At 40.0% G+C, this 125,305-nt stretch overlaps 1 protein-coding gene across 3 annotated transcripts; it reads left to right on the top strand.

The window, feature by feature from the left end:
- The first annotated feature begins 38,084 nt into the window (after nucleotides 1-38,084).
- elavl4 (ELAV like neuron-specific RNA binding protein 4) lies at nucleotides 38,085-124,589 on the top strand. 3 transcript variants are annotated; one of them, XM_062999012.1, is made up of 8 exons: nucleotides 38,085-38,385; nucleotides 60,913-60,999; nucleotides 71,548-71,788; nucleotides 89,999-90,102; nucleotides 100,092-100,245; nucleotides 112,603-112,828; nucleotides 120,142-120,180; nucleotides 124,084-124,589. In XM_062999012.1, exons 1-8 carry the CDS (start codon nucleotides 38,377-38,379, stop codon nucleotides 124,409-124,411), a joined length of 1,188 nt encoding a protein of 395 aa, XP_062855082.1. In that variant the 5' UTR covers nucleotides 38,085-38,376; the 3' UTR covers nucleotides 124,412-124,589. The 3 variants fall into 3 exon arrangements, with proteins under 3 accessions (XP_062855082.1, XP_062855081.1, XP_062855083.1); XM_062999011.1 differs by lacking the exon at nucleotides 38,085-38,385 and adding an exon at nucleotides 40,158-40,321; XM_062999013.1 differs by lacking the exons at nucleotides 38,085-38,385; nucleotides 120,142-120,180 and adding an exon at nucleotides 40,158-40,321.
- Nucleotides 124,590-125,305: the final 716 nt, after the last annotated feature.

The raw sequence follows: 125,305 nt of genomic DNA, 5'->3' as shown, positions 1-125,305 counted from the left end.
TACTCAATTTACATATAGAATACGCACAAGCATGACACACAAGGTCACACGTTTCTCCTTTTACCATTCTCAGCATTATGTATTCCTGTGATTAATGAATTATGTTGTGTGTCAGTGAATTGGTCTGCTCTTTCTTACAGTTTTTTTTGAAGACCATGGTAAAGACAGTAAAACTGCTGCTTGCTTCATAATGCTATACTGCTTATCAGTTAAGCTTGTTTAATCAAACACTGGTCTGGTAATTGAGCTGGGTTTTAAATAGATATCAGACTGATTTTTATGTCTTTCTATGTCTGACACATTCTCCACACCCCAAAATTATCATGGCAAACCTGCACTATGTGCATTTGTATCTAATGTCTGTGGGTCAAGGTTCGTTAAAGTGGTGTTAGCAAGCGCTGGCATGATTCCCCTGTTTAAACCATATTTATTTCAAGTTTATCAGAATGATATAACCAATAACATTAGCTTTACTGTTTAATTTGCTTTTCTGTTCCACTCAATCTAATCTTATTGCGCAGTATTAGATCATCCTGGGTTGCTGTTGCTGGTAAGAATATATCTGTGATTAAAATCTGACCTCAGAGTTTGTCATCCATATCTTGGGAAATGACCAAACCATACAGTACAAAGTTAATACCTCACTTTCTTGGTTTATAAACATGAATCATCAATGTCACTAATAAAAGGTATTACCTCAAACATTTCTGGTTTCAAAACATGAATCATCAATGTCAATAATGAAAAGCTGCTTAGTGTTTTTTTCCATTGCAGTAAAATTCAGAGGAAACAGTATGTGAACACCCTGACTAGATTTGTTATATGCATTACTAAGGGTGTATAAAATCAATTCTATAAAATACATTATATGCTTTGTGGCAACTTGGTGGCAACAGTTTAAAAACTGCTCTTTTTTGATCCAACATGATTGTGCCTCTATGCACAAGTGGGAGGAATAACAAGATGGTTTGCCAGGTTTCGTGTAAGGGAACTTTTGCGCAAAGCCCTGAATTCAACCCCACTGAACACCTTTCAGATAAAATGAAATGTTGACTGGAAACAGGTCTTTATGTCCAAGATCCAAGAGCTCACAAATGCTCTTTTTACTGAATGGGCACAAAATGCCACAGACGGGTTTTGGAAAAAGATATGCAACACGCTTATGGTAAAGTATCTGCATACGTTTGGCTATTTAGTGTTTAATGATAAGCAACATACAAAAAGTAGTCGTTCCAAATATTGAATCTATACACTAAGTTATCCTAGTGTACTGTGTGCATTTTAAAAAGCCAAGGTAGTGTGATTATTCACTATAAACAGCATGGACAAAATAATGGAAATGTATAACCTTATATTAATATTATTAATATTAGAGACATAATATGGAGTAGGACCATTTCTTGCCCCCAGAAAACCTAAATCCATTTTGGAATCTCTTTGTACTTATAAAATGTTTCAGTACTTCGAGTGCTCACTTTTTGTTTTACTGTAAGATAAAAAAATAACTATTAGCTAGTAGCAAGGTGGCAATGCTAGCAATGTGTATTATGCCCAACTTCAGTGTCCTAAAGACCTAGATTCAAGCTTCTGTTTAGGTCACTACCTGTGAGAGGTTCCCTCCATATCTCTGGGGGTTCATTTGGGTACAATAGTAGTCACAAACCTGTAAGAAAATAGCAGTTGGTAAATCGTCTAATCCAAATGTATCTTATATGAGGAGCTTAAATAAATGCAACCAATGGAGCAATATGATTTGTGCAATTGTAGAAATGATGCCTGAAAAACACAGGTATTTACATCCCTCCTGTTGACATAATAGAAGAGCCCCCCCCCCCTTCCTTTCAGACCCTGCAGTCCTCAAACACAAACATTGTAGGTTCTTCTGCCAAAACAGAAATGTAATAGGGTTTTTATTAGGGTAGATTTATACAAACTGTTCCAATACTTCAAAACAATTAAATTATACCCAGCGCATTAATTATAAATATTATCTTGCCTTTTACTTCTTCCTGGAATCAGATCATCAAGTCTCGCTCCTACAAACTGTTAATGCTTAAACGTTATTCTTTCTGCCCCAGTGTAATTTGCAAGTTGGATGACTGGCCCTGCATAGATCTGTTGGTTAGAGTGCCGTTAATGGACTTGCTGCATTAAGGCAGCGGCTTTCCTATGTAGATCAAATGTGGCCGCCACGAGATAAAACAGACGAGAAAGAGCCAAGCATCTCACGCTTCATCCGAGCAGCAGGAGCGCTGAGAGGAGACGAGCTCGACAGTCTGAAGTAAGGTACGGGCTCCAAGCAAATGTGCTTATGTTAGTTTTGTTCCAACAAGGTCTTCTTACCTTGTGGTAACACTGCGAATTGTAGCTGCAGGAGAGCGTGATCGCCAAAGAGAAACGTCGTGAGAAAGAGAGGGAGAGAGAGCTAGGAAGGGGGAAAGGAAAGAGAGAGATGGGAGAGCAAGGGTAGAGGGGGAGCTAAAGAGAGAGAGAGAGAGAGAGAGAGAGAGAGAGGGAGAGAAAGAAGAGTTTAAACTAAGAGCTATGTTTTGGGATGGAGTAATCTGCTAGAGAGCAGTGTGTGGATCGGAGCGCATTGTACGAGTGAGTGTGCGGGGGACAGATAAGGAAAGAAGCCCGCCAGCCCGACTGCTTGTTTTAATGTGCTGACTCTGGGGAGATAAAAAAAAATATTGACTCTTCAGTTGTGTGCCGAGAGCCAGGGCACGACACGATCTGCACATTTAACAGAGGTACATCATAAAACAGGAGACAAAACACATCCAAGCAAAATAGTTAGAGGATTTTTCCCACCCTTTCTCTTTTTTTAAAAATCCGTTTCCTTTTCTTCCTTTTTTTTCGCTGGGACCGTTCTCTGTTTCCAGTAGAGACAGAGAAAGTGACAGACAGCCGCTAAAGCAAGAACACAGAGGCGCAAGGACAAAATCAAGATGTTCGAAATCAGCCGAACCCTGAACGCCGCCTTGTTGAGCAATGAGGTAAAGACGAGCGATTTGCTTCTTCCTTCACCTCGCTTTTCTGAGCGTGAGTGTGTCACCAGCCATCCCGTCGGGTGTGCCCGTGTTCTGTGTGTCTGTGTTAGATTAATGTGCCCATGCTTATAGAATGTGGCAGCTGCGAGGGGGTAAGCGTCGACTGTCAGAGGGTGTAGGTTCAGATACAGGGCTTTTGGAGGATGCAAGAGGCGCACTGCTGTCTCTAATGGATGATAGGCTAGACTCGCCATCTCCCCCCACACATTTTATTTTCTCATTTACTCCAAGCAAGATGGCTCGAACTGCTGAGCTTGCTTGATGACTTGCCCATCTGGGGCTCACAGTGTGTGTGTGTGTGTGTTTGTTTGTGTGTGCGTGTGCATGTGTTAGTGCTTGCGTGTGCGTCTGTATGAACATGCTAGCAAGAGCATAAACACCAGCACAAGGCTACCCATTGCTGCATTGTATCATTTAGCTTTCCTTCTTTTGTGTTCCTTCTTTATACTATTTTATTTTGTTTTTCTTTTCTTGTTTTTTATTCCTTTGTCTTGTGTGATCGTGAACCTTGCGAGCAGTACATGAAGATGATCGTAAGGTATTCCCACTCGGCACTAGCCCAAGCTGACAGCTCCGTCCCGGGATCGGGCTCCATGACTTTACCCCAAGATCCATCCGGCCAGTCGGGGGCCAGGTCTCTGGGGGTAAGAGGAGAGACAGATGAGTGTGTGGCAATGAAGGAAGCATTGAGAACCTTTTAAAAAGAAAGTAAACAGCATATGGAGATATGTACTTAATTTTTGCTATTTAAATGTAAAATAAACATCACGCTCTAGGGGTTTATGAGCAGTGTTTGTGCTTTCCTTGTGTAATAGCTACTGGTTCATTAGCCAAGAAAAGTCAGAAAGACTGTTTATCATTGTGTGTTTGGGTTTGTGTTTACAGCTTATCTCAAATGTAACGTTTGTTTGTGAGGCTGTGTTTATTTTGTGAAAAGTTGCTCATAGGTTAGGTGTAAGAGTATAAGGCATGACCTTGAATTTTGGGATTTTTTTGTGTGCTATTGTCAATCATTTGACCCTTTTAGTGAGAGACGAATTTAAGGAGTGAAAGTGTTTTGGCATGCGTGAAGTGGACCAGCATTTTTTCCAAGCATGGACACAGCCTATCATTATCATCACTGATAGTGTAGCCTATCGGTATCATAAACTATTAATTAAACTATTTGTTTCACTATTTGTTAATTATAACTAATATCTAATATTTTACTATTGTGAATATAAATGTAATATAAGATTTTTCCAACATGCTGTTTTCCAACAAAAAAAAACACATATAACACAAAAGTCAAAAATTTAATTAAGAATTATTGCTTACAAATGTCTATTATATATGCATATATAGATATTATTTATATAGATAGATATTATGTAGATAGATAGATAGATAGATAGATAGATAGATAGATAGATAGATAGATAGATAGATAGATAGATAGATAGATAGATAGATAGATAGATAGATAGATAGATAGATAGATAGCAAAGCAAAAATGGTAGATTGACAAATGTTCTCAAGCTCTTACGATAAACCTCTTTTCATTTTAAATTATATTTATTTACTTCAATTTATATATCCAAGATAATATAATATAAGATAAGATAGCCTTTTATTATTTCACAGGGGGAAATTTGCAATGTTACAGCAGCTTTCAAGAATATAAAGATATAAAAGTGTTTACATACATATTTAATAATGGTAAGATAATGGTAAAGATAATAGTTGATCTCAAAGCAGGTGATATCAGAGCAGTTTAAGGCAGTACAGGAACAGGCTCTGTCGATTACTTGGTCTGTCAAAAATCCCCAACCTGGTGCATTAAAATAACACGATGCTGTGGGTGTCTAATCTGTGATGGGCTCTCATTCCGTTTCCCTTCCAAACAGGATCAGCATGCCTGCCCGCCTTAAATCTGAGCACTTTCTCACACAAAACGTAGCATTACTGACAAGGCTGGAGCTTATTTTGCCAACACACATGTATGACACACACTGACGCACTTCAGTGGCATGATGTGTGTTCATGAGCCAAGCAATGTGCACCAACCAAAGCAGTTATGAAAAAAAATTCCAAATATCCTTTGAGGTGTGCACGAGTGTACTGATGCATGGTTCCAACACAGAGGAATTCTTATTGTTTAAATTATTTTTATTGCTTAAAGACTGGAATTAAAACAGAATGGGAAAGAATAGTGGTATAATCAGGAAGATTTTTTACACTGTTTCCAGCTATGGGTTTAAAAATTCTCATTTAACTCAAGAGCAAGCTAACCATCTACAGCATGATTAGTATCATAAATTAGTAACACCGAGTGAATATTCAGAGGGATTTATTCACAAACTCAAAAATATGGGCAGAAAGAAAAAAATGTTTTATATTTTCTTGAATCTGTATTCTGATGTGCAGTGTGACAGCGAAGTAAGAATGTATTCATAATAAAACCTGTATTAGCATATAAATTAAGGTAGTAAAATGTAAATTTTTTTTTGGATGTGGTACCTTTGAGAATATGATATGGATTTTATATTTTAGTATGTATCTGTATATCTTGTGAGAATTACATTAAGAAAAACTGTGTACACTTTTTAGGGGGAATAGTATAGTACACCCTTGAAAGTACCACCAGAGTGACAATAAATAATAAGTGTATTTTCGATAGCTTGATTTCTAAAACCGATGTGATCTATTCTTCTATACTACAATCACACTCAGTTTGATAGAAAATCATATGCGTCGTATGTGTCTTAGATTTAAACATGTTTCAGATAATTAGGCGGGTTAAAACAGACCATCGTTACTGTGATTAATGGCACCTTCATTAAATGAAGCCAGATCATTTGCATACATTAGAAGAGTGTTAGGCAGGAGGTAAAAAGCTATTTGTGAGCTTGAAAAAGCTTCATAAAGCAGACATATTATTAGTCAATTTAAGCCAAGCTTTCTATATGCATTTGAATACACTATATGCATTTGAGTACAAAATAGGCAAAAAAAATGGAATTTGTTTACAGCTATTGTATTTAATATGCATATTCTGGTTAATATTAATACCACAGTATAGCACCTTGCATAGATAAAAAGCTATTCAATTAAATCCACTCCAGTTTTACATACATCAGCTGGGGTTAAAACAGACAGCAAAGGGAGCCTAATTACTAACATGAATATACAACTGAAAGAAGCAATAAATCACAACCGTGTAGTGCTAATGAATTTGCAGAGTTTCCGCTATTAATATACAACGTTTGAACAAAAAGCAGTTTATTACCGCGCTAGCTGATGGCTGGCACATTAGAACACGGTCCGTGTCCATGCCATGTTGGCTCACGACTTCTCTAAAAGCTGGCGAACATTAAAACAGCATTCAATCAGGGGGAACAAATCAAGAGATTTTGGATTGAACACTGGTGACACATGACCGGCGCACCGCCTGCTGTGCTACATTGAGCATAGTTTGATTCTCAGCGCTGGTACACATTCAACATGAAAAGGCAAATGTTTTTCAAAGAGCCAATAATGGCAAATGTGTCATGATAAAAACACAGTGCCAAAGGCGATACCGGTGCAGCAGCTGATTGGATGGACAATGGTTCAAATCAGAAATAAACTGCATGAGCGTTTGCAAAATTGAAAACATGTCTTTCATTCATATAGACACGCATTTAGTGCTCTTTTACAGCTGTTCCATCTCAGCAAACATGCCGCGTTTTTTCTCCTAACTTCATTTTCAGCCATTTCGAAGAGGTTATGTTTTCCCCTCAGCTCATTTAAAGGAGCAGAGAAAAGCAAGCAGTGAGGTGGGGCAACGGAGAGGGAATTGTCGAGCGATTGGCAAATGTCTGTTGGCAGCGCTGGAGATAGGCAGGGTCAGCTCTATTTCACAACAGTGATTAGCTCGGCCCATCTGCCGGCCCGAGCAGCTCCTCCTGCTGTGATTGCGCTGTTTCTCTGCTTAATGTAGCCCAGGAAATCAGTTCATTTGTGCTGCTCAACCCCGGGCACGCTGATCCAAGACCAGGTGCGGCATGGCACTTTGCTGCGCACAAAGCCGACACGATCGCGTGTGCGTGTTCGTGCTCGTGCGTGTGTATGTGTGTGAGTATGTTTTTCGATGTGTGGGAAAGGCAAAGAAGCCAGAGAAGCAGACTCATCAACTGCGCAAGCATCTCGACACAATAGCAGCAGATTGCAGTCGATCAGCTTCCTGAATGAAAATACAGTTTAATTTTTTTCCCATTCAGGTGGTTTATTTCAGCCTGATAATTTGCATTTACATCTGCACTAAAACAGGGACTGGCAAAATACATTGGTAAAGTATTGAGAGATGAATACTGAATACGCTGTCCCAAATGTATTCAGTAATATGTTCTATCAGGATACATAAAAACAGTAACATATTAGAACACCCTAATTTTCCTCCCAATCTAGTTGTATCCAGTTAACCAATTGCGCCTTTTACTGTGGCTGACCTCCACTCCTGACCAAGGAGATCCATGACTAACATACTCCCCCCACACGTTTAAGCCAATCGCTTCTTTTTCACCTGTACAAGACTAGTTCATTTGGAGACCTGTATCGTGTACTGAGAGTCAAGCTTCGATCTCTGTTAACCAGTAACCACTGTCTCTGTGTAGGTGCCATCGATCACCCAGCTCAGGTCGTAATTGCAGCAGTTAGGAGGAATCCCCTCTGGCATTCCCTTCATTTTCCGTAAAGGTGTCCGACGAAGTGAATTATTGTTCTACTCTAAGAGTTCTACTCTTTATATCTCACAATTGTTTAGACGTTTCTGAATGTTTGAGTGCAAATTTGTGAGATTGGTACCTTTGTGCTTCTGTGTTCTTTCATTATGGGGTGTTTGAGCAAAGATGAGCAAAGAAATGAGCAAAAGTGCAGCTCATTGCTTATGTGTCTCAGTGTAACTGTTGTTCCTGTTGCATTTAGGTCATTCTAAAACATTTAAATACATTTTTGAGATACTACTGGCTTCCTCTCCTCTGCCTATTTTCTAATTGTTTTATTTTAGTAGATAATAGAAAAAAGTTAAAAGCTAAAGGGAATTAACTAAAATTTGTTATATGAACTGAATTCAAATAACTAATTATCATAATTTTACTGATTTAAGATAAAAACACATCATAGACCATGCATCTGAGTATTATATTAAGTATATAACATATTTTTGTAGCTAAAAATTAAACTAAATTATTGCTTTGCTTCTTTTTAGTCTTCAGTCAGTGTAAAAGAGCTAGATTCCTTTAACAAGAGTAACATTCCATAGCTGTTACCTCTGTTCAGGGCTACACACACACACACACATACGAGTGCAGTGTGTAGACAGATGAACATGGAATCCAGAGCTGTGAAATAGCATTAAATTTTAGCATAATAAGCCTCTCTCATTTACAGCTCAAAGCTTAACATCATACAGACCTGATTCCAAATACAATATAAGCATTACTGATTAATTTGTTTTGGTGGTAAAATATTTTAAATTGTGATTGTTTTAGCATCTGGATGACATATTTAATGTATCTTTATAACACAAGCAAATTTTATTTTACCGTATTTTTACAGAATGTTAAAATCCAGTCGGCAAATGTCAGACTGTCCTAGCTGCAAATATAAATCTAGTTTTGTCCATAGATTGGCTGTACCAGTAATATTACATAAAGGCTAAATCCCATAAACGATACATCATTCCTCTTGCAGTTGTACAGTTGAAGGCAATACTGTTATTTATTTCAATGCACTAAGTCTGTGAAAAGGCTTTTTTGAATTAACAGTGCTAGTATACATTAAAAAAATAATGGGCCTCATTAACACCCTTACTGGCCTCACCGCTCACGTAAAAAGCAGGTTCCACAAGAGCAGGAGTTCTTAAACTTTATTAATCCAACATTTCCCTTATAACTGTAAGTAGATATAAAATGCACAACTTAAGGCTCATAGCACAGATTCATTTTATGAATACATCACTGACCTAAGTATGTGGACACCCCATCTGACAGAAAGGCTTAGGTCTTTCAGGCACACTTATTGCTAATGTGCATAACATATATTGTGCTTCCATGTTTGTAACAACAATAAAAAAGCCCTATTCTTTTACTGTAAAGATTCTGTAAAGTTGTTTTGAGACTGTAAAAAGCACTAGACTTGACTCCAGAACAACTGTGCCCTTGTACACTAAGTGGCGTCCATAAAGAAACGGTTTGACAAGTCTGGTGTGGAAGAATTCCAATGACTTGTACAAAGGCTTGATCTAAACCCCACTGAACACTGTTTGGATTAATTGGAACATCAATTGTGAGCCAACATCCATGGAGCTCTTCCATCCAACAATTGTAACAGTCTCTGTCAATCTTACCACCAGACTGATACTGGTCCCAAGGGCAGTAACTGTGTTTGCGTTCCTGAGGACGATTATCCACGTGGTAGTTAACTCACAGATGAACTCCAAGCATGCTGGCAGATTCATGATGTCCAACTGATCCTTGAGCTGCTCAGATATTCCCAAATGGAATGTGGCTATTACCACCTTAAAATTTCAACCACTCTTGGTGGGAAGAGTGTGGAAGTCTGCAATAGAATGATGGCCTTGCCAAGTAGCTGTGCAGCACAGTCAAAGGCCGGTCCACTGAAGAACATAGTTCGGACCGGTTTTCCCACATGGCTGTGGCCCACATGAGAGGCCGCCTGTTATATGTTACGATTACACAGTAATTGACCTGTTACATTAAATAAGCTTATAATTGTGTACTACCATAGACATAGGAAACAACACCTCTAACTCTATACTGTCAAATCATTGCAGACCTCTGAATGTGAAAATCTTCACAAGACAAACTGATTTGTTCAGTCAAAGCTATGTTATACAGTTGTGATTGTATGTTTTACATGCAGTAAAGGCTTGTATCTTGTAAATATTTATTATGATTTGTTTAAAGTCTTGCTTTCCACATAAAAATAGTTCCCAAAGTCCCACAATGTTCTGTTTTTACTTTAATGCAACACTTTATTGAATGCATAACGATGTAAATAGAATGAGATCTGTATTACACCTGCAGATTAATATGCCTACACAGAAGGCCTGTTGGAAATTATTCACATGCGCAATGAAGTTACATTTTATATATTATAATTATTTTATATATTTTAAATTGTATATATTTATTTTAATATTGATTGATACATAATTCTAGATAATTAAATAATGAAATACTAAGTATTATATGACACGTATTTAAGTAGACCAGCATTATAGTGAGGATTCATTGGAAGATTAAAATGACATAAAACATACTTTGATAAACATATTTGATTATTAAAAATAAAACAAATATAAGAATCTCAATTATTTTAATGCACATTTTAATGTGTACATATAATGTAAATGATCAGTACTGAAACTTGTTCTAATGACACCAATGGAAATAAATTCAATGTGTAAAATATTTGATAGATCTCCTGTTAAATTCATTTCAGAAGTGCAATCTGATCAGATAAGAGTCAGATACAGCAAATGAATCTAAAACAGTACCAGATTTTACCGGACAGTTGGGAATGAGCACTATATCTTGTAGTGTAAACACAGTCTAGTTTTATTTAAATGCAGGACATGTAAATCAACACATTTACAGTGTATCACAAAAGTGAGTACACCCCTCACATTTCTGCAGATATTTAAGTATATCTTTTCATGGGACAACACTGACAAAATGACACTTTGACACAATGAAAAGTAGTCTGTGTGCAGCTTATATAACAGTGTAAATTTATTCTTCCCTCAAAATAACTCAATATACAGCCATTAATGTCTAAACCACCAGCAACAAAAGTGAGTACACCCCTTAGTGAAAGTTCCTGAAGTGTCAATATTTTGTGTGGCCACCATTATTTCCCAGAACTGCCTTAACTCTCCTGGGCATGGAGTTTACCAGAGCTTCACAGGTTGCCACTGGAATGCTTTTCCACTCCTCCATGACGACATCACGGAGCTGGCGGATATTCGAGACTTTGCACTCCTCCACCTTCCGCTTGAGGATGCCCCAAAGATGTTCTATTGAGTTTAGGTCTGGAGACATGCTTGGCCAGTCCATCACCTTTACCCTCAGCCTCTTCAATAAAGCAGTGGTCGTCTTAGAGGTGTGTTTGGGGTCATTATCATGCAGGAACACTGCCCTGCGACCCAGTTTCCGGAGGGAGGGGATCATGCTCTGCTTCAGTATTTCACAGTACATATTAGAGTTCATGTGTCCCTCAATGAAATGTAACTCCCCAACACCTGCTGCACTCATGCAGCCCCAGACCATGGCATTCCCACCACCATGCTTGACTGTAGGCATGACACACTTATCTTTGTACTCCTCACCTGATTGCCGCCACACATGCTTGAGACCATCTGAACCAAACAAATTAATCTTGGTCTCATCAGACCATAGGACATGGTTCCAGTAATCCATGTCCTTTGTTGACATGTCTTCAGCAAACTGTTTGCGGGCTTTCTTGTGTAGAGACTTCAAAAGAGGCTTCCTTCTGGGGTGACAGCCATGCAGACCAATTTGATGTAGTGTGCGGCGTATGGTCTGAGCACTGACAGGCTGACCCCCCACCTTTTCAATCTCTGCAGCAATGCTGACAGCACTCCTGCACCTATCTTTCAAAGACAGCAGTTGGATGTGACGCTGAGCACGTGCACTCAGCTTCTTTGGACGACCAACGCGAGGTCTGTTCTGAGTGGACCCTGCTCTTTTAAAACGCTGGATGATCTTGGCCACTGTGCTGCAGCTCAGTTTCAGGGTGTTGGCAATCTTCTTGTAGCCTTGGCCATCTTCATGTAGCGCAACAATTCGTCTTTTAAGATCCTCAGAGAGTTCTTTGCCATGAGGTGCCATGTTGGAACTTTCAGTGACCAGTATGAGAGAGTGTGAGAGCTGTACTACTAAATTGAACACACCTGCTCCCTATGCACACCTGAGACCTAGTAACACTAACAAATCACATGACATTTTGGAGGGAAAATGACAAGCAGTGCTCAATTTGGACATTTAGGGGTGTAGTCTCTTAGGGGTGTACTCACTTTTGTTGCCGGTGGTTTAGACATTAATGGCTGTATATTGAGTTATTTTGAGGGAAGAATAAATTTACACTGTTATATAAGCTGCACACAGACTACTTTTCATTGTGTCAAAGTGTCATTTTGTCAGTGTTGTCCCATGAAAAGATATACTTAAATATCTGCAGAAATGTGAGGGGTGTACTCACTTTTGTGATACACTGTATATGTGGTTTTAAATATTTAAACACACAGTAAGAAATATTAGTAAGACTTTAGTGAAATTTAAACCCATTCCAGAATGTCTCACACCACTCTTGGTGTAAATGATGACATTTATTAATCATACATGTAACAAAATGTTGAGTAGTTGTGTTTGTAACATTATAGAGTGTACCTGTGTTATATGTGTTATATACCTAGGTATATGTACAGGTATGAGAAGTTATTGCTTTCTTGTGATGTGTTGCTTTGGATGAGCCTCGCCCTGTTTCTAGAGTTGATATCTAGACCTCTGATTCACTGCGCCTTTGATTCACATCAATAGCAAGTTCTTCTTTTCTAATAAAATGAGCAAAACTTTTATACTGGACTCGTCCTTTAACACACCAAAGCCATAATTTAATAATAACATAACAACTATGTAATTAAATAATAAAAATAACTATAAAACCTTTAAACTATTTAGTGGGGTTATACCATTAAAATATTTTAATACTCCTAATAATATTACAATTGCAAAACCTCAGGCTATATGTTAAAACCTCCTCTTCAAAAACCAGAGCTCTCCAGAGAACCTAAAAGCATGCACTAGTGAACGAAGGCACAGCGGATTACAGCTCAAAGCACTGACTTACTTTAATTTTACCCATGTGTGCACTGTTGCTGCCGTCGACGAGGACGAAAGAGAAATGGTTGGATATCATGAAAGTAGCTTTGAATTGGAATGCTTTTTTCTCTCTCTCTCTTTGAAAAGAAAACAAAGGGACTGTGGCTGAGAGAGGGGTCAGCATGGTGCATGCAGGTACCTTGAACTGGAAGGAAAAAGCCTGTGATTTCAGCAGCAGCAGGAGGGCAGTGGGTGGGCAGGATGGGACACCGAAAGAGAAGCTAGTGCTCGTGATTCACATGTCAGACACAGATACAAACACAAACACACCCACATTATTGTCTAATATTTATTAGGGAAAAGATAAATCAGAGGAAATTGAACACACAAATCACAATACAATACAACACAATAATTAACATTAATATTAATTAACATTAACAGATATTTTGTTTTATTTTCATGTTTTTCCCACCACTTTATTCAGGTTATGGTCACCTTTAGCATCTATAATTCAGCATGTAACTTATATATTAAGTTTTGCTCTTTTAATATGAATAGTGTTCATAGTTATTCCAACACTGGGTTAATATTATCTCTAGACAAAGCACACATAGCCAATTTATACCAGTTATACATTCTGATACTTATTAACAATAATTTCAGGTCTGTTATGTGTGGATTCATCATGAGGTACGTTAAGGAGGAAAATCAGGGAAGAGCCATTTTACCCTAATCAGCTTAACTACCATAATTAACATTATGTTCAGCACAATATAAAAAAGCAGACTCTAATTTATCAGTTCCTCTTTTTCTCTCGTTACCTAAACTAAAACAAAAAGCACATTAGCTGACTTTACCTGCCCTGACCACAGAGCTTACTGATGATGAAATACATACATTCATCAGTCTTCATTTCATCACATGATGCAATTTGCTACCATAAAAGAAAGCTAAAACTATCGTTTTTCAAAGCCTCTGTCTTTGTAGTCTGATAGCCAGAGGTGGGTAGTAACAAGGGTTGCTTTAAACAAAAAAAAGTATTTTTTTAATGTAAATACTTACAGTATTGTTTTGTACTTTTATACCATTTAAATTGGCTATGTTTTATTTTCAAGTGGCTTTTCATTGAGCAAAAATAGAATTTGAAGAACTAAACTTCTTTGTAGTCTATGCTGTAGCACTTGTGTAGTAAAGTAGTACATGTAGTAAAGAGCCTGTAATTCAGGACACTGTAACATGTCCAGCTGGCCTGGTTACAGAATCTTTCTTCATATGTCATGCTAGTTACAGTCGGCAGAGTGGGCATTGAGGGACAGATGATTGATCTGTTGATTTTTCTAAAACTGAGGATTACCTGTGCCTAGTTAAGCATCAATTCACTCCAGGTGGGAGTGTTTCTATATATTACAGTTTATCTCTCACAGACTTGTCAGCTCCACTGTATGGTAACCTGCTTTTTCTCAAGAACCATGATCCCAAGCTCAGTTTGGTCTGGTTTTCTGTGGCGTAGGAAGTCAGCACACTGTCATTTCTTTCATGCATTTATCAGGTGTCACAGCACAACCGCCTTGGATTAGCAACCTGGTCCAGAGGGGGTGTGACAGCCCTTTTATGGGGAAGACTCCACCTGTAGCTGGGTTGACTGTTTTTTTTTGTTTTTTATTTATTTACATTAGTCATGTTTTTTCTGCTACATTTTTTAAATTATTTAAATTATTTCTCATGGATATGGTAGCCTAGCAATTGAGGTACTGGACTAATAAGTAGAAGGCTGCTGGTTAAAACCCCACCACTGTCAGGTTGTCACTGTTGGGCCCTTGAGCAAGACCCTTAATCCTCAATTTTTTAGACTGTATACTGTATAAGTCGCTTTGGATAAAGCCTCTGCTAAATGCCAAAAATGTAATGTCAATTAAATATTATTATAAATAACTATAACTATATTTATTTATTCTGATTGAGTTTTTATTTTATCGGATCTTGTGTAAGAAGTAACACTTCTGTATAATCTGCATTTAAATAATCATTTTTATTATTAATAATAATAATAATAATAAGTTGTATTTATGTAAAGCATGTCTTATACCCAAGGTCACTTTATATTTTGAACTTGTACTAATCAAAGTAAGTTACTTGTTTAATGTTTATTCATTGCTGATACTCCACACAAACCTCAATATGCTATATTTTTTTCTAACTCCTTCCTGGCAAACAGTGCGATACATCCAAACAGATCAATTTAGCTGCTTTTGTATTCTTATCACCTCTCATGATCAGGCATCCATCCTAGCATCGGATGACCGAAGTTTCTGTATGACTTACAAGCTGATGATAAATGTGGCAAGCGCCTGACTGATAGGCTGCGCCCAAAAGCCGACACATTGACAAACGATGTTGGTTGTGCTAAATTGATAGATTCTTAGCCCATACATTGTATTGATCTGCTAATTGTTCGGGAATGGGTGGGGGGTTGAAAGCAGTCTGCGTTTTGAATAAATGATGGATGCATAGGATGCATTGGCTGCTGAAGCAGACCTCAGAGGCGAGGTGTTGCTCTCCTTAATCGTCCTCTTCACAGTCCTGAGGAGCCGTTAGTCCCTGCTAGCTCACTTCACATTAATAATGCATTCTTTCTAACAGCAGCATTCAGCTCTAAATGCTCCACAGTACAGGCTGTCCAAAACATCAATAGCTTTTCAGTGAAATAACCCTATTTGATGCTGGGGCAAAGAACAAAGTTACAAATGATAATTAATCCTTAAGGCATTTCTTTAAGAGCTACAGTAGCTCTCCGTCTCTGTCTCTCTCTTTGGCGCTATGACTTTTGGGACATTAAAACAGAATTGGTGGATGCAGGGGGTGAAGGGAGGATGGAGAAATACTGATGCTGCTTTTCTCAGAGCTTAGCCTGACAAGGTGACAGAGGACGTACAAACAAGGAGAGATGGGCAGGGGAAAGGGGAGGGTAAACAACAGGCATATATAACATTTTCATTCAATTTTACCCTGGGGAGGTGACATTTACACTGCAACAACAATATTCCATCACAATGTATCATGTTTTCATTTTTCTCTACTGATATAATGATATTGCATGAAAACAATAAAAAGGATTAGTTGAACAGTGTTTAGCAAGGCACATTGTCTAATATGATGTTTGTTTCTTACTAGTAAGGGGGTCCTGACTGTAACCTGGGAGGTCAGGATCGCTGGAATGTCTTGCACTTACCTTACCTAATGATTTCTACCTTTATGTTGCTCAATTTGATATATCAAGGCCGTATCTGTATCTGTGATGTATCCAGCCCAAACCCATTATCGAAGCTTACCAGACTTTGTTGTCATAGATACCTGGCAATCCTATTTTCTAGCACTGTTCAGCTACTGCCACATCTTTTTATACATACGCAAAGAACTGTTTGTGTGTGAAAAGATGCGTGTCATACATTAATTAATTTACACGAAATAAACTGTATTATAAATACAGCTCATGTTTACACACATTCAATGTTTTGATTATGCAGTGTAGTGTAATAAGACATTCATTTATAGTGTAGGGATTATACATACCATAAAAACTGGTAGTATTTGGTTTATAATAGCAGAACTATATTCCATTTCTAGGTTTTGCTAGAATGCTCCTATCAAAATCACTCAGGATCAGTGCAGTGCATATAGACGTAATTTCCCGTGTTATATTTATTGTACATGCCAAAATATTCAATTGCAATAAATAAAATTGTTTCTGCTCCATTTGAGAAAACATTTGCTAGATTTAAAAAATAAATTGTTTCACACTGGCAGGAAGGAAAGGGCACCACTGTGAGTATCACATTGCTTTGCTCCTCATTAGTATAGTTAACAGACTTACAATTGTTGGGTCACTGACTCCACCCACTTTGTATTTCTAATGGTTGATCCACTGTCTGACACGGTACATTACCAGATCCAATTAAAAATAAATGTGTTCTGGTCTGTTCTTCTATTGCACACTGCCAGTAAACACTAAGTACAAGTGTGGATTAAACAGGTCCCCAGTACGCATGTTGCAGTGAGGCACCCACATATTTGCAAAAATTATTGTTAAGTTGTTAAAACTACATCCCAACTAGAAGCTACTTTTTAATGGAATTGTGCTCATAATAGAACACGTTTTGTCACTGTAGAAATGACAAAACGTATTGTCTACTAAAGAGACAAACTACATATCTAGTGAATGCTTTACATGAGTAACTATAACATGAATAAATATTATATATAATATTGAATAAATTCATTTATATGGTGTAATATCTTTCACATACCAGTTTCTTAACATAGCAATATACACTGGTGAGTCATAACATTAAAACCACCTCCTTGTTTCTACACTCACTGTCCATTTTATCAGCTCCACTTACCATATAGAAGCACGTTGTAGACAATGACATGGTGGTGGTGTGTTAGTATGTGTTGTGCTGGTATGAGTGGATCAGACACAGCAGCGCTGCTGGAGTTTTTAAATACCATGTCCACTCACTGTCCACTCTATTAGACACTCCTACCTAGTTGGTCCATCTTGTAGATGTCAGAGTTGGTCATCTTCTAGACCTTCATCAGTGGTCACAGGATGCTGCCCACGGGGCGCTGTTGGCTGGATATTTTTGGTTGGTGGACTATTCTCAGTCCAGCAGTGACAGTGAGGTGTTTAAAAACTCCAGCAGCGCTGCTGTGTCTTATCCACTCATACCAGCACAACACACACTAACACACCACCACCATGTCAGTGTCACTGCAATGCTGAGAATGATCCACCACCCAAATAATACCTACTCTGTGGTGGTCCTGTGGGGGTCCTGACCATTGAAGAACAGCATGAAAGGGGGCTAACAAAGCATTCAGAGAAACAGATGGACTACAGTCAGTAATTGTAGAACTACAAAGAGTGTAGAAACAAGGAGGTGGTTTTAATGTTATGGTTGATCGGTGTATATATTTTTATTATGGCATGAGTTAACTGTCTTAGAAGATCATTTAAAAGGGATACTTTTGCCAAATTTGTTGGAAAACCACTGTTCTAGTAGAGGTGATTGATGCCACTGGAAAGTGCACAAGCGTCAGCTCCCACCACTAGAGAAAAGCACTTATTAAAGCTTCAGCCAGATGGACCTCAGCGGTCCTGCTCATTGCATTCTAGAGCCACTAACTGCGATCAAACAGAGCAAAAGCCATCAAACAGCCAGGAATCCCAAGGTTCTCGTTCTCGGCCACCAACCACAACACATACCATGAATAATTAATGTGAAGAAAGAATTCTTGTCCAGTTTAAGAGTAAGAGGATGGGTATTTTACTCCCTAGTAATGGATTTATCTGATAATAAGATATGACAGGCCTCTGCATATATAACAAAGTATAATGTTAGCTTGCCATTTTGAAAATGTTTAACAAAAGAACATATTTATTTGGATAGATGTCCCTAAGTCATTATATGATTAGTAAATCTGTAGTTACTGAAATGAGAAGATATTGACAAATGGATGTTGTTTTGTGAGATTTACAGACACCTAATATCACTTTGATTGAGGGGTGTAGGGGGGTAGCAACTAAGTTGACTCTTTGCAAGACTGTTTAAAAGGTAATTGAATGTGGGTACTTGAGAGGGTTTTACACAATTTACTTTCTGTGTATGTGTGCATATGATGTTTTTAGTTTCATTAGTTGCAGTTAATTCTGGCAAAAAATGACACCAGATTAGAGAAAAAAATATGCCAATACTAACCAAGCATTTCACAACAGTATAAGCCCCTTATACACAGAATCCCTTTTTCCTTATATCCTGTACATCTCACTTCAGGGAATAAATCTTTCCTGCAGACAAGTCACATCAGAGGAGTATGTGATTGGTCCAGGTGAGCCACAGTCAGGTGCGCTGGTGCGAAACACACTAGAGACAAACGCACTGCAGTCATGTACTAAAGCTGTCATGATAAATTGATAAGAGGTTATGGGGCCTCTATGAGGAGGTGACAGTTACAGAGTTTGCACAACACAGCAGAGCTTTTCTGAAGCGTCAGGAAGTTTCAGGTATGAAGGTTTAAAAGGTTATTAATACTGTAGAAAGCAAAATACATGACCTTGAAGATAGATACAGAATGAGTAGAGATTAAGAATGAGTGGTTGGTTAGATCCTAATCTGAATTATCCATTTTAATGTTTACTATTTGTTTAATCATGTGTATTTACCTGCTACCAGTCTAAAAGGATAATGGCAAGCATATGCTGTCTTTGTGACAAATAAAGCCAGGTATACTTCCTTTAATCTGTTCTTCTTGTTCCTCAGCCTTTGTCCCATTTTTCGATTACGGGGTCGGCATTTCCGGCTTCTTCCCATTAGGGGACGCCGGCGGGATTTCGCACAGTTTTTACGCCGGATGCCCTTCCTGACACAACCCTCCCTATTCATCCGGGCTTGGGACCGGCACTACAATGCACTGGTTTGTGCATCTAGTGGCTAGGTACCTATAGGACAATTCAGTGTTTCCAATTAGCCTGGTGGCATGTTTTTGGACTGTGGGAGGAAACCGGAGCACCCGGAGAAAACCCGCGCAAACACGGGGAGAACATGCAAACTCCGCACAGAAAGGACCCGGACTGCCCCACCTGGGGATCAAACCCAGCACCTTCTTGCTGTGAGGTGACAGTGCCACCCACTAAGCCACCATGACTTATTTTAATCTGTTAATCAAGTAATATGATTAGGAAAAAAAGAAAGGGACCTCTGATCCAAAGACAGGGCCAAATATATTTTCTTGTACTCCCAGTAACTTGTGGCTTTCATAGGATCAATTTGTTGTACAATTTATTTCCTTTTTCCTCCAATTTTGCATTTTTTTGAGTGTGAGTGTGAGAGCTGGTGTAGGCTTCCTTTATAAAAGATAAACATTTCATAAGGCAAGCCTACGTTAATTCCAAAGTAAGAAATCAGCCTAGATAGGATTAGATAGAAGACTCTAAAGCTACAAAGGGAGGTGGAACCAGAACCAGGACTAGTGCACTAGTCCTACTCGGTTCAGCCTGATGTGGCTCACTTGACCCTAACTAGGAAAAAAAAAAAAAAGAAAGAGAGTTGGATGGCTGAAACTAATTCAGGCATTGATTCAATGAGGCAGAAGTGGATACCTGGTAGAAAGCAATAAAAATGCCAAAAGGCCCAAAAGTTAAGAGAGCTCTCTCTACTAAGAAAAGCGAGGTATCACAGCACCGTCCGACTACCTTACCAGCTGGGTCGATAATGAAATAAAGACTCCGCTGAGCTCTCTGGGCTTCAGTAAATAGCCGTCGAATCAGCTGTGAATGGCGCTGTCATCCCTGGGATGTGTATTCCTTTAGAACTATAATGGGGTGACGCCAGGTGCATACATGGACAATGATTGCCAGAGAGGATTCCTTATAACTGCTGCAACTACGATTGTTAGAGCCTGCACAGACACTGGGAATTCCGTGCGCTCTATGAATCTCCATATGAACCAGCCCCCTGAAAGTGAAAAAGAAGCAGTCGGCTACTACACGTGTCACAGGGGGTATGTGATAGTCACTGCCTTTTTCAGTGGAAGGAAAATGGGGAAAAAGGCACTACAATAAAGTACAAGAACTACAACTACTTAAAGAACTACAACTACCTTGATCAATAGTGTTATAAGAATGCCATGGAAAAGGGCTGATTGTGCCCTTTTAAAACATGGGTGGCTGTGTTTTTTTTTAGAAATCAAACTTGGTAAACGTGGAAACATCCAGTCACTCATTAAGTGTACTGTATTTTCTTTGTCTCTGGTATGGTAAACTAGCTAGTTTCATTGACTGAGAGTGCATTGCTGATATAAATTTAAAATGTCCCGTGGAAACTGTCTGGCCCCATTGGTCTGAACGGGAGCTGAGCAGATTGGTCTAGGAGCCTCCTTGATGCGAGGAGTATAAAAGGGAGCAGCAGGTGGGCTTTGACACTTGCAGTACTGTTAAGGCTCATCATCATAAGAGACACCACCAGCTGCATGAGGTGAGACAGGGTCCATGTTCACAAAACAGCAACAGAAGAGAAACGACAGGTGGCTTAGTGGCAGGGCCACTTATCAGCAAGAGTAGGGCTGCTGTTTGAAAACATGAGCATTATGGGAAATTAAGCTCGTATTGAAGAGATGCAGTGTCTACAGTCTATTACTACAGTTTAAAAACTGTTGTTTTATATGGTTGACACTCTGAACTCTGAACTCAGTCTGAACTCGCTCTAAAAGAAATCCAAACTGTTATGTCTGTTGAAAAGCCCATCTGACAACTGTCACAAAATAAATTGGTGTGTGTGGGTGTGTCCTGCAATAGAATTGCAAGCTGTCACGATGTATTCTCACCATTAGCTGCGTCCAAAATCACATCATTTCATACTGAACAGTACGCGAAAGCAGTACGTGAGAGCGGTTAGTATGTCAGAATACGTAGTATACATCAAAGAGTACGCGAAAAGTAACCGGATAACCTACATCATGGGCAGACATTTTTGAGTATGCAAACGATGCACACTTGCAATCTGCTAATGTATCCCATAATCCAACTGGAGCTGATAGATGGTGGAAAGCAGAGAGTCGGCTGTTTACAAGTATAAGTAAGACAAAAATTAAAAATGTTATTATTGTGTACAATCCTGAGTAGCGTTATTAGTAGCTTTGTGGAAAACTACAGAATTAATTTTGTCTGTTTTTAAATTGTTATAACTGCGGCGATGTAACATCATGCATCACGTGACGTTGGTAGGATGGCGGACGTAGTATGTCTGAAGCTGCATACTTGTGTACTGAAAAAGCTTACTGCTTTATCGGCTGAGCAGTGCATACTTCCTGGAATCTAGAACGTACTGTTTAAGTATGCGATTTCGGACGCAGCCATTGTATTACAAGTTAACATATCTTTGTAATAAACTTATTTTTGAAAAAGTTAGAAAATTCTAAAGAAAAAGTCAGTTTTAACACAACTGCGTTGACACCTTGCCAGCAGTCTACACTGCACCATCTTAAAATAAACCTGTGATAACCGAAGGGGGAATTTGAGAGGAAAAGGTATTCACTAACAGGAAAAAATTCAGTGAGTTGAAACAATTATCACCATGTCTCTCACATGTTTGAACATGTCATGTTCAACTGAGAGGTTCTAAAATATAGCACACACAGCTTGTGTTGTGAACAAAGGAAGCTGGGTAATCTTTGTACACAACAGATGCATGTCTGAAAACATATGAAACATATTAAAGAATTTAAATTTAAACCGGAGTCATCAGGCTGATGGATATTCCCTGCTGAAATGGGATTAGTGTGTGTTTGTGTACGTATGCGTTCATGTGGCATCACCTGTGACGTGTGTTTAATCTGTTTATGATTCAATATGCTAAACAACAGGCAGTAACAGTTGCAGTTGAGAATATTCACACACCCCAAAAAACTCTATCTTTATATTATAGCTATCACAAAAAAATGAATAATGTAGTATTTTATAGTATGGGAATATTTTGTTAATAGTGTTATGCCAAAACTATTCTAACCCAACATAATATCACTGATCATAAAACCTAGTCTGCTAGTATGTTGTCAAGAGAGTCAAGAGAGGCTTTATTGCCATTTTAACTATACACAAGTATTGAAACAAAACAATGTTCCTTCAGGACCGGGTGCAACACAGAACACAATTGCAAAACAAGGCAGTTGTAGCCTAATGGTTAAGGTGCTGGGGTAGTAATTAAAAGGTTGCTGGTTCAAGCCCCACCACTGCCTGGTTGCAAACTGTTGGGCCCTTGAGCAAGGCCCTTACCCCTCAATTGCTTAGACAGTATGCTGTCACAGTAGTGTAAGTCGCTTTGGGTAAAAGCGTCTGCTAAATGCTGAAAATGTAAATGTATATGCAAAACAATACAATACACAGTGCAGATAAACAGTACAAAAATACAAAGACCTTCAATAAATACAAGAGACATTTCTAATGTAACCTAAAGAAATTGAGGGAAGCAGGACCAAGGACAAGAGTAGTGTTGGCCAGTACATGGTACTGGGTACATGATAAGTGAGGTAAAAACATATTCTGATATACAGTTAGCAGAGTAGCGTTTATATATTATAGTATATATAGGGTTTAAACAGTATGATCTAAAGTTGGGTTATAACAAGATGAAACCATTGGGAACTCAATAATAATTCTTAATATGTTTAGTCTGTGATGTTATACAAACACCACCCAGAGATTCAAGCATTCAAAGTATGCTGCAACCATGCTGAAAACTAAGGGGATGTCACGAAAGCTGTGAAAGGAGATCACAAAAGCAACAGATGTCCAAGACCTTGAACGTTCCTAGAAACACCACTGGAAGTTTGGAAGTTCCACAATTATGATTGATTGCACATGTGAGAAAGCCCAAAATTGCATCCAGAATTTCATCCATCATTCATTACAGAATGACCTGATGAAGACTGGGACAAATGTTTCACTCCATAATGCACACCACTCTTAACCCACAAGCACAGGAAGGGTCAAATGCATATTTGAATGGGCCTGCAGAGTTCTCGGACACAGTTCTATGGAGTGACGAATCAAAACTGTTTACCCATAGTGATCAGCAGTTTGTCTGGTGCAAGAAAGGTGAGGCTTATGACCAGAAGAAAACTGTCCCCACAGTCAAGCATGAAGATCAAGGAGGTCATTGATGATGTGTAGATTTTTATCTACTCCAGGAATGGGCATCTTAACCATGTGACCAGCATCACGGGTTTACAGTAATACAGAAGCATGTGAGGAGGAATGTTCTCATTTCTTGGTAATGATCCCAAGTACACTATAGAATATCCTGAAGTGGTCCTCTCAGTCTCCAGATGTAAATGTCATAGAAAAACTGTAGTGGGACTTAATGGAAGCAGTTGAAGCACAGAAGCCATCAAACCTCAATAAGCTGGAAGCTTTTGAAAGAGAAGAATGGGCCAAGATTCCACAAGAGAGCTGTCAGAAGCTTGTTAACACTTATTAGTGGTTAGTGGTTATCAGGGCTTAAAGATTTTTCACTAAGTACTAAGGTTGGGGGTTGAATAATAGTGCACATGGACATTAGTCAAGAGATCTAAATGTTTTACATTTAAACTTAAAACAAAATTATTTTAAATACCTTAATGTCAGTCCTGGGAGGAGAACATTATTCCAATCAAAACATAAAGTTCTAATTTTAATTTGGCCACCTTTTTTATTTTAGCAGCTTTTTAGTCTTACTCATACCAGCCCTGTTACAGAAGGAGCTGGCAAAAAAAGAGAGAGGCCGTGATTTATAGTAAACCTTCCACCTGTAGCAATTTAACACTTAAGAATTAAGCATTAATAAGCTCTAAGATCTGACAATCTCTCTGAAGCCTCCATGCCCCACCTACCAGCCAGACTAGACACTGCAGAGGGTTACCAGGCACAGATGATTGTTAACTGAGAGAGGTTGGCAGATCATTACGCGTCTGCACCTCTGTGCCCCAAAGCACCAAAACCAAACTCTTGAAAAGTAGGACAGGAGTGTGTTTGGCTTACGGTGAGCCCACTGACCACTCATACTTTCCTTGCGCCACTGTGGTGCATTTGTCTCACCACCGGAAAGTAGGACATTGTGCTACGGCTCAGGGCAATCCGCTATTCCAAGACAAGTATGGTGAGAGGTCCAAACCACTGAAACCAGAGTAAGTTCTTAGGAAAATAAACAGAATGCTGACATCCATTATCAGTAAAATCGCAGCATCACAGCTTCTAGAGAAAGGTCTGCCAGCTAATGGGCTGACAAAAAGAACAGAGAGGAGTCTCAATGTATGGACACCTTGTGTATCACCTCTTATGAGTCACAGGTGACTGGTATTAAGAGATTGACAGCACAGACTGTGACTCTGTGCTTCCTCTGCCAGCCAAACTAGGTTGTGGAGAAAGGCACGTCTCTGAACAGAGTCCACTGCTGAATTGCAAATATTTCTGTTCATTCTATTTGTGATAAGCATCACTGTTTTATTACAGTATACACCAAAGTGCACATTATCAATCTGTTATATAATGCAGCAGAAAACAGTAGAGCCAAATCTCTACCAGGAGAAACAATTCTATTATCGCAGGATATATACTATCCTACCACCCAACCCTATTACAAAGCAGTAGATTCTAAATGGCAGCAGTGAAAAATGAGAACTGCAGTTAGCTTTGTGTGTGTGTGTGTGTGTGCTTGTGGACCGGATAGGGTGGGTAGGGTTCAATGTAATTAGTCCAATTGAGGACTGAAATGAGGCAGTGTGAGAGAAGGCAGAGGCCAGGAGAGTGTGTGTGTGTGTGTGTGTGTGTGTGTGTGTGTGTTGTGCTTGGACACTTTAATTGGAGCTCAGTAGCTGGTGAGAAACTGAGGTATTCCTGAAACAAAGGATCACACACACACACACACACACACAGAATAAAAAAGAGTAAGAGGGAAGGTGAGAGTAATGGTAAAGGTATGAATGTGCATATTTGTTATATATATATGTTTTTGATCTATGCATGTGTGCATCCATCAACAACCTATAAATTATATTTTACATGCACTACTGGTCAAGCAATCACATTTATCCATTTAGTGTTTCATTCATTTAGCGTCCACATGATCTAGGAAAAAATACGATTCATCAGACGTTTTCTCCAATACCGTTCATTGATGGACAGAAGTTAGCATAGACACTTTGACTTGCCTGAGACTACTGAAATGTGTGTTGATGCATTCACATCCGCAATTTAAGTCACAGTAGTCCTTCTGTTGGTTTGTACTAGATGCCACAACCTTCATGTCCTCTGGCATTAGTATGTCCTGGCCACCTAAACACGTACTGGTGGTTTGTAGCTTGTTGAACCTTAAACCAAAGACCTCTTGTTGTTTCGGAGATACTTTGATTCAGGCAACTGGCCATACCTAATTGACCCTTATAAAAGTCTCCTAGGTCTTTATGCTGCTCATATCTTCTGCAGACTACACACAGCTTCCATCAGCCCAACATTTAATATATCTCTAACTGTCAAATGCACAATGTAACAAAATAGGCATTGCAATGCACATTTTTAAAGGGTGGTCCTAATTTTTTTGAGCTCATCTGTGTATATAATGCCAAGTGATGCCATTTGCAGTAATAAAATGCTATACAATTACAAAGTCAACAAAGAAATACAAGTTTGCAAAACATACTACACATGCTACACTGATTCTGAGTCATAAAAACAAAAAAATAATTTATTCTTAAAATCAATTAGTTGTACTCACAAAAAAGACCATTTAGTGAATGCAAATAAATCAATTAGTCAGGTTGTTAGCCTGTTATTAAATTCACATCCCCCTCCTGCTTTAATGGCTTTTTGACAGCTGATAAATGATGCCATTTACATTATTAGCCTGGTTTAAGACTGTTCAGTGCTAGGATAGATCGTGCCACAGACTGGCAAAACCTTTTAAAAGAGCAAATCAGATAAAATGGCCAACAATATGTAGCTCAGCAGTAGCTCTATTCATTTTAAGTATTTATCAATAATACACTTTGTACACATTATTAAAATGTATTACAAAACAACCCTTACATCACTGGTCACCAGTGTTTTAGATGGCAGCAACCAGTGGAGTCGCAGTTTCCTTGTCAGAGCTTCTATGTTTTCAAGGCCGAGCCTCCCAGTGTGGACGGCATGCCATTCTAATCCCTCCATTCTCTTCCTCCATCTGTCAAACACACACAGAGCAGAGAACACACTGGTCTTATGATTCATACCCACCTTTTCTTTCTTCAGCTTCAGTTCACATGAAGCGTGCATCGAGTGGAAAAATCTATGTAATTCAGGAAATGTAGACCTCGTAATATCGTAGTGTCTCCATTGTTTTGCTCAATATCAAACTCTATTGAGCAACAAATTTGTTATATTGTACTATATTGTTTTTAATGCTGAATTATCAAAATTCATTCAGTAATAATGTCCACACACATACACAAAACAAAGATGCAATAGTGTTCTCTAAGTTAAATTGTCGCCTGTATTTGCATAGTTGATCTGTGCTATAATCCAGGGATTTTTTTATCATTATTGGCCATAATATAATACACACTATCATATCAAGATACACCAACCAGGCATAACATTATGACCACTGACAGGTGAAGTGAATAACACTGATTATCTCTTCATCACGGCACCTGTTAGTGGGTGGGATATATTAGGCAGCAAGTGAACATTTTATCCTCAAAGTTGATGTGTTAGAAGCAGGAAAAATGGGCGAGCGTGAGGATTTGAGCGAGTTTGTCAAGGGCCAAATTGTGATGGCTAGATGACTGGGTCAGAGCATCTCCAAAACTGCAGCTCTTGTCTGGTGTTCCCGGTCTGCAGTGGTCAGTATCTATCAAAAGTGGTCCAAGGTCATGGGCGGCCAAGGCTCATGATGCACGTAGGGAGCGAAGGCTGGCCCGTGTTGTCCGATCCAACAGACGCGCTACTGTAGCTCAAATTGCTGAAGAAGTTAATGCTGGTTCTGATAGAAAGATGTCAGAATACACAGTGCATCACAGTTTGTTGCGTATGGGCCAGCAAAAGGGGGGCCAACACATTATTAGGAAGGTGGTCTTAAGAACTGTAACCTGTACTGGATGGAACACTATTCTTCTATAGGATGTTTTCCCAGCTGGTGTTTTGATGATGGATGTAGAGAGCATTGTCTAACTTGCCTAGTCTGTTACTGTCCTGGGGACTAGTTAGCTGCTGATTGTAGAGGCCAGATTTTACTATTAGGCAGTGGTAGCTCAGTAGTCAAGCCCAACCACTGCTAAGCCACTGTTGGACCCATGAGCAAGGCCTATAACAGTTTTATTCAAGTCAGTTTAATAAGTGTCTGCTAAATGCCATTAACATAAATAAATAATTTAAATACATATCATACTAATCAAAGGCTCATCATGCTCTATTATAAAAAATATGTTTTATTATAATAATCAGGTTATCAACCAGAATAGCTTCACATTCATTTGCAGTGACCCATACGTCTGAAGGGACACAAACCATGGTAATTTTTCCTGCGCATCATTAACAGGTCACCATTACTCAATTTGGTAAAAACAGTAATCTCCCATTACATAGAAAAATAACAAAACTCATTTAAAGGTGGGATGTTTTTTACCTTCTGTACTTTTTACGGGATTTTAATTTGTCATGTCAGTCAACATGGGACATCATAAAATACATTTGTGAATATGCATAATCTTCATACATACTTCAAATCAATGCATAATTTCAATAAAATCAAAGGAATAATGCATTTTATATAAATAGCTAGTATTACAATCCATCCATTTATCTTAATGTAGATTCAAGAGGGAAACGTAAAACAAAGCAATAGTGCTAGCTGGCTTTTTTTTTTTTTTTTTTTTTTAAATAAGCTATTAGCAAGCTATCCAGCACTGTAGAGAGTGCTTGGGCTTTGTTCTCATTTGAGTTAACGGTGCTGCAAAGTTTGAAGGCCGTAGAGAGGCACTCCGATGACTCCTGTCAGTAGTTGTCTCGCTGTCAATTGGTGAACTTACACAGAGGTTAATGGAATAACTCAAGTTTGTCAGCACTACTATGATAGGGGCCCTCATACAGTATAATTAAATCAAGCCAGTAAAATGACGAGCAGGTTGTCACGTTTTGTTTTTCTCACTCACTGGTAAGAGGTGATCTGAATTAATGTGTTGTTAGGAGGAAGATGAGAAGTGAGGCAATTCGCTGCAATGGGAAATACAGAGCAAGTAACAATAAAGCACTCGAGTGCAGATGAATTCACAACGGTGAAAAAAAGTCTTTATTTGAAATTGTCTAAAATGAGTGCAAATATTGTATTGTACGTACAAAACATGAGTGTGTGGGTGTGTGTTTTGTTCTGAAGATAATATCAGATTTAATTTACTCACAATGGCAATCATTTCACAGCTTACCCAGGAGTAAGCATTAAATTAAGTTTTATAGTGGAGACAGGAATAATAAAAATCAGCCTGCTTTAATTATTACAAAAAATTTATTAGCCTATATTAAAGACTAGCAATTAATAAACTGAATTAATATAGTCAAGTCGAGTTGGTTTGACCTAGGACACAACATGTTAAATATATATAAATGACAAAACTGTGTACTGCCTTACTATAATAGTACATCAAATGAGTATGAGTTCAAAAGTCGCCTCAGGTCACTGTCAGTGAGAAATTTGGTATGTTCTACATCCGTAAGATTGTCAGACTGCCCTAAATAGTTTATATGCATGAAATAAGCAGCAATGGATTGAAATCCAGTCTACTGTGTTTTACTGCCCTGCCTCGCACGTAGTGTTGTTTAAACCAGTTACTAATGATGTATTTAATTTTCATCAAGTGCTTTATCCTGGTCAGGGTTGCACCTGGAAACCTAAGCGCAGGTCAGGAATACCACAGACAGGGCACTAATCCATCGCAGTGCTTCAGCCACCCCTTCACCCTTGAATACAACCAATCATGTTTGTGTAACACTGGCCCCGATGATAGCAATGGTCTCGCATAACAGACCGTTGCACCACTCAAGTGCCCAAGATAAATAACTGTATAAATTAATTGATAATAATATGGTAAAATAATGACTTTAAATATTGTGTCCATGAGTATGTTAATATGACCACTGACAGGTGAAGTGAATAACACTGATTATCAGATTTAATCACAGCACCTGTTAGCGGGTGGGATATATCAGGCAGCAAGTGATCTAACACATCAAAGTTGATGTGTTAGAAGCAGGAAAACTGGTAAAGCGTAAGGATTTGAGCGAGTTTGACAAGGGCCAAATTGTGATTGCTGGACGACTGGGTCAGAGCATCTCCAAAACTGCAGCTCTTGTGTGGTGTTCCCGGTCTGCAGTGGTCAGTATCTATCAAAAGTGGTCCAAGGAAGGAACAGTGGTAAACAGGGGACAGGGTCAGGGGCGGCCAAGGCTCATTGATGCACGTGGGGAGCGAAGGCTGGCCTGTGTGGTCCGATCCAACTGACGAGCTGCTGTAGCTCAAACTGCTGAAGAGGTTAATGCTGGTTCTGATAGAAAGGTGTCAGAATACACAGTGCATCACAGTTGCAGGGCTGTTTTGGCAGCAGAAGGGGGACCAACACAATATTAGATATATATATATCTAATCTCTCTCTCTCTCTCTTTCTCTCTCTCTCTCTCTCTCTCTCTCTCTCTCTCTCTCTCTCTCCCTATATATATATATATACAGTGTATCACAAAAGTGAGTACACCCCTCACATTTCTGCAAATATTTCATTATATCTTTTCATGGGACAACACTATAGACATGAAACTTGGATATAACTTAGAGTAGTCAGTGTATAACTTGTATAGCAGTGTAGATTTACTGTCTTCTGAAAATAACTCAACACACAGCCATTAATGTCTAAATAGCTGGCAACATAAGTGAGTACACCCCACAGTGAACATGTCCAAATTGTGCCCAAATGTGTCGTTGTCCCTCCCTGGTGTCATGTGTCAAGGTCCCAGGTGTAAATGGGGAGCAGGGCTGTTAAATTTGGTGTTTTGGGTACAATTCTCTCATACTGGACACTGGATATTCAACATGGCACCTCATGGCAAAGAACTCTCTGAGGATGTGAGAAATAGAATTGTTGCTCTCCACAAAGATGGCCTGGGCTATAAGAAGATTGCTAACACCCTGAAACTGAGCTACAGCATGGTGGCCAAGGTCATACAGCGGTTTTCCAGGACAGGTTCCACTCGGAACAGGCTTCGCCCAAAGAAGTTGAGTCCACGTGTTCGGCGTCATATCCAGAGGTTGGCTTTAAAAAATAGACACATGAGTGCTGCCAGCATTGCTGCAGAGGTTGAAGACGTGGGAGGTCAGCCTGTCAGTGCTCAGACCATACGCCGCACACTGCATCAACTCGGTCTGCATGGTCGTCATCCCAGAAGGAAGCTGACGTACAAGAAAGCCCGCAAACAGTTTGCTGAAGACAAGCAGTCCAAGAACATGGATTACGGGAATGCCCTGTGGTCTGACGAGACCAAGATAAACTTGTTTGGCTCAGATGGTGTCCAGCATGTGTGGCGGCGCCCTGGTGAGAAGTACCAAGACAACTGTATCTTGCCTACAGTCAAGCATGGTGGTGGTAGCATCATGGTCTTGGGCTGCATGAGTGTTGCTGGCACTGGGGAGCTGCAGTTCATTGAGGGAAACATGAATTCCAACATGTACTGTGACATTCTGAAACAGAGCATGATCCCCTCCCTTCGAAAACTGGGCCTCATGGCAGTTTTCCAACAGGATAACGACCCCAAACACAACCTCCAAGATGACAACTGCCTTGCTGAGGAAGCTGAAGGTAAAGGTGATGGACTAAACCCAATTGAGCACCTGTGGCGCATCCTCAAGTGGAAGGTGGAGGAGTTCAAGGTGTCTAACATCCACCAGCTCCGTGATGTCATCATGGAGGAGTGAAAGAGGATTCCAGTAGCAACCTGTGCAGCTCTGGTGAATTCCATGCCCAGGAGGGTTAAGGCAGTGCTGGATAATAATGGTGGTCACACAAAATATTGACACTTTGGGCACAATTTGGACATGTTCACTGTGGGGTGTACTCACTTATGTTGCCAGCCATTTAGACATTAATGGCTGTGTGTTGAGTTATTTTCAGAAGACAGTAAATCTACACTGCTATACAAGTTGTACACGGACTACTCTAAGTTATATCCAAGTTTTAGTTCTATAGTGTTGTCCCATGAAAAGATATAATAAAATATTTGCAGAAATGTGAGGGGTGTACTCACTTTTGTGATACACTGTATATATACAGGGGTTGGACAAAATAACTGAAACACCTGGTTTTAGACCACAATAATTTATTAGTATGGTGTAGGGCCTCCTTTTGCGGCCAATACAGCGTCAATTCGTCTTGGAAATGACATATACAAGTCCTGCACAGTGGTCAGAGGGATTTTAAGCCATTCTTCTTGCAGGATAGTGGCCAGGTCACTACGTGATGCTGGTGGAGGAAAACGTTTCCTGACTTGCTTCTCCAAAACACCCCAAAGTGGCTCAATAATATTTAGATCTGGTGACTGTGCAGGCCATGGGAGATGTTCAACTTCACTTTCATGTTCATCAAACCAATCTTTCACCAGTCTTGCTGTGTGTATTGGTGCATTGTCATCCTGATACACGGCACCGCCATTGGATGCACATGGTCCTCCAGAATGGTTCGGTAGTCCTTGGCAGTGACGCGCCCATCTAGCACAAGTATTGGGCCAAGGGAATGCCATGATATGGCAGCCCAAACCATCACTGATCCACCCCCATGCTTCACTCTGGGCATGCAACAGTCTGGGTGGTACGCTTCTTTGGGGCTTCTCCACACCGTAACTCTCCCGGATGTGGGGAAAACAGTAAAGGTGGACTCATCAGAGAACAATACATGTTTCACATTGTCCACAGCCCAAGATTTGCGCTCCTTGCACCATTGAAACCGACGTTTGGCATTGGCACGAGTGACCAAAGGTTTGGCTATAGCAGCCCGGCTGTGTATATTGACCCTGTGGAGCTCCCGACGGACAGTTCTGGTGGAAACAGGAGAGTTGAGGTGCACATTTAATTCTGCCGTGATTTGGGCAGCCGTGGTTTTATGTTTTTTGGATACAATCCGGGTTAGCACCCGAACATCCCTTTCAGACAGCTTCCTCTTGCGTCCACAGTTAATCCTGTTGGATGTGGTTTGTCCTTCTTGGTGGTATGCTGACATTACCCTGGATACCGTGGCTCTTGATACATCACAAAGACTTGCTGTCTTGGTCACAGATGCGCCAGCAAGACGTGCACCAACAATTTGTCCTCTTTTGAACTCTGGTATGTCACCCATAATGTTGTGTGCATTGCAATATTTTGAGCAAAACTGTGCTCTTACCCTGCTAATTGAACCTTCACACTCTGCTCTTACTGGTGCAATGTGCAATTAATGAAGATTGGCCACCAGACTGGTCCAATTTAGCCATGAAACCTCCCATACTAAAATGACAGGTGTTTCAGTTATTTTGTCCAACCCCTGTATATATATACAGTGTATCACAAAAGTGAGTACACCCCTCACATTTCTGCAGATATTTAAGTATATCTTTTCATGGGACAACACTGACAAAATGACACTTTGACACAATGAAAAGTAGTCTGTGTGCAGCTTATATAACAGTGTAAATTTATTCTTCCCTCAAAATAACTCAATATACAGCCATTAATGTCTAAACCACCGGCAACAAAAGTGAGTACACCCCTAAGAGACTACACCCCTAAATGTCCAAATTGAGCACTGCTTGTCATTTTCCCTCCAAAATGTCATGTGATTTGTTAGTGTTACTAGGTCTCAGGTGTGCATAGGGAGCAGGTGTGTTCAATTTAGTAGTACAGCTCTCACACTCTCTCATACTGGTCACTGAAAGTTCCAACTTGGCACCTCATGGCAAAGAACTCTCTGAGGATCTTAAAAGACGAATTGTTGCGCTACATGAAGATGGCCAAGGCTACAAGAAGATTGCCAACACCCTGAAACTGAGCTGCAGCACAGTGGCCAAGATCATCCAGCGTTTTAAAAGAGCAGGGTCCACTCAGAACAGACCTCGCGTTGGTCGTCCAAAGAAGCTGAGTGCACGTGCTCAGCGTCACATCCAACTGCTGTCTTTGAAAGATAGGCGCAGGAGTGCTGTCAGCATTGCTGCAGAGATTGAAAAGGTGGGGGGTCAGCCTGTCAGTGCTCAGACCATACGCCGCACACTACATCAAATTGGTCTGCATGGCTGTCACCCCAGAAGGAAGCCTCTTCTGAAGTCTCTACACAAGAAAGCCCGCAAACAGTTTGCTGAAGACATGTCAACAAAGGACATGGATTACTGGAACCATGTCCTATGGTCTGATGAGACCAAGATTAATTTGTTTGGTTCAGATGGTCTCAAGCATGTGTGGCGGCAATCAGGTGAGGAGTACAAAGATAAGTGTGTCATGCCTACAGTCAAGCATGGTGGTGGGAATGCCATGGTCTGGGGCTGCATGGGTGCAGCAGGTGTTGGGGAGTTACATTTCATTGAGGGACACATGAACTCCAATATGTACTGTGAAATACTGAAGCAGAGCATGATCCCCTCCCTCCGGAAACTGGGTCGCAGGGCAGTGTTCCAGCATGATAATGACCCCAAACACACCTCTAAGACGACCACTGCTTTATTGAAGAGGCTGAGGGTAAAGGTGATGGACTGGCCAAGCATGTCTCCAGACCTAAACCCAATAGAACATCTTTGGGGCATCCTCAAGCGGAAGGTGGAGGAGTGCAAAGTCTCAAATATCCGCCAGCTCCGTGATGTCGTCATGGAGGAGTGGAAAAGCATTCCAGTGGCAACCTGTGAAGCTCTGGTAAACTCCATGCCCAGGAGAGTTAAGGCAGTTCTGGGAAATAATGGTGGCCACACAAAATATTGACACTTCAGGAACTTTCACTAAGGGGTGTACTCACTTTTGTTGCCGGTGGTTTAGACATTAATGGCTGTATATTGAGTTATTTTGAGGGAAGAATAAATTTACACTGTTATATAAGCTGCACACAGACTACTTTTCATTGTGTCAAAGTGTCATTTTGTCAGTGTTGTCCCATGAAAAGATATACTTAAATATCTGCAGAAATGTGAGGGGTGTACTCACTTTTGTGATACACTGTATATATATATATATATATATATATATATATATATATATATATATATATATATATATATATATATATATAAATATAATTTCATTTTTTAATTAATCTAGAGATTAACATGAAGATGAAGAAAAAAATGACGAGTTTTTAACAAACAGTTAAAATGAATGATATAAATGTTTTCACTATGTACAAATGTCCTGTCTAAGGTGTGTTACTGCATTGCACCCATGATTCACGGGTAAACCCTGACCTGGATAAAGCAATGGTATAACATGCAAAGAAAAAATTCAATCTAAACATATTTTCATACCCACACTTACAATGACAAGAATGCAGAACTAAAACAAATATATACAGAAAATTCTAGCATTACTGTCACAAAATTAAGACAATAAGACATTAAGACTACAGTAATAATGCTTTAAAAACTATGCTATAAAAGCCATACTGTACAACATTACTGTTGATTGTGTCTGTTTTTTACTATTCAGATAAAATATGTTATTTAAAATAGTAATTTGAGACCACATAGCTAGAGGACTAAATATAAATTCATGGCAGTACCTTATTAAAAAGCATCCATTGTGTGGTCATATCCATAATAAGCTTAAACACACAAAGTTTCCTGAAGTCATACTTCAAGTCTATAACTTAGAAGCCTGCTGTCTATCCACAGGGAAAGCTGTTTTATTTTTCATACGATTGCTGGGCCTTTATGCCAACAGTCATTCTTTTACAGCCGACTGAGCAGCACCGGGGACGTAGTGCTTTTGTGTTTTTAGGTACAGAGCAGGTAGGAGCAGAACTGTAATTCGTTTTCCAGCTCTGTGATTTGCTCCTATTGTATGAGCACAGTGGCGCGATAAATCCCTTTCCGCATTAAATGACACCTCTGCTATTTTCCCTTGCAACTTCCTTCTAAGGAACTCTGGGTGGGTCCCAAAGTGCATGCTAGCGTACTGAAAGGGTGTCAAAATAACATGCAACCTTTGGTTTTGACATATTACTTTAGTATGGTGGTATGCTTGGGACGTGGCGTCGTTTTACAGGCGGCAGGCAGATTATACACGCGAGCAAAGCAACGTTTTCCCCAGGTGTAAATGTGTTTAAATGTGTTTGTGTTTATGATAAATTCAATGTCATTATTATGAACGGTAATAAAAATTTGAGATGTCGACAGAGAAGGCAATACATTTTGTCAGTTGTGGGAGCGCTGGCACTCCTCTCCTGTAATTATTCATGCGGCTCACAGAACATGGCCCAGAGAGAACAGGCTGGTACAGGTGAGGTTGATGAAAAGTGGGATTGAAACAAATCATATGTTGTATTTTATTTACAACGTTTTATGCATATAATATAATAAATACTATGCTATGCCCTTTAGGCAGCATTATCATCATCATTATAATCCAACCCTTTACTGAAAGAATATTGAAGGCTAATAGTAGTGTATCAAACACGATGCTCTTATGCCACACAACCCAAACAAGGTTTTTGCACAGTTGTATTTGCAACTATAGCCTGTTTAGGAATACGGCAGATGGAATAATTGTCTCAGTTGATGAAGTAATATCTTAAGCCCTTATCTGTTTTATTTTAATGATTAGATAAAAAAGCCAATATCGTCCACCTGACTCTGAGGGTAAAACACAGTAACCCGGCACTGGTTACTCTTGACCCTTCTTTAAAGATTAATAAATTAACTTATGTCTTGCAGTGTTTTGCTGCTTTGTTTGTATTTATTTACATGCCATAAGCAAATAAAAGAAGGTTTCCTTGCAACATCAGCATCATTAGCTAGGCTCAGCTTAAGCTAAGCTAAGCTTAACAAAATAACTTCATTTGTAAAGACATTTTATTAAGCAAACAATTACTACAGTAAATTAATTTATTAAAATATACCAGTACTGTTTGTAACTGTTTAGAGTTTGATAACTTGAGGAGCCCAACAGTGGAAACCTTCCAATTAGTAGTCAATTACTGCTGAGCTATCACTGGGTAACACACAACAACATCCTGAGGATCTTGAGGATCTAATTTTAATCCGTGTCTTTGCTGCTGACTGTAAGGACCCTAATCATGGTGATGCAATTATTGAAAATAAATAAAAGAATTTTAAATCTTGTCCAGATCTTAACATTTTTCATAACAATAATATACAATATTTATATATTTAATTATATAACCCCTCTTAATTATCAATTTCAAGTGTTTCAGCCTCACCTAAAAGGTAATAGCTGTGTAAAACTAACTAGGAATATAAAGTTAGTTATATGCTTTTAACTTTGTAATAAAAGTTAGGGTTAGACATGTGGTAACTTGTACTGGCATGTCTGTGCTACTGTGCACAAAGCAAGGTCCATTAAGACATGGTTTGACAAATGTGGTGTTAAGAAAACACCAGTGGTCCAGTGATATCACAAATGTATCTTTGAAAGAATATACACCAATCAGGCATAACATTATGACCACCGTTCTAATATTGTGTTGATCCCCATTTTGCTGCCAAAACAGCCCTGCAACTGTGATGCACTGTGTATTCTGACACCTTTCATCCGGACCAGCATTAACTTCTTCTACCTACGTGCGTTAATGAGCCTTGGCCGCCCATGACCCTGTCGCCGGTTTACCCCTGTTCCTTCCTTGGACCACTTTTGATAGATACTAACCACTGCAGAAACACCCCACAACATTTACATTTTCAGCATTTAGCAGACGCCTTTATCCAAAGCGACTTACATTACAGTGACAGTATACAGTCTGAGCAATTGAGGGTTAAGGGCCTTGCTCAAGGACCCAACAGCAGCAACCTGGCAGTGGTGGGGCTTGAACCAGCAACCTTTTGATTACTAGTCCGGTACCCTAACCACTAGGCTACAGCTTGCCCACAAGAGGTGCAGTTTTGAGATGCTCTGATCCAGTCGTCTAGCCAGCACAATGTGGCCCTTGTCAAACTCGCTCAAATCCTTACGCTCGCCCATTTTTCCTGCTTCTAACACATCAACTTTGAGGATAAAATGTTGCTGCCTAATATATCACACCCACTAACAGGTGCTGTGATGAAGAGATAATCAGTGTTATTCACTTCACCTGTCAGTGGTCATAATGTTATGCCTCGTCGGTGTATATATATATATATATATATATATATATATATATATATATATATATATATATATATATTGTACACTTTACCCTAGCTTATGTATGTAATACAGTGAGGGCATGGTGTGATACCCCCGCTGACTCTCGCCCTTCCCGCGCATGGGCGCGAGCGCGAGCACGAGCGCGCCACCCCTAGTATGCATGCCCGCGAGCAGCCAATCAGATTTCACACGCGACTGGCAGGGCGCTCCATAAACGGCGCGAGGGCTAATTGGATGCTCACACTAGCTCTCCCGGTTTAGTCAGAGTGTTGTGTTTTTTCTTTTCTTTATCCTTTTAGTTTATTCCTTTCTTAACAACGAACAGGGGAAAACCAGAGAAAAGACACAGCGATTAATATCCGCTTCAGAAAACACGCCGCTGTCTCAGTTATTGTTCGGTACTCCGTCTGAATCCGGGTGTTCTGGTGAGCTCCGGTGCTCCGTCACACACCGCGGTAACATCCTCAAATCTTAGCGGCACCTACAGCCATTTACCTCAGCCTGTTAAACCCGGACACGAGAATGGTCATGGTGAGTAACGGCTTTTATTTATATAAGTAATTACTTATATTATTTTGATGTAATTATCAGAAATGTAAGTTGACACAGTTTGTGTGTAGACATGAGGGATGAGGACACGATATGGTGCAGTAGAATAGTCCGCTTCTGCATGTTCGTGTATCCTGCACAGGTAGCACAATCCAGCGGTGTGTGTTTGGGTGTGCATGTATGTATGTATGTATGTGTGTGTTTTATTTTTTGATGATCCCTAGTACAAAGCGCAGGTGGTAGATTTTCAGCTCGGAGCTAACGGGGCGCGTCGCCCAGTTTACTTATACTGGTGTAGAGGATCAGTGCCAGTTCGGCTTGCCAATGCGCGACAGATAACACGCTTTCATGGTGTCTATAATGGGCTTTCCATCCATCCATCCATCCATCCATGCTGGTATTTTCAACATGATGTTGCTTTTCATCTGAACTCATTCAAATCCTGTTGAGTGGGAAACCCTAAGTGTGCATGTGATGCTCATTCTCTGTAAGTAATTATGCAAAAACCATAGTAAGCTTTGCATGAGCGTCTAATGTACATTAAAAATCAGTGCATGATTCAGAATGCAGATAATGTATATTTTATATAATCAGCCTATACTTTAAGTGTACCTCGTGTGCGCAGAAAAGTACTAATCATGCTTTAATTGTGCATATGATGTGCATTTTTTTAATTCAGAATAATTTTGCATATTATGTAGATTGATGATGAGCATATATTCATTTCTTGATGAATGAAAATCAGTGCATGCTTTAAGCGTGCGTATTATATATGCTCTATATTCAGGACCATTCAAATCATGCAGCCATGCATTTTACATACATTTCATATTAGGGTCTGTTTAAATATGGCTTGGTGGAAGAGAATCCTGCTAGTGTACATGTCAATTTTAAACTAGGAATTGTTCAAATACAATCAAATTAAAAAAGTACACAAATAAGTAGATGTTTTTAATATATACAGTAATAATATAATATACTTTATACATTATTGTATACATTTATATATACAAAAGCTTACCTGGTGCAAAGCCATAATGTAAAAATCTGTACGTTTTGTGTGCATATTCCCTTATGAAGCTGCTATATAAAACAAATAGTTTGTGCCAAACTGCCTACTGTACTTAAAAAAAAATAGTTATTTATTTTTAAAAAAAGTTAACATGATGTACATTTTATATAACAAACCATTCCTATCACGTTAGGCACAAAACCATCCTGCAAAATGAATGTGTTCACATTTTGTTGGGTAAAAAAATCATCCTGCTTAAATCACTCATCATGTTAGGCAAACCGTTCTTCCGAGATCAGTGTGTAAGATTTGAATTCTATACAAGGAATCGTTTAAATCTCATTGAGCGGAAAAACCATTCTGAAATGCTTTTAGTGTGCATGCATTAGCGGTTAATTTATATACCCGGTGCTGCGCAGGCATCCTATTGCTGTAGTGCCTGTAAGTGCACACTCAAGCACGGAGCTAAGCAGGAATCGATTACTTTTGCTGGTACGGAAAAAAAGGCTTTCTCTATGCCAAGGCGTCGGCGCTCCTGTCTGCTAGGCTGCCAGAGCAAAAGGTGTTAATTTTCCAGTGGAGCGCAGATGATGGGCGGCAGAGGCAGCCAGTGATGGCGTGGTGGTAGGAGGGGCTTGTGTGACCTCAGCAATGAGGAGAGAGCAGGGAGAGGGGCTGCAGCGTCGGGCTCATGCTGTAGCCCATGCATTCACAAGCAGCTGTGCTCAGAGGAGGAATGCCCACTCTTGCTCTCGCTGGCTGCACGCTGCCTCGCCTCCACTGAGCCGCATTCAGACATTCAGAGTCAGGAAAACGGACAGAGCTCAGACAGAGGGGACATTTACAAAGCTGCGGGAGAGACCTCTGCTCGCTGGCTCACAAATGGAGTGGAATGGGTTTAAAATGGTAAGGACGCTGCAGTGATTTTGTCTGTGTGGATGTGTTTTGTCCTTGCTATTTTATGTTGCTTGCTGCTGCAGTGCCAGCACTAGAGTTTCTCTTTTGTATGAGTATTATTCATCAGGATACTCCTTACTATCCTTAAAAGATAGGAATAGGTGCCGTGCATTACAAATAATGACCAAAAAAAGACAAAAGAGGAGAAATAGGGAAGAAGGAGAAAGGAGGGAAGAAAGGAGGCAGGACAGGGTGGCTGCAGCGCGTGTGATGTCAGGTTTTCGAACCTGTTTTATGACCAAGGAGGCGTACAGAATCCTAATGAACACCTATAGATCGGCACTTATCTTTACTCCGCTCCCACTTACTAAACATTGCGCAAGGTAGGGTATCTTACTTTGAAGAAGTACTATGCTTGAATACTAAATACACTATCCTAAAATGTGTCTTTATTTAAAAGAAAAAAAGCATTTACAAAGTTAGAGTAGGTTAAAATATGTTTAAAACACATTTTTAATAAGTCTATGAGACACACGTAAGTCACATAGTTCACATAGTATGTTTGGCAGGGGCGATTTTTGGATTCAGTAAGGCACAGCAAATACTTTTATCATTTATATTTAAAAAAAAAAAAGAGGGGCGTGTGAGAGGAGACCATCTTGCACATCATTTAATGAATGTTTTAAAATGGGTTAAAAATGAAAAATAGACAGTTTTATTCAAATTAAACAGACACAGTGCAGTTCAAAAGTACTCCAACTGTGCAACTGGCAACCCAGTGTTGAGCACTGTAGGGAAAATTGTTGCTCCAAGAGTTCCATCTGTTTATCTGCTCTATTACACCATCCCATTGATCACAAAACCAATCAGTCATTAGCTCATGTTCGGTGTGTTGGTAACAGTCTGAGTTCCAGCATGCACGTGCATATTAATGGTGACGTGAAATTAAATTAAAGAATTCATTGTATATAATGCAAAATTGAAACCGTGACTATCCACACAGCAGGTCTAAGTATGTTATTGCCTGCTTGTATGTTTTTAAATGTAAAAATATATAAAATATTTATATGTTAAATATTTTAAAATGTGTCTTGGACTTGATACAAATACTTGATTTTTATATTCGGAATATGTATTGTATTCCGTTACTGTCCAGACCTGACAATTCATGTGATATATTCTCATAATTGACATTATTTAACAAACTCTAGAGTGAATTTGCTTGACTTACAGGTCTAATTTGGTGCACTGCATTTATAAAAACAATAAAAATTTCTTAAAGGTATTTCAGATGCAGATTATTGCGTAAAATGCGTAAACACATGGCAGGTTTGTTAATGACCATTAAGTGGGAGCGACCCAGCATGTGACAGCATCTAACTGTGCGGATATATTTGTGTGCACGCACCAGACACTGTTTACTTTTTTTAAGTTTTCCTTTGTGTAAACGTTTCTGAAAATCACCAGCTGTGTGTACATTTACTGTGGTAGTGATAGGGCAGAATGCAGTCTACATGCTGTGTGTGTGTGTGTGTGTGTGTGTATGTGTGTGTTCATCCATTGTTGACTAAGGGCTCAGAGACCGCCTCGCCTGGCTGTCACCAGGCTAGTGGGAGACTGTGCCTGCCAGGAACCAACTCGCCCCATGAGGCCGAAAGGGAGAGAGAAAGAGAAAGACAGAAGGAAAACCAGGCAAAGCTGATACCCCCCACCCCCAAATAAACACAGGCCTACATATTATATAATACATTTAAATATTAACATGAGATTATAATTGTAGGATATTAATGTGTCATATAATTTAGACTCATTTCTCAAACAGGATAGTAGACTGTCAAACATGTTTAATAGTTGGCCTCGTTTGCTGCTTAGAGAATTACTTGCATCTAAAATGTGGGCAGCATTATTCTTTTTTTCAAGCAAATGTTTATGCGTGGGCTTTACCATGCCATCAAAATGCTAATTGAAAATTTCCAACAGAGAATCCTGCTGTAGCTTATGCTGTCTTTTTTATGTCTTGGCTTAGTAAAAAATGATCCATTTAATTATTTTGCTGTAGTTGTGGGCATAAGTTCCACATGCAGTAAATGCATTTTTACATTAATACCTCTTTTGTCAAAGTAAGTGAAGTAAAAGATAAAACTTTATTGTAATATGGTGTATTACTGTGTCAATTATGTATAAAATTAAACTGAATCAATTCTGTTCATTTTATTTATTTACCTTTTTTTGGTGGGTGGGGGGTTCAGAGTGTGTATTGATGGATTAAGGTCCTAGCTGGTTTAGATTTGGAATTGATTAAAGTTCCTCCTCCGCACTGCTCCCATGAAGACCGAGCATCGTTCATCATCTGCTTTCCAAACCATTTCTCCTCTTTGCCCCTCTTTCCTCCATACTGTTCATTTTATTCCATACATAATCCACAGCACATTCACTTTAAGGCTTTCTCCTTTACCATTCATCCCCAAGGTTGCATATCATGCATATCAGTGATAAAATATGTCCAGGGTTGGACTGAATATTAAGAGGAAGATCAGGGCACAGGTGGACAGCAGAGAAGAGAAACAGAGAGAGAGAACAGGAGAGAGCAAAACTACTCACTGCTGTGCTTTCAGGGCTGGGCAGCATGGGTGAGAGAATAGCCCCAGGATGTGTGATAGCTTAGTGGAAAGGTTTGCGCCCCTCTCCGTAAAGCGTGATAACACATGACAGCACAGTGACACACCAGGCAAGTTTCAGGATGAGGAATCGAAAGAGGATGGAACCTAAGAGGAGGGTTGCTTTTAGTAGCGTGTATACTCGTGGGATGCTTGTCCTTACCGCATCCATCTATAACTGTTCCACTGTGGGAGAGCGGCACATTGGGTTTAACTGCACGTTTGCGCTGCTTTTCTGAATCATCTTCAGATGGTGGCGCCATGGAGCCTCCACCTGAATGTGAAGTACAACTCCACCTTTAGTCCACTCTGCACTTTTCAGTGTAGTGTACATTAAACGCCATCACCTCTTCTATAGAATAAGCAGTATTGTACTTTATATTTTTTAAAATATTGAAAAAAAGCAGGTTTTGGATGCAAATATGACTTTCAAAAATAAACCATAATCCAAATAAAAATAATCAAAATAAATATGATACATTCTTAATCCTGTAAGCTTGTCTGGGCACTGTGAAATAAATCTCAAAGATAAATGATTTTGACTATAGACATTGTCATAAATTTTTTTCAGATAATAGGTCAGATAATATGTAAAAGTCCTAAAGGTAGAAATAAATCAGTTACATTTTAAATTGTCTTAAATCTCTGTACTTTTATCATTACTACTATATATATATATATATATATATATATATATATAATTTTATTTATTCACTCTGTAACCAGAAAAAATATACATAAGTCGCCCTCGGCTTGCTCAACAGGGGTTTTTGTATCTGTTGGTCCTGGATTTTGTAAAGTTGCTTTGAGACAATGTATATTGTAAAAAGCGCTATATAAATAAAGTTGACTTGACTTGACTTGACATAATGAGACAGCAAGAGACATTGCAGATAAAAGCCGAAATAAACTATAAAAACATTCCTACAATTCACTAGATTATTTATTATGGAAAAATCCTCTGATTTGTTATATCATAAACTTTGCCAGTGTCAGATTAATTGCTGTACTGGTGCAGATCGGCATCATTTATATGCACTTTGTATCACCGTTAAATCATGTGCTGTTATGGTAATTTTTTTATTATATCTTGTTATTTGGTCAGCATTATTTTGAATAGCATTTACTCAGTTCATATATTTGTCTGATATGTAATTAAAAAAGGTATTTAATTATAGGGACAGTATTAAATATAGTACACACCCAAAAATACATACTCACTATTATTTTGATTTTCTGTGTATTCGCCTCTACTGCGGCAGACCTTCCACTTTTGACCAGGGAGGGCCGCAACGGTCACACGCTCCCTCGGATACGTGAGCAGTATCGATTGCTACTTTTTCACCTTCACTAGGCGGGTTCAAATGGGTATCCGTTTTGCGCATGAAGAGTCACACACTGATTTCCATTATCCCCTGTCTTATTGTGCAGAGGCCGTAATTGCAGCAGTTTTGAGAGAGCCCGGTTCAGCTATTCTCCCGCTCCTTACAGACACACAGCCAATCGTGTGTTCGTGTAGGCACTTGGCCTGCTGATAGCAGAGCTAAGATTCGAACTTGAGTGTTGCACCACCCTGCATTGCGAAAGAGTTTGGATATACCCTGGTCAATATTCAAGTCCATTGCAGGCCATTATTTACTAACAAATGCTCACTCACTCACATTTATGGTCAATGTAGAACAGGCTATTCACCTCTATCATGTTTTGGGAGGTATAGAGCAGCCAATAAACCTCCATCATGTTTTGGGAGACAGAGCAGTCAATAAAGCTCTATCTTGTTTTTGGGAGGTATAGAGTGGCCAATGAACCTCTATCATGTTTTGGGAAATATAGAGCAGCCAATAAACCTCTATCAAGTTTTGAGCGACATAGAGCAGTCAATAAACCTCTATCATGTTTTGGGAGGTATAGAGCAGCCAATAAACCTCCATCATGTTTTGGAAGGTATAGAGCAGCCAATAAACCTCTATCATGTCCTTGGGAGGTATAGAGTGGCCAATGAATCTCTATCAGGTTTTGGAAGGTATAGCGCAGCCAATAAACCTCTATCATGTTCTTGGGAGATATAAAGTGGCCAATGAACCTCTATCATGTTTTGGAAGGTATAGAGCAGCCAATAAACCTCTATCTTGTTCTTGGGTTTTGGGAGGTATAGAGCAGTCTATAAACCTCCATCATGTTTTGGAAGGTAGAGTGTGGCCAATGAACCTCTATTATGTGTTGGGAGGTATAGAGCAGCCAAGTTCTCTAAGAGAGAGTTAGGGAAAGCCTCACCCATAGTGCCAGTTTATCTAATTAGCTTTTATGAAGTTGTTATGCAAACGTTCCCTCAATCTACTTTACAGTGTTTCCCACTTTCTAGTGTGCGCACAGCAAAAAAAAGGTTTGGGGACCTGGGCTTGATCCTTGCCCTTTAGTCATTGCCTGTAAGAAGTCTCGCATCTTCCCATTGTAGGTTTCCACCAATACCCCAAAACATGCAGTAAGTGGCCTGGCTTGGTAAAGGGCCTCTGAGTCTGAGCAACAAAGTAAGTGGGTAATCGTGTGAGTGAGTGAGCCCTATACAGGGTGTGTTTCTGTCCAGCTGGCACAATGTGACCCTCGGATAAAGCTTTTAGTACAAATAAATTAATAGTGTGCAGTTTGTTTTGTTACACCATCAGGCGCCCACAGCGAAACATAATCATTGAGTCACAGTGAGTGGGTTTTTTGTTCTTACTCTAAAACCTCTTCATTGTCTCTTTGCGGCCTTGTAAATTGTAGCGATGCCTCCATTATAAGTCAAAAAATCGGTTATGTACATTGACAACATTGGGCGGAGACTTACTTACTAATAATACAGTATACAGTCCAAATGAGGGTTAAGGGCCTTTCTCAAGGGGCCAATAATGGCAGCTTAGCATTGGTAGGGCTTGAACACACAGCTTGAACCCATCAATAGTAATTTTCTTCATGTTTTTTCCTACATTGCTATTTCTGTTTAAGACCACATTAAGAGGTCTGTAATAGCACATGCTAAGTTGACAGCTAGTACAGCTATTTATTATCTTGTAAAGCGCCACTGGCATGGAATTAAGTGGGCTAATTTCAGGAGTCTTGACATCTTTTGGATGGGAAATTATCTTAGGTAAGCAAAGGTTAGAAAGCCAAGTGAATGAAAGAAGCAAACACAATCTGCTCTAAAGAACTGCGCCAATGATCTGCTTGCTTTGTTCAAGCTGGCTCGTTTTGTGTGACTGCTAAATATACATGAATACCAACAAAACGGTTTAGTTAAAATTTTAATAGGCTTCTACAGTGATTTCTCTCATTTATTCATCTCCATTCTCCCTGCAGATAGCCGAAGCAAAAGAGAGAGATGAAGAGAGAAAGTGCTCTTAAGCAGGCTTCACAAGCCTAATTCCTCTGGCGCATATTCAAAGTGCCACGCACAGGCAGGCCGTAATCAGCTGGATACTCTGAACACACAGTAAGAAAATTCACAAAGCCTTCCTTCCAAAATCAAGGTTTAGCTAAGGAAGAGCTCACCTACTGCTTCCCTACCTAATACGTATTCCACATATGTTCAGCAAAGGCAAAGTAAACACAGCTCCTACGGCTTATTATCATTCAGAGCTCATCGACACGTGTGAAAGGAAAATGTCTTTTATTTGTTGCTTGCTGTTCTCGCCTTTCCTCAATTCTCTCTCCGCCTCTATTTATCATTCTACTCGGGTAAAGAAGGCACACCAAGCACGCTACATGTTAGAATGTTAAAGCACACAAATTTTGAAAATGTATAAAAGCTGGACTTTCTGTTAAGTCTATTCGACAAGGCCAATAAAATGCCAAAATTGGCCATGCCTGAGGGAGAGAAGGTTGGATGGGTGTCTTTTTATTGCCAGCTGACTAAGGTACTGGCATAAGCAGGTTGGCTGAAGGGGGTGTGTGTTAGGTATGACTCTCCTTGGTCGGGGTAGGGGTCTGCAGCAGTAAAGGAGCTACAGCTGGGTAATTGAATACCATTACATTTACAGAAAAAGAAAAGAACAATAAAATTGGCTGGCTAGGGGGATCCTAAGTTCAAGGCTAATTGCTCCTTATTGTTTAGAATTGTTCTGTTGTCTACAATTAAAAGCCGTGCAAACTAAATGGGTAATTTTAGGTGGTGCTTGTAGATATAAAGCAGACCTAAGGCAAAAACAACACAGCATATAACATTTTAAATCTGTTACTATGTGCTTTAAGTTCATTGTTAGAAGTGTATTATTCATTATCATTCATCCACTCATTAGTAACTGCTTCGTCCTGATCAGACCCTTGGTGAGAAATAAGTCACCCAGGACCTCCAACGCACACAGTCACTCAGTTTTTCACATTTAAGATCAGCGTAGACTAACCAACTCACTGGCTGTTATTGGAGGAGGGAGGTAACTGAATTACTGGGGGAAACCCAGCTAGACGCAATGCTTAAAAAAAGCTAGTACACAGTAAATGCATTTCACTGTACACTAAATGTAACAGAGAATATTTCACAGGAATTTACAGCATTTAGCAAAAAAATACTGGCCGCTCAGGTGGCCCAGCGGTAAAATACGCTAGCACACCAGAGCTGGGATTTTGAATACATCGTATCGAATCTCAGCTCTGCCATCCGGCTGGGAGGCTATATGACGTTTGGCGGAGGGAGCCGGATAGGGACCTCATTACTGATGCAATTACGACCTCTGCTGGCTGATTGATGGTGTCTGCACAGAGTCGAGGAATAATGCAATCAGGGTGTGGCTCTCCGTAAACAAAGCTGATCCACATATGAACTCGCCTCGTGCAGATGAAAAGATGCAGTCGGCTACTGTGCACGTGTCGGAGGGGGCGTGTGTCGGTTCGCTGTCCTCAATCTGAACGAGGGTCAGCACCAGCAGAGAGGAAGCAAAAATTTGACGCGCTAAAAATTGAGAGAAAGGGAGAAAATGCATTCAAAAATACCATATTACAATTTAAGTACAGATTCATATGATTTAACTCGCCAGCATTTATACATTTTAATATGTGCATACATCTTAGTATATTTACAACTATTTTCAATACATTTTAGGTATTTTTTAATAGTGTAGCCTCCTTTCTCCAGCTTTCCTTTTCTCTTTGTCTGCTTCACCCTGCTTGTCCTCTTCTGTCTTGCTTTCCCTCCTTCCACCTAAGTGTTTTGGTATGCACGCAGACATTTGGATTTGAATGGCAGCCTCTCCCGAGACTCTGCACAAACTGCACATTTTCTCTGATCTACGTTCTGCACCCCAGGACAAGACGGCAGGCCAGATTTTACCGCAAGCTAGATATCAGTGCTCTGTACCCAGCCATCAAAAAGGACAAGTCAAGGTCATTTATACAACAAGAGCGGACTGTCCAAACGCCTGACTGGTCATTTAAACAATAAAATCCATCTTAGCTTTCTTATTTTTTTAGGAATAGGAGTTTATTTAACAAAATAGCAGTGCCAGTTACACTGAGCACATAGCAAAGACTGTTGATTTGTTCAGTTGATTGCAGTCTCTTTCTAATATAAATACAGCAGTTTAAATGAAACATGAAAGATTTCCTCGTTTGCTCTGGGAACAAAACGCAACAAAAAAGAGCAGGAGAGAAAGAAGCGAGATATGAGAATAAAGGTGACAGTAAAAGAAGGTAAATGTCAAACAGCCTCAGAACAGTAGCAGAACAGGGTCAGAAGTCATGGAGGTAAGGGGGTTGCTACTCTATAACACATGGTCATTCCAACAATGCGGCCTGACAGAGAAAGGGCAAATTGTACCATGCAAAAATAATCTTGATCAAAAGAGAAACCACAGATACCAGTGTTGGGATTTTACAAAGGAATTGTATTATGTGAAGTCTTGCCCTCAGAGATCTTCCATTGCAGCAGATATCTAGCTGTCAGCCAGAGTTAGTTTGATTAGTGGTAGGAACAGACCCAGTCGTTCTCTTGCCTCAGAGCGTATCTGTTTTATTCCCCAATCATTTCATTTGCTTTTATCTTCATGCAGCAGGTTTGTTTTGTTGACAATTGGAATTCAACTAAACTCTATAATTGAACACCACCACTAAATACACATCAACAAAAGACCGAAAACACTCAGCATATAAACCGATTTATTCACGCCCCACTGAAGGATTTAAAGATGGCCTATTTTCCTTATACACTTGGCTTGTTGCGGCAATGGACTCCGGGGCTCTGCTGGATAACCCTATATTTTCTCTGACACATACTATATGAGCATTATTGTCCCCTATGGGCGTTTTCAATTACACTGTAGCTCATTAGTGGAACCTTAATCTGCTATTTTGAATTCATACCACATCTGGTGCTGCAGTTGAGATTCAGTAGAGGAGCCACATCTTCTCAGCCAAAAGACTCCATTGGGCTTTTTATATCCTGGCTGCAGCAGATATTAAGTATTCTTTGGTATGGACCTGTAATCCTGGAAGAATTCTTCAGGGTGGCTTATCCACATTATGGTCAGGTGGAAACACTGGACACAGGGCAGGACTACACTCCATTATAGACTGACACGCACTTACACATTTACTGACTCACTCACACATAGGGGGCATTTAGAGCAGCCAGTCAACCTTCTGCATGTTTTTGGGAGGGGCAAAACGCAGTACCCCTGCAACTCCTCGCAGACAGTGGTCTAAGAGGTGAGGAATTAAACCCATATTGCTTTTTGGCACCCGCTGACTTGTCAGTATTGTATATGGTTTTTAGTTTTACATTTCATTTACATGATTTACCACTTCATCCTGGTCAGGGTCACGATGGGTCCAGCTTTCCCGGAATCACTGGGCGCAATGCAGTAACACACCCTGGACAGAACGCCAATCCATCACAGGGCTTCAGCCACAATCCCCCACCACATACACTGCACGACATAGTCAATCATGTCTGTATGTAGTATTGCTAAATATTCAAACCCTGGATCCCTGTGATTAATTCGAATCACAAAGACTCAATATATTTATTTTTTACACTTCTAATATAGAATAAATCATAAGCGAAGGGAAGGGAGGTGAGCTTGAGAGAGAAGCTTGGATGAAAATAGAGGGAAAGACTCAGTAGAAGAGATAAGAGGAGCAGCTTCAGGAAGATGAGGAAACTGTGATTAAATCAGGTTGGTTTTAGTGTGTGTGTTTGTGTGTGTGTGTGTGTGTAGCCTTCCAGGAACATGCATTTGTAGTCTGTAATCTGCACTTTTCCCATTAAACATCTCCTACCTTGTAATTGCAGCCGTGAACCTTTGTACAGCTTTTAATACTTTACTATAATAAACAAATATAATTAGAAAAAGCCAGATGGTTTGGATAAAATTAAGTAAAACACGCAAAACTACAACACAAATATCATAATATGTCAAGGCTACTGTATCTAGGTGGGTGTGCACAATTTTTACAATTGTAATGGTTTTTTGCTTTTAAATTATTCCACTTAATAGGTCTTCCTATTGGATAGAAATTGGGAAATCTTAGCCGACAGTCCAAGTGGGTAGTGCTAGCAAGATATGTAGCCAGTCATTATGTTTTGACAAGCAGCAGCTTGGACAGTGTCATTATGCATATTAACAAGCTTGGAGGTTAAAGCATCATAAACATAAGCTCACAGAAACTGGCTATCTTTTCCCGGTTAATTGGAAGGAAAACAGTGCCATCCCACCCTAATTGATGGTAACCAAATGGCTTGTGGCCCCATTGCTGCTTCAACTATGAACCTCTGATAATAAGGTAAACACCATTTGCTCCATTTTACTGCCTTAGTAAGCGGCATCTTTCAGTGTACCAAACTGAAGTATCAGATCTATCCCTGCTATTAATTATTTACTTTAATTGCTAGACCACTAAATCCTAACACAACCCAGAGGTGACATTTGTTTTTGTTATCCAACAAGGCTTCCACAACCTTAAATCCAATTGGCATAAAAAGCCATGATGCATTTTCTCATCTCTCAGAGTGGCTGAGATGAAACTAGTTACCCAGAGTGTATTGTATTTAATTTTGTGAAGCGTGGCATAGAAAACCAGCACAGGTGCGGTGCCATTCTGCTACCTGCCAACTACCTGCAGCCATGTCAACAAAGCACCTGGAGCTGACACGGCTCAGCCAAGTGCACGCACAAACAAAATCTCATCTACACACATGCACACTCGTACCCGTGTACCCACAGATGCTCTAGCTACAGCCCAGTGATCTTTATGCGCAGAGAGAAACTAAAGCACAGCACTCTCCTAACCTTGTGCTAATGCTGCACTGGGTGGATACGGTACAGCAAAGATCCCCCTGCGTCACCAGGGCAAGGTCATTTTTGTTTTAATGTGGAAAAGTTCTTTAATGCCAGCCCAGCACACACAGCCCTAAAAGACCCTGCATAGAAGTGCCGTACAAAGACACTGCATACAAAAACAAAAAAGTTTCTCAGAGAGGCATGTGTTTGACATCGAAACAGCAATGCCACACTTACGGACCACTTTCTGGTCTTTGATCATAATCCAGCACATGAACCACGTCTCCTAATAGCGCTATGACGGAAATAGCTTCACATCCGCTGAATCTCCAGCTATTATATGAAACCAGCAAGCCATCTTATTTAATGAGGCTTTCTCAGTAGCATCAAAAATTCATGCCATGGTAATGGAGGTATGGGTAGCCACTCTTAAGGGTTGTGGATGCAATGTCATGGCAACAAGTATATTTGGCTACCTAAAGGCACTCACGCTCGCTCAAATTTGAAATGAACGTGTGCTGGGCATCGTGAGCCACCTCACTCTCCACCCTTATGCAGAAGGATATAAACTCACATCTCAGGCAGCAAGCCAGAATCTCTCACATTTAAGCTGGAAGCCAAAGCAGAAAGCCACTGGAGCCATATAAATTCAAGTGTCTCTTCAAGATGTGCACCAATTTTCTGCTTGCCTAGGCACAGAGCTGGCAAACATTTCCATTTGGCAAACATTTCTGGACTTCACAGACTAGGGCAGAATTCTTCACTTTAGGAAGAACTGGAGGACATAGAGGGTAAATCAGGTAAAACAGAGGACACAATGATAAGTACATAAAAATAATAATAAAAATGTTATATCCAAGGTGATTTTACAATTTAAGGCACATTAAGTACTCTCAGTCCTCCTAATGGAATGAGAGTTCTTATACTGGCAAGCTTATTCGGTTCAAAGTCGTTTTGATAGCTGTGCCGCTATGCCAATTACAGTACGAACGCCTGCAGTGTCACTTGGCACATTATACCAAAGCCATGTAATGGATCCCACACAATAAGTACAGGGTTCTGAATGACTCCCTGTTTGGACTTATTGCTGCCACTGGTCTCTGCAGTAAGACATGCCTTGAAATATAAGGCACTTGCCTGTTGACAGCAAGAAGGAGTTTAATTTGCTTAATTCATGGTTCATAGTTGCTACCTTGCTTAAAAGTAAATGTAATGTCCAAGGCTTACCCAAGCTCTGCTACAACCAGAACCCCTCCCTCCTCCAAAAACCCAAAATAAAATAAAGCACCAAATTCATACACATAAAATCAAATAGTTCCCCAATTGTAGATGTAAGAAATGGTTGTTAATACGCGCCAATGTCCTTCCCAGCCAAAAACTGTGAATTATATTAGCTTTATTTAAATATCTAAACAAGATTACAGTAGTCTGTTACCATTGTTCAAAATTGGCTTAAACAAGTGTTTGTACCACTATCCATGTTTTCATATTGCACAAATTAATTTAAGGCCAGCACGATTCCACACACAGGAATAGAATACAGCCAAAGAGAAAAAAGAGGGGGCAGCTGGCAATCTTTACAGTCTGTGCCACCCAAGAAGAGGAAACATGCTCATGTTGACAGCAACCAGTAAGCGTGCTTGATTCTCGGCCCACAAATGGGTACAGTATTCGGTAGAAAATCCGTAGCCAGAGCTCAGTTTTTTTTGTAATTCATAATCATGTAAATTTTGTCAGTTTAAAAATAACAATGTAGTTACTGGGTGCTAATTTACCCAAGCAAAAGAGGTGCAAAAAGGTTAATTTAAGGCCAGTGTGATCCCCTGCACAAAAATAGAACACAGCCCTAGAGAACCTAGTAAAAAAGAGAGGGGGCAGCTGACTGGGTTTAGGGTTGGAACAGCAAGCAAAAGGACGCAGGTGTCTCTCCTTAGCCATAGCCCAGAGAAACAACACAGTCAGGGCTTCTGATGCCACCAGTCTCTTTATCACTCTTCTCTACCCCCATAGCCTCTTCTGCAGCCTCATCCTCGCATGTGCTTTACTCGTACCTTCTCGCCCTTCCTTACTTCCCCATCACCTATTTCCTCCCACGCTCACTTCTCTTCACAAAAGAACCTTTCATAAAACTGTTCCATTTACTCGCCCAACTCAAGTGATATGTGACAGCCTGTTTTGAGTCTATAATTAGTTAATTTTAACTACACAAAACGCTCTTAAAATGTCCTGATTATCAGTCCGATTTTGGATTTGCACATGAATTCAATATTTAGTTTGACAATGAGAAATCAGAATGAATAAATATAAGTGGCTAATAATAAGCTTAAAGCAATTAAACACTTGAACAATCAATTAATGCTTTCTAGCCAAATAATGTCAATGAGAAAAAAGGTGTTATAGTATTATAGTAATATAGTTTATACAGTGACATTTTACAGTACCATTTACTGTTTGATTTACTGTTTAATATAAAATATGTCATATCTTTGATAAATAGTATAGGAATAAAGAGCTTAAAGTTATCATATAATATTCTGATATGTTAAAACATACACCGATCAGCCATAACATTAAAACCCCCTCCTTGTTTCTACACTCACTGTCCATTTTATCAGCTCCACTTACCATATAGAAGCACTTTGTAATTCTACAGTTACTTACAGTAGTCCATCAGTTTCTCTGCATGCTTTGTTAGCCCCCTTTCATGCTGTTCTTTAATGGTCAGGACCACTACTAGGTATTATTTGCGTGGTGGGTCATTCTCAGCACTGCAGTGACACTGACATGGTGGTGGTGTGTTAATGTGTGTTGTGCTGGTATGAGTGGATAAGACACAGCAGCGCTGCTGGAGTTTTAAACACCTCACTGTCCCTGCTGGACTGAGAATAGTCCACCAAACAAAAATATCCAGCCAACAGTGCCCTGTGGGCAGCGTCATGTGACCACTAATGAACAACTCAAACAGCAGCAATAGATGAGCGATTGTCTCTGACTTTGCATCTACAAGTTGGACCAACTAGGTAGGAGTGTCTAATAGAGTGAAAAGTGAGTGGACATAGTATTTAAAAACTCCAGCAGCGCTGCTGTGTCTGATCCACTCATACCAGCACAACTCACACTAACACACCACCATGTCAGTGTCACTGCAGTGCTGAGAATCATCAAAAACAAGCCATATATTGTGTAGCCCTGTTATGAATCTTTTTAACATGAAGATTGCCCAATGTTAAGATTGTCACTGCTAGGTGTATACATTCTCCCAAAGTCCTCGCCATGTTTATTTTAAATAGACAAGAAGCACTGTATCCAGTCAGGTATGCAATCCCAAGAACCTAAATGCATATTGAAGTAACGTTCCTTTAAGAGGAGAAAGGTCAGAGAGATTCCTCTAAAAATAATTTGATTGTACAAGCAAAGCATGAAAGGCAGAGCAAAGACACGGGTCAGAGAAAACGAATCAGTGAAGGCACAGATGCACAGCTGCTTCAGCCTGCTCCCACTTAATGAGACCTCAAGTAATGTAAGAGATAATGCAATCACTCCATGACACTCTACCAGCCTTTCACATGCAGCCAGGGAAACAGAAACAGCCAAAAAGATAGAAGCAAAGAGAGAATGCTAAGGACAAATGTTTTATACCAGACTATCTACGCTTTATATTAGAAGTGTACCGATATGGTTTTGGCCCCATAGTCTTGTTTTACCTCCTGGATCTGTGTGTACATTACACAGGCTACTGCTCATGATAAGAAATCACAGAAACAACAATATAACAGGAGACAGTGGCTCTAACTAAGTCAACGGACATAAAGAAATTACCAGATGTAAGTTAACCAAATTTTCACTAGTTTTATGCAAACAGCAATTTAGTGCATACTTAACAATAGCCTATTAGACACCATGTAAGCCAACCCCTACATGTTCCAAATCACACCCATTCACACAAGAAGGGCACATTTTGGTAACACTGTCAATGCCTGGCTTTAATAAAAGATTAAGAGTTTAAAAGAATAGTGTACATAAATCCAGTTTGCACATTTCATTCACTCCTATTTCATAAACTGCAACAGCATTAGAAAAAAGTTTAAGTTACTTTTACCACTAAATATTGAATTTGATATCCTTATTAAAATATGGAGGAAAATGGATAAAGAAAAAAGCCATTTGCTAAAGTAGATGCTGATCGAGCCGAGCTGACTCAATGCGTGCCGTCTTACATTAGTTCAGGGATTGATTAGCCAGGGCGTCTGTCTGACCCAGAGCTTCACTGCAGCCAGGAGAAAACATCCCAGAGAGACAAAAACACCGGGATTAAAAAGTAAAAATCAATACACACGTAGAACCTATCTGACCTGTTCTTAAGATACAAGAAATGTATAAGAGCTTCGAGCTGAATTGGTTTAGACAGCTTTGGTCCTCTTTGGCATTTTAGCAACCACACACACAAACACACAAGCTGCTTCGTTGGGGCAGAAGTGCAACCTCTGCCCCAGGAGAAGAACAAAGCTTCCAGCTGCCTGGATGTTTCTGTGTGTGTGTGTGTGTGTGTGTGTGTATGTGTGTATATATTATAAAAATACTGTTTTACCTAGAAACATTTTAACAATTACCACAGAGACTAATCAAAACAATATTTGTAAACTGCCTTTTGCTGACACGTTGCTTATATTCTATTTTGAGAATACCTGCAGTCACACAAAGGAAAAGAAAATGGAAAAGTAGAAATAAATTGGAGTGCCTGCAAAAGTCTGTACCACTGTCACAAAATGTACTGCACAGTTATAATGAATGGTAAAACTAGTCTAAACGGCCCCTTAAAAATAACCAAAGTCGTCCGTAAGGTCCAATTACTTACTTAAAAAGTTCTTAAGGTACACTATGTTCACTTTCCAACCTAACGAAAGGTACAAAGGATATACTTATGAGGGTTCCACATCAATAAAAAAAGCATTTGTGCCCCGAAAAAGTAGAGTTTAGCAAATTTTTAGAGTGAAAGAAAAGAGCCAATTTGAGGACAATTTATTAGGATTGTTTTAGTCTTCCATCTGCAATGCTTCAATGAGACAGGCTTAAAAAGACAGAGCTATAAAGCCTGGTACAAACTATTCTGCGCCGCTCACACTGCGTGACTCAGTCGCTTACAATAGACATTTTGCAATCAATAGGGACTGATGGCTGATGAGAAGTCTAACACTGTGATTTATCTACAGCCAACAAAGAGATACTCAAATAATAATAAAAATCTGGCTGTCCTTCAAAAGTAAATGCAGGGACTTTAAATGTGACTGCAGAAAGATTGCAAAACAGAAGGAAAAAATGAAAAAGGAACATTTATAACTGGCAGAGAACAAATGTAGAACTAATTTAGCATTTAGAACACAAAAGCTTTTCTAAAACCTTATGCTTGAAGTTTTTAAAAAGATACTCACTTATTACATGGAAACTCATTATTCTGTGCACCATGTATTACACTTCATATAGCTTTAACTCCCTTTTAAATGGCCACTTTCTATTTTGTCACTCTCTGATTGGCTGTTTGCAATCACTGGGCTGTAACTGATCATCGAGAAGTGTACACTGCATGATTGATGAAAAAAAAATTTAACATTCTGGAATATATCAATTTAAGCTACTTTTAGAGTATGTAAGAGTCAGTTGCTGCCCACTATACAACCTAGGTCCATGGGATTTCACCAGGTATACCAGTTTTCTCCCACATTCTTAAAACTTCTATATGTGGTATGGTCACTCTAACCCTAGTTATGAAGTAGTGTAAGAATGTATTGCCCAACAGTAGACTGGCTCCCTGTTCATGGTACATTCTTGCCTTGTGCCCTGTGTATTTGGGATATGCTGAACAGCCACCATTACTCTAAGCACAAAATAAAAGTGGTTACTAAATATGAGCAAATTACATAGTTTTCCTCCCAATCTAGTCGTATCTAATTACCTGATCACATTTCGCTTCCTATTTTGCGACAAAGAGCTGTGACTAACACGTCCCCTCCAACACATGTGCAGTAATCGACCACTTCTTTTCACCCGCACAAGGCAAGTTCATATGGGAATAAGTATTGCGTATGAAGAGTAAATATCATTGCAGGGTAATTTACTAATTACTTTAAAAAATTTGATTTACCTGTGGATGGTTTATTAAGTAAATTGATAAATGAACATGTGACACGTACACACAGAAAAAAGAACAACATGCCCAACATACAGTAACTGGCTGTAAACTTGAGTCAGGAGTGCTCACATTTAAACATTTAAAGATATAGTAATGAGTGAAACAGGCTGAAGGATGCTACAATCTATTACAATAATGGACAAAATCATGCTTTATTATTACATAACATTTAATATTACAGTGACCTAAACGTATTAGAATTATACTTTCATGGTAAAAAAAATTTTTTATAAGAATGAGACTGTGCTAAGTATAACACAGTTGGACTCAAAACAAATAATTACAGTAGGCACCACAGTAAGCAGCAAAACAGACAAAACATATGGAGAGTTAATGATTTAATCATTAAGCCACTAAAATACAAGTATATGTTATTAGCCAGTAAGATATCTTTAACCATGTTTACCAGTTAATATTATTCAGAATGAAGCCTTTTCCTGAAAATATTTTAGCAAACAAAAACAGACATGAAAATAACTAATGCAATTAATGAATACATTTGTGGTGGCACAGTGATGCAGTGGGTTGCACTGTCGCTATAGCAAGAAAGGCCAGGGTCCTTTCTGTGTGGAGTTTGCATGTTCTCCCCATGGCTGTTTGGGTTTCCTCGGGGTGCTCCAAGTTCCTCCTACAAGTCCAAAGAGATGCAGTCAGGTTAATTGGAGCTACTAAAAATGCCCTAAGTGTGAGTGTTTGGGTGAACATGCGCGTATGTGAACAGGCGACCTGTCTGGTGTGTTTTCTTGACTTTCGCCCAATGAATCAGACCCATCGCAACCCAGACTAAATAAAGCAGTGGTAAAACAGACAATGAATGAATACATGTGTTATGCTGTTGCTTTCATATTGTATTAGGGTTTGGTGTTTCACCCACTCTAGGCTTTAATGTGGCACAACGGTGTATTATGATAACCTACTATCTCTAGGATCAAGGGTTTGAATCCCCAGCAGTGCTATTGGTCGGTCAGGCATAAACATACAGACATGATTTGGAGAAAGTGTATGGGTGAGGCCATGTGAAGCGCCCTGTCCAAGATGTGCTACTGCATTGCAACCAGTGACTCAAAACACGGCCCACCATGACCCTGACCAGGATAAAGCAGTAGTAAAACATGAAAATGAAATGAGTAAAAAAAGAGCACATATTCCAAAAATATTACTTGTATATATTGATGTATTGTATTACATTATATTATATTATTTTAAAATATATTAAAACCTAATGCAAATTGGCTAAAAATCAACATGAACAATTACTTCAATATATAAAAGAGGGAACACTGCATGAAAACTGTTTAATAGGAAATCCTGCAATTGCAAATGTGTTAAAATGAAAAAACATTGTTACGAATAGTCCAAAATTTAAAAGCCTTGACTGGTGATAAAAATAAAAATGTAATAGCGCAGTTATTTAATTATATAACATAATTAATAATAGACTCGGTGCTTACCATGTAAAAAAATACACTCAGCTCTTATAATCACAGTCCGTTTAAATAACCATGATTAGGTGATAATTGTGACATTTCTGCTCATAAATGAGGGAACCAAAATTTGTGATCATGATTAAACTGTGATTAAATTGAAGCATACTCCAATCAGACAGATATGCTGCAGTTAAACCTGGATTCTGTGCCTGGTGTTGTCACATAGATCCACATCTCACTTCACTGTCATGTCCAAGTTAGTTGAGTCTGATCATGGGTGAGGTACATGTAGATTAGATCAGGATGGTTAGATTAGGCCAGGCTGGACGGGTTGCTCAGTGTTCCAGCAGGGGGAGTAAAGCCTGATTATGATGATGAACAGAGCTGCTGCATGCTAATATTGGGTTTGTCAAGCTGGATATGGTATACGATATGGTGGATGTAAATACTGACATGTCACTGACATTAGAGTCTGTTGGAGCAAAAGTGTTGCATTTTAATTATAGGGTTTAAATGAAAGGTGTTTTACTGACAGTTGTGTAAGTCTGTGTGTGTGTGTGTGTGTGTGAGAGAGAGAGAGAGAGCTTAGAAAGTCTGTTAAGGAATAAGTTAATAGGTGTTTTATTGGTTTAAACTGGGGCTAAATAAACTAAATAATCTATTTTGTCACATATGCACCCGACTTCACCGTCCAATTCCAAGCCTTACAAAATATAAAATCATGCAATGTTCAATAACTGATAGTGTATTGTTTCTTCCCCAGTGATAGTGTCTGCCCTAGACAAAAATCAAGAATGAAACCTTCAGCAAAAGCTATAACAGTCCCATATTTCACAGTTTGAGTCATATAAGCTTTGATAAAGGGTCAATGAAAATAGAGAACGAATTGATAGTCTGTCCTCTCCCTCCTGTTATCTAAGGACATTAATCCGTCCTGTCGGGTGCTTTTATGAACCTCACTGAGAACGATGTGCGCAAATCCCATGCATCAGTCGGCTGTGTCATCCCTGTCCTCACCTTGAAAAATTCTGCACGTCTCTTCACGTACTTCTTTAGTTATTTATTGGGTTATGTAAATGGTGTCTGGTGGCGGACGGGCGACAGAGCAATATATATACTTAATATGAGTTCTGGATGAATGTAAACTGTTTCTTTACCATAGCAAAAAACTGTGATGTCATACCCTGCGGTCCTCACTAAAGCTAAAACCAAGGTGGCATGTCAAAAAAATAACAAATCTCAAGCAAAACCAAACCTTTGAGCAGGACTCCATTTCAAATTACAGACCTCAGCTTGTAGCCCCCCCCCCCCCCACACACACTCCTGCTCTCTTCTCCCATTTTCAGCTTTAGCTGACAGTCCATTTTTCTCTCTCACCTAAAAAGCCCGAGCATCCATGCGAAGGCTTAAAAGATGACATGGCGCCCTGCCTTCCTCCCCCTCTCTGTCTAATCCTGAAGTGTGTCCTCCATCATCGAGCACTGGATGGCTCCCATTACACTCCTCCACCATCCTCTCCATCTGAGGAAAAGGTCAGGTTCAGAACCCTCCTCTCCTCCTAAATTGGCTGTTTTCACTGCCCAATTTCCGGCTCCTGGCTGTGATTGCTCCAGCCCCGCTCGGTTCGTCTCAAGCGTGATCTTCCTCAAAAGGTCAGTCTATTGAAACCGATGGGCTGCCGAGAGGATTCTGGAAGTTTCCTTTTTTTTTTTTTTTTTTTTTTACAGAGGCTAGCTTACACACAAAAAGCAGCTTAAAGTGTTATTTTATTCGTTTAAAAGAATGTATATTACATTATTTCCTATTTGATAGACGCATTCCTGGCATTTCAAAGCTGCTTAGTGACTGAGAGCACTTTAAGAGCCTGATATTGATTAAATTCAGCTCACATTAAATCAAATCATCCCCTCATATACTCCATTACAGAGGAGGCGCCGGCTAAAATTTCTTCGAGGTGCAAAAAAGCCACCTGTGTGTTTTAGCGTGCCTGGAGACCGTCGGGGCTGGCTCTTTATAGAGTGGTTTGGTATTAGAGAAACGAGGCCTGTCTGAATATTGACCCTGCCCCCCCCTCCCGTAGGGATCGACAGAGACTCAGTGGCGTCAGGCAGACTTGCCGCAGCTCCAGGGCTGGGCTGACAAGGGACTGCTGTCACAGCCAAAGATGGTAAGGAGACCTGCCACCTACCTACTGCAATTTTTATTACCATGTCTGTTGTTGCCTTTCTCACATGTGGTGCCGGACCAGGGCTAGGAAGGTCAAGCGTGTTTTGAGTTTACAGTAATATACATACAGTAGTATGCTTAGTGTATAATGCAGAGCTACTAGTACAGACGGGTGACATAATGAAGCTAGAAACAACTACAGTGTCTTAGCCAGTTGCAGATCAAATCCAGTCTCTGCTACTTTACAAATAAGCACCTTTCTTCCAAATTTCTTCTTCCATAATTCCTCAATTGGTCTTCAGTTAATAATGGTGGAGACGGCTTTCTAACCTGCAAGACCTCCCTTAAATGTTAAGTTCTGTATAGATCATGTGACTGCAAAGGCTACAACATAAGACATAAATGCTTTTCATACAGATCAGACAATGGATGGGGCTGTTGTCATCCAGCAAGACACCAACCCCATTATCTGTTAAAAAAATTGATTCTATTGATTTGCAGTCAATATTTCCACTATAGCAGGGGTATTCAAACTTTTCTTGTTGCCAGATTGAGTAAAAAATATGCAAACTCAGGCCACAGACTCTTTTGTAATAAAATAAATATAAATCTAATAGACCTACTTGATTACTAACAATTACACTTCCATTTTATTTGAGTAATTAATGATCTATGTTTGACAGTCTTGCGTAAAGTAATAAGTTTATAATCCTAATAGGAAGATTATTATACTTCTTTAAATTAAACATACCACCAGCGCAGAGATTCTGAATTCCCAGGTTCGAGTCTAGGTTCTGCTACCGGTCGGCTGGGCACCCTCTATCAGGCATAATTGGCTAATGCCTACAGCAGACAAATTGGGAAATGACCGGATTTAACAGAGGGGTTGGGCTGTTAAAGGAACCTGGTTGCTCAGGGCGCCTGCACAGGAGTGGAGGAGAGCAAAGGTCGGGGCGTGGCCGAAGCCGCCCTAACGCGCCAATTCACCGATGTGGGTATATTAGAAGGGATCAGTGGGCTGCGCACACATCGAAGGGAGTGTGTGCCAGTCAAGTCACCCCCTCCTTGGGCACCACTAGGGGTCCCCAGGAGCAGATTTGACTATGCTAAATTAGGGAAAAAATTGGGGTAAAATGCACACCAACACACACTCGCCGTGTTTAACCAAAAACCTGGAAATATGAATGTAGGTGTAACGTTAATGTTTTAGGTTGGGGGAAGGAAGATGGGGAGCGTTTAAACAGTTCAAGCTGTTTTTTTTAAACCTTAATAACGTTTGAGGTTAAGCATAATGACCTATATCATTCTTCTGGTGAATGCCACACATATACTTACCTACTAGTTAAGTATTTGCTGTTAAGGATGCTATAGAACCGTAACTATGATTTTTGCACCACTGAATTCGCATAAATCTATTTTGTTGCCACCTCATGATTTACTGGGCTGCATTTAGTACACTGTCCTAGAACTAGCTTTCTCCAATTATTCATTCAGGTTTTTTTCTTTAATTTGTCACCCGTCTGTAGTTGATGACAGCTTCTTTGTAAAGAGTATATATATGTTACATGTAATAATAAGTGTTTCTTGTTTACAATTCCAGACAGCACATTTTCTAACCCTTCTGCTACCACTGTTCCTTTTCATTTTTATCTATGCATGCTTTTCTAGATTTCTTTTCTTCCTAGATTCTGTTGATGTTAGAGCGTACAGACATAGGCACCACCCCCGGGCTGCTCTAATGACAGGAGAGTGTTACCATTGAAAACATGTATTAGAATAGAGCCTGACATTTCAGCATCAGCGCTAATAAGGCCATTATAGTGCACTGTTTAAATGGCAGGTAGCACAGACACACTGAAAAGCATTTGCTTGCGCTGCTGCTAACACACACTCGCACGCACACACACACACACTTGAAGCAGCACATCTCTGGATCTGCTTGACTCTGGGACATTAGGCTGGTTGAACCTGTATTTTTATCCCCATCCTGACGTTCTCTAAGGCACTTATGTAAGGCAGAGTGGCACAGCTACTTCCTACCTGCTCTCACACACTTACACACTGGCGTTCCACACGTGTACACAATTCAAGCAGCACAGCATTCAGAAAGAGTCCTGTTTGAGGAAATACGGAGTGGAATCTGGGGCTGCTGTTCAGCTGAATTAGAGGAAAGCTGATGTCTGTCCTCGGGCGGATGCCAAGCCTGGCTGTAGTGTTGCCTTCCGCTGTCGCTGCCTTGGAAAACACCACACTCTGCCGTTCCATTCCAAATCTAAAAATTGGGTAACAAAATTAACTAATTCTTCCATTTATTTTCTTGAAATACATTTTAAAAAACATTAACATTTTCTGTCAGTTTCCTTTATACTAAATGTAAGAACTGCAGACCTGGATGTTGCTTTTTTGCACTATTCTGTGTACACATTAGAGAAAGATGTTTTATAAATCCCAGGAGATCAGCAGTTTCTGACACCAGCAACCATGCCAAGGTCAAAAAATATATGTATTTTCTTTCATTCTAATGTTTGATGAACTTCTAACTGAAGCTCTTGGCAAGTGTATGTTTTTTATTTTATTCACTGTCAGACATCCCAAGTTGCAAAAACTCATTTCAGGGAGGTACCCCGGACCCGGACCTCGACCCCGACCCCCCAAGCCCCCCCAAAAAAAGCTAAAAAACCTCTCGCACACACCAAAGGATATAGGTAATAACAGAACTTTTAGGAGCTGCTAACTGAGCTACTAAGCTAACTGTTCATGTCACAAACACATTAATATGTACTACATAGTGCACTAGATAGTGTGAAAGATAATAGATTTATGTTCCCTACATAGTGCACTAGATTGTATATTAGAAAAATAATTTATGTTCCTTACTTAGTGCACTAGATAGTGTATTACATAATTAATTATGTTCCCTACATAGTGCACTAGATAGTGTATTAGATAACGTATTCATGTTCACTACATAGTGCACTAGAAAGTGTAACTAGATGATGATTTGTGTTCCTTACATAGTGCACTAGATAGTGTATTACATAATTAATTATGTTCCCTACATAGTGCACTAGATTGTATATTTGATCATAGATTTATGTTCCCTTACTTAGTGCACTAGACAGTATATTAGACGATTTATGTTCCCTACACAGTGCGCTAGATTGTATATCAGATAACGGATTTAATACGCGATCGCCTGTGTGCGCGTGTGTGTGCGCTCTTGGCCGCTCGTTCTAGATTCCGGGAGATTTTATCTGACTTGCCGCTATGTATATGCGGGAGACTCCCGGAACTTCCAGGAGACTTGGGATGTCTGCACTGTGCTGCTGCCACATAGCCAGTGAGCATATACTGTATGTAAACATACAATTAAATTCTCATCTTAATGTCTTCACAGCATAAAAAGAGAACACGTTCAGATCTAAGTTTGAATTTCAGCTTTGCCACAAACATAATTGGCGGCGTTTGAGGGTGGGAAGGTCAGATAGGGTTTCTCCTCACTGCCACTGTAATATGCCTTCTCTGCCTCTGGCTGAGGCACCAAACGACTGAACCCATGTGGAGTTTAGCCTGACTCTCCATGCATGGTGAAGCTCTGTGTGGGTCCTAGCCGCTGGCCGGTTGAGAAAGAAGCAGCCGGCTCTACGGTGCTCGTGTGGTAGGCGTGGGCGTGTGGCAGTTTGCAGACATCCTGCCGCCACAACGGAGCAGTGCATCCAGCGGAATATTACAGTATGCAGCAGGGAATTGGAAACGACTAGACTCTAAGACACTAATTGGACACTGAAACGAAATGTAACATTTGTATCCTGACATTTAAAGAGCATGTTTCTTTAAATTTAAGACAGCTTAACATCTAATAATGTCATACGTCGATAAAATACTATCTCAGAGGAGTGAAGACTTTTAACGGTGGGTATGGATTTCTGCCTAAATATGCACTTTGAAGCACTGAACCAAATCAGACAGGTCAAAACATAGCTAAAACATCGTAAAATACAAGAAGGAAGGCAGGGGTACGAGACCTTTTTTTTTTTTACTAGAAAGGACTGGATTCCGTAGTCCACATTGCCAGTGATGTTAATGAATCAGTTTTGTAATTATCATAAATAGTTAATTTCAGTGGTTCCCAATCTTTTTTCTGCAGTCCCCCTTTTTTAGCCCCTTCACTCCGACACACGTACAAGTCTTTTGCTTCCATTTACATTGACATTTTCAGCATTTAGCAGACGCCTTTATTCAAAGCGACTTACAGTACTGTGACAGCGAGTTACAGTGAGTTACAGTAGTGATACAGTAGTGTATACAGCCTGAGCAACTGAGGGTTAAGGGCCTTGCTCAAGGACCCAACAGCAGCAACCTGGCAGTGGTGGGGCTTGAACCAGCGACCTTCTGGTTACTAGTCCAGTACCTTAACCACTAGGCTACGGCTTGTTTCCAAACTCCACTGGAATTTATGTTAAACAGTGTAATCCATACAAAAGTACAACTTCTTATTAAATAAAACAAAGTAAAGTGACCATTCAGCTTTATAGTGGACATGTATTATGTGTCTTAAATCTTTACTCTCACAAACTTGTCCATCTTATGCTAGCAGTGCTCAAACATGCCTCATTTGCCCTCCTGCACCCCCTCTGCAGTAGCTCGCCCCCCGCTTTGGAAACCACTGGTTTAACTCGTGAATCATAATGAATTATTTATATCTAGCCATCTAGGTGAAAAGCAAAGTCACAGACGAAGTGGGCAGAGTCACTTTTCTTTAGTAAGCTGTCTGACATCACATTGTTACACTGTTATCTATGATTGGTGGCTTACGCTTTGGGATTATTGGTAGTGTAGTATTCAATAAAACAACTTAATAAAAATTGAATAGTGAAATAAAATTGATCATAAATAAGTCTTTTCTGACTGTTTTTAGGAGCACCATACTTATTGTAAGTAGGACCTGCCCCAAATTGCTTTCAAAACAACCCCTTCAGTCAGTATTCCCAAAGAGTCACGTTCTTCTAGAAATGAAATGACATATCTTATTATTTGAACCTTAGTGGTTTTAATTACTAGTTAATATATTGCTTAATTTATTAATAGTGTTTGTTTTATTAGGATTTTAACGTCATGTTTTACACTTTGGTTACATTCATGACAGGAACGGTAGTTACTCATTACACAAGATTCATTGGTTCACAAGGTTATATTGAACACAGTCATGGACAATTTAGTGTCTCCAATTGGACTGTGGGAGGAAACCAGAGCTCCCGGAGGAAACCCACACGGACACGGGGAGAACATGCAAACTCAACACAGAAAGGACCCAGAGCGCCCCACCTTGGGATTGAACTCAGGACCTTCTTGCTGTGAGGCAACAGTGCTACCCACTTAGCCACCCAATTTACTAATAAACTATGTTAAGCTTTCTAAACACAGTGTATGATAATCATGCTGGACCTACAATTGCCCCATCGCTTTGTGTGCAAACAGCTTTAGGTCACTTGAAGTACTTGCAGTAATGAAGAATAATTAAAGCTACAGTATAAAACGTTTGTTATTTAAGCACATAAGACTTCTCTTGCAGAAGATATTGTAAAAGCTATATTGTAACATTAATTAATCTGATGCCAAGTCATAAACACATAAGTTCTGTACCATTACTCTGGGACAGTGTTTGACGCACGAGTCCTAATAATTCATGCCAGGAAAATAACAGCATTTCACCACTGTAGGAAAGTAAGTGGCAAGAATTTCTGACAGAATGGCACACATCAGGCGATAAACTCAATGCCTCCCCAACCCAAACACGCAGTCACACACGCCAATCATTATTTTCTGCTGCAGTGGTGACTATTTTACCCCTTTGTGGGTCTCCGTCTTACCGTGGTGTGCATACTGTCAAAAGCGTAATTTACATGCGCACCCGCAGAGCGCTGCAGATGGGCCTCCTCTGGGTTGCGAGCATCATTTTGTCATATTGAAAATTGGGTGTGCACAGGCAGAAAATGGAGGCAAAAGAATGAGATTTATATGCAAAGTCTCCTAGGAAACTGAAGTTTACCTTATACAGAAGCGAATTCGTAATAGCCAAATAATAACATGGGGTATTTATATTTTTACTACAGGTAGTTCCGAGTCTGCAATCCAAATAATCATTTGGTTTTGGCAGTTTTAGCCAATTCCTTCACAAAATGATTCAGGTTTATACTGTTTTGATTTAGTACTTTGAATAGCATTATACAGCCAACCAGTATTATTTGTTCATTTTGCTACTTAATTGTCCAGATTTGAGTAACTTTAGACCCCAGGTTTGGTAAATTTTCATGTGTGGGTGTGCTCTAGGCTACTGATTATTGGTTCACCTGAATTGAGGGTTTGTGGTTTAATTTAAGCAAGCTTGGGTGCAGAGCTGCTCCGTGTATGGATCGCTTATGCAGAATGATCATAGAGTTCTGTGATTGGCTGAATTTTACACATCACCTTATGTTACAATAAACTACATATTAGAGTGAACCATAGGTTCAGGAATGAACCAGAAGACTTAGGGTGTGTTCGAAAACCTAGGGAGCTGCCTTGCTGTCTTACTGTCTACATAGGCAGCTGCCTTAGTAGAGAGGATTCTAATAAGTCAATGACTTATAAGGCAGGTTATTCGAACGCACTACTTAGATAGCGATTCCATCGGGTTTCGCATTTTACGTTTAGCATCTTGCCATTAAAACCAATGGATGAGGTAGCACAGCACGCTAACGTCAGTATAACATCTTCCTTCATGTACCGATAACGGTTAAATTTCCTGACAAGCCCGAACTTGCAAATAAAAACACTCGGTACAAGTTTATACAAGTTAAAAATCAGTAATATTTTATTTACGCTTGAAAATAACTCCATTCGTTTCTCCGCCCCGTCAGAGAGAAGAGAACCCGACCCGCAATGAATTCTGGGATTGCCTTGATCACTAAGGCAGCGTCGGATGCTCACTCGTTCTTGAGCCAAAATAACATTGAAGATACCTCAGAAGTGAGGATTTTAAGGCATCTAGGATTTCGAACAGCCTCCTTCTCACTAGCTTTTTGAACACACCCTTAGAATCTATGATTTTGTATGTTGGCATGGATTGCCGTTACAATAATTAAATTATAAAGAATTAAACTAATTTTAGAAATGTGGCACAATCATGTTAAGATTCAAAGTGATTGTCTGTGTAAAAACAATCCTGCAATGAGGACACTGCCCCAGACAAGCCCAAAATCAATCCTAGGTATGGACCGGAATATTCAAACCAAGTGAAAAATGACCTTGCTCGCTCGTAGGTGTGAGAAACTGAATAAATGAGTATGAGGTGCCCTGTATTAAATTGACACCCTGTTTACGGCCGTAAAAAAATGTTAAAATTGCACTTTCCCCTTTATTTCCCAATCTAGTCGTATCTAATTCCCCAGTTGTAAGTTTCTCCACTGCTGCACATCCCCAGCCTGACCAAGGAGATACAGATACAGCCAATCGTATCTGTGTGGCCAGTTAAGAGCTCGAGATTTCAGCGGATATTAGGATATATTCAGGACATTAGAGTGCTGTGCCACCTGAGTGCCCTAAAAAAGATTTTTACAATTTACAACAGAAAATGTGTAAATCACATGGTCATAGCTTACATTAAAAACTTTATTATATTTTGTGTTTTGCCTGCTAATGACATTATGCAAACTCTGGCGCAAAGGATTTGTTGGAAATCATTTTTCTTGATGTTCTTTGAGAAGGGAGGACAAAACCTAAAAAAAAAGCGCAGACACCAAATGTAGCTTTTGAGGCTAAAAATAACAGCGGCTGGATTTTAGCTTAGATCTTGTTTTTTTTCCCTTCGCACCTTTATTTGTTACTTCTGAATCCATCAGCAAAAAGTATTAGGATGTTTTTTCTCTCTCTATCTGCATTTAAATTCTAGCACAGCACATCTAAGAAGCAGAGCTGAATATTAAACACAGCCAGGTAAAAGCATACCTGTGACTAGTCACAATTACATCTGGTTCAGCTGGCTTGTGTGTTTGGTTCTTTACTGACAGGTAAAATGTTTTGACAGTGACGCCTGCCCCTGTGAGACCCCGTGGCAGTTCTTAAGGAACCTGTCAAGTTTAAACCATCCAGGGCTCGACGAGACAGTCGTCGAGGTTCTGTGTTCATGCCGCGTCTGTTTCTGAGCCGTCTAATCGTCTACGGTCACGATCTTTAGCATGAAAAGGTGCAAAAGCTAAACAAAGCCTTCAAAATGTTTTTGTTGTTTCTTCTGTTGAGTCAATCTGACAGGAAAGCTCCCTGGAAATTTTCTTACATTCCTACATCGGCCACCAAACCTGATCAAAAAGAACAGAGTGATGAAACTGAACACATGCCCTCGTGTGCACTCATGCTAACTGTGCGTGCATCGTGAAATGAAGCATTTGGAGAAAGAGAAAGAGCTGCTTCTTAGTTCTGGCTCCCTCGCGGCCAACATGATTCACTCCTAACACCTACTCCTAAACGCATCACTAAACAATCAGCAAACATGTCTCTCTGGTAAAAGCAGAGATTCACCGTCACATCATAACAAGTTTCAAAACACATTTCAAAACTCAGAAATAATCAGTTGGATAGTTGCGGAGAACTTGACAACTTGCCAGCAGGGTATTTGTAGCTTGTAATAAATAATCGTAACTTCCACTTTCACAACTTGCACAGTTGTTTCTCTATTTTCTACTTTTAATTTACTTCTTTTTTCTACTTCTAACTTTATTTTTTTTATGTTTTTTAAACATTTCAATACTTGAGTATATATTTTGACTTAATTACTCTTGGGGCTGAGCAGTTACCAATCATTTCACTGCCAGTTGTAGCATGTATGACTACGTAAGTGACAACTAAACTTTAATTCAATTCGATTAAATTTGATTTGTTGTGCTGTATGATGAATTCCATCTGCATTGTTGGTAAAAATACCAAGAGTGAAAGGTTGTATTGTTAGCGTAGAGATCATTTCGAGTGCTTTGAAACGTACTCCTATTATGATTTATTTTTATTCAATTTTATATTTAAATATGTATTAATAGTTATAAGTTCATGATACATTTAAAAAGGTGTCAGTTTGGTAAACATTAATTATTTAAATTTTTGATCTTGCAGTGGCTGATAGCAGGGATGTTCTTTGGAAGTGATGAGGATAGACAACATTAGGATTATTTAAGGCAGGGTTTTTCAAACTTTTTTTCAAGCGACCCACATTTTGTCCATGATTTTTACTTCAACCCAAGGAACACAAACGAAACACAAAATGAAATATATTTAATTAATAAAAATGGTGGCAAGCTGGTCCCACTGTGGTTTACAAGATGCAACGTAAAGCCTCCACAAGGGGTGTTTGTGTACGAGTTAATTTCTGATAAAATTTGTTTATTGAATTTTTTTTTTTTTTTCTCTGCGACCCATTGTTTTGGCTTGGGTGGGTCGCGACCCAGGGTTTGAAAAACCTTGACTTAAGGGACAAAAAAAGGTTGTTTTCCAAATGACATGTTCCACCTTTATAGTGCACTCTCTGGTAATGTAATGGAGGTTTGGCTTTATTGATGGCCCAAGAGGGTGCGAGTTAGATGGCGATTTAACATGCAGAGAGACACGGAAGCACTGTAGTATTTTTGTTAAGGCTAGTATCAACTGAAAGAACAATGCAGTCCTAACAATCTTATTTTAAAATATGTATTTCTGAAATAAATTCTAATCTTACAAATGATGCTATTTACACCGATGAGGCATAACATTCCTAATATTGTGTTGGTCCCCCTTTTGCTGCCAAAACAGCCCTGACCAGTCAAAGCATGGAGTCTGACACCTTTCTATCAGAGCCAGCATTAACTTCTTCACCAGTTTGAGCTACAGTAGCTCGTTTGTTGGATCGGACCACACGGGCCAGCCTTCGCCCCCCACGTGCATCAATGAGCCTTGGCCGCCCATGACCCTGTCGCCAGTTTACCACTGTTCCTTCCTTAGACCACTTTTGATAGATACTGACCACTGCAGACCGGGAACACCCCACAAGAGCTGCAGTTTTGGAGATAATCTGACCCAGTCGTCTAGCCATCACAATTTGGCCTTTGTCAAACTCAAATCCTTACATTTTTCCTGCTTCTGACACACCAACTATGAGGATAAAATGTTCACTTGCTTCCTAATATATCCCACCCACTAACAGGTGCCATGATGAAGAGATAATCAGTGTTATTCACTTCACCTCTCAGTGGTCATAATGTTATTCCTGGTCGGTGATGTTCTTTCTACATTAGCTGTATTTAATTGGTACTGTGTATTATATTTAGTTTTGCAAAATCAATATCAACTTATAACATATGTAATAAACGTGCACTATGATACCCTTAATGCCAGTCAAAAAAATTAAATTAATTTCAGAACAAAGCTTTATTTGTGTTATAAAATCCTCATATAATAAAATTATTAGTGTTATAGTTTAAGCATGAGCATTCTGCAATAAGCGAAAAGCCATTACACTCATCCTCATACCTGCTGTTCTCCTCCACAGATAATCAGTAACATGGAGCCTCAGGTGACGAACGGGCCGAACTCGGCCACAGCCAATGGGCCATCGAGCAATAACCGCAGTTGCCCATCGCCCATGCAGACCGGTGGCTCCAGTGACGACAGCAAAACCAACCTCATTGTCAACTACCTGCCCCAAAACATGACCCAGGAGGAGTTCCGCAGCCTGTTCGGCAGCATCGGAGAGATCGAATCTTGCAAGCTGGTCCGCGACAAAATCACAGGTACTAAATGAAGGACCTTAGGAAATAAAAATAATACAATAAATAGACAGAATGTGGAGCCAAAAGTAAAGCTACAATTGTTTATTATTTATTTTAATTAAAGTTTTTCAAAGGTGTTTAAAGAAGCTCTAGTGATGTTCTTATAAAAGAGGTCAAATACATGGTCAGGAAGGATGCAAGGTGCTGTAATCAGCCATGTCTTAATATGGCACGGGGCATTGGTCCATGATCTCACGGCTTCCCTCTGCTCATTACACTCCAGAGACAGCAGGTTTGAGCCCTGAGAGAGAAACAAAGGACACACTGCAGTGTGTGAGCAGCAATCCCTTGCTAATCCCGCACTAGTAGCCATGTGGGTGGTACACAGATGGATGTGAGTGCTGCTAACAGATAATGCCAGATAATGGCTTTCATTTTATAGCCTACTTAGTGACACTTTACTCTAGATAATCTCATTAGAGCCAGGACCAGGACTAAAGCTGTTGGTTTTTAAACAAAAGAAAGGTGGTGAGTGAGCCTGACACAAGTTATAATAAGAAATAATAGACATTGAAGGAGCAACCGGTGTAGATTTTCAGTAGTGGATGGAGGCATGGGTGTCATTGGCAGACAGGAAGAGAGCAGTGCAAGGACATCCTTGTTAGGTCCTAAGATAGCACTTTCAATCTCCATAATGTTTCAAGATCAAATTTCAAGCACATATTCTTTCAGGCAACACCGCCACATTTTATTTGTCGGCTGATTGCCACGTCCTTCAGAAGAAATGTAGCTAGGTGAACTGAAATAGCACAAATATGTCTAAAAGATGTGAAAAGACATCTTTGCCAGATGAGACTAAACTAACAAAATTAACAAACTAAAAAAAATGTCATTTCATTTTTAAAGCATTTTTTTAACCTTTTTTCTTCCAATTTAGTGTAGCCAATCAGTCTTCCAGTGCTGGAGACCTTTAAGGAGGGTGTGTTCACCTGACACACGCTACCTCTGACACATGCGTTGTTCACTAACCCCTTCTTATTCTCCCATACTTCAGTGGATTTGCGTGTTAGGCCGGATTCGGATCCGGAGAGCCACACACCGATCCTTCCGCTTCTCCACTTCTGTACAGCTGCCTTGGGCAACCAGGGTCCTTACACAGCGTCGAAGACCCCATCCCCTTTTAGTCTGGTCTTTTCCCACCCAGCAGACTAGTGGCCAATTTTTGTCTGCTACAGGCACTGCGAATTGTGCCTGCTAGGGGGCGCTCAGTCGACTGGTAGCAGAGCTGAGATTCGAGGAGTTCAGAATCCCAGCGTTGGTGTGCTAGCAGAATATTTCACTGCGCCACCTGGGCACCCTTTCATTTTATTTTTAAAGCCATTTTAAAAACAGATATTGTCACAAATCATCTTTTTCTGGATCTGAGTGTATCTGGATCTATGGTAACAGTGGCAAGAAATAAATCTGACTTCTATAATACTATGTCTAACTTAGTTTGGAACTAAAAAGGATTAAGATTAGGAACCTGATCAAGTATAATCATGACCAACCAAAAAAGTCAAATTCTAAAAAAAAATAGCGGATATAGAGAGATGACTGGGTGGCATGGTGGCTCAGTGGGTAGCACTGTCGCCTCTCAGCAAGGTGGTCCTGGGTTCTATTTCCACGTGGAGCGGTCCAGGTCTTTTCTGTATGGAGTTTGCATGTTCTCTCTGTGTCTGTGTGGGTTTCCTCCGGGAGCTCCGGTTTCCTCCCACTGTCCAAATAAATGCAAGTGAGGTAAATTGGAGATACAAAATTGTCCATGACTGTGTTTGATATTAAAAACTGATTTGAACTGATGAATCTTGTGTAACGAGTAACGACCTGTTCTGTCATGAATGTAACCAAAGTGTAAAACACGACGTTAAAATGCTAATAAATGAATAGAAAGATGACTAGCTCAGGTGTGCAACCTTTGTGTGAAACAAAGGATCTATCTTTATCACAATTGCCTGACAGTCAATTAAAATATTGTCAGTTCAAAGTATTTGAGTTGATTAACAACTCAAAAAAGGAAAAAAATACAACACTGCTACACCTCATGCCATTTAGTCACACTACAGTACAGTAATACTCCATGTTTGGCAAAGGAACCTGCCTGTTTTGTAAATACAAGTAAATACAAGTGTACTAACGACCATTGGTAATACAGTAATTACTTAATAAACGCCATTAGGAAACATCTACTTTGTTTCGGTTTTACAGCTGGACCCAGTCTGTTCCAGGATCAGTCGGTACTCTTCTTTTCCACCAGCTCTCTGAACTAGCTCAGAAAAGCACAATGCATTATAAATACCCACTTCCTTCTTTCCCCCACATTTCACTATCTGTGGCTCCATTCCCATGGGTGCAATTTTACAGTTCAGAATTTCAAACAAAGCTCCTCCAGTTTTTTGAGGAACACAGAGTGCTAGAAGGCTGTATGCTTTGGCTGCTGCCAGCATTAGCACACTCTTAGGTTTATGAGAAAGTGGGAGAGAGAGTCAGAGAGAGTGTGAGGTTTATAGCATGAATGACATAAGCTTCAGTGCCATAATATTTCAGCAGAACAATCTTTCTGAGCAGCGCTGCACTTTCTTATGCAAACCCGTATGTAGGCGACAAATCAGCTTTTTCAAAGCACTTTGACGTATGTGAGAGCTCATTTACAAAGCAGTTTAAATGCAGCAGCCATGGCCATGGTGACAACAGGCTGGAGTATTCCTTCTGTTTTCCAACCCTCATTCTCATTCCTGTCCCCTTTGTGGCAGATGGGTTGGCTGTGCCTAAAAAATCTTGCTCCTTGACAGGCTGCTGCCCACTGTAATGTGCAGAAAATAAACATATGGCTCGAGCTATTTTCTTGTATTAGGTGTTGAGATGTATTTGTTGTTAACCCATTATCACTGGGATTCAGGATTTTTGGCCGACCAGCATTTACATACAGGCATAATTGGCTATGTCTGAGGGGGCAATGGATTGCCATCCTGTCCGGCCACTGATAGCGACCAGTGATTCCGGTGAAGCACTGTCGAAATATAAAAGACATTTAGCAGACGTTTAAACCACAGCGACCAACTTACATGCATTCTGGGAAATGTGAGGCCTAAAAGTGGTGGTCAAGGAGAAATAATATTCATTTAACAAATGCATTTATTCGTCAGATATACATATACACGTGTACAGTACAATGGAATTCTTTTTTCGCATATCCCAGCTTGTTTGGAAGCTGAGGTCAGAGTGCAGGGTCAACCATTGTACAGCACCCCTGGAGCAGAGAGGGTTTAGGGCTTACTCAAGGGCCCAACAGTGGCTACAAAGCAGAGTCTGGATTTGAACTGACAATCTTCTGACTGATAGCCCAAAGCCCAGTTCACTAGGCTACCACTGTACCTAATCGGCTTGCCAGAGGACAGTGAAGGACCCAAACCTACAGACTTTGTGACTTTCATTTTAAAAGACATGCTTGGGCTGGATGAAACACCACTGCAACACCAAGGGCAGAGATAGCTCAGTGGTTAAGGTACTGGACTTGTAATCTAAAGGTTGCCGGTTCAAGCCCCACCACCGCCAAATTGCCACTGTTGGGCCCCTGAGCAAGGCCCTTAACCCTTATCACTTTGGATAAAAGCGTCTGCTAAATGCTGAAAATGTAATGTAAAAAAATGTAATGCTCGACCGTGCCCATAGTACCCTGTGATCTAAATCCAGAGAGAGGCAGGCACTCAGGTTTACCCAGACCTTAATTCAGTGTACAATCCTGCACTGTACACATATGACAAAGCTTAGACTTTCAAAAACATGATCCGCGTCAGCAGGCCCCAGCATCATTTATTCATATGTTCTGGCTGTGCCCGTCATACAGTTACTGTCTAGATATTTTTGTTATCTCAGATATAATTCAGACACATATAAGTCCAGCTCTTTGGTGTTCTACCTTTGGACATCACCCTTTTTGGATTTAAATGAGACTTTATTGCTTTTGTGACTTCCTAATAAATCAAAAGACATATACAATCTGCCAGTCAATAGCACAACTGAGATTCGAACACTGATTCTGAGCAGTGGTGCGCTGAAGATAACGCCCATTCTTAACACTTCTTCAAAATACCACAGATACTTTTATCAGCATAAAAAATAATGATGTACAGACATATTTGCAAGGCTAAGGTTTACTTGTTTACCACAAAAAATAAATAAAGATTTTGGCCCTGTAAGCAGATGTTATTTTATCTCAGCTTTAATTGTTGAAAAAGCATATTAAAAGTCATTAAAGTAGGAATTTGTTTTAGGTGATGAACATAACAGATGGCTATGCTGCTAACCTAGTGCAGACGCTTCGTTTTTTACAGACCTGAATCAAGCTGAAAAATCCCCCAAGTCAAAATGCACACGTTTTCCACCCATGCTGCCACCTCAGCTCCTCTTGGCGCTAATAAAAAAAGCTAAACACAAAGACCACGGGGAGAGATATGTTCTAGCCTAGGCAGAATCTTTAATCATTTGTTTTTATGGAATATGGTGTTTATATTTAAATTTGCAGCCATATAATGGAAATGATCCAACCGAGACAACAGCGACAGAATCCTTGTCGGTTCTTCAAGCACTGCTGATCCAATGGTACATTTTCTAAACTAAATGCATTTACCACATCAAATCGTACTTCTTTTAACGACAAGGCATACAACACACTCATGCAGGAGACAAAACGAAATGTCTACACCTTTGATTTTCCCTTTCAGTGGGAAAAAAAGTGTCGTGAGATCATTAAACAATTACTGTCAAATTAAAAATGAAACCCTGACAGGGAAAACAGAAAAGTACTTACACTCTGATCTAGTCTGATTGTCATTTCTTGTCATTGTTATTGTGTTCTCTCTCAATCCAATGGTGAGATTGGCCAGTGTTTAATGGTTTGGCACGCAACCCGATGCTCCTATCAGTTCAGTCTGTGGTTAACACTTATGTAGCTCACATCAAAGAACCTCCTGCACTGGGCATCTGTTTGTTCAGTTTGAAATCCCACTCACACACTAAGCACCACAGCCATCTGTCATACCGCTGACCTGAGTGCAGTCTTTTCATAGCTGAGTCTGCATGCCAACTCCATCACCAGCTGATCTTGGAGCGGTGCATCCAAACCAACATGTGCAACCGTCATGTCACTAACCTGAGCTCAGAATACCCAGTCCAGGGAAAAAAGGGAAAATCTGTTCTTTCAAAGATAGTCCTAACGTTGGTGTTGTACTCGTGGTGCTGGAGCAAGCCCTGCCAGCAAAATGCCTCCCACTGCATATTAGAACTGCCAGACTCCCCTACTATTGAGGACAATTAGTGGTAGCCTAGTGGGTAGAGCTTTGAGTTCGAATCCCAGCTCTGCCATTCAGCCACTGGTGGGCCCTTGTGAAAGGATATAACCTTTTAAAGCATTTCTAAAGTAAATATACTACTAGTGATAGTTGTTAGACAGGTGAAGCAAAAGGGAGTGTGAGGTGGCACTCGGCTAAGCGAAGTTCATTAATATTTGAATTACTGCTGGAGAGACAATTAACTCAGTGCTTGATGAATTTCAGTTTCAGCACAGTGAGGGCAGGGGAGCAGGTAATTGTTCTTCAAGCTAAAAGCATTGGAAGCCAAAAAATATTGTTTGACAGTGAACTTTTCTTCACTGTCTCTCAACACCACAAAGAAGAAATCAACAACAATATGAAATATATACACTGATCAGCCATAACATTAAAACCACCTCATGGTTTCTACACTCACTGTCCATTTTATCAGCTCCACTTACCATATAGAAGCACACACAATTACTGACTGTAGTTCATCTGTTTCTCTACATACTATTTTTAGCCTGCTTTCACCCTGTTCTTCAATGGTCAAGACCCCCACAGAGCAGGTATTATTTAGGTGGTGGATCATTCTCAGCACTGCAGTGACACTGACATGGTGGTGGTGTGTTAGTGTGTGTTGTGCTGGTATGAGTGGATCAGGCACAGCAGCGCTGCTGGAGTTTTTAAATACAGTGTCCACTCACTGTCCACTCTATTAGACACTCCTACCTAATTGGTCCACCCTGTAGAAGTAAAGTCAGAGACGATCGCTCATCTATTGCTGCTGTTTGAGTTGGTCATCTTCTAGACCTTCATCAGTGGTCACAGGATGCTGCCCACAGGCCGCTGTTTGCTGGATATATTTTTGGTTGGTGGACTATTCTCAGTCCAGCAGTGACAGTGAGGTGTTTAAAGCTCCATCAGTGCTGCTGTGTCTGATCCACTCATACCAGCACAACACACACTAACACACCACCACCATGTCAGTGTCACTGCAGTGCTGAGAATGATCCACCACCTAAATAATACCTGCTCTGTGGGGGTCCTGACCACTGAAGAACAGGGTGAAAGCAGGCTAACAAAGCTTGCAGAGAAACAGATGAACTACAGTCAGTAATTGTAAACAGAGTTAGAAACTGGATCTCCTTTTAGTACATGCTTTCACACAGCTCTGATCTAACACTGCATGCCTAATAAACAGCCAGACCATAAAAAAGAATCAAACAGTAGCTTAGCCTAAACTGCACGCTCTATATCACAGCTCCACATGGGCTTTCAGGGAGCCTTTGGGGCAGCTGCCAGCTAAGACGTCTCATGTGTGCGGGTCTAACATGGCTTTGTTACACAGGGGCTGCTCTACACTCTACACACTCATCCCTTCCAGACATCCCACACAGTTTAGGCTGTGCACCAAGCCGCCGTAGGAACCGGCTCTGCAGGGGGAAGTAGAACCGGAGACGAGGGGCTTCCCAGTCTTCCAGTTGTTCCATTAGCCTGGCAGAAATAAAACGCTGACAGCATCAGCTTTCTATATATCCCGAGTCATGTGTATTCAGAGATGTGTAAAAGATTTGGCCGACAACCAGTAGACACTGATAAAATTTATTTGAACATAAAGAGTGTCAAGCTCCTGGCAACAGATAGCGTAAAATATCATTTCACAAGCCGTATGGTTAAGTAAAAAGTACTCCTAATAGAATGCAATAGAACTCGGTTACAAGCATAACAAAAAATCAATCTGCAGATCAGCATGGTGCACCACAGTTTAATAAACTGGGTTTGATTGTGTGCATTCTAATGTGTATTCACAGATTATTCTTATTTTTATGTGTGAAGCTATTACAGGTCATTTTAATTTAAAATTATTATTACAGTAAAAAAAGGAAAGTGCTATTCAAAGATGAAGCATGGCACACAAAGGCTATTTTGAGTTACAGTGTGAAAATTGATTATGTTTCCAGAATTGTTAATACATTTTATTAATACATAATTGATAAAACATGCCTCTTACTTTAAAACAGTAAAGGCGACTGGATATATTTTGCACTACCTTACTAAGTACTAGGAACAGTGGTAGCCTAGTGGGTAGAGCTTTGGGCTGTCAATTGAAAGGTTGAGAGTTTGAATCCCAGCTCTGCCATGCAGCCACTGTTGGGCCCTTGAGCAAGGCCCTTAATTCTCTTAGCTCCAGGGGTGCCGTACAATGGCTGACCCTGTGCTCTGACCCCAGCTTCAAACATATATGACAAATAAAGGCATTCTATTTTATTCTAAATAATATGTCTATGTAGAGCATAGACATAACCACTGATGTGATTATTATTGTCAGATAATATCTAGTACATAGTATGTCATTTGGAAATACCCAGCCATGGCTAAAAATAACACTGTAATTGCGGTGCAGGTACAATAACTATTAAACTTTAAAACTAGGGCGCTCGGATGGTGCAGTAGTAAATTATGCTAGCTCATTATTGCTGGGATCCAGGGTTCAAATCACCAGCAGTGTTATAGGCCTGTCGGGTGACTCTTCATACAGACACAATTGGCTATAAGGTGGGGATGACTGAGGCACTGTGATGGATTGGCGATCCGTCCAGGGTGTGATACTCCACTATGCCTAGTGATTCTAGGGAAACCGGCCCAATGCGACCCTGACCAGGATTACACATAAAATGTCTATAAATATTTTAAAATCCCACCAAGAAGAAAATGCTTTTTAAAGCTTTGTTCACATATGCTGTGAAAAAAGGCTAATCCAGCAGCAATGATTTGCCATTTCTTTTCCTTATGCACATCTATAAATTTTCATCCTTGTGCAGGTCTTGGTGTATAAGTGGTATAAACTTTGAGCTGGCACACAAATAGCTATTAGTAAATAGGCCAGTATTGTACTGAGGTCAGGTAAGCCAACAGGTTTAAAAGTGGCAGACAAAAGAACATTAGTCTTTAATGAAAATTTAATCAGAAGATACTCAGCTGCTTTTAGCTTTTGTCTGAGTAAGCACTTAGGCAGCCTTGAGTGAATTATGCAGCTTATGTAGCATGAATGGGCTGAATTAAGGACATTAGCGCTGCCGATAAACAACATTTATCATGCAAACCTATAACACACCGCATTATATAATTACATTCCACTCGAGCCAACGTCTCCTTTAATGGAAGATTACTGAGCAAATTAGAAAATTCGAGTTATATTTAACTGTCGAATTGAGTAATATGAGTTCTGATTAGGCATAAATTCATTTGCACTTTTGTGTCTTTTCTCCTGTTACTGAATAAATAAACTGTCCAGAAATGATGAGATTCCTTTTCAGCGTAAAACAGTACTGTCCCTGGATGCTGTTGCAGCAAGGTCAAAATGTCAGACAGAAAACGAGCGTGATACATTTGTTTTGACAAATTGAAGAGCTTTTTTGTTTCTTTCTTCTTTCCTTGTTTTGCCTCTTACATTCCAAAACTTTAACATAGTTTAAATTTAAGACTGGCCAAATACATTTCATTGTGAAGCTTAGTAGAAATCTTATCTTTTCAAGGTGAGTTAGTATCAGATGCTCATGGAATTGTCACATCTCCTCTGCAGAGTCATGCTACCTGCATAACAATGTGCAGAGATAACATGAATGCCAGACAGTAATATGGAGGAGACAGGGACTCCAGGGACTGCAGCAGGCTTTGAATGTGGTGTTAGATTTTATTGGTTTTATATTATTTTTAAATCAGTGTAGAGTTTTAGACTTTTAAATAACTCAAAGTCTAATCTTAAACTGTTCAGATTTCTGAACTAGATGTGAAGATTGTATGACACTTTCATGATACAGGAAACCAAAATTACTCAAAGGATGTATGAGGAAATAATAAAGTAAAAAGCAAGATTTATTAATATACGCTAAGAAACACCAACAGAAATGTATATAAGGAATGTAAGCGTATTGTAAACAATGCAAATGCTGAAACTATGGTGGAGCAGTATGAGAGTACAGACTGTACAATTATAGAAATATCAATAATACCACAGTAACCAGCTAGAACAGGGTTTTTCAAGTGACCACAACACAGACAATGCATCAAAACGAAACACAGAACGAAATATACTTAATTAATGAAAGTAGTCGGTGGCATAGCGGCTCGGTGGGTAGCACTGTTGCCTCACAGCAAGAAGGTCCAGCGTTCTGGGTCTATTCTGTGTGGAGTTTGCATGTTCTCCCCGTGTCTGCGTGGGTTTCCTCCAGGGGCTCCGGTTTCCTCCCACAGTCCAAAAACATGCAGTCAGGTTAATTGGAGACACTGAATTGCCCTATAGGTGAACGGGTGTGTGTATGCGTGTGTACGTATGTGTGTGAGTGCCCTGCGATGGACTGGCGCCCCGTCCAGGGTGTTTGCGTGCCTTGCGCCCATTGAAAAGCTGGAATAGACTTCAGCAACCCCCTGCAACCCTAACTGGATAAGCAGTTAAGAAAGTGAGTAATGAAAATAGTGGCAATCTAGTCCCACTGGGGTTTACAAGATGTAACAGAGAGCCTCCACATGGGGCCATACGTGGGCAAGTTTATTTTGTGTTTATGTACCTGTTAAAATTTGCTTATTTAATTGTTTTTTGATGTGCTACCCAGGGTTTACAGAACGAAACTATGCTACTTATCTAAATCAGACAACTTTTTCATAGTAAGAGGTAAAAAGCATTTTCAGTGAGGGTGAAATTACCTACACACAGCACTACTTTTGATCAACTAAAGACAAGAGCTTGTCATTAAGTAAGCATGCCTTTAATCATGTAGGTTCGGTTCTGTTTAAATACTCCAACACTAAACAGAAAGATAAAACACAAGCAACCATTTCTACCACTTGTGCATTCTGTCTGTATTTCATTATGGAAGTCAGTATAAACAAACAGCCCAGTAAGCTCATTACCTACTCCAGTGAAGCTTGGAAACGTAACGTTTTAGAATAAAACAGAAAGCAATGCATCCAACACTCTAACAACATCAAGGATTTAAAAAGAAAGATAAAAGAGTCAGCTGTACAATCTATGGGTACAGACTAGATTAGTGGTATTTTGTCAAAACTACTATGCCTGTGAGATTCTAAACACCCGGGTTTAAATTTTGGCTCTGCTACCGATCAGCTGGGCGCAATCTAGTGGGAACAATTGGCAGTGCATGCAGCAGACAGAATTGGCCATCAAGTCTGCCGGGTGGAAGGACTGGACTAAGTGGGTGGGGTCTTCAAGCGCTGGTTAGCAGACTGAGGTGCCTGTGCAGAAGTGGATGAGCCGCATGTGCAAATCCACTGAGGCGAAAAGAAGGGGTTGAGGAACTGCGCATGCATCGAAGGGGGTGTAGAGCAGGCAAATATACCCTCCTCGAATGCAATCGGGATCCCCAGCAGCAAAAGACTAAATGGTTACTCTAAATTAGGAGAAAATGCAAAAAAATAAATAGAAAAAAAATACTACGCCTGACTAAGATAATTTCTATGGAAATTGGACAATCCTAGATATGATGCAATACCGATTGCCATGATATTATGCAGATATTATGCACACTTCTAGATATATCAGGCTTTCCACCCTAATATAAACCTAACAGCTTAATGCCCATCACTGTAGTGTAATAAATAATGTGGCTATATTGCCCACGACTAGCTGGTAGCTTGTTGAGATTGAGATAGAATGGCTGCTTAGTCCTGACAAGAAACCTCTAAAGCTTTTCTAACAAGAGACTCTAAAATCTGCCACCAGTTCCTCTACCATCAGTGGTCATAAGTGAAAAGCAGACAGCTGTTCCAAACATTCCAACATCAGCTGAGTGATGTCACATCTAATGAGTCCAATTATCCAAATATTTGACACTCAAATGTCAAACTGATAGAGCTTCTGTACATCTGGATCATCAAAGCGGGATGTTTTATGGTTAAGAAGGCGTGTAACTGCACATTTTTAAGATGCAAAAAGTAGTTATACATTCATGTTAAAGTCACACACCAGCTATACTTCAGACTTGACCATCTGCAACATCACAGACATGGCAAATAAAAACCCTTAAACTATTAAAAATCACAATTCTTTAATACCAGACGTCTTTGTACATTGATTTTAAATGTTTCGGGTTGGCAGCATGTTTGCTTGAGGGAAAAACTAGATATGTGGAGATGAATGCTCATTAAAAGCTCATTAAAAGTGTAATGTATCGTTTGAGCTTTTCTTCTGACTTAAATTGCCAATCACACAATCAAAATGAATGTAACAATTAATCTTTTTAATACTATTGGGATCATATTCAGTTATATGCCTCCACAACAAGCATTTATTCTCTTCTTCCACACTGGATTTTACAACATTAATAATTTCAATAGTTCAGACTATTCACCTACTTTTTCTTAGTACCTTTTTTTAAGCTGTCACTCGCAATTCAACTTAATGTGGTTCTAGTTTTATTTCATCCTGTGTTTTCAGGATTTGAGGAATACAATAAATAATACATTCCTCCTGTAGTTTTGATGAAAGATAGAATGAGTAGGCAGGCCTGTAGATGTTTTGTGCGTATACAGAAACATTCTTTTTTTAATTTTTAATTTTCTCTGACATTAATAATTGACACTGGAAACATTAAAACACAATTCTCACATTTGGTATGTGCTGCATTCTAGCTCTGTGCTTACATGTATGGTAGTTGTATGCAAGTTTATATAATAGGTGAAAATTCATTCTGAGTTTATTCTATTTATCAGAATGTTTATTCCATTGTATTTATCTACATAAAGCCTTTTAAAAAATAAGTAGTGCTGTTGCCTTACAGCAAGAGGGGCCTGGGTTATTGCTGGTTTCCTTTTGGTGCTTCGGTTTTCTCCCACAAGTCCAAAGACATGCAGTCAGGCCAAATCTAATCTACAAATAAAATGTGTGTGTGCCTTGTGATAGACTGGCAACCTATTAGGGGTGTTTCCTGCCCTTCACCCAAAGAATTAGACATTTCATGACCCTGACCCTGATGAGGCCTTGAATAAATGAATAAAATGAATAATCATTTATAAAGGGCTTCTACATCTTTTCAATGTAAAGACTCAAATTATATAAGATAAACATTAAAAAGGGGCTTGCTCTGTTCTTATGATAAGTTCGTTGAGAATATGGATCATTTAAAACCATTATGATTATATTCTTGTTTTTTAACATCCCCATGCACCAGCTAAATGTATGACTACGATGCCTTTAAATTAAGAAGGTACATTTTAACACTAACATGAAGCACTTTTTAATGTAATATGTCTAATGTACATGTCTTTGGACTGTGGAAGAAAACTGTCCTGGGGAGAACATGAAAACCCCATACAGAAAGGACCAAATCCACTCCACCTGAAAATCTAACCCAGCACCTTCTGTGAGGTGACAGTGCTACCCACCAAGCCAAAGGACAGTTTGTTTACCATGTTAATATTCTGCAGTTAAAAGCCCCACAATATACTCACATGAACCATAATGAGATTATAAATTCTAGACATCTCATGGGTGTTGACATGCCTTTTAAAAATGTTATGTATAATAATGCTCATGAGTGCATTTTTATGAGCTTGTATGAGAGCAGGATGGTGTGTTAGCCTGCTGGGCTGGTGCATGCTGAGAGGCCTCATGTTATGACAGTTGAAGCTAAGTCTGCCTATGTTGGCCCACAATCCCCTCACATATTTTTGGTGTGAGAGAAAGATAGTGAATGCATATGCAAGAACTAGGGAGATAAATTTAAGCTGGAGGAAGAGCAGATGACATTTTTTCTTTGAAGATTTGACTCTGTATTTTGCTGCAAAGCACTTAGACTTACTGGGGGGGAGGTAGAAGGATAAAAAAAAAAATCAATGTAACAGTTTATTGAAATGGCTTTGCTTCAGGCTTAGTTTGGAATAATTTATTCTAGTTATTAGCCAAACAATTACTTTGGAGGGAAAAACACATCAAACCTTGCTGACACGACATCTTCCATCTCACAGATATATTAAATAATTTTGACAGGCTGTTACAAAGAGTTACAAACACAGACATAAAAATTGTCATGACTGTAAATTATTGATGAACATACCAACTCTGTCTGTTATATTACTTTTCAAGTATTACAGCTAACTGTTTTATCCTATATTTTCTTTAAATACACACATACAGCCAACTGTATGTTTAAGTGGATAGATGTGTTTACAGTTACATGAGTCGTGATTCGTGTGCTTACAGTTACTTGAGTCGTTATTCGTGTGCTTACAGTTACTTGAGTCGTTATTCGTGTGCTTACAGTTACTTGATTCGTGTGCCTACAGTTACTTGATTCGTGTGCTTACAGTTACATGATTCGTGTGCTTACAGTAACATGATTCGTGTGCTTACAGTAACATGATTTGTGTGCTTACAGTTACATGATTCGTGTGCTTACAGTTACATGATTCGTGTGCTTACAGTAACATGATTTGTGTGCCTACAGTTACTTGATTCGTGTGCCTACAGTTACTTGATTCGTGTGCTTACAGTTACATGATTCATGTGCTTACAGTTACTTGATTCGGTTGTTTACAGTAACATGATTCGTGTGCTTACAGTAACATGATTTGTGTGCTTACAGTTACATGATTCGTGTGCTTACAGTTACATGATTCGTGTGCTTACAGTTACATGATTTGTGTGCTTACAGTTACATGATTCGTGTGCTTACAGCAACATGATTCATGTGCCTGCAGTTACTTGATTCGTGTGCCTACAGTTACTTGATTCGTGTGCTTACAGTTACTTGATTCGTGTGCTTACAGCAACATGATTCATGTGCCTACAGTTACTTGATTCGTGTGCCTACAGTTACTTGATTCGTGTGCTTACAGTTACATGATTCGTGTGCTTACAGTTACATGATTCATGTGCCTACAGTTACTTGATTCGTGTGCCTACAGTTACTTGATTCGTGTGCTTACAGTTACATGATTCATGTGCTAACAGTTACATGATTCACGTGCTAACAGTTACTTGATTCAGGTGCTTACAGTTACATGAGTTGTGTGCTTACAGTTACATGATTCGGTTGTTTACAGTTACATGATTCAGGTGCTTACAGTTACATGATTCGTGTGCTTACAGTTACTTGATTCGGTTGTTTACAGTTACATGATTCATGTGCTTACAGTTACATGATTCATGTGCTTACAGTTACTTGATTCGGTTGTTTACAGTTACATGATTCAGGTGCTTACAGTGACATGATTCGTGTGCTTACCGTTACTTAATTCAGGTGCTTACAGTTACTTGATTCATGTGCTTACAGTTACTTGATTCAGGTGTTTACAGTTACTTGATTCATGTGCTTACAGTTACTTGATTCGGGTGTTTACAGTTACATGACTCGGGTGTTTACAGTTACATGATTCAGGTGCTTACAGTTACATGATTCAGGTGCTTACAGTTGCTTGATTCAGGTGCTTACAGTTACTTAATTCAGGTGCTTACAGTAACTTGATTCAGGTGCTTACAGTTACATGATTCAGGTGCTTACAGTTGCTTGATTCAGGTGCTTACAGTTACTTAATTCAGGTGCTTACAGTTACATGATTCAGGTGCTTACAGTTACATGATTCGTGTGCTTACAGTTACTTAATTCAGGTGCTGACAGTTACATGATTTGTGTGCTTACAGTTACTTGATTCAGGTGTTTACAGTTACATGATTCAGGTGCTTACAGTTACTTGATTCATGTGCTTACAGTTACATGATTTAGGTGCTTACAGTTACTTGATTCATGTGCTTACAGTTACATGAATTAGGTGCTTACAGTTACTTGATTCATGTGCTTACAGTTACTTGATTCTGGTGTTTACAGTTACATGATTCGTGTGCTTACAGTTACTTGATTCGGGTGTTTACAGTTACTTGCTTTGTGTGCTTACAGTTACATGATTCGTGATTTGTGTGCTTACAGTTACATGATTCGTGATTTGTGTGCTTACAGTTACTTGCTTTGGGTGCTAACAGTTACATAAGTCGTGATTTGTGTGCTTACAGTTACATGATTCGTGTGCTTACAGTTACATGATTCGTGTGCTTACAGTAACATGATTCGTGTGCCTACAGTTACTTGATTCGTGTGCCTACAGTTACTTGATTCGTGTGCTTACAGTTACATGATTTGTGTGCTTACAGTTACTTGATTCATGTGCTTACAGTTACATGATTCGTGTGCTTACAGTTACATGATTCGTGTGCTTACAGTTACATGATTCGTGTGCCTACAGTTACTTCATTCGTGTGCCTACAGTTACTTGATTCGTGATTTGTGTGCTTACAGTTACTTGCTTTGGGTGCTAACAGTTACATAAGTCGTGATTTGTGTGCTTACAGTTACTTGATTCGTGTGCTTACAGTAACATGATTCGTGTGCTTACAGTAACATGATTCGTGTGCTTACAGTTACATGATTCGTGTGCTTACAGTTACTTTATTCGTGTGCTTACAGTAACATCATTTGTGTGCTTACAGTAACATGATTTGTGTGCTTACAGTAACATGATTCGTGTGCTTACAGTTACATGATTCATGTGCTTAGTGTTACTTGACTCGTGTGCTTACAGTTATATGATGTGTGCTAACAGTTATATGATTTGTGTGCTTACAGTTACATGGTTCATGTGCTTACAGTTATTTGACTCGTGTGATTAGTTACATGACTTGTGTGCTTAGAGTTACATTATTCCCAAGAGTTAAACACTGGTTGACTATATACAGCATAAATCTCTAATAGTGGAGTTTAACAAAAAAGGAGAAGTAGACTGTATAATAATGATGGTGTTTACAGTTACATGATTTAGGTGCTTACAGTTACTTGATTCGTGTGCTTACAGTTACATGGTTCGTGTGATTAGTTACATGACTTGTGTGCTTAGAGTTACATTATTCCCAAGAGTTAAACACTGGTTGACTATATACAGCATAAATCTCTAATAGTGGAGTTTAACAAAAAGGAGAAGTAGACTGTATAATAATGATACATAAATTATCAAATCATTACCATTAGTGTATTTTTACGCTATACACATGGGTAGATGTGAGATTAACATGATATCCTGACAGTAATTTGTCTGTGAAAATATGTAATATAATTGAGTTCCATTATTTCTCAGTTTTTCAATGGAGCTGTAATCACACTGTTTGTTCCATTATCCGTCATATAATCCATGACCTCTGAGTTACATCCTCCCTAACCTAATCAGATTGGATTTTCTCTGCTATGGCCAACATGAAAACAAGCATCCAGTCTTTTAAAGCTCTGAATGAGAGTACTTCAGTTCCCATTTTCCACCATGCAGAAAATATACCATTTGGCCAAAAGTATTTGCCCATAAGCATGTTGAACAAATAGACAAAAATCAAAATGGTATTAAAATATTATGATTTAAATGTGATCGTTTTAGCTATGACAACAACTACTCATCTGGAAAAGCTTTTCACAAGACTTTGAAGTATGTCTGTGGGAGTTTGTGCTTATTCAGTCAAAGAGCATTTGTATGGCATGGCACTGATATTGGTCAAGAAAGTCTCAATTGATGTTCTAGTTAATTTTAAAGCTGTTCAGGTTTATTTAAACTAAGCTTTTCTTTATGTCTTTATAGATCGTGCTTTGTGCACAGGGGCACAGTCATGCCAGGACGGATTAGGGCGTTTTCTAAACTGTTACTGCTAAGTTAGGGACATATCATTTTCTTTATATAATTGTTTTAATACACCTGTGAGTACTTGTTCTGGCTGAAACACATGAATACATTTATTAGAAAGGGGGTCACAATACTTTCATTTTATATTTAGGCCACAAGGGTCAGGCTGTAATTAGATTTATTGGATAGGACACGTGACTATGGGTAGGTAGCTTATAAATAAACGATTTTACCAACCAAGTAGCTACATTGTTACATACATTATATAGATCTGTTATGTTAAAGTAATCTAATGCATGAACATCAGTGATCTGATGATGGGAAACACGGGTCTGATACACTGTTTTTTGGTGGTGTGTTTATATGTGTAAAGCTGTTAGTGAAGTCACATTTTGTAGTAATTAAAACACAACGATTTCTTTATAGCAAGTAAACAATTTTAGAAATGAGGAAATGACCAAGTAGAATTTTTTTTTTATTAACACATTTATTTTAGCACAATTATCCCAAGGTGATTAGCAATTTTTGCCTGCTTAAAATTCAATAAGCACATTTATATATGCAGTAAATAACCTTATAGCTGCCGTTTTAGAATTTCTTAACATCTATCTATCAGTGGCGTCTAAATTTGGAGTATGCTGTTGACATGACACATTGGATATTTAGGTAACTGTTGAAATCTGATAATGTTCACATTGTTACTGTGAAAGTAAACACCCTTACTGGATTTCACTCTGTTAGTTTAAAATTAGCTTCCTTCCTCTCACTTAGGCATTTTATTAAATAACATTTCTTCTGAGAATGGGTGGGGATGTCCTGCTGAAAAGTAGAAGAGAACATTTGGGCCGAGTATAGCTCCATTTGGAATTTACTATTCGCTTCTGAGTGCACTGTAGACTTCATAGACTTCAAACTGTCTGTTTCGATTAATGAGGATGAGTGCTGCGCCTCTCTTCAGTGCTTCTCTGCATTTGTGTGGCAAGATGTTTAAAGAAAGCCAGAGGAGGATGAGAAACTCTGCTAGCAACGTTCTGCAGGTTCACAGCTGCCGGTTCTGCAGGGAATCTGCTCTGCTGATCGGCACACAGAGGAAAGAGAGCGTTCAGTCAAAATAATTCAAGCTGAGACGTTGTCAGAGGGTTTCAGTGGAAACGTATTCTTAATGCCCGCAGAGGGTTAATGTTGTCCCTGTTTCTCTTTCTCACAGGGCAAAGTCTTGGATATGGTTTCGTCAACTACATCGACCCGAAGGATGCAGAGAAAGCCATCAACACATTAAATGGACTAAGACTTCAAACCAAAACAATCAAGGTACCAATTAAACACCATTTATGCTACTAAAAAACAAATATATGCACGTTAGTCAGTAGGTGTAGCGATTATGTAAGTGTCTTGCTGATTTCGTCTGGTACAGAATGACAGTAACGGAACAATATCTCATTTGGGTGGCAATACACTCTTGCCTTTCCTCTCCAATTAGTCATCAGCCATTTCTCGAGTCAATTCACTGAATGTTTCCTGTCACCATCGCTGCGACTGGAGCAGCATTGATTAGCACATGTTCCGTGTATTGACTCGTGCTGGGCTCCGGTGCTGCAACACAAAGCGAGAGGAGGGGAAATCCGCCGCATTAAAATGCAGAAGAAAATAGCAGAGCGACTGCAAGAGGAAAAGGAAAAATAGCGTAATTGATATGCAAATGCCTCTTCAAATGTCAAATCATGGAGTCACACGAAAAAGAAAAAAATAGAATGTATAATGAAAGGATGCTGAAATGCGAAGAAGGCGCCATGAACGTGTTTTTTGTACACACTGTAAACGTGGGTAAAGGTGAGGTCGAATGAAATGTGCTATTCTAGAAGTGAATGTCTGAAATAAGTATTCATTCCCTAACCTTTCTTTTACTGGTTATTAAAATGCTTTCAATCAGACACATCACTCATTTTCTCAGTAAAGCAGTGAATACACTTTTTCTTAACAAATATTCATCATTTTTTACCACAATTATTTTACCACTACATTTAAGGCATTTAGCAGACATTTGTATCCAAACCACTTACAACTGAGTGAAATCCAGTTTGAGCGATTGATGTCAAGGGTCTTTAACTAGCGACCTTATGATCTCTAGTACATAGTGACAACAGGGCAGCACGGTGGCTAAGTGGGTAGCACTGTCACCTTACAGAAAGAAGGTCATGGGTTCGAGTCCGGGTCCTTTCTGTGTGGAGTTTGCATGTTCTCCCTGTGTCTGCGTGGGTTTCCTCCCGGAGCTCCGGTTTCCTCCCACAGTCCAAAGACATGCAAGTGAGGTGAATTGGAGACACTAAATTGTCCATGACTGTGTTTGAGGTTAAACTTGTGAACTGATGAACCTTGTGTAATGAGTAGGGCTGTCAAACGATTAAAAATTTTAATCGCGATTAATCTCAGAATTTCATATAGTTAATCGCGATTAATCGCATTAAAAAAAAATCTGTGTAAATGTTATAGAAAACAAGGATTTTTAAGTGAAATGTTACAATTAAAATGGTGAACACATTTTATGCTAAATGTACTTATGTTAAAAACTGCTGGGACAAGAGAAAACTGTAAGGGAGTTTATTCACTCACATACTAGGCAGTAAATGTCAGATTGTAGGTTAGAATTTCTCCATTAGCAAACATTGTAGATCAGCGGTGCTTTAGGTGGGATAAGGCGTAGTTATTGTATCAGACTTGTCTGTGGTTGTATCGTGACGATGGTTTGATGGACGTTTCTACACGAAGTGAGTGTGTTTTGACCCTTTGGGGCTTCCATAGTTCATGAACTAACGTGCTCGACTCAGCTTTCCGGTATTCGGTACAGAAGAAGTAGTTAATTAAGTGTAATAAAGTGTTCTGCTCCCGACAACTTGTGAATATAGCGTGTATTTATTTCTTTATTATGCAAGATCACTACCACGATCGGTTACATTATGTTAACAAACCGCAAATGAAAAACGGTGGCAAGTCCGACATTAAAACGTTTGTTCTACCAGTCAAGTGTCAACATGAACTAGAATTTGCGTTAATGGCACTAATTTTTTTAATCGCGTTAAATTGAGGTCGCGTTAATGCGTTATTATCGCGTTAACTTCGACAGCCCTAGTAATGAGTAACTACCGTTCCTGTCATGAATGTAACCAAAGTGTAAAACATGACGTTAAAATCCTAATAATCAAACAAACATAGTGACAGCACAGCATAGTTTGCATTATGGGGGGGATTGATGGGGGTCTGACCCTCCTAATTAATACTAAGGCAAAAAAGAGTGCAAACAACTGTTCAGAGTCTTTAGTTAGCTTAACTAAAACTTAAGGCAAAACTAGCTAATGTTAGCGTTCATCAATATGCAGTTGAAGAAACTAAGAAGCAATAAAGTGTATTAAACAAGCTAGATAGCAACCTAAATTAGAATACAGTGCCCTCTCTGGTTTGCGCAAGTGCAACCTTAATAAAGACGCAACCAATAATGTGAGTGAAGGCAGGCCTACGAGATAAGAAATGGTATGGTCCACTATAGGGGTGTCTGAAATCGTATCCTTCCAGGCATGAATATGGGAAACATACAGGTATATACACCGATCAGCCATAACATTAAAACCACCTCCTGGTTTCTACACACACTGTCCATTTTATCAGCTCCACTTACCATATAGAAGCACTTTGTAGTTCTACAATTACTGACTGTAGTCCATCTATTTCTTTACATACTTTTTAACCAGGTATTATTTAGGTGGTGGATCATTCTCAGCACTGCAGTGACATGGTGGTGGTGTGTTAGTGTGTGTTGTGCTGGTATGAGTGGATCGGACACAGCAGCGCTGCTGGAGTTTTTAAATACCGTGTCCACTCACTGTCCACTCTATTAGACATTCCTACTTAGATGGTTCACCTTGTAGATGTAAAGTCAGAGACGATCGCTCATCTATTGCTGCTGTTTGAGTTGGTCATCTTCTAGACCTTCCTCAGTGATCACAGGACGCTGCCCATGGGGTGCTGTTGGCTGGATGTTTTTGGTTGGTGGACTATTCTCAGTCCAGCAGTGACAGTGAGGTGTTTAAAAACTCCTTCAGCGCTGCTGTGTCTGATCCACTCATACCAGCACAACACACACTAACACACCACCACCATGTCAGTGTCACTGCAGTGCTGAGAATGATCCACCACCCAAATAATACCTACTCTGTAGTGGTCCTGGGAGAGTCCTGACCATTGAAGAACAGCATGAAATGGGGCTAAGAAAGCATGCAGAGAAACAGAAGGACTACAGTCAGTAATTGTAGAACTACAAAGTGCTTCTCTATGGTAAGTGGAGCTGATAAAATGGACAGTGAGTGTAGAAACAAGGAGGTGGTTTTAATGTTATGGCTGATCGGTGTATATTTACAGTGACTAGTACAAAACCACTGAGCTAACACTATATGGTTGGTGCATTATTCATTTTATCACCAATCCTGACCAGGCTGCTGCTGAACAACCTGCCTATACCCCATGTTTTAACATTGAAATGGTGTAACCTGCCTAATAATCCCTAAAATTTACACCATATTTAGACAATCATGCTTAAACTCTAAGTTGTTGTGTATTTGTGTAATTTTATCAGCAACTACTATTCAATAAAGATTGTGATCCTTATTCAGCCCTGCTGTGTAATAATGCCACTAATGCTGTTCTATTATTTGGCATATAATCCCTGTTCCTCTTGGTACATTTTTTCAAATCTAATCAGATCAGATTTCCTCTTCATGGCTGACACCTAACAAGCATTTCCAGCTATGGGAAAACCGCCAAGCGATACACAGAGAGAAAGACACTGAAAGAAAACAGTTATTGAAACTGGGACAAACACCTAAACATGAGCAGCTTCCAGAGTGCCAGTAGCAGGTGGCTGTGTGTGTTTGTGTGGGTTTGTGGTGACTTGACTCTGGTGTTGATTTCATTGTCAGTTTTGAAGCCGTCAGAGCTGAAGTGAGTCACCGTGTGTTTGCTCATCGTCACAACTTCCTGCTGTACACATGCTCCAAACACACACACACACACCAGCAAACACTAACACGTTAACATATGTTGGTGTATCTGTGCCCCAAGCTACAGCAAAGTTCCCAGATGTTGTACCAACATAAAAGTGTTTTGTTGTTAATTCACCAAACTGAACCTCTTAATATGAAGCACATGCCATCTTTAATAACTTTAGTAAGTTCATATTATGAATTTTTAGAATTCAGAAAATAATTCACATTCGTTTCATTTCATGTTTTACCATACTGATCAGGGTTGCATCAGGTCCGGCTTCCCCGGAACCACCAGGTACAATGCAGCAACACACCCCGGACAAGAAGCCAAGTATTTCCGTATGTAGATGCCCCAACCGGCTGATAGCACTGCTGGGGATTCGAACCCTGAATCCCAGTAGTAGTGGGCTAGTGTAATACCTCACAGCGCCACCCAAGCCCCCATGAATAACTTGCATATTTAAAACAAGCAATCTCAACAAAAATTACTTAAATGCCAATAAGGACTGGGCCACGTTTGATTTATTTCCCAAATTCTGACTGCATTAATTTACATTTTACATTTACATTTTCTGCATTTAGCAGACGCTCTTATCCAGAGCGACTTACAGAAGTGCGTCTATAGTGAACATTTCATTTCTCAAGTTTAAGTAAACAACAGTCGAAGGACACAAATCTGCTGAAACCTGTTAGAACCAAAGTGTATTTTTGGAAATGGAAAAAAAAAATTTAGTAAATAAGTCAGCTTAAATCGTTTTTTAAAGACAGCAAGAGACTCAGATGTTCGGACTGACAGAGGAAGTTCATTCCACCACCACTGGGTGCTAGAACAGAGAAGAGCCTTGATGCTTGTCTTCCTTTAGTCCTGGGTGGAGGCTCAAGTCGAGCGAGACTAGAGGCTCGAAGGTTGCGTGGTACAGAGCGGGGTTTGATTAGACCACGAAGGTAGCTTGGGGCTGGTCCATTTTTGGCTTTGTAGGCGAGCATCAGTGTTTTAAACTGAATGCGTGCAGCTACAGGAAGCCAGTGAAGAGAACGCAGCAGTGGGGTGATGTGGCAGTGCTTGGGCTGGTTAAAAACCAGACGGGCAGCTGCATTTTGAATGCATTAATGCAACGGATAAGGCGATACTTCAGTGCCGTGGTAGTCTTATGAAGTTTAAATGCTCATTTAGGATTTTCTGCTTAAATCCAACCTTAAATCCAATTGAATATTACTTATCAATATTATTTTAATGTGAACTATAGTAGTATGTTTACAGGCCACAATACACATTCAAGGTACAGTGGTAGCCTAACGGGTAGAGCTGTGGGCAACCAACTAGAAGATTGCCATGCAGCCACTGTTGCGCCATTGAGCAAGGCCCTTAAGCCTCTCAGCTCCATGAGCACCATACGATGGGTGACCCTGCTCTGTGACCCCAGCTTCTATTACAGCTAGGATATGCAAATGAAGAATTTCACTGTTTTGTACACATGTATATGTATATATGACAAATAAAGACGTTCCATCTGCCCTAGATTTTCCTTATTCAAATGTTTATGGTGCCCTACTTCTAGTCATCTAACGTAACTAACGAGTACATTTTCTATATTGCCCAACGCCCACTTAAATAAAATGACTCTTGTATAAATTCCTGCATTAGCTTACTTTTTATCATTTTAAAAATGTATTTATGCTATTCATTTAATTCCCTTTTGCTTTTATGTGAATCCTGTCCTTCTCTTTGGTCTATGTCCTTTAAATGGACATTTATTACAGCTACAACTGTACGTCTAAATTGCACACCCCATGCACAAGCATCGGTTTGCCTCTCATCCTTCCTTCCTTCTTTCTTCATCTTTATCTCTTTCTCACACACAAAAACACCAGAAAACGAACACAATAACAGTCCACATTGTGATTTCCCCAGTGGGAAACCATCTAATCCAGCTGCTCTAAAAGTGCTTTAAAACCTTTCTCTTTCTATTCCTCTGTTTTCCCCAGACCTTCTCTATCCCTACATCGCAGCATGAGACACTGGTGTGGGCAATTCCATCTTGTCTCTTTGATCAGGCCTTCGTCTCACTCTCCTCTCCTTCACCATGTGAAACCCCTTCTTTAGACTCACACAGCCCACTCAATGGGGGCTTTTTTCCACTAAAGCAGAGAGCGGGAAAGAGCAGAATAAAATCCTCTTTCACAGTTTCTAATAAGTGTATTTGAAGGTCATCGTCCTCTTGAAATGCACACTGAGCTGCAGGTCTTCCTGGCTTTCGAAGTTGAATAAAGACAGACGGGGATGAAGACAATCCCGCAAACAGCAACAGATAGCTGTGTGTTTCAGATCAGTGCTGACAGAAAAATAGAATAGGAAATTAAGGAGAGAGAAAAAGTGAGGGTCTGGAGAAAAGGTACAGATAGACTTTAGATTTTAGAGATTGACAAAGACAGTTACAGTTCTGTTAAAGGAAAGAAACAGTAAAAAATAATTTATACAAACAAAGTCACATAGTTTATCTATGTAGGCATTTTTCCCTTTTTTCCCCCAATCTGTTTGTCTAGTCGTAGAGTCACGCATCCCTTCAGCCCACCCACTATCAGGCATAGTCAATCATATCTGCGCAGGCACTCGAAATCTCATAATCTTAGCAGTGGTGGGCTAGCTTGTTAGACCAATGCACCATCCAAGCATCCAACCCAACTTATTTTAGTTTGGGATTGGGACCAGAACTAGTGCATCTCTTGATGGCTAAGCTGTTTGGCCACTTCCCCATCAGACATAGTCATAGTACTCCCAATATCTGAGCTAAATCTTCATTACCAAGTTATCTGATATGCAAGTTATGACAGTGTCCTGTTTTCAATTGCATGAACCATGTCAGTTAACACCAAACACAATCACAGCTTTAAAAAGATCCACAGATTGGATTAAGAAATATGTTCAATGCCACTATCTGCCCGAATACAGACATGATGTATTAGATCGATGTATGTTAATAATAAAAACATACATATTTTAAAGTGGGTTGAAAATTTTAAAATAACTAAAACACACTATCACACCAGAGCCGAGATCTTGAACTCGCAAGTTTGAATCTCAGCCGGGGAATGCTGAAGGGGATTTCTCATACCTGCTGCAATTATGACATCTAATGGCTGATCAATAGTGCCTGCACCAAAATACCCCTGAGACGGGGGATAATGGAGATCTGTGCTTGGCTCTCCATGAGCGATATGGATCTCCATATAAGCTCATCTCATGCAGGTGGGAAAAAAAAGCAGAGAGGGCATGTGTTTGTGCAGCCCTTCTCGGTCAGGACCGGAGACAGCAGTAAAGGAAGTTGAATGTGATCTAGTAACAAAATATGACTAGATTGGGAGGAAAGTAAGGGAAAAAATTTGTTTATTTTTATGTATCCTCCATTGCATCCCTGGGTTTCCTTTTCAGTCATTTGGCTATTGGGTAGAGACGACAAAGGAAATAAGCAGTGGTTAAAAAAACAGGAATAGCAAGAAAATGAAGAAAGACACAGTGACACCGGAGGTCACACAGTATAACAGTACACACAGATGCAAACATACAAACATGATGCCTTCCTGTTTCACAGCAAAACTCAAACCCTTCCTTCCTGTTGAAGTGTTATGGAAAAAAAATTCTACTGAGGTTGCAAAGTGTCAAGCATCATGCCGAGTAAAACACACACACACACACCCAACACACACTTTTCACACTTCCTCATTTAGATACACGCAGACTTTTTTATAAGTAGCATGCACATATTCACTCCTCACGCTCCTCCAGGCAGACAGGGTGTTGATAGATCCGACATCTGGAGCTGCTTGACATGGAAAGAAAAGATGAGAGGGTTTTAAAAAACACAAAAAAGAAAATGAGTAGAAGAGCAGGAGGCAGGGTAAAGAGTCTGCCAAGGCTCCGTGCCTTTTGCTTTCACACTTTAACTGGATTTCGGGAGATTACTGCAGAACGGCTTGTCTTCCGCTCACTATTTGGATGACTGTAACCGAGGTTGATGGCTCTGGAGCCCAAATGTCAGCGGTGATGGAAACATGGAAGGCAATGACTGCTCTTGCCGCTAATGGCAAGGGATTACAGCACAGTGAGCATTTAAAGGACGGAGAGATAGAACCATCACTCCATTGTGAATTAAGACTGATCTGCTCTAATGAGACTCTAAGAAAAAGAGACAGACGGAGAGGGAGACAGAAAACAGTGAGCACTGGAATTTCTCCATGAATGTACTGGCTAGAAATCGTCCACACTGTTGAATAAATATAGTGTTTATATTCAGGGTGGAGGGGGGGTTGAATTCTGCCATATTTTTGACTGATATGGGGGCAGGTGCACCCCATGAATGCAAATTTAAAAATGTCTAACACCCTAGTCTCTAATCACCTATTCTATATGGCCAAAAGTATAGTTCGGATGTTTAAGCCACACCCATTGCTAACAGGAAAATTAACATATAAAAAGTTTGTGGTTTTAAGTTGTGGCAACAGTTTGGGGAATGCCTCTTCCAGTAGGACTGTGCTGTTGTGCAAAAAGCCAGGTCCATAAAAACATGGTTTGATGAGTTTGTTTAGAAGGAAATTTAGTGGCCTGCACAGAACCTTTGGGAAAGATTGGATCAGTTGCAAACCACACCTTTTTGTCAATCATCAGTGTACTGAATTCCCACAGACACACTACAAAATCTAGCATAAAGTTTTCCCAGAAGATTTGACGCTGCTATGGGCAACTCTGTATGAATACCTGTGGTTATGGAATTGGATGTTCATGCACTGAATGGGCACAAGTTCCCACAGACACTACAAAATCTTGCATAAAGTCTTCCCAAAAGAACTGCGGCTGCTATGGGCAACTCTGTATGAATACCTGTGGTTATGGAATTGGATGTTCATGCACTGAATGAGCACAAATTCCCACAGACACACTACAAAATCTTGCATCAAGTCTTATCAGAAGAATTGCGGTTGCTATGGGCAACTCTGTTTAAATGCCCGTGGTTATGGAATTGAATGTTCATGCACTGAATGAGCACAAATTCTCACAGACACACTACAAATTCTTGTATAAAGTTTTCCCAGAAGAATTGACGCTGCTATGGGCAACTCTGTATGAATACCTGTGGTTATGGAATTGGATGTTCATGCACTGAATGAGCACAAATTCCCACAGACACACTACAAAATCTTGCATAAAGTCTTATCAGAAGAATTGCGGTTGCTATGGGCAACTCTGTATAAATGCCCGTGGTTATGGAATTGGATGTTCATGCACTGAATGAGCACAAATTCTCACAGACACACTACAAAATCTTGTATAAAGTTTTCCCAGAAGAATTGACGCTGCTATGGGCAACTCTGTATGAATACCCGTGGTTATGGAATTGAATGTTCATGCACTGAATAAGCACAAGTTCCCACAGACACACTACAAAATCTTGCATAAAGTCTTCCTAGAAAAATTAAGGCTGCAAAACTCTATTTAAATGCCCGTGGTTCTGGAACTGATTGTTCATCAAGGTGGCCTACCTCAACATGGTGTCAAATGGGTGAGCCAGTGTTAAGCCTGGTACCAATACTTGGGTATATTTCTTCTATTTACTATGTGGTTTGGATGCAGCCCCTAATTATGAGTAAAATACAGTCGTTTTCTTTCTTTCAGTCTGTTTATGTCCCTATACGTCCCACACAATTTTAACACAAACTGTACATGGTTCATCAGATATGAATATCTGTATATCGTACATCGTCATAGATTTATGTCTGGTCTTTTGAAACTGGCTGAACACACACAGATGTACATTTATGGCGATAAATGTATTTGACACAAGTGGGATGTACGCTTATGTAACGAGCGTGAGTAATATTCAGTGACAAAGTTGAAGAGAGACGGAGAGGAGTGACTCTGTGGAAGAAGCCGTTTGTATGCAGCATGTGTGAGTGGAGCTGTCCAATGTGCTACCGAGCTTGACAAGTCGAGAAGGGTAAAAACATATTGTGTGAGGGCATGTGAGAAACAAAGGATGCGTGTGTGTGTGTGTGTTTGTGTGTGGTTTAGCTCACACTTTCATACAGACAGAAGATTTCAAAGTGTTATCCTCTAACTCACTATGAAAAACTGCAAGCATTTCCTCTAGTTACAAATGGTTTTGAGTTCACACTTTGAGTTCAGTGTGTTGAGAAGCACTACACAGCTGTGAGGTATATTTTCAAGTGCCTGATGTTATTCTAACCAGCCTCTGTTTGTGTGTGTTCTCCCAGGTGTCATATGCACGGCCCAGCTCAGCCTCTATCCGTGATGCTAACCTGTACGTGAGCGGGCTACCTAAGACCATGACCCAGAAAGAGCTGGAGCAGCTTTTCTCCCAGTACGGACGAATTATCACCTCCCGAATCCTCGTCGACCAGGTCACAGGTATAACCGGTACAGCTTTTCACTCGTCACACACCAGAAGTTGATGTGTTGGATAGATGATGGTTTGTTAAAAAGACAGTTAGTGTCAGTTAACACATCTTGTATGAAGTACATGTAAATATACACTGATCAGCCATAACATTAAAACCACCTCCTTGTTTCTACACTCACTGTCCATTTTATCAGCTCCACTTACCATAGAGAAGCACTTTGTAGTTCTACAATTACTGACTGTTGTCTGTTTCTTTGCATGTTTTGTTAGCCCCCTTTCATGCTGTTCTTCAATGGTCAGGACTCTCCCAGGACCACTACAGAGCAGGTATTATTTGGGTGGTGGATCATTCACAGCACTGCAGTGACACTGACATGGTGGTGGTGTGTTAGTGTGTGTTGTGCTGGTATGAGTGGATAAGACACAGCAGCGCTGATAGAGTTTTTAAACACCTCAGTGTCACTGCTGGACTGAGAAAAGTCCACCAACCAAAAATACATCCAGCCAACGGCCTGTGGGCAATGTCCTGTGACCACTGATAAAGGTTTAGAAGATGACCAACTCAAACAGCAGCAATAGGTGAGCGATCGTCTCTGACTTTACATCTACAAGGTGGACCAACTAGGTAGGAGTGTCTAACAGAGTGGACAGTGAGTGGACACAGTATTTAAAAACTCCAGCAGCACTGCTGTGTCTGATCCACTCATACCAGGACAACACACACTAACACACCACCACCATGTCATTCTGTGGGGGTCCTGACCACTGAAGAACAGGGTGCAAGCAGGCTAAAAATGTATGTAGCGAAACAGATGGACTACAGTCAGTAATTGTAGAACTATAAAGTGCTTCTATATGGTAAGTGGAGCTGATAAAATTGACAGTGAGTGTAGAAACAAGGAGGTGGCTTTAATGTTATGGCTGATCAGTGTAAGTGGATGAAAAATTGTGATCACCGTTTCCCCATAAATTTTACAGGTTTTTATTGTCTTAATGTCACAGGGCATTATAATGCAACAGGTAGTGTTTTATTTATTTTATTTAACTTTATTTAACCAGGCAAGACATTATTAAGAACATATTAAGTTGCTTATTAAGTTCTTATTTAGAATGACAGCCTGTCAAGTGCCAAGGAGCACTTGTGGAAAAAAGAAAACAAGGAAGAGAGGGACAAGGGGGAAAGAAAGCAAAGAGAAGAGAAAAACATCACACATATCATATAAAGCAATTACAAGTATCATATTCAAGGCGTATTAAATATGCCTTTGATCAAATCCTTAAAAGCAGCAACTGAAATGAATGTGTCTAGTTTTAGAGTTCTTTATAACAAGTCTCAGAAGTAAAGTGTTGTTAGACTGGCAACCCTTGCTTACAATAAATTATAATTACATACCTTTTATTTCATTTTCATCAACTGTTGTCATGGTAAGGGTCACGGCAGGTCCAGTTTTACTAGAAAACAGTGTGTGCAGTGCAGGAATATGCTGGACAAGTAGCCGATACATTGCTCGGCTTCAACCAGCCGATTAAATTCAGATCTCATCGGCGGTGGGCTAACGCAATAGACTGCTGCATTAGCCGAGCACTTATACCTATTAAACTAAAGTCTAGAGAATGAAACATGTGTACAGTGAAACATTTAGATACCTCCATATTTCATAACTTTTATTGCTATGCAGGCAGTATCACATAATCTAAAAAACAGTGTTCTTTAATTCACACGCACAGGACACACAGGCAAAGTAATATTTTAGCTATTTGAGGTTCAGCATTGACCCTGTTAATGTACATTGCCAACGCTCACAAATGGTAGCAACATATTCAGTCTCAGTCTTACAAACCCTTCTAACCCTTATTTCCACATGCTGCTCTCACACACAGATATGCACAGGCACCACACTGCCCCTGTGGGGCCACGTGAAGGCTCCTCCAGGGCAGCGGGTCCGCAAGAGGAATCCTAATGACTAATTAAATCTGAGTTGCCAGTGATTATTAAATGAGAAAGTTTTTTTCCCCGGAGCTGCAGTGCTAAGAAGTGCCATGTCTGTCTTGCCTCCACTACATAAAGAGAAACGAAGCATGGTTTACCGCTCTACCGTCGAGCCTTGAGAGCCATCCTGGGGGGTGGTGGGGTGCTAATGATAAAGAAATTCAATGTTTCATGTCAAAACAGATTTAGTATTTGTAGAAGCTTAGTTAAATTCCTAGAAGCCTCGACAGGATAAACTTCAGCACAACACCACCCACGTAATACCATTTATATATGTTTATGTTCCTAGAATTCATTATTAATTCGTAGCTGGGTTAGTTTCACTTCTGAGAATATTTCCAAGGCCCTGGTACTTTAATATGCAGAATTTTTGTTTTATGTAATTACTTAGGAACACTGGAGAGCAACAACATTTACCCGAGCACAGTTGCCAAAACCTTTAAGCCGTACAGCTCTTTCCTTATTCAGCAATGGTTTAAGATATAGCCAAATATGAAACAAGGCTGCAACCTCTCAAATTGGAACTAACAGCCTGAACAGAAAAAAAATATGCAATTAACTAATTTGGTCAAGATTTGGCCTCAGTTTTTGGCCTTCATCAAAGCAATTCATCTTCAAGTCAGTCTAAGAAGCAAAACATACTAAGGGTGTACCCTGACTCAACGCATCTCGAAACACACAAAACTAATTTTGACTGGAATAAGTTTAGTAAAAAAAAAAATCAAAAGTGTGAGTTAGTAGGCAAAGATCAAAGAATAACTGACAGGAAAATCCAACAACCATTAATATGACACAAGCAACAAATCCAGCAGCAGGATTACATATGCAGTAAATTAATAATTGTTACAAGGTGGAAAAGAACAGTGCTGGCTAAAAAGCCTCTGCTTGTGACAGAAGGTACTGTCAGATGTGGCTGTTACAATCCCCATTCTTCCAAGGCTAGCCTTTAAAGCTAAAACCTCCTACCATTCATTTGGGAAAGGTCTATTAGAATAATCACGGTAAGAACTGATAATACTCACTAATGCCCTGAGGACCGCAGCCCACCCAGTCCACTGGTGCCAATCAGCTACTCCTCCAACCTACAGTAAAGTCTGGATAGGTTTGGGCAAAGTAATGGGTTTATGTTTGTTAAACAATATTGCAAATATGTATCTATGGCCAGACCATCTTTCCTGGTCAAATTATATAGACAAATTGTCTACATGAATGTGAGCATTGTCTAATGTCATCTTGCACACAGTCAGTTTAAAGCTCAGCCATCCAATGGATAAGCAGAGCATAATCTGAGCACATGCAGATATCTCAGGATGTACTGAAAGGGATGGTCTTGATTTCAAGTCTAAATGTCTTCATTCAAATCAACTTACAGTTGTGACCATATGCAGTTGTTTTGTGGCCTTGCTCAAGGGCAACCTGGCAGTAGTGGGGCTTTAACCAGTTGCCTTCTGATAACTACTCCAGTATCTTAACCCCTGAGCTACTCCTGCCCTTGTAGAATTAAAGAGATGCCCAGACAAGAGATGAAGTTCTAGGCGTTAGTCTGATGATTTGTCTATAAGCAATAAATATAAGAATAAGAATACACGGTGGAATGTGGAAGGCCTCCACGTTTGCCAAATACATGGGGAACTGGTAACAGGAATAAATTCTGCAGGTCTTGAATAACCACATTATGATTACTGTTTGTAGTGGTGTTATTTTGTGATAGGGTGGATTTATGACCTTAAAACACACAGCTATGGGTACAGTAGCAAAGACAAGGGTATATCTGGTGCCTTCACTGATAAAAGCCACCAGAATGAATTATTTAGTAGATACGAAATGCATTAACTTTCAGTTAAACTTTTGTCTGAACACAGTGCTGATCTACTGTATATGTCACTTAGAATCTCAAAATAACATAAGTTTCATGATGCCTGATAGTCCCAGGCAAATATGTTTTCTGGTTCCAGAGTGGGTTCAGGGGCTAATCATAAATTAAAGAATCCAAAAGAGAGTTAAGTCATGGTGTTTATGATGATTGGTGGGAAAGGAGGCTAAGCTCCCACAAACCTGTGCTTTCACAAGCACTATGCTTAATTTTACTTGTTGGCAGGAGCAGAAATGCAAACAGGGGTGTGCCATCATGTTCCACTAACACCAATTTTAGTTCCAGAAGCAAGTGCCCTAGTGCAGAGAGAGGTTTCATTTACTAGGGGTTTGGGTCCATAGGGATACAAATATGGCAGTTTCTAATAACCACGTATCTACTATTCCCAGAGTGGAAAAGGCTGAAATGAAAGACTGGGCATCAATCTCTGAAATGAAACCAGACACTTGAGCTATTTTGATCGATGCAAAGAAAGAAGACAGGAAGCTCGGATACAGCCAAATTGGCCACAATGTAGACAGATGTTCTCTCCTAGTCATTTATTTCTGTCTTTTTCCAATATCTGGTTTGCTCAAGTTTCATACTGTAAAAATTAAGTTTAATGATGGTCACAGAGGTGCATGGGTTTAGACTGGAGGTTAATTCAGCAACATTATTAATGTACTGTCATGTTACTAACCACTATCAGTGTCTGGATAAATATTTACGACATTTTACCAACCCTGAGATTTTTAGTAGCTCCAACTGGCCTGACAGTGTCTTTGGACTTATGGGTGGGAATTGGAGTTCCAGAGGTAACGCATGTGAATACAGAAAAGACCCTGGCCACCCAGCTGGGAAATTGTACCCAGGCCTGTTTACTGTGAGGCAGCACCGTTATTTATTGCACCAACATGTCTCCTCCTTAAAAATGTCAAAGAAATATTTTTTGTTGACATTTTAAGCAGACTGTTTTTATTTTCGTTGGTCCTACATGTGTTTTCAACTTCATAATTACTCAGTTCAACAGCAAAAGGCAATTGCTCATCCTGCTGTTTAATGCCACTCTGAGAATCACATTGAATATGGCAACAGAAAAAAATAAAGAGTGGTCTGAGGAGATAAGAAAAAAGGAAATAGTCGTGCTCACCATAAATACTACAATATCATCTCTGAAGTGCTTGCTGTTCATGTGGCCATGATAACCAATATTATTAAGAAGTTTATGACCTAAGGAACTGGCCAGCATTTTTGTGGATGTGGCCACAAGAGAAAAGAGAAAAATTGGCCCAAGATTGTACAAGCAGATGGTTCAAATGGTTGAGGAAAAAAAAAAAAAAAAACAAGAAAAATACAACCAAGTGGACCTTCAAGCTTGAGGTACAACAATTTCACACCATCTGTCTGAATGAAAATGGTCTCTATGGTAGAAGACCCAGGAGGACCCTCGGGCACTGGACGCCTTCAGTCTGTGCAGAGCGCAATGAAGTCAAAAGACTATGAAAGTGTTTTGGAGTGGAACGTACCGCCCAGAGTTAGAAAGCTGTTCCTCAGTCGCAGGAGTTGCGTCTTAAAAACAAACACGTAAAAAGCAGGCAAGAGTGTTTAAAAAGAAAACACAGGACTAGTCCAAAGTGGTTTGCAATGAGTCCTGATCTGCATACAGATCCAATAGAATTACTGAACATGCTTGATTGCAGTCAGGGCCTCAAAAGACTGTGCTACAAAATGTGAAGTTATGGGAATCAATATTTTCGTTTTTTATTTTTGTTGTATTATTTAGAAAATGTGTTCAGTTGTTATTTCAATGTGAAATCAAGAATAATGGTGTAATACACCTAAGTCAGTTTTATTTTAGTGGAAGTTGAGGATTTTTTTGAAGATGATGGAAGGCCACCAATATTTTGGCCACATTTGTCTATATACACTGATCAGCCATAACACCTCCTTGTTTTTACACTCACTGTCCATTCTATCAGCTCCACTTATCATATAGAAACACTTTGTAGTTCTACAATTAGCGCTGCTGTGTCTGATCCACTCATACCAGCACAACACACACTAACACACCACCACCATGTCAGTGTCACTGCAGTGCTGAGAATGATCCACTACCCAAATAATACCTACTCTGTAGTGGTCCTGGGAGAGTCCTAAGCATTAAAGAACAGCATGAAAGGGGGCTAACAAAGCATACAGAGAAACAGATGGACTACAGTCAGTAATTGTAGAACTACAAAGTGCTTCTATATGGTAAGTGAAGCTGATAAAATGGACAGTCAGTGTAGAAACAAGGAAGTGGTTTTAATGTTATGGCTGATCAGTGTATAAAAATAAATGAACAAATCAATGTATATACAGTGTATCACAAAAGTGAGTACACCCCTCACATTTCTGCAGATATTTAAGTATATCTTTTCATGGGACAACACTGACAAAATGACACTTTGACACAATGAAAAGTAGTCTGTGTGCAGCTTATATAACAGTGTAAATTTATTCTTCCCTCAAAATAACTCAATATACAGCCATTAATGTCTAAACCACCGGCAACAAAAGTGAGTACACCCCTAAGAGACTACACCCCTAAATGTCCAAATTGAGCACTGCTTGTCATTTTCCCTCCAAAATGTCATGTGATTTGTTAGTGTTACTAGGTCTTAGGTGTGCATAGGGAGCAGGTGTGTTCAATTTAGTAGTACAGCTCTCACACTCTCTCATACTGGTCACTGAAAGTTCCAACATGGCACCTCATGGCAAAGAACTCTCTGAGGATCTTAAAAGACGAATTGTTGCGCTACATGAAGATGGCCAAGGCTACAAGAAGATTGCCAACACCCTGAAACTGAGCTGCAGCACAGTGGCCAAGATCATCCAGCGTTTTAAAAGAGCAGGGTCCACTCAGAACAGACCTCGCGTTGGTCGTCCAAAGAAGCTGAGTGCACGTGCTCAGCGTCACATCCAGCTGCTGTCTTTGAAAGATAGGCGCAGGAGTGCTGTCAGCATTGCTGCAGAGATTGAAAAGGTGGGGGGTCAGCCTTTCAGTGCTCAGACCATACGCCGCACACTACATCAAATTGGTCTGCATGGCTGTCACCCCAGAAGGAAGCCTCTTCTGAAGTCTCTACACAAGAAAGCCCGCAAACAGTTTGCTGAAGACATAACAACAAAGGACATGGATTACTGGAACCATGTCCTATGGTCTGATGAGACCAAGATTAATTTGTTTGGTTCAGATGGTCTCAAGCATGTGTGGCGGCAATCAGGTGAGGAGTACAAAGATAAGTGTGTCATGCCTACAGTCAAGCATGGTGGTGGGAATGCCATGGTCTGGGGCTGCATGGGTGCAGCAGGTGTTGGGGAGTTACATTTCATTGAGGGACACATGAACTCCAATATGTACTGTGAAATACTGAAGCAGAGCATGATCCCCTCCCTCCGGAAACTGGGTCGCAGGGCAGTGTTCCAGCATGATAATGACCCCAAACACACCTCTAAGACGACCACTGCTTTATTGAAGAGGCTGAGGGTAAAGGTGATGGACTGGCCAAGCATGTCTCCAGACCTAAACCCAATAGAACATCTTTGGGGCATCCTCAAGCGGAAGGTGGAGGAGCGCAAAGTCTCGAATATCCGCCAGCTCCGTGATGTCGTCATGGAGGAGTGGAAAAGCATTCCAGTGGCAACCTGTGAAGCTCTGGTAAACTCCATGCCCAGGAGAGTTAAGGCAGTTCTGGGAAATAATGGTGGCCACACAAAATATTGACACTTCAGGAACTTTCACTTAGGGGTGTACTCACTTTTGTTGCTGGTGGTTTAGACATTAATGGCTGTATATTGAGTTATTTTGAGGGAAGAATAAATTTACACTGTTATATAAGCTGCACACAGAGTACTTTTCATTGTGTCAAAGTGTCATTTTGTCAGTGTTGTCCCATGAAAAGATATACTTAAATATCTGCAGAAATGTGAGGGGTGTACTCACTTTTGTGATACACTGTATATATACTCGGTCACTTTGGGCTAACATAAGCGAGTCTGAGGGGTGATAGTAGCAACCTTTTAATCAATGGTTAAATATTTAGAGAAGCTCTCTAGCTGTTAGTTCAATGCAGTCAGTAAGTGTCTTTCATCAATGACTGTTGGTGGGATTGATCCAGAACCCTCCCTATTACTAGCTGCTATTCTGCAGAGAGAATCAGTCTTCATGACACTGCTTTTACAGGCTACCTAATAAAAGCCCTTTTTCCCTTTCTCTCCCTGCTGGTGTCAGTTTAACAGAAAGCTCTTTTTCCAGTACTGCAGTACAGGGGAAGAGTTGTGACATAGCAAATGGTGTTATTGCTGCACAGCTCCAGGGACCCAGGTTTAATGTCAGTATAGAATTTCGCTGGGTATTCCAGTCTCTTCTCACTACACATAAACATTCCAGCAGGTCGACAGGTGACTAAATTACCCTTAGGTATGAGTGAATGTGTGACCCCACTGCAGTGACTGTTTTTAGCATAGTCTTTTTTTAAGTTCCATATTAGCAGCAGCATCTAAACTTGGCTGTTCCTTGGCTGTTTTCTTCTCTTTATCCTGATCAGGCATGTGCAGGCGTGCAACTGTTAGCCTTCTGCAATCTCTTTAGCACGCTAGCTTAATAAATGTTCCATACAGTTGGTACAGCCACTTTAAAGCAAGTGAATAAGAGACAATGGGAACATGCTTAAGTTCAGAAAGCAGAGCAAAAGCTTTCATTAACAGTCAAGTCTTCAGATCTCAGAGTGCTCCCAGAGGAATATATTTTCCCGCTTTCGTTTCTTGTCTCCTCCTTTCTCTTTCGCTCTACGCGAGCAGTAGGCGTGCAGCGGAAAGCGCTTTGTCAGGCCTCAGCCATGTTTGTGTGTATGTGTGAGCGTCTGGGTTATTATTAAACCAACCATTCTTTAGCTACACATATGCTGCGGCGAGATAAGTTCAGGTAGAAAGTTACATAAAGCACAGGCAGATTATCAGGAGAATTGTGCTGTTAACCAACACATGCAGACGCCGTAACTCTGCTCGGTTGATGATAAGTACTGAAGGGAGCTGAACGTGCCTGTTTTTCTGGTTTGGAGCTGGCTGCTGTCTTTGTTTAGTTTAAATAGCTCTGCCTGGGAGCTTATTATGGTAATGCTTAAGAGAAATTAAAAGTTCACAAAAAGAGCAGTGCCACTAATGTTCAGATTATTTTTGCAGACTGGGAAGCTTAAAGCTGGTTGTGCTCTGCTGTTGAGTAACAGCCTTGTCTTGCAGCTCAGCATTCAAGCTTATAAAAAAGAAGGGCTAGCTTGCTGCAGCCATAATAACGGTCAGTGTATTTCCCAGAGGAGGCAACCTGGGTCTTGTCACGACTTCAATACAGTAGGTTGTGGGATGCATTTTCAGCCCATCAGACTTGGAACAAACAGGCCTGCTCGGACCACACAGTCAGGGCAGGTTTTTTTCCTTAAAAAAAAGACAGAATAATCAAAGACCTGATAAAACAAGACGAATATAAATCTGTGCACTTAGCATGCATATCATTATTTCAACATGCTCTTGAGACACACCGTGCATACACACAGACTCCAGCAGTATAATAATGAACCCAGTCCACTTATTTGCTGCAAGCAGGTGCAAAGTGCAGCTTTTTATAATGTCAAGTAATGCATTCCAGTGTAATGAAACACTTTAAACTGGTATGTGGAATGGCTGAGAGACTGTATACTTGGTATTTCTGTGCATATTTAATTTCCACCGCTTTAGCCAAGATAGTGAAAAAATAATGAATTTTGCAAGTATTAGTAGGCAGAACAATGCCAGCAGTGGTGATGCTGGAAATTCTCATAGCCAGATCTTCTTCCAATATTTCAAATGTGAAATGGAACTTTTACAAGATTAAAAATCCAGTGTAGTTTGGGAGATTAATACACATGCAATGAATTCAGTTAGGATAGGTTAAATGGTGTTTATTTTTTGAATGTTAAGACTACTTCCAAAATGAAAACATTTAAAAATAATTTAAAAAAAAAGCATGTGATAATGGCAAAACTGTTTATTCTGATCAGATTGTAATCACTTTTTTTTAATTGTTTAATGATTAATTGTGGCATTGTTACAAAATGTAGTGAACACTGCAAAAACTGTATGTATACATACCATATTTGGAGAATGTTAGGTGTGTCACATAGATCGTTAAAAAATCCAAAAAAGTAAAGTGATAATCTGATCAATGCTAATGGCTTAAAAAAGGTCGTTTAATGATGTTCCTAACAAGTTTTACACTTTGATTACATTCATGACAGGAACGGTAGTTACTCATTACACAAGGTTCATCAGTTCACAAGATTATATCAAACACAGTCAGTCTTGGACAATTTAGTGTCTCCAATTAACCTCACTTGCATGTTTTTGGACTGTGGGAGGAAACCGGAGCACCCGGAGGAAACCCATGTGGACACTGGGAGAACATGCAAACTCCACACAGAAAGGACCCGGACCGCCACACCTCGGGATCAAACCCAGGACCTTCTTGCTGTGAGGTGACAGTGCTACCCACTTAGCCACCGTGCCGCCCTCCTAACAAGTAATGGTAGTAATTTGAACTTGAGAGTTGAAGAGCTGACACTGAGCTGAATAATTCATTATTACATATCAGCATACTTACTTTAATACATAAAACAGTAACGCCTTTTTATCCGATTAAACATTTCAAACATTCCACTAAATAATATTTGTATGCATGACAGTTCCACCTGTCATATTTTCTGTTCCTGAAGCTGTAAAGTCAGAGCGCTCTGAGAGAGAAGGCATCTCATTCTGCTATCTATGAAATCTGCATTGACCTCAGTTTCACACAGCGGAACGCAGGGAGCCTAACAATTCATCCAAAACCATGCAGAATAATGTTTGTGCTTGTTTTATTTCTGTCTTTCCTTCTGTCAGGCTAATTAAAAAGAACAGGTTGTAGAAAGGCTGGGAGAGAGAGAGAGAAAGAGAGACAGAGAGGAAAAGCTGTCAGGGATGATGCTGGTGAGGAGAAAAAAAGTGAGCTGTGGAGAGAGGGATGAAGGGGGAGAGTGAGTGCAATACAGAGGCAAGCTGAATGAAAGCTTGTTGCGTTGAAGAAACTGCGTACAAATGTTTGCTTCCAGAGCTGCATATATCAAAAGAGTCTTATTTCAATGCTAAGACGGCAGTAACAATAAGACAGTATGCTGCAGGAATAGAACCCCAAACAGGAGCCGTCAATACGAGCAAGAATGGAGGGAGGAGTGAATGCCAGGCTGCAAACGCATGCACAATGTTACTCGCAAACGCATTCGAGCACAGGCGCGGTGTATTATGCAAATAGTCGTGTAGACAAGTCGTCTGCTCGCTCACCTCTCTGGAGCTGTAGGAAGCATCTCATTAAAAAGCAGCCCAACAAACGGCCTCCCCGCCAGCCAGACTCTTTTAAATGTTACTTTCAGGTGGCGGTCAAAAAACATCGCCTAGGAAACCACAGAAATGTCAGCGCGCTCGGCATGCCAAGCAGTATCGCGTGGCCATCAGCTTATGCAAACCTCGCAGCTTGAGACAGACTGGCACACTGTACACTCATATAGTAACCCTTCACACTCACACACACATAACCACACAGATACACACACTTTATTTCCGCACCAGCAGGCGGAGGCACCCCAGTACAATATCTCCATCTTCCTGTGAAGAAAGGAAAACAAATTGCATCTGCCTGCCAGTGGCAGATTGCAGGGTGCCCAATGAAATTTGGCTGTTTCCTCACGACTAATTTCCATAATGCAACACCAGCAATAGCAGCTGTCACACATGGACCGCACATCAATGTCAGATGGCATTTCAGACACCGAGTCATGGCTACCTCTCTATCTCCATATAAGAGAAATACATCTGATTTAAGTGGGTATCAAAGTGAGCAAGAAGGTATTGCTTATGTCAGAGCAAAAAAAATTTACTGGTAATTTACTGGAATGCCAGGCTCACAAACAAGGTTTTGGGTTGAGACCTAGTACAATTAGGAAGGTATACCAGAGTGTATACAGTTATATACAGATTATACACATATATGAACAAAAGGTGACACATAACCTAGAGGACGAATATAATCTGCTGTTCTGATAAAACAAATAGATCAAATTGTTCAGACAAGCACCCAATGGTGGCTTTTTTGGGTTCAACTAAACCTACCATGTAAATAGACTTTGCAGCCCATAAGCAGCTCTGTACACATACCCACTTAGCCTGTTAAATGTACATTTATAGAATAAATAACAAATTACATCTGGTCAGTGAGTAGTCCTCTGAAGGTCCCTTGCTATTGACAGACTTCCCTTTGTGAGAATAATTTTGAACAAAAGATGTCCACAAATGTAAGTGATTCAGAAATAAGAGATGTAGGCTCACAAAGGTTCTGATATTGGTTTTATTCTTTCTTTAAAATATATACTGAGTGAAAGCTGGAAAAAGCTAACCTACGGCTATTTTTTGACCCCTCAGGTGGCTCGCGTGGTGTGGGTTTTATTCGCTTTGATAAGAGAATAGAGGCTGAGGAGGCCATCAAGGGCCTGAATGGACAAAAGCCTTCAGGAGCAGCCGAGCCCATCACGGTCAAGTTTGCCAACAACCCGAGCCAAAAGACAAGTCAGGCCCTGCTCTCTCAGCTTTACCAGTCTCCCAACCGCCGCTACCCTGGGCCTCTTCACCACCAAGCCCAAAGGTTCAGGTAAAGCCAGCCTTTCAGGCTGCATATCACCAATTACTTCACTAAATCCATCATAGAATGATGATAATACTGAATGCTGTTTGTATAATGTTATTTAAACTGTGGTAATGTAGAGTTCTCCTTATTAAAAAACTAATATAATGGAAAGCTAGTATATAATCGCCTAACCATATTAATAAACAATTATGCAATATGTGAACAATAATAATAGACAAAGGTGAACAGTAATAGATCAGACCAGCCTTAACCCCATACCCAGTGATAGTAGTGTTACCCAGGGAAAAGCAGGGTGTGGTGGAGTTTCCCTTTTGTCATGTCATGTCATGTCACTACGCCGTCATCGTTCTGCGATCGTTCCACATAGATGGGTCAGCTTTCTCCATTGCACTCTGTTGCATGTCGCTTGTAGCAGACTAGCCCCTGATAATACAATCCATGTCATGTTGATGTCAATCCAGTTTATTCTGGGTCTTCTTCATATTCTAATCCTTTAAACAAGTCCTGTCATAACACTGCCTGTTGTTGTCATGTGGTCATGTCACATGCCAAAAGTAACATAACTTGCGGGACTTTTTTATTCTGGCCACCCTGTAAAAATGCTCATGGTCATTATTTTCCTTAATGAGATTTTCAGCAGGTTTAAAAAAGACTGAATGGGGGTTTTTGGTCTTTCTTCAGTGTCCAGGCTTCACATCCATATGTGGCTACTGGACAGACCAAGGCTTTCATAAATAGCTTGATGATGGTACTAATTGACTTATTTTTTCATATGCTTGTCTGGACCAGGTACCTTTTAGGGGACAGTGGTAGTTCAGTGGTTAAGGTACTGAACTAGTAATCAGAAGGTTGCCACTGTTGGGCCCCTGAGCAAGGCCCTTAACCCCAATTGCTCGAATTGTATTCCGTCATAATTGTAAGTCGCTTCGGATAAAAATGTCTGCTAAATAATGTAAATGACTTAAAAAATGACTTTCACTTAGCCAGTTCTAGCATGGCACATTTGATCTTCCTTTAGTCGTGGCGGTTCCATTTCTTGAACATCAATCCGTATGTTCTCCTTGTCACCACTCCTTCCAGTAGTCTTTTCATCTTTGACACGCCTTATTTGCTTTGACAAGTTTCTTCCCATTTTTGTCCTTGATGCCTGTAGTTCGAGGCTGGAATGGTTTGGTGAGCGTCTTTACTACCTGGAACACAGTAATCACCTTTCCTTCTATTTTCTTCCAGCTCCTGCATAATGTATCCAACTCAGCTTGTTTATCTCCTCTGAGATCTTCTGCACTTCAAGTCAAAGCTTTTTGTATTCATCTGGGGACTTTGTTTTTGCTTCATGCTTCTTTCTTATCCACTCAAAGGTGTCACTGAATATCCAGGTCTTGCATTATTTGTTCCAGTTCTTCGGTACTGTTTCCTTAGCAGCTTTCAGTATGACATCCTTCATCTGCTGCCACAGTCCGTCTGGTGTGTGTGGTTGCTTAAGTCTCTCCAGCTTTTCAAATCTGTTGGCAACCTCCATTTGCTATTGCTGATTGAACTGGTAATTTGAGTTTTTCAAAGTCCAACAGCAGTGGCTTCCTGATTTGTTTCCTTTTAAATTTGAATTTCATCATCAACATCACAATATTGTGATCAGAGGCACAATCTGTACTGTGCATGTGCGTGCATTATTAACCGACTGTTTCCACTGCTGACTAATCAGGATGTTGTCAATCTGGGTTCTGGTCTCCTGATTTGGACTATTCCAAGTGAATCTGTGCCTGTTGTGTAGGCGGAACATTGTGTTGGTGATAACCAACATACCTCTGCACAGAAAATCACCCGTGGCTGACCCTGGTTAGACACAGGTTGTTACATCTTCTCTCTCTTGAGCTTTACTGCGTCTTCTCTGGGCACTTTGTCATGCCCAGCCTGTCTCTCACAGTAGGTACCACTGACCTTTTACTCCTGGGTGTCATCCGAGCCACTATGGCATTGTTTTCTGGACTAGTCACTTGTGGGATCCCAATATCTTGTCAGCTTTGCAGCCGACTCAGAGCTAGGTTGACCCTGTATGTCCTTGCCAAAGATTTTTTAAGAACTGCACTGCAACCCATAGTTCGGGTTCTCTATGGGCAGGGTTGTGATCACTGTTCAGAACCTGCCAGGAGCAGGCATAGTCAAGCTTCTTCACTACAGCAAGGTAGAGAGACAAGGAATGGTTTCTCTTTTAATGATGGTACTTTTTAGGGCTGGGGTTATATTTAGTATGTTTTATATAAAGGACTATGTTATTACAAAATAGATTTAAGGGTCTGTCAATAAACTAAGAGGGGCATCCAAATATAATTTGTGGGACCCAATGATTTAATATCTAACTTAATGTAAAAGTACCTGACAATAGTAAGGTTTTCTAATTTTTTTAATTAGTTTATGTTAACTGTAGGTGTTTATTTAAGCTTGTAAAATACTAAGTGATCCTGGGTAAAAATAACTGTTTGGGAGGCCATATTCATTTACAGCATCTCCATACAGATTTTATTTTCCTCACACCATACTGTCCTCCATTCACTTTATCAGTCCCCATTAACCACCAGCAAACAACAACAAATATCCTGGCTAAAATGATGCGATACAAAAAATTTTAAATAATATAAAGCAAGTTGAAATTAGCGCTATGGTGTTACATGCTCACAGAAGCCTCATCCATCGAATAAAATGCCACCAATTTCTTACCACAGTCATAATTTGTTGAGTTGTGCCATTTAAGTACTGAGGATCATGCATTAGCACAAACGTGTCATGCTTGCCAATTATAATTGTACTGTAATGCCACTGATAGCAATCAGTAATTAATCCCTCATACATCGCAAACAATTAGAACTGAATAGATATGAAAATGATGTCTTACATTTGCATGAATCACAGGGCCACACAAAGGTGCTATTGTGTTGTCTTTGTCTTCTGTGCACAGAAGCCCTGATTTGCACCTCCAATTAACTCATTTACCCATGGTGCAACATGCCTGTCTAATTAACTTGGTCTGAATCAGCCAAGTAAATATCTTCCCTGTTATCACTTTGGCTGAATAAATACTGCTCTTTTTATTAGGTTGGCTTGAAAAAGAAACAGTGAACAGTCATTATAATAACAATATTGTTATAGTAGTAGTAGTAGCCTTTAAAGTCTTTCATGTAAATAACTGTTTGCTAGTTGTGTTTTTTTTCCATTGGTTAATTTTTACTAGCTCTCTATCCTCTCACACGACAGCTATCAGCCTAGAATGGCGAGAGCTAACATGCATCCACTGAGACAGATTCGCATGAGCAGTGCCTTATTTTTACAAAATGACCTGAACACCACTGGAGGGGAAGCACACAACCTTATTATGTACACATAATAATGGTGAGACCGGGGTGAGTCCCCAGAAACCAAAAGATCGCTGACATACCACGTCAGCCAAAAAAAGGACTGGACCAAGCAATCCAGCATCACAGCTTCAGAGAAATTTATGCACTCTAACAAAGAGGCTGGCAAGAATGTAAGGGAAAAACCTTGATATATCATGGAGCAAATGAAAGCAAAAGAGTAATTGACAGATCATACACTACTGCGCCTCTGTGCTCCATCTGCTGGCCAAAATAGGCAACACAGAGGGACATGACTCCTAATGTGAATCAACTGCTGAACAACATTCAGCAGCCACCACGGTACAAGAAATGTCAACCGTCCTCACAAGAGCATGGTTAAATATGCTCTATTTGACTCCCAAAAACAGATAGCAATGTCATCATCAGAGCCTAAGCTACACTGACAGCTGCACTGACAGCATTAAATTCAATTGTGCTTCCTTAATCATGTGTCAACCCATCATTTCCTATATTGCTGCATCTTTTTATATCCCCTCTGTTGATTTAACTCAACGTTCTCAACGTTTAAGATACTGACACCAACTTACACAATATTACATATATTACTTGCCCTATGATTCGGACCTGTGGTTCCTTATCCTTCCATTGTTTTTAATTTATTCCATTTCTGGTTGTCTTTCATATAGGTCATTTTTTTGTAAGTCCATACTTCCTTTTTTTTCTTTAGGTAATACCACTGACCTCTATATGTTTTTCCAATTAACCTTATAATACTGTACTTAATCAGATTCTACATGTTTATACCATTTGTTAAATAATTACTGTGACTTCTAAGACTTTTTCAAGCCAACTTTAACTCAGTCGTTAATATCTTTGCCAAATTGACAAAGAAGAGACTATAAGATTTGAGCCACTCTCATATGTAGTCCCAGATCAGCTACATACAGTATGCGGCTGCACTGATGATACAATTATTATGTCTAAATCAGAATGAATGTTTTAAAAGTGACTGTAATCAGCTGAGGTTCTATAGATGTTGGCTCATCTGTCAGTACATTTTTTAAATATGCTGCTGGTGCAAATATGCCTTTTTAGGTTCGACTAATGACAGACACTACTAACACAACTGTGCATTCTCAAGGTGGAAAGTCTAGATCTGAGCAATGCAGATAAATGAAAAATGCAGATAAATAAATTTAGTCAATGGCTGCATTCCTTCTGAAGTGATCGTATTTAAAAATGAAACCATCAAAGTCGACCATTTGTAGGGTTGTTCCAAATCAAAGTTAGTATAAGTTGCCACTTCAAAAAGCCTTTTGTAAAAAAGACATTTCTGAAAGGAGCAATTGACTACAGATGGTGCACTATTGTAGGGGCTTGGGGCATGGTCATGATCAGTTTAGAATAGAGTGTGACCATAGAGTGTGCGGCTGTGGTCCATTCCAAAGTGAGCAGCTCCATTGTAAGGCCTACTTATTTAAGTGGGCTTAACTTTGAAGGGCCCTGTTAAAAGGACATTACCTTTAGACTTTATACTCCTGAAATTTGTACCAATATATAAAAATGGCAGCAGTGATCAGCGGGTTTTGCAGTTCTGATGAAATGTGCTTAGAAAAATAGTGAAAAAGTAATGGTTACTGATTCTCTTATGTGTTACTCTTATCTTATGTGTAAACATTTTTCAAGGAACTACATTTCACTTAACCTTTTACATCTGTAAACAAATATACTGTAAAGTACTTTCCATTTACTGCAAATTGCTGGTAACATGGTACCTTACTATCTAAAATGACGGCTCGAAACAGCTGGAAACATGAACCATTCATAACAAGACATGATCAAAAGGGACAAAATGGGATAGACAGTTCGTAGATTAGAAAGCGATCAGGGTCCATATAATATTTCTTTGTTTGTCCTGTCTATTAATATTTACTATAGAAACACTGTTTACTTTGATTGTATTTTATTGTTGATTTTATAGTTTAAATGATGGTGTTGTTTCAGTAATACAGTGCTATGCTATAATGGCAGTTCACATTCATAAAGTGTTCATTATACCCTACCGTACTGTCATGCTATAAAATAAATATATTTATAAATAAATTATACACTGTTTAGTGGACAGTATCACATTATATGTTTTACAGTGTAGTTATTATTAACAAGGCTGCATTTTTTTTTTTTTTTTTAGCTCACTCTGGCCGCTCAGGTGGCGCAGCGGTAAAAAGAAACGCGCTGCAACCAGGGCTGGATTCTGAGAGCGTGGTATCGAATCCAGCCTTGCTTTACCGGTTCGAAGCTGAGTGGCTATATGAGCAACGATTGGCCGGTTGCTCATGTGGGGGGTGGGACAAAGAACCGGATGTGGGTCTCTCTCTGTCAGAATGCGATTGCGTTCTCTGCCGGCTGATTGGAGGCGCTTACACAGAGATGGGAGAGGGTGCCCTTAGGGTGTGTCTCTCCGCATGCAACGCTAGGTGGCGCCAAACTCGTCAATGTGTGGGTGGCAAAGATGCATCTGGCTGCTGCTCGTGTTTCGGAGGGGATACGGGTTAGCTTCAATCACCTCCGTCAGGGAAGGGTTCGGCATAGACAGAGAGGAAGCACGATGCTAATTGAACAATTGGATGCGCTAAAAAGGGGAGAAAAAGGGGTAAAAATTAAAAAAAAAATTAAAAAAAAAAAAAAAAAAAAATATTTGCTCACTCTGGATTACATTCTGTGTCAGTGACTCAGACAACTTGGATTAAAAAAATCCTTAAAACGTTAGGTTAAACAACATTCCAAATGGCAAATATTTGTGAACCCTTGCACATGATCACTTCAGAATAAACTGCAGTCTATGTGACCACACAGAGTAAGTTTGTGTTTGCACATTTGTCAGGAAAAGTTTGATTTGTGGGAAAGTGTTAATTAGCTCTGTCAACCATCATGAAGAAGCTTAATAGGACACAAGAAAGGGGCAGGCCACGTGAGGGATGGGGGTCAGAAAGTGGCCAAACAGACAGGAAGCCAAAATGAGAGTGACTGTTGGGGATAAAAGTCTAATGCATGAACCCAGCAGGTCACCAGGGCTAATGAAAAGAACTTGAGAGAGTCAGTGAGTGACAAAGAGAGGGAGAGAGGGAGAGAGAACAAGAAAGGACACCTTGATTTAATATCCTATTACATTCTGTCTTTAACTTCATTCAAATGTCATGTTAAATTACTACACTTTTCCATTGCTTTATAAAGTGCAAAACCCTAGAGACACTGTCATTCATACCGCCAGCATGTCGCCTTTACACGATCACAAATGTCATGTATTTACTCTCTGAGGTAATTGTTTGATATTTATAAATTGCCTGTCACAGTTCTTCAAATTTGTCAGCAATCTGTCAAAAGTATAAAACTATTAGAGTGACAAAACTCGGCATAAGCAATAACACGCTTCTCATTCAGTGTTCTATTAAATTTCAAAACGGAGCCTTCAAACACTGAAATTGTGATATAAAAACTCCGGCATCAATTTTAGCCTTAAATTGTCTTATAAAGATAAAACGCAGTTATGCTTTTGACGGTATTTGCACCAGCATACTCATTCCACAGGAAAAACAGCAATTGCATGATATATTAAGATTGCAAGACATTTAGAACAGGAAATGTCTATCATGTCCTTAATATATCAGCATCGCTATAAAGTCAACACTGCTAGGCTTACAGGGTTTAATACTCTTTTGCACAGCCTTAGGCTATAATAGCAGCGAGTCTGCCTGGCATCAGGTGGCTCTTCCAGCTCAGAGTTGGTACCTGATGCTTTGCCAGCATAGTGGTTTACTCTGCGACATGCCTGATGGGGCTGAACAGTGTAATGGTCCATTGCTGGATGGGCATCTTCTCCAGCGAGGCAGGGCTTTAGCATTAGTTCCACTGGGTGAGTAGACCATCTGCCTTGCATTAACACCAGAACCCTCCTTCTCTTCACAGGCTGGACAATTTGCTTAATATGGCCTATGGCGTTAAGAGGTAATTAAACTTCACCGAATGCCAGATGTCCATGTTGACTAAATGATTTCTATCCTGTTTTTTTAAGTCTTCATTTTCTGAAAAGTCACATGCGTTTTGTTCAGTTCCAGTTTATTTCCTCCTTTCTTCAGTTTGCTTGATTAAATCTTGATTCTGCTTTATTTCAAACCACCAATCACTCTTGTCCTTAAAATGGTCCAGATTTTATCATTTCTAGTGATGAGTATGCATCGTTTGGTTGTGATGACTGCAGAATATTGTGTTTTGGTATTTTCTGTGTTATACTATTTGTGGCTTTTGTATTGAGTTATGGGTGCTGTTGGATTCAGGGTCTTGAGCCCAAACTCCGCCAAGCTAAACACCATTAAAGTCAGTAAGAATGTCACACGTCACCTATAAGCCGACAGACTTTGACGTGTTGGGGTTATACAGTCACACAGAAGTTTATTAGGTACACCTCCTTTGGTGTGATTCTTTTATAAGATACACCTACCAAATGTTAACTTTGTGGGCATACAATTACTGATTGCTCATCTGTTGCTCTGTTCACTACCCCAATTATTAATCAGGAGAGACCCCCACTGACCAGATATTATTCAGGTGGTCTACAATTCTCAGCACTATAATGACACTAACATGGTATTTACAAGGTAGTGTGTGTTGTACTTGTATGAATGTATTAGGTGCAGCAGTGTTGTTGGGATCAGAAAGTGCCCACTGATAGAAGACTAGAGTAAGATTAACACATAATGTAACAACACTGCCGCACCAGGTACATAAATTCTAGCACAAGACACTACCATGTCATCACCATAATAGTGTCATTGCACTGCTGAGAACGATCCACTACCCAAATATCATCTGGTCAGTGGGGGTCCCATGGCAAATAAGGCACCCAACCTAAAACTATAAGAAAGTCACCAGTGCTGGCCCCATAAACGGTGCATGGCATTTTAACAGGGTCGACATCCTCTGCATCCTCTGCTGTTTGGTCAAGGCACCTGCACTAGTGGTGGGGTATTCTCAGAGTTAAGAGAGTGTCTTTTCCGAATGCATTATGGCTTTTTGTGAGTAGGTAACTCACTGGTAGGTCAAAAGGTGCAGCAACCGACTGCGTGATGAAGGGGGCACGTGATAGTCTCAGCTCTCCTTGGCCAGTACAAGGGTGGTACTAGCAGGCAAAGAAGTGCAATAGGGAAATTGGCAACAATTAGATCGGAAGGTACCACTGCACCTTTAACTCTCTGTCCTATTTTTAGATTAGGAGGGTAAAAGTGAGGCGGAGGGGGGCGAGAGATCCCCTGGATCCCTGCAGGAAAAATGTTTCACTGCAGCTAGCACTCTAGTACATTCTCTGATTACCTAGGTTTTGTTCATCTACTGTTTGCTGCTCCTTACAGACAAATAAAAATGTAGTAAATGCCATAGAGCTTATGAGCAAGTTTTTATTGCTTTAACAGCCAAATAAATGTGGTGTGTTTGAAGACGTAGCCCTAAAAGTGGTGCTCTTTTCTTATTTAAACTCTTGTTAAAAAAAAAAGCTGAAATCCAAGTTTTACTTACTCCAGAAAACCAACACCAGCTGCCTGTTTGAAATACAGAACAATCACACCAGTAAAGCGTTTGAGCTTCACTTATTTCCATCCTTAAAATCTTTGAAGCTAATTTGTTAAGTAATTCTGACTACTTTCTTGGAAAGAAAAGGGAAAAATCAATAATTACAAAAGCCATGAGGTGAATCCAATAAACCCAGACAATAAAACAAGATATGCAAACAAGGCAGAGTGCATTTACAGCGCCGGCCTATATTTTGAAACAGTCTGAGACTAAACATGCTGATTATTTATTCCAAATGCCATGAGCTGTCACAGTGGCGGAGAAGTCTGTGCAAAAGTCCCTCTAGAGGAAGCAAGGTCCTGGGGTGGGTGTCTGGTTCTCCTCGAAGAACATGGTGGGAGGTAATTAACAAAGAAATCCTAGCCTGTGGAAGTGAGCAGCGGCGGATGAAGGTGGACGTACGGGAGGGTCAGCTGCTTGTTGCTATGCAACTCCCTGTCCAGCAGTACCATTTAGTAGGAAGGACAGAGTGTTCTCAGCCCTGCTGGAGCCTCTTCCATGCTCATGTTAATCTTGACTGGCCCTCATGCGCTTGGAGATGACTGGCATCCAAATTACCATGTAGCATGCTTCTTTTTTTTTTATCTCCCTCGCCCTTCTCTTCCAAGATGAATCATGGCGCTGGATTCATTATTTACACAGAAACAGAGCGTAATTGAAGATATGAGATGGTTGCTTGTCAGCAAATGTAAAGCGAGCTGATGCGCTATTATACTCCTTGTTAGCATAATAAGACATGGACGGGACAAAACAAAAGGGGGACTAGGCAGACATATTGACACTGCCAGGAAGAACGCGCAAATGAAACGTCTGAGTAATTCATGACAAAACAAGAAGCAGGGAATTGGCCGGCCCCACGATCTGCACAGCGTTATCGATCATAGTCGTGCACCGCGGAGCTGTGGGCGGAATACACTCAGTTCCCCAGTACAGGCACCTAGAAAGCATTGCTTGCATTTTCCACCCGCATGCTGCTGCTTCAAGCCAGCCACCACCCTCAACAATACACAAATAACCTGACCAATTCAACCGACAAAGACTTCGACAGAGATATCCCATTACCTGCAAAGTGGAAATACCTATTAAAGCACCTCCATTATTGCCTATAGTCATTCCTAAAAAAGTGGCCTACAGAATTATCCTTTATCCAATTTACCTATTATTTAAAAAAGCATGTTTCCTTTAAGCGGAAAGACAATTATGTGAAATCAGCTAAGCATTTAAATCTTTGTATCAAGAGAAATAAAAGCAGGAAGGAGGAATGAGAGCAGATTAACTCGGTTGCATTCTAAATCTCCCATAAATTTGGAATGTATTAATGTGACGAGTTCCTGCAATTTGGTCTCTGCAATAGAACTACTCAGGAAGGCAGTGAAAGAAAAGAGCTTGTATCTGTGCAAATGGCATTTTTTATAAGGCCCTCTTGCGTCTAGAGAACAGCCTATTCAGACTGCATACAAAAAGCCATCAGGCGCCTTCCTTTTACTACCAAACAAGTATTCAATGTCTAAATTATCTAAAGTCAACAGTAATACATTCAAAAGAGGTTGACATAAGAGGCAGCAAGCTAGAAGCCCTGTATTACAAACTGCATGTCGATTTAAGTTCACGACAAGGCGTGTGGTTGCAGCTAATGTGTTTTTTTATGTGCCTGCATTATTTTTTGTGTGTTGAACTGGTGTAAAAAATTTAGAAGCACTTAGCTGGCTAACCCCAAATTCACACCGGATGCGTCATGCTTTTGCGTCACATAAAGCATCGAGTTCGATGTCAAGGAGACTGAGAATTTTTTTAGCGAACAGTTCACCTTAAATCATTGGTGGAAAATGTTTATCTTAATGCACAAAATCTTCACTCTGCAGCTATATGGGTCAAATTCATGGGCACTTATGTGGCGCAACAGTCTATTACGCTCGCCCTTGCTATCAGCCAGCTGGGCGTCTACTTAGACATGATTGCCTACGTCCAAAGGGGTGGGGGGGGGGGGGGGGGTGGATTGATGCCCTGTCCAGGGTATTCTTGCCTTGTACCTAGTGTTTCCCTGGTGGGACCGGACCTGCCATGACCGTGGCCAGGATAAAGCGGTTAATGAATATGAAAAATTGAAATTTAAAAAATAATAATAATAAACAAACTAACTAACTAAACCAGCTTTAGATGTATCCGGTGTGAATTGGACTTAACTGTGTACCTCCAATGATGCTTGCTTTCCTATTGCAAAAGTCACTTATCTAAAATATCTCTCTCCTTCTGTCCACCCCTCTTCTCTTTTTGTGTCCATTTTAGGTTCTCTCCCATCACCATAGATAGCATGACCAGTCTGGTAGGGATGAACATTCCCGGGCACACAGGCACTGGCTGGTGCATCTTCGTCTACAACCTGTCTCCAGACTCGGACGAAAGCGTGCTGTGGCAGCTGTTCGGGCCCTTCGGCGCGGTCAACAACGTCAAGGTGATCCGAGACTTCAACACCAACAAGTGCAAAGGGTTCGGCTTCGTCACCATGACGAACTACGACGAGGCGGCCATGGCCATCGCCAGTCTGAACGGGTATCGGCTGGGCGACCGCGTGCTGCAGGTGTCCTTCAAAACCAGCAAGACCCATAAGTCCTGAACTTCCTGCCCACTGTCGCGCAGCCCTGTCAAACACACCAGTACTAACACCCACCTCAGCCCACACGAATAGCCTACAACAAACAGGAACACAAGCAACACACCCACCAAACAGGACTGTCTATGGCTTATAATATAACTTTGGACCTATAAGCCAACGTTGCCTAAGTATTATGAAATTGAAAATGGAAAATATTCATGATTTAGAAGACCTGTAACTGTTACAGGCATTCTGTTGTATATCCTTTCTTGTGGTTGTTTCTTTCTTTTCTTTCCTCTGTAAACAGTAGCAAAACCAAACCGCCCTTATTTCAAGAAGAGAATGTCCTTCTTCAGATTGTACTCTCAATTCAGGTTTTCCTTTTGTTCTCTTAAATCCGGATCCACTGTCGTTAATATTACACCTCCCTGGAAAGCAAACGGGAGGGGGCTCTTTTTAACAAATTGATGATCATTCATTCATTTCTTTTGGTGTATATTATTAAACCCCCTAAGTAAATTGACAGGGATGATGTCATCCCTTTTCTCTAAAAGAAATTTCTAACATTGTTTTGTTTTGTACTGCAAACAGAACCAATGTCTTTCCTCACGAGGGATCAGGAGACAGGGAGAGGGAAGGGATGGGTTAGCACTCCTGTTGACAAAAACACACACACACACACTGTTGCCAAAGAGAAGATCTCTTTGCTTGAAAATGTGTTTAGAAAAAAAATGAAAAAATAAAAGAGACAGAAGATCTATTTTTATAAATAATTATTAAAATATGAATTATTGAAGAATTTTTACAAGAATCTGGATTTGAAAAAAGAGAAAAATATTTTGACTGGCTAATTAAGGGTTGGGGGAGGGGTCAGGTGCCACCTTGTCTTGTTCGTTCTGCCGTGGTACTTTTTAG

This window comes from Trichomycterus rosablanca, chromosome 7, assembly GCF_030014385.1.
Source record: "Trichomycterus rosablanca isolate fTriRos1 chromosome 7, fTriRos1.hap1, whole genome shotgun sequence".
Lineage (NCBI taxonomy): Eukaryota > Metazoa > Chordata > Actinopteri > Siluriformes > Trichomycteridae > Trichomycterus > Trichomycterus rosablanca.
This window is presented reverse-complemented; position numbering and strand designations above follow the sequence as displayed.

What these genes read in the sequence shown, in the direction of transcription:
- elavl4 (XM_062999011.1), top strand. Translation starts at nt 40,298, where the DNA reads ATGGAGTGGAATGGGTTTAAAATG. An exon ending in GGTCCGCGACAAAATCACAG is followed by an intron (nt 71,789 to 89,998) that starts GTACTAAATGAA and finishes TCTTTCTCACAG; the next exon opens with GGCAAAGTCTTGGATATGGT. An exon ending in CCTCGTCGACCAGGTCACAG is followed by an intron (nt 100,246 to 112,602) that starts GTATAACCGGTA and finishes TTGACCCCTCAG; the next exon opens with GTGGCTCGCGTGGTGTGGGT.